Raw genomic sequence first — 128,463 nt, forward strand, 5'->3', positions numbered from 1 at the left:
TGCATGGAACCGAATTATTCATGATACACCCAGAGAAAAAAGGTATTTATTTTAAATAACAGTGTATATTTAAAAAAAATTATTTGTTGCAAATAAATATTTTATTTAAAATAAATACACTAATATTTATTTGAAATAAATGTACTTATTAATCTAAATAAAAAAATATATTTGCAATTAGAATATAATATATTTGATTCTAGTGTTGCCGCGATACGAGACGAGGCGATAATTTTAACTGTCTCGTCTTGTCTCGTTATTATAGGGCAATTTATCGTCTCGTCTCGTGTTTCGAAAATATTACATATTATCGTCTCGTCTCGTCTCGAGTGTCGAGGAATGCTACACATTATCGTCTCGTCTCGTCTCGAGCGTCGAGATGCTACACATTCTAGTTTTCTCTCGTCTTTTTCAGCTTTCTTTATAGAAGTATAGTATTGTAAAAAATTTGACGTGTTAATTTTTTTTAATGTTAATATTTATCTTAGATATACATATATGTCTGTAAAATTTTGTTCGCACATTACGAAAAAATGACTTGACGATTTAGGTGAGACTTGGTAGTCTCTCAGGTATTAGTCTGGTTTAAAATTTTAGCTATATTGGAATAAAAATGTTAAGCTGAATAATAGTTACAATTTATTTTCAAATAATCAAAAATGCAAATTTTTTTATTTTTTGCATTAAAAAAATGTTTTTGTCTCCAATAACTGATTACTTGTTTTGTTTATTATCAAATAAATTTTATTTGCTTCAAATTCTGAATTCATTGGTTCAAAAATAATTTATTTCAGTAAAATAAAAATTATTTCATTCAAGTTCAAGTGAATACTTTCTTATTTGATTTAAATCAAATAATTTTTAAAAAGATAAATATAAAAGTTGCTAACTTTTTTAGCTAAATATAGAACCCATTTTCACAATAATATTTAAAAATAAGCAAAGAAACTGAATTTATGATCCAAACCCAAATTTTTTTTTCACAATTTTTTTAAATTTATTTTTCCGTTAAATATTGCTCATTAAAAAAAACACTGAAAAATGAATTAAATTTCAACTTTTAGTTAAGAAAGAATTTATTTACTAAATATTATGTATAAAAAAATATAATTTATATAAAATATTTATAATTTCTTATATTTTGTTTAAAAAGACTATTAAATGCAACGTAAACAATAAAAGATTTTAGTATACATATATCTATCATATTTTATATATATATATATGTTAACCGTAACTATATATTTTCAGAATAAAACTTTGCAATTTAAAAAAAATTCTCATCGAGAATTCTCGTAATTCTCGTCGAGAATTCTCGTCTCTCGTGACACCTCTCTCGTCTTGTATCGTTTTAGCGATAATTAAAAAAATACTGTCTCGTCTCGTCTCGAGTCAAAGTTCTCTCGTCTCGTCTCGCCTCTCGCCATTATCGCGGCAACACTATTTGATTCAAATAAATGTTTGTGTGACTTATAAGTAGACGCCTGCGCATATTGCATTTTTATAGTAAAACACCCAGGTAGAAATTTCAACTCTATAATGACCAGTCACTGGGAAGTTTTTCTAGATTCTGGGCAGTAATTGACCAGAAAATCTGGCAAGTGATTGATTGGAAATGTAACGCGCTACTTGAGCAGTTACTGGTTAGATTATCTGGCCAGTGACTGGCAAGTAACTGTCCAGTAACTGGACAGTTTTCTGCTCAAAATCTAGAAGAAAATATAATTTTTCCCGGCTCTTTTTATTTTGTTTATAATTACATATTTATTTATATTTTTGTGATTATTCAAATATTTAAGACTTATGAACAATTACTCTACCAATAACACTTAAATCTAAGAATAAAAAATTCGCACGCATGGGGGATCGAACCCTTGACTCTGGAGACACAACGCATGTGCGTTACCACGCAGCTACGGAGACTAGATAGTAACTTATCATAACTAGAAGTTTAAGAACTGAAGTTCTATTCCGATTGTGACCAGAATTTCTGGCCAGTGACTTGTCAGAAGTAATGAATGATCAGAAATGATGACCAGATAAACTGTTTAGTCACTTGTCAGAGACTTGACGGCTTATCTTGTCAAAATTTAGGAAAAAGGTAAACTTTGGTAATAATGTGACAGTGAAACGATCATAATTTTTATATACACGGAAAAAAAAAGTTCGAGGATTATTCGGAAACTTCGTTCTTAACTCTTGGATACGGCGGGTAGTACACAGATAACTAAAGGTTGCCTCGTTGAAATATGTCATTTACTATTTCTCTACAAATTATAACTATTTCACCACTTCTCGGCAAACTGTTCTTGAAAAAGTCGGGAACTGTTCAAGAAAATCGAAAAGTTAGGCGAATGCAAGAAAAAAATGGATTCTGCTTCCCCCCTCCCACTTCCCCTCCTTGACACGTCCGCACACACACACATTTATCCTTGAAGGTCACATACAATTTTTATTTTTTATTAAGTTTCTGAAATAGAAAAAACCATATTAGAGAAAAATCGACGGCGGCTGGAACAGAACTCGCGTACCCGAGAATAGAAGTCCGGCGTCTTATCCAGCTGAGCTAAACAGGCGAGTTAAATACCTCAGCATAAAGTAAATATATATAAGGCACGCAAGTCTTACTGACGGTGAGACTTGTTGAGACTGGTGCGCACAGTTTCTGCGCACCAAGATTCCTTGACGAGTTCCCGAAAATTTCAGAAACAGTTGCGGCCAGCGCCATGAACTTTACATGAGAAAGTAATGAAAAAGAGACTAATGGACTATTTATAGCTTTTTCTAATACAGTTCCCGAATTTCTTTCAAACATTCATTGATTACCATTGAATGTTCGTTGCTAGTTCAGAGCTGTTACCACGTATCCAAGAGTTAGGAAATAATTCCTGAAACATCTGGGAACTTTTTTTTTCCGTGTAAAGTTACTTTAGACTTTTCTGTTTTTGACCGTATGGAACATAAAAATTATTTTTAATATCTAATTATAAATGATTGACTAAGAGTGTATTTTTATGGGACTAGTGCTTTGTTTTTTTCCTTAGTAACTGGAAGTTTCTGAGTCCGCAGTTTCTTTTTTTAATAGTGTCAAGATTTTTTGGCTAGAGATTTGGAAAATCTAGAATAATTCCTTTAATAGGATTCGGCAAGTTTTTCTGATCAGTGGTGGACCAGTTTTTCTGGATAGAATCTTAAATAATTATTCAAATCAGTGACTGGCCAGTGTCTGGAAAGAAATTCTTATCACTGTAATGATCAGAATTTCTGGTCAGTGACTTGACAAAAGTACTGTTTGCAAAGAGGAATTGTTTTTATCCAGTGAAACTGGCCAGTCACTCATTCAGGACTGGCCAGATTGCCTTGGCAAGTAAAACTTGCTCTCGACTCTACAGCTACTGGAAGAAAACAAGTAATACTTGACAAATTTCTACCTGGGGCAATAAGATGTTTTGCTTTCAACAATTTAAAGCATATAAATGATTTATTCATAGTGAATAGTTATCAATAAATTTAATTAATTTAAGTACAGAATTTTTCTTTTTAAATGAATATTTTAATTAGTGAAAAATAACAGATTTGTAAGTGATTAAATTTATATTTTAGTGTCTTATTTGAGATTTTGTGAGAAAAATGTGACAGTGGACTTTTACATATGAAGTGAAAAAGTAAAGTAAAATGACTAAGAAGATGTGAGTGTATTTTAATTCTTATATAAAAAGAAACATTTTTTATAATAAATATTAAAAGGTTCATTAATGATTGTGATAGTTAAAATTATTTGAAGGTTATAAGTGAATTTTAATATTTCAGAATTGATACAGAATTTATTAAAATGAAAAATCCTTTTTATTTGCTGTAAATATACAATATATTTAAACGAAATATAAAATTTTTTTCATTCAAATATAAATTAATATTTAAATGAAATATATTAATTCAAATAAAAAATATTATTTGTGCTAAATAAAAGTTTAGTTGGTTCTGAGACAAATATCCTTTTTTATTTGTTTTAAATAAATTTTATTTAATTCAAATAAATTATTTCTCTGGGTGTAGGGCAAAATTCGCCCCAATTGACCAGGTCAAAAAATGAATTTTCTCTAAACTTTGCTAAAATTACAATTATCAGAAGTGTAAATATAAATTTTTTTTGAATTTGATGAAATATTTTTTGAGTTATGGAGTTTCTAAATTTTGATTTTTTTGAAAATGGGTCAGAATTTCTCAAACGGATAACTTTTTAAAAAAATTTTTTCAGTATGTTTGTTGAAATCTGCACGAAAAAATACCTAAGTATGACAATTTTCAGCTCTCTAGGTAAAAAACTGTAAGCTCCAGGGGGGGGGGGGCATGCATTTTTTAAAAAATTTTCGAGTTTTTCGCTGAAAACACTACGAAGATCAATACCAAATATGTTTGCTATATTTTTCTTGTAATCCATTTTTGAAAATACATAGGCAATACCAATTTTCATCTTTTTAGGTAAAAAACTGTGAGCGCTAGGGGGGGGGGCATGCCTTTTTTGCGAAAAACGGCCAAAATTTGATTGATGTTTTCCGCGGAAAACTCTATGAAGATCAACTCCAATCACGTTCGCTATATATTTTTCGTGTAATCTACGCGTGAAAATACATACGTGTACCAATTTTTACCTCTCTAGATTAAAAATTGTGAGTGCTAGGGGGTGGGGGGTACATGGTAATTTTCCGTAACCGTTTTAATAAGGTTCCTACCGCGGGAACGTGTTACAGTTTCTACTAATACATTTAACAGAGTGTCTATATCAACCGCGAAGGAAAACTTAGAAATAGCCAGAAATTTTATTCGACCAGGAAGAATCGGAAATTTTCTTATCTAATTAAAAAAAGTTTTATTCTATTAATTAGTTTTTAAAAAATTGCTTTTTGCTTTAATTTCTATTGATGTAATATTTTTATTTGTCAAAATTTAAGACCTATTTTCAGCCTATACAATTAGTTCGAATTAGACTCTACATAACTCCAAAAGCTGGTGGAAAATTAGGATTGATTATTAATACATTAATTAAAATATTACAAACGCACAAAGTACTACAAATTGACAAATACTGCTCTGATGTAAATCTGAATTAGTTAAAAATAGTATTTGATAGAAAAAGTCGCATTTACTGATTCAAATAGTAATGTTTTCCTTATTAAATAGTTAATGGTAACTAATTATTAGTTTTTCCCAGTCAAATTAAATTCCCGATTGGTATAGTCAACTCTTCAAATATATTAGTAGTTAAACTAAAACCCGTCGAAGACGGGTACGACAGCTAGTTGAATTATAAGACACAAATTTTAATTACAATTATTAAGAAACACTATATTATTTAAAAAATTACTAAAATTCTTTTCCGAAATTTTTTTTTTCGAAACGGTTTTTTGATCAGGGGAATGTAGACAATACAAAACAATTTTTCATTTTTTTCTAGGAGGCGCAGAACACAATTTGTTATTTATATTTTATAAACAAATTATTGTTATTAAAAGATTGAATGATTGAAAGATTGAGATTGAATGATTAAATGATTGAATGATTAAAAGATTAAATGATTGAACGTTTAAATGATTGAATGATTGGGATTGATAAATTGAAAGATTGAATGATTAAAAGATTGAGATTGATTGACTGAATGATTGAAAGGTTAAATGATTGAAAGATTGAAACATTCAACGATTAAATGAATAAAAGATTGAAAGATTAAATGATTGAATGATTAAATGATTGAATGATTAAATGATTGAATGATTGAATATTTGAATAATTAAATGATTGAATGATTCAAAGGTTGAATAATTGAAAGATTAAATAATTAAAAGATTAAACGATTGGAAGATTAAATGATTGAAAGTTTAAAAGATTAAATAATTAAAAGATTGAATGATTGGAAGATTGAAAGAATGAATGTTTGAATGCTTGAATGATTGTGATTGATAGACTGAAAGATTGAAAGGTTGAATGAATAGAAGATTGAAAACTTAAATGTTTGATAATGATTGAAAATGAAAGATTAAAAAATTGAATGATTGAAAGATTGAAAGAATGAATGATTGAATGTTTGAATAAATAGAAGATTGAGAACTTGAATGTTTGAATGATTGAAAGATTGAATGATTGAATATTTCAATGAGTGAATGATTGAGTGATTGAATAATTGAATGATTGAAAGATTGAATGTTTGAATGATTGAAGAATTTAATAATTGAAAGATTGAATGATTGAAAGATTGAATGTTGAAACATTAAATTATTGAATGTCTAAATGATTGAAAGATTGGGATTGATAGATTAAAAGATTGAATGATTAAAAGATTAAATGATTGAATGATTTAAAGATTAAAAGATTGAAAACTTGAATGATTGAATGATTGAGAATAAAAAAATAATGATTGAATCATTGAAAGGTTGAAAGATTGAATGATTGAAAGATTGAAAGTGTTACGTATGACTTCGTAACTATTTTTAATTTTTTTAATAAATTAAAAATTCTTATATTATATAACTTCATTTAAAAAATTGGGAATTTTGTAATTAGATTTAAGTACACTATAGCAAACAAATCATTCACACAAAGACAATTCAAACTATCTATCATTTAAAAGTAACAAATTTACTATTTGTTATCCTTAATTTTACCTAAATAGTAATTTGGATATATTTTCTTTTGCACTAACAATATTAAATGACATTTTAATTTATTAAAATTAAGAATCGCTAAGAAGTATGGACAACACCCATATTTCGAAAGAGTTATTTTCCAGTGGAAGACTCTAAATGTATTGTTTTAAATATCAAGAAAAGAAACATACACATTAAAAGTATAGTGGAATTAGAGCATTGAACTCGTGTTAGCTAACTTTAGGAATTTGCAAGCTTGCGAAAAGCTTGCCTGTCAACAAAGAAGTTTAATGAACTGTGTGTAACAGTCTCCCCACTATTAACATTTTAATGGAATTTCAGGGTGTGATCCATAACTTCGATTGATTTAACGATTGAGTCTGAATTTGTTCCTCCCGCAGTAAGGCTGCGTAATATATTGTTTCTACCGAAAATTGGTAGAGTTTATATTTTGCATTTCCCGCAAAGTCGGAGGTTTATATTTTATCCCCAAAAGAAGGGTTGATTTGTGAATTTAATAATTATAGTGAATTTATACGACATAAATTGTGAAGTGAAATATTTATAATAAAAAAAAGTTGATTTAAATATTGAATTGAAGTTCTGTGAAAGAAAGTGATTTGAGTAGTAATAAAGTAGTAAAGAAATAATTTGAATTGAATAAAAATTAATTAAAATAATTAAAGTCTCATTGATATTAGAAATATCAACCGCCGTCTAATGCACTTAAAATCGATTGATTAAATAATATCATCAACCAAATATTTAAATGCAGTGAGTAGTTTGAATATTGTAAGTTGATTTGAAATTATTAATTTATTATTGTTGGAACAAATCAAAGAAGATTCTTAATAAAGAAATTAGAGAGAATAAGCGATAAGCAATTTTGATGACAATAGTGTCATTTTTCAAGTGACATAACTTGGATTATTTGAGGAAAAACACAGAAGTCTAAGGGTAATAACAATATATAAAATATGTTATTTTTATTGGTGAGTAAAATTGTCAAATAACTACTATTATTCACACACACAATGAGAGTCATACACAATACTATTTTACAAGAATTTAATAAATTCTAAAAAAACCTTTTTCTGTTTATATTAACTAAATATAAAATGTGCAATAACTATTGCTAAAGAGTTACAGCTAATTATTTGGAATAACTATAATTGTCAATATATGTAAAAATATAAGATACACATTATTGTTTCTAATCTTGGAGAATTTAAAGTTGAATAAACTGTGAGAATCACATTACACACACATTGTAGTGTTTTATTACGACTAACTTTTTCACACCTGTCTTTTTTACTTTATTCCTTTTATTTAAATATAAATACCGTCTATCCGGGATTATTGATTATTAGTATTGTAGTATTGATTATTGAACAATACACACTAAAAAAAAAGTCTTACTTTCAGCCTCTTTTTGAGGCTGAATTTAAGGTGTAAACGGAGTCAGCCATACATAGAACAGATGTAGATGAGCGTTACATTCTTATGTAGGTAATACATCGTTTGGCCTATGTATAATCTACAGTATGAATCCTATGTAGATTCTACAAAATCGAGCCTATGTAGAATAGATGTCGAACAGCGTTACATTCTTACGTAGGCAGAATGTAGGATTTGAGTCGCAGGCCTATGTCGCCAGGTAGGCTGGCTGACATAGGCCCTATATAGAAACGACATTAAATTTTATTCGGGTTCGCTGTCGTTTCGTCGTTTGTCGCTCGTGTAATTCCGTACTTCATCGTTTGGTCGTTCGGCTTTTATCATTTATTCATCGTATCGTATGTATACATACTCATTGTACATACATATACGCATGCGCAGTAGTGTTCTATCAATATTACGCATGCGCAGTAGTGTTCGGACAATGTTACGCATGCGCAGTAGTGTTCTGTGAATGTCAGGCATGCGCAGTAGTGTTCGGACCATGTTACGCATGCGCAGTAATGTTAGGACAATGTCAGGCGTGCGCAGTAGTATTCTATCAATAGTACGCATGCGCAGTAATGTTCTGTGAATGTCGGGCATGCGCAGTAGTGTCCTATCAATGTTACACATGCGCAGTAGTATTCTATCAATGCCAGGCATGCACAGCAGTGTTCGGACAATGTTACGCATGCGCAGTAATGTTCTGACAATGTCAGCCATGCGCAGTAGTGTTCTGGCAATATTACGCATGCGTAGTAGTGTTCTATCACTATAACGCATACGCAGTAGTGTTCTATCACTATAACGCATGCGCAGTAGTGTTCGGACAATGTTACGTATGCGCAGTAGTGTTCTATCACTATAAAGCATGCTAATAACATTCAGAACTCCAAATTTGAATTTTTTAATCCATACATAATCTAAAAATTATTTTTCTACAATACAAAATTTCCAAAGCTCAAAATATCCAAAATATGAAATTTTTAAAATAAGAAGTGTTGAATTGTAATGTAAGTGAAAAGAATTAGATTATTGAGTATTGAGATTTAACAATTCTATTTCTGTGTCAGATGTTTTTAAAACATCATTATTGTCAATGTTTTACAAAAATTTAAATAACTTATAAAAACATGAACACTTTTAATGATCTTAAGCTTACTTTAAAGATTATTTTCTACAGAATGGGAATTACTTGCAGACATTAACGTGTAATTTTTTCTTAGAAATTGCAGGTCGCCAAAGTTATACACAAAAATTTCAATTTGAAATAATTTTTTTGTACAAAAAACTATCCTTCAAAAAATATAAAACATGATATGGCGTAGATTTTTCAAGAAAATTTAGTAAAAAAAATATGTTTGGATTTTAAAAATTATTTTTCTGTTAACCCGTTGCCTGTTAACGACCGTTGGGTAGTAAAATTCTTAGCGCAAAATAAATGCAATTTCTTATGTAATTTATAAAATAAATAACGCATGATATTGTTTTTATATAATTATTAACACACTATTGATTGCAATGATCCTAAATTAAGTAATAAATAAATGATTATTTATTATTTTTAAATGATACACTGAGAGACCTTTGGGTCAGCAGCAGACTTTTGATAGGCTGCTACTGACCATTTTGGAGGAACGCTACAGGACTATACTTTTGGGTTGCTGCGGTAAAATTTTGGGCGCGTAACAGTCCCAAAGTTGTTCAGCTGCAAACCAAAGGCGGCATTCCCACTACTTCGGTGAGCTGCTCACCAACATTTGGGACTGTCACGCGCCCAAGATTTTACCGCAGCGCACCAAAACCATAGGGGAGCTGCTGTCACATACGTTGTTCCGCTACAGTCCCAAAGGTCTCTCAGTGTATAACAATTTAAAAACAAGTTATATTTATGAAAATTTATTTCTAATTTAAGTCACATTTAGTATATAAGGGTTTTTGGAGTCGGTGAATTTAATTAATTTTAAAAAATTCAAAATGGCGAACATCATTTTTTAAATTCATTTGGATTTTTATCAATTTCTTTCATTTTCAATCATTATCAAACATTTAAGTTTTCAATCTTCTATTCATTCAACCTTTCAATCTTTCAGTCTATCAATCACAATCATTCAAGCATTCAAACATTCATTCTTTCAATCTTCCAATCATTCAATCTTTTAATTATTTAATCTTTTAAACTTTCAATCATTTAATCTTCCAATCGTTTAATCTTTTAATTATTTAATCTTTCAATTATTCAACCTTTGAATCATTCAATCATTTAATTATTCAAATATTCAATCATTCAATCATTTAATCATTCAATCATTTAATCATTCAATCATTTAATCTTTCAATCTTTTATTCATTTAATCGTTGAATGTTTCAATCTTTCAATCATTTAACCTTTCAATCATTCAGTCAATCAATCTCAATCTTTTAATCATTCAATCTTTCAATTTATCAATCCCAATCATTCAATCATTTAAACGTTCAATCATTTAATCTTTTAATCATTCAATCATTTAATCATTCAATCTCAATCTTTCAATCATTCAATCTTTTAATAACAATAATTTGTTTATAAAATATAAATAACAAATTGTGTTCTGCGCCTCCTAGAAAAAAATGAAAAATTGTTTTGTATTGTCTACATTCCCCTGATCAAAAAACCGTTTCGAAAAAAAAAAATTTCGGAAAAGAATTTTAGTAATTTTTTAAATAATATAGTGTTTCTTAATAATTGTAATTAAAATTTGTGTCTTATAATTCAACTAGCTGTCGTACCCGTCTTCGACGGGTTTTAGTTTAACTACTAATATATTTGAAGAGTTGACTATACCAATCGGGAATTTAATTTGACTGGGAAAAACTAATAATTAGTTACCATTAACTATTTAATAAGGAAAACATTACTATTTGAATCAGTAAATGCGACTTTTTCTATCAAATACTATTTTTAACTAATTCAGATTTACATCAGAGCAGTATTTGTCAATTTGTAGTACTTTGTGCGTTTGTAATATTTTAATTAATGTATTAATAATCAATCCTAATTTTCCACCAGCTTTTGGAGTTATGTAGAGTCTAATTCGAACTAATTGTATAGGCTGAAAATAGGTCTTAAATTTTGACAAATAAAAATATTACATCAATAGAAATTAAAGCAAAAAGCAATTTTTTAAAAACTAATTAATAGAATAAAACTTTTTTTAATTAGATAAGAAAATTTCCGATTCTTCCTGGTCGAATAAAATTTCTGGCTATTTCTAAGTTTTCCTTCGCGGTTGATATAGACACTCTGTTAAATGTATTAGTAGAAACTGTAACACGTTCCCGCGGTAGGAACCTTATTAAAACGGTTACGGAAAATTACCATGTACCCCCCACCCCCTAGCACTCACAATTTTTAATCTAGAGAGGTAAAAATTGGTACACGTATGTATTTTCACGCGTAGATTACACGAAAAATATATAGCGAACGTGATTGGAGTTGATCTTCATAGAGTTTTCCGCGGAAAACATCAATCAAATTTTGGCCGTTTTTCGCAAAAAAGGCATGCCCCCCCCCCTAGCGCTCACAGTTTTTTACCTAAAAAGATGAAAATTGGTATTGCCTATGTATTTTCAAAAATGGATTACAAGAAAAATATAGCAAACATATTTGGTATTGATCTTCGTAGTGTTTTCAGCGAAAAACTCGAAAATTTTTTAAAAAATGCATGCCCCCCCCCCCTGGAGCTTACAGTTTTTTACCTAGAGAGCTGAAAATTGTCATACTTAGGTATTTTTTCGTGCAGATTTCAACAAACATACTGAAAAAATTTTTTTAAAAAGTTATCCGTTTGAGAAATTCTGACCCATTTTCAAAAAAATCAAAATTTAGAAACTCCATAACTCAAAAAATATTTCATCAAATTCAAAAAAAATTTATATTTACACTTCTGATAATTGTAATTTTAGCAAAGTTTAGAGAAAATTCATTTTTTGACCTGGTCAATTGGGGCGAATTTTGCCCTACACCCAGAGAAATAATTTATTTGAATTAAATAAAATTTATTTAAAACAAATAAAAAAGGATATTTGTCTCAGAACCAACTAAACTTTTATTTAGCACAAATAATATTTTTTATTTGAATTAATATATTTCATTTAAATATTAATTTATATTTGAATGAAAAAAATTTTATATTTCGTTTAAATATATTGTATATTTACAGCAAATAAAAAGGATTTTTCATTTTAATAAATTCTGTATCAATTCTGAAATATTAAAATTCACTTATAACCTTCAAATAATTTTAACTATCACAATCATTAATGAACCTTTTAATATTTATTATAAAAAATGTTTCTTTTTATATAAGAATTAAAATACACTCACATCTTCTTAGTCATTTTACTTTACTTTTTCACTTCATATGTAAAAGTCCACTGTCACATTTTTCTCACAAAATCTCAAATAAGACACTAAAATATAAATTTAATCACTTACAAATCTGTTATTTTTCACTAATTAAAATATTCATTTAAAAAGAAAAATTCTGTACTTAAATTAATTAAATTTATTGATAACTATTCACTATGAATAAATCATTTATATGCTTTAAATTGTTGAAAGCAAAACATCTTATTGCCCCAGGTAGAAATTTGTCAAGTATTACTTGTTTTCTTCCAGTAGCTGTAGAGTCGAGAGCAAGTTTTACTTGCCAAGGCAATCTGGCCAGTCCTGAATGAGTGACTGGCCAGTTTCACTGGATAAAAACAATTCCTCTTTGCAAACAGTACTTTTGTCAAGTCACTGACCAGAAATTCTGATCATTACAGTGATAAGAATTTCTTTCCAGACACTGGCCAGTCACTGATTTGAATAATTATTTAAGATTCTATCCAGAAAAACTGGTCCACCACTGATCAGAAAAACTTGCCGAATCCTATTAAAGGAATTATTCTAGATTTTCCAAATCTCTAGCCAAAAAATCTTGACACTATTAAAAAAAGAAACTGCGGACTCAGAAACTTCCAGTTACTAAGGAAAAAAACAAAGCACTAGTCCCATAAAAATACACTCTTAGTCAATCATTTATAATTAGATATTAAAAATAATTTTTATGTTCCATACGGTCAAAAACAGAAAAGTCTAAAGTAACTTTACACGGAAAAAAAAAGTTCCCAGATGTTTCAGGAATTATTTCCTAACTCTTGGATACGTGGTAACAGCTCTGAACTAGCAACGAACATTCAATGGTAATCAATGAATGTTTGAAAGAAATTCGGGAACTGTATTAGAAAAAGCTATAAATAGTCCATTAGTCTCTTTTTCATTACTTTCTCATGTAAAGTTCATGGCGCTGGCCGCAACTGTTTCTGAAATTTTCGGGAACTCGTCAAGGAATCTTGGTGCGCAGAAACTGTGCGCACCAGTCTCAACAAGTCTCACCGTCAGTAAGACTTGCGTGCCTTATATATATTTACTTTATGCTGAGGTATTTAACTCGCCTGTTTAGCTCAGCTGGATAAGACGCCGGACTTCTATTCTCGGGTACGCGAGTTCTGTTCCAGCCGCCGTCGATTTTTCTCTAATATGGTTTTTTCTATTTCAGAAACTTAATAAAAAATAAAAATTGTATGTGACCTTCAAGGATAAATGTGTGTGTGTGCGGACGTGTCAAGGAGGGGAAGTGGGAGGGGGGAAGCAGAATCCATTTTTTCTTGCATTCGCCTAACTTTTCGATTTTCTTGAACAGTTCCCGACTTTTTCAAGAACAGTTTGCCGAGAAGTGGTGAAATAGTTATAATTTGTAGAGAAATAGTAAATGACATATTTCAACGAGGCAACCTTTAGTTATCTGTGTACTACCCGCCGTATCCAAGAGTTAAGAACGAAGTTTCCGAATAATCCTCGAACTTTTTTTTTCCGTGTATATAAAAATTATGATCGTTTCACTGTCACATTATTACCAAAGTTTACCTTTTTCCTAAATTTTGACAAGATAAGCCGTCAAGTCTCTGACAAGTGACTAAACAGTTTATCTGGTCATCATTTCTGATCATTCATTACTTCTGACAAGTCACTGGCCAGAAATTCTGGTCACAATCGGAATAGAACTTCAGTTCTTAAACTTCTAGTTATGATAAGTTACTATCTAGTCTCCGTAGCTGCGTGGTAACGCACATGCGTTGTGTCTCCAGAGTCAAGGGTTCGATCCCCCATGCGTGCGAATTTTTTATTCTTAGATTTAAGTGTTATTGGTAGAGTAATTGTTCATAAGTCTTAAATATTTGAATAATCACAAAAATATAAATAAATATGTAATTATAAACAAAATAAAAAGAGCCGGGAAAAATTATATTTTCTTCTAGATTTTGAGCAGAAAACTGTCCAGTTACTGGACAGTTACTTGCCAGTCACTGGCCAGATAATCTAACCAGTAACTGCTCAAGTAGCGCGTTACATTTCCAATCAATCACTTGCCAGATTTTCTGGTCAATTACTGCCCAGAATCTAGAAAAACTTCCCAGTGACTGGTCATTATAGAGTTGAAATTTCTACCTGGGTGTTTTACTATAAAAATGCAATATGCGCAGGCGTCTACTTATAAGTCACACAAACATTTATTTGAATCAAATAGTGTTGCCGCGATAATGGCGAGAGGCGAGACGAGACGAGAGAACTTTGACTCGAGACGAGACGAGACAGTATTTTTTTAATTATCGCTAAAACGATACAAGACGAGAGAGGTGTCACGAGAGACGAGAATTCTCGACGAGAATTACGAGAATTCTCGATGAGAATTTTTTTTAAATTGCAAAGTTTTATTCTGAAAATATATAGTTACGGTTAACATATATATATATATAAAATATGATAGATATATGTATACTAAAATCTTTTATTGTTTACGTTGCATTTAATAGTCTTTTTAAACAAAATATAAGAAATTATAAATATTTTATATAAATTATATTTTTTTATACATAATATTTAGTAAATAAATTCTTTCTTAACTAAAAGTTGAAATTTAATTCATTTTTCAGTGTTTTTTTTAATGAGCAATATTTAACGGAAAAATAAATTTAAAAAAATTGTGAAAAAAAAATTTGGGTTTGGATCATAAATTCAGTTTCTTTGCTTATTTTTAAATATTATTGTGAAAATGGGTTCTATATTTAGCTAAAAAAGTTAGCAACTTTTATATTTATCTTTTTAAAAATTATTTGATTTAAATCAAATAAGAAAGTATTCACTTGAACTTGAATGAAATAATTTTTATTTTACTGAAATAAATTATTTTTGAACCAATGAATTCAGAATTTGAAGCAAATAAAATTTATTTGATAATAAACAAAACAAGTAATCAGTTATTGGAGACAAAAACATTTTTTTAATGCAAAAAATAAAAAAATTTGCATTTTTGATTATTTGAAAATAAATTGTAACTATTATTCAGCTTAACATTTTTTATTCCAATATAGCTAAAATTTTAAACCAGACTAATACCTGAGAGACTACCAAGTCTCACCTAAATCGTCAAGTCATTTTTTCGTAATGTGCGAACAAAATTTTACAGACATATATGTATATCTAAGATAAATATTAACATTAAAAAAAATTAACACGTCAAATTTTTTACAATACTATACTTCTATAAAGAAAGCTGAAAAAGACGAGAGAAAACTAGAATGTGTAGCATTCTCGACGCTCGAGACGAGACGAGACGATAATGTGTAGCATTCTCGACACTCGAGACGAGACGAGACGATAATATGTAATATTTTCGAAACACGAGACGAGACGATAAATTGCCCTATAATAACGAGACAAGACGAGACAGTTAAAATTATCGCCTCGTCTCGTATCGCGGCAACACTAGAATCAAATATATTATATTCTAAATTGCAAATATATTTTTTTATTTTAGATTAATAAGTACATTTATTTCAAATAAATATTAGTGTATTTATTTTAAATAAAATATTTATTTGCAACAAATAATTTTTTTTAAATATACACTTTTATTTAAAATAAATACCTTTTTTCTCTGGGTGTATCATGAATAGATTCGTTTCCATGCCAGAAATATAATTTTGACAAGAATTAATGAAAATTTTAGTAAAGAAAAAAGTTATTTCAAAAAATACAAAAATCAATTTTTCTCAAAAATTAAAAAATTGCTAAAAATTTTATCAAAATCCGTCAAAACGTGTAAGAGAAAATTTGTCGACAAGAAACGGTGACATACATTTGTTCCTTTCGACGAAATATATGTACTACACTTGAAAATTTGTAAAAATTGATTCTAAGAAATTCTACATCACTATAAGGCTTTCTTTGAGAGGAAGCAAAAATGGAAAGGATTTATAAATAATATATAATAAAGCATGTTAAAAATTAAGGTACTACTACACTTTAGAAGGCTCTTAAAAGACCAAATTTAAAAAAAAAATTTCTTAGGTCTTTTATCATAAATATTTAAAAAAACTTTTTTGCCTATATTAGTACATATTTGGAGAATTAAAATAATGGTTTGTTTTTAATTTTTATTTAATATCATAATCTGTAGACAGCATTCAGATCGAAACTCCAAAAAGTTGGTTGTCCAATTGCGGACATCAGTTTATCTCAAGATTGACAAATCGGAAACAAAAAATCCAAATTGCTTTTTAAAAAGGAAGGTGTCTTGCATAGAAATCTACCACCATTAATGAAAAATAGCAGATGTTTCAATAATTTTTGTCAAAATACACTATGTTTTTCAGTATTTTTCTAGTCTGCAAAAATGTTTTTTTTTTTAGTTTTTCGACCATTTTATGGTAAATTCTCACACAGGATATGCTAACAAACAAACGAGTTATTATTTATTAAAATCGGTTCAGTAGATTCAGAGATAAACTGTCCGCAATTTGAGAAAACGTTATTTTGAGAAATTCTAAAGTGTACCCAACAATTCATGAAACATACTGTTTTGTGAGTCAGGAAGGCAGATGAAATTGTCAGACTGCATAACTAAATAAAACTTACTGCATTTATTTCATATCATATGAAAATATTAGTTTTCATATGAGAAGTATTAAATGTAAAGAACAAAGAATTCAAACGTAAAAATATTTGTTGGCCCTGAAAAGGGCCGATTGTTTTGTGTGAGGGTGAGTGGAAAAATTTAAGCTTTCTTTTCTGTCTTCTTCGGCAAAAGAACAGCTTGAATGTTGGGGAGAACACCACCCTGGGCGATGGTGACGCCAGAAAGGAGCTTATTTAATTCCTCGTCGTTCCTGATGGCGAGTTGGAGATGACGGGGGATGATTCTCGACTTCTTGTTGTCACGAGCTGCGTTTCCGGCCAACTCCAAGACTTCGGCAGCCAAGTATTCCATAACTGCGGCTAGGTAAACTGGAGCACCTGCACGGAAAAAAATAATTCAGTATATTTTACATAACTAATTTCGGAATAGCGGATACGGAGAGGAGTTTAGTGTAAGTTAAAACAGAATCAATATTAATATATGAAGAATGAGTTTCACAAAAGCTCGAAAAAAACTTCTGTGGAATTCACAAATGTTATCAATATAAGTTCTGCAGTGATCGGTTGGGTGTTTTGCTTCAAGAGTTTTGTAAAATGTGTCGCCCGAAGCGCATGCGCGCACGGAGAGAAGTTCACGATAAAAAAGACGAAAAAAGAATTTGTTAAAGCACCAATGGAGCTCCTGGACAATTTTTTCTCTTACTCTATAGGAGATAGATGATTGGTTCAACACATTCGACTACATAACCACAACGCAGTGGTTCGCTTTGATTGGCTTATCTTATTCTAACACTAATTTAACGGAAATACGCATACATATAAACGAATTCTGACGCAACGCATATACAATATAATTCGCACTGTAAATGAAAGAATTGAGTTTCTTTATATACTAACAGAGCAGATTAAACTGCGCTTGTGAGAAAAGTCAATATACTTAATATTAATTAAAAAAAAAAAATGATTTCTTTAAAAGTTATACAAAATATTTTATAGTTTTTTAAAATAAAATTTTGTAATTAAAATTAATTATAATAAGGTTATAATATATTTAAATAATTACATTAAAATTATTTTATAACTTATAATTTATTGAATTTAAATTTAAATAAATATTATTTAATGAACCGACAATTGAGTAATTAATTCAGAGATATGTTTCGTATATATCAGATAAATATACCAAGTAGAATATCTAATAAATTTAAAATATAAGTAAATTTTAAAAGGCATTTTTTTGTTAAAGAAAATATTTATTTCGATGCTTAAAAATAATTTTATATAATTGACAAACTATTATTATTATTAAATTAAATTTAAATAATTAACATATAAATTATGTAAAATAAATTATTAGAAAAACTTATAAAACATTTATTCACTTTTTAACTATAAATTATATTTTATTTTTTTATAATTTATTTTAAATCGTCGTTTATTTTCATATTAAAATCAATATCGTTATTTTGCACGTGCATTAACAAATTATTTAAAAATTAACTCTCTTTTTAAATTCTATATTACACCCAAGTTTTTACAATGTAGTTAAAACCGTCGCTTATTTTATTTTTCGTAGTTACAATTGTATTAAAATCAATATAATCTTTTGGAAGAACGCAGTACGAGAAACAACTTTCATCGAAAACTTTAAATGCTTGTAAATGTTCAATAAAATAGCAATCGTGAAGCTGTTTAGCTATTATTTCAAATTTCTCGTCTACTATTAACATAACGTCAACCAAATAAAAAATCGTTTCATTTTCTGAAAAATAGACAACAACATGACCAGGTTTTAATTTATGACCACTGCATTCTATCCAATTTGTTACGAACAAATTGTTCTTCTGAAGTGGTGTGAGCAAATGCGAAAAGTGTTCTGCATCAGGCAGGTCAGAAAACGATTTGAATCGAATTGGACCGTTTCTAAACGGTGCATGTGTATCATTTTTGTTCAAAAATCGATAGTTTAGCATAAGTTGACTTTTCACAGCTATAGTTCGACAGACGTTTTTTCTACATATGGAGACATGAGAGGCAACTTTCCCCTCCCTATGTTTTCCCTCAAAACGAATTGTGCTTAAAGATGCAAGAGGACCAACTGCTTTCATCACTCGTGGGTAGTGAATTAAAAAATGATGTTTGGGTTTTAAGCAACCGGGATACAATCTCGAAAGTTCAGTCAAATATTCCGTTATTTCTGTATCCAGCCACTTATATGTTTCAGAATTAATAACTTTGCTGAAAATAATCTCTATTATTATTTTTAATTTGATAAGTAATTGCCAGTGAGGATCGTCTTCCGGAACGAATGGTCCGATCAGGAGAAATAGATTTCGGAATAAGTTCATCATCTCAGAGGCTGACATAATGAGACATCCTTTTTTAATTTGTTGCTCCAAAACAGGCATAGGCTTATTTGTTTTTGAATTATCACCGTAATTGAAACCAGCAATTCGAAGGTTTAAATCGTCCAGTGTGAAATATTTTTTTTTATATATGAAATAATCTAATGCCTGCGCTACATCGTATCTTAATACACCATCTGGAACATCATGTAAGGGATCCACATATAAATTTTCCGTATGATCAAAATTGGACATCTCGTCAAAAACACAGGCTTCTTTGATTCCTGAAACCGAAACATTATTTTTTGCCAAAAGCTCATTATAATTTTCGCGATTTCGAAGTTTACAATCTCGTTCATTAAACACAAATTGTATATTTTTTCGTTCGGTTAAACAATGCCAACAAAAGTAGGTAGCTTGGAAACTTTCAGCATATCCTAAAATTGATTTAATTCCAAGATTATCTCCGTAAATCAAAATTAAGCTAAAGTGTACTTGTTTCGTAACATTGTCAACTTTTATTGGTATGCCCTCATGTAGAAGGAATTCTAGTTCTTCCATAGCTTTCGTGAAAATAATTCTATTTTGGTATTGTACACGATGTTTTGTATTAAACAGCAAAAAGAGAAAGATATTTTCTAGTTTAGATTGCAAATCGGGAGGAAGAGCAGGGCAACTTAAGTATGTTGCACCACATTTGTTGACACCTTTATGACTGCCTAACGGGTTGTTGGTTTCATAGTCGTCGAACGCTAGTATTAAAGGTAAAACAATCTTATCTTTAAAGGATTTAACTTTCTCCTGATACAAAGATCCTTGAATAATGTTTTGAATTACGAATTTATTTTCTTTAACATTTTCCATGTACTGTAAAGTATTTTTCAGAATATCTGGCAATTCAAAAAACAGTTTCAATACTTTTCTGATGGGTATAAATTGTGCGCAAATCTCTTTAATGGAAGATACTTTTTCTCCATTTTTTTCGACAATAACTTTGGCCTCACCAAGTTTATAATTTTGAGGTGGTATAAAAGTCCCATTTTTCTCAAACAATTTTAATCGCTTAGCTTCTGTTTTAATATTATGGAAAGGATTTGAGAATTCATCTAAAACCTCACTGATTTCAGAAAGAGTAAAGGAATTTTTTGAAAAACTTGCTGCCTTGTTGTTAAATTCATTTTTAACGGAATTCGTGTAACTTTCAAATAAGTCGGAGACATCATTTATAATTTCATTAACATACTTTCTCGATACACTAGTTAATTTATACAGTTTAGCGGCAAACAACGTTGTTTTGGTCTTGAAGTCAGTTTCATAATTTTCTGATACATCAGAGGAAAAGATATCTTCAATTTCATCCTCGACAAAATAATCAGATTCATCACTTGAACTGTCCGAACTTTCAGTATATAATTCTTCATCTGCTGTTGCGTCTTCAATAACAGACGGTAAACTGAAATCGGCATTAAAATTTTTTTTTTCCCATATTTGATGAGGGAGTAATTCAACGCCATGTTTTAAATTACGATGTTTTTTATACGAACAAAAATTTTCATACTTCTTTTGACAAGCAGATTCTGTACATTGAAACGTATCGTAATACCTATGCGCTAACTCTACATGAAGCACTAAAGTCTTGTTATTGTCAAATGAACAATCACACGCGAAACATTTAAACATCGTGAAAAAAGTTTTTAAAAATTTAAATTTGTAATTAAAAAGAATTCTTTTAAAAAGACAGCAATTATGTCGTTTTAAGTTCTTTAAGAAGATTGTCTATTTGCTTTTCGAGAGTTCTCGTTTTTATAGACACTTTTTCTCCAGTTGGTCTAATCTCAAAAAAAGCTCGTTGAATGAAGTTCCAAACATTATATGTTTCAACTGGGTAGGCACATTTCAACGAATAAAAAGCTTTAAACGTAAAATCGACTGATTGTAAAACAGAGGTACACTCGAACCATGTGTCATCAATAACTGCATATACTTTTTGTACGTTAAGTAACGATCCAACAACGACAAATATTGGTTGCAACGTTAGCTTCTTTGATAAAAGAGTCACCTTCAATCTGTCGAGTGTTGCGTCTTCTTCATTAGAAACCTGTGAAACGATTTTTTATTTTATAAAACAATTCTCAGATTATAATAATATATTGTATAAATATATAAAGTATATTTACAGGTATGACCAGCATGTAGGATTCTCGCTTATCATTTAAAGATTTTTTCACTTGAGTATCTTCCGGAACCTGGTTTTCAGTAGTAGTTGTCCTTTTTCGCTTTTGTGGTTTTTTTATTTCAGCCGTCGGAACTATGTAAATCAGAAGATGAACCAATACAGCATCTTGATGCTCTAAAAGAATGATATATATACAAGTAAAGTAAATTTGAAATTAAAAGTAATAATGTAATATTTTAGAGATGTCCCATTACCTTGTGGTAATGTTGATATCAAACTTAACAAGGTTTTATCCTCCGGTTGTAATTTGATTGTTTTTAAAATTTTTATCAAATGATTTTTAACCAAAACCCAGTTTAACATAAGGTTATTTACTTTTTCTGGGTATAGTATTTGAAAATCTAATTGTATCTGTAAAAAAGTTTAAAAAATTATTTTATATTAGTCAAGTTAAAAATCAATTTTAACTACTATACTATTTTATATTATTTTTATACTTACTAATTGAAAACCTAATTGCTCTTTCAAACCTTTAAATTTATTACAATAATCATGAACGCTTATTTCCTCCAGTGTTAAAATTTGCATTCGAGCCTCATGCGTTTCACACCAAAATTGTTTTATTTCATCCACATTGTCCGAGTGAGCTTCTAGGTATTTGATCTTATTATCAATTGTTTCTAAAAAATAAATATTTCTATTATATATCTCTTAACTAGAAAATAATAACATTTTTTTATACAAATGAAAAAGTATTACCTTCGAAAACACAAAGTCTACCTTCTGAAGGATTTTTATCGATTTTCTTGGAATGGGGTTTTATAATTCCCTGTTTTCTTAATTCACCTTTAATATAATCGAAGTGATATTTTACTTTTCCCGCTGACGGAAATCGGACTCCGTTTTCGATTGTAAATGGGGTGAAATAAGTGGCCGCATTTTCGCTTTGAAAAACTTTTTCAATGGTAGTCGAAAAATTTATTAATTCGGAGGCATCGATGCTAAATGAAATAAGTACGTAATGTAATAAATATAATTTTTATACGAGAATAAAAAAATATAATTTTTATTATAGTAGTTAAATTGTTACAATAAAACTTACTTCCAGTCATCCAACGGCGCTTCTTTAAATTCTTGAAGAAGTTCTTTCTTCTTCAGATCGACAAATTTATGCACCAATATCTTTCTACTCTTTTCTGTTAAATATCCCCCTTGTTCGTTGTAAGCGTGAGCAACTAACTTCAATGTTTCGCCGCATCCGATAAATTTTTTTAATCGCTAAAAATTAATAATTTACTTTAAATTTATCATATAATACATAATTTAAGAAATAATTTACTGTTTTTAAAAACATTAATGAACTTACCAAATAGTGCGGATTCGTTTCCCAGTTAATTTTATTATTCTTATGAACCTCTTCGGATTGTTCACGGGTTTCTTTCGAAACAGTCTCTTCTAACTGCGTATTTTGATTTATTGCTGACAAATTCGTATAAATCGAGTTCCTAGTGTCTATTTCCTTTTGAATTTCCTTGTCAGATAGAACTACTGGTTGAGGTACGTTGTGCTGCGAAATCAAATCTAAACCCTGCAAACAGTATTTTTTTTACTATTGTTTAATTATTAATTTAAAAAATGAATAAAATTAACATTATTTAATATGGGGTACCTGACATCGATTTTTGAGACTAGCTTACCTCATCAAAGTCTGACATGATTTACCTATATGCGCGGAACCTTTGATACCTTGGAAACTCATACCTTAGAATTTACACAAACATTTTTAAAAATTGTTAAGATTGTAATTTAAATACTTTTAGGTTTATGCAATTTGTTGTTTTACCAATAGTTAAAAAAACATATTAATAATAACAGGGTGGTCACATTTAGTTTATCAATTTTCCTGACAATTTACTGACATTAAAATTATTTTCCTTAACAAAATTTTTGTAAAGGAAGATTTGAAAGATTAGAGAATACGAAAATTTAATTTTTTACAATAATTGAACTGTCCACTTTTTACATTTTTCATTTTCAAACAATAAAAATAATTTTTATTTGCTTTATTCGAAGATAATTATTTCTTAAAAAATTAGGATAAAAAACTCGAAAAATTAAGTAATTCTTAAAAACCTTTTAATGTAATTTTTTGAAAACAATTGAATTTCTTAAAACAGTTTTTGTATTATTTTAAAAAACTAATTAATTTTTTAATGAATTTTAATAAAATATTTTGAATATTTATTTTTAAAATGTTATTTTTTGTATGTATTTGAATTTTCAGAAATATGTAATTGAAAATATGTAATTAAAATTTTTGTTAATTCAATTATTTTGAAAATTTTTAATTAAAATTCTTCAAAAGTTGATTTTTATAAATTCTAACAAAATATTGGAAAAGAATTAATTATTTTTAATTAAATTTTACAAAATTTTAATTGCTGAAAATTTTTTTAACTGTATATTCAAAAATTTAAATAGAAAGATGATTCAAAAATAATTTCTGAAAGATTTGTTTATAGTTATTTTCCGCATTACAAAAATCGAAATAAATTACATTTAATACTAAAAAATATATTTTCTTGCAATATTTAGAAGGAATGTCGAAAAAGTCACAATTTTTGAAAATAAGTCGAAATAAATCTTATTTTTCTAAATTTTCCTGACAAAAATATTTTTTTTCTGACTTTTCCCTGACTTTACTGACATTTCCCTGACTTCACTAACATGTGGCCACCCTGAATAATTAATAAATATATGTAAACAAAAAACCGGTGAAAATTGAAAAACATAACCTCAAATTTCAACGAATATGAATATTTATTTTTTACGGTTTTTACCACCGAATCCACACATAAAAATAACTTTCATAGTTTTAATTTGTAATTAATTTAGATAGAAAACTATACTTACAATATTTATTGTTCACAAATAGTGAAAAACGATGGACAGGATCGACAGGATGATCACGTTTGAAACACAACACTGGAAAAAATACTTGTAATTGCTCTAACCTAAATTTGCGTAAACAAGTGACGCGCATGGCAAGTAACTATACAGGGTGTATTAAAAACACGAGGTAGTAACCAGAAACGGGACTTTCAGTACACCCTGTGTAGAATTTTGCGAAACTCTGTTCGAGAATTCACGGCAGACAGCGAAGTGAAGACTCAAACCACGTGTTATTTAGATTGTACGAGACATTTTCACCATTTTCTCATACAATATTCCTCAGAAAATACGAAACATTTCTACATTCAAGTTTATTTTAGAAATTACAACACTGCTTACAGTTTCTCCAAAATTGTTCTGCCTAAAGTAGTGAAAGTTTCTGAGTTTATGAAAAACTTCGTCAAGGAATCTAAAATATCCGCTAGTCCTAAATTAGTTTCGTAAAAAATACTGAAATAATTTTTTCCGTGTGCACCAACACGCTCGGCGTAGTTTCCTTTGCGCAAAAGCCGATGGATACGACCGACTGGGAACTGAAGTCCAGCCCGGTTGGAGCGGGTCTTTGACTTTCCCTTGGTTTTGCCACCTTTGCCACGTCCTGACATTTTCGATTTAGTTTTAGGTTAACGAAGTAAGCACAACGAAGAATTCGAAGCGAATGATATTTTGCGCCTGAAATCCGCCTATTTACACTCTCTCCACAGGTCACGCCCACAACTGCGCTCCCCTCTCTTTGTCGTGAGTGGCAGATGGTTGCAGTGAGTCCCCGCACCAATCAAAATGTAGGAGCACGACTGTAAGAGAACGTAAATAGGGCAGTTTCCGCTGCTTAACGTCAATTCGCTCTGTGTTCTCTTCGAGTTCAGACGTTCTTTCTTTGAAAACAAAGATGCCTCCTAAAGCAAGTGGTAAAGCCGTGAAGAAAGCCGGCAAGGCTCAAAAGAATATTACCAAGACCGACAAGAAGAAGAAGCGCAAGAGGAAGGAGAGCTATGCCATCTACATCTACAAAGTATTGAAGCAAGTGCACCCCGACACTGGAGTCTCCAGCAAGGCCATGAGCATCATGAATTCGTTCGTGAACGACATCTTCGAGCGCATCGCTGCCGAATCTTCCCGCTTGGCCCACTACAACAAGAGGTCCACCATCACCTCCCGGGAGATCCAAACTGCCGTCAGGCTTCTCCTTCCTGGTGAACTCGCCAAGCACGCCGTCTCTGAAGGCACCAAGGCTGTCACCAAGTACACCAGCTCAAAGTAAATTCTTGTCCACCCTCAACAAAACAATCGGCCCTTTTCAGGGCCAACAAATATTTTTACGAAAGAGTTGTTTGGTTCTACTATGTGTTTCAAAAATGTTTGACCCTGGAGAAAAATTGATATTACACAGTAGAAAAAAATCTCTATAAAACAAGACAAAATGCACGAAATCGATCATTTTATTCTTCATATAATTTCCATTCATAACATATGAATAAAAAATTTTTTTTACAAAGATAGAAATCTGAAAAAATTCATCAACATTCCTTAATATCTACTTTCAACATATTTACAAATTGTTTTTTAAAGAATTTTAAACAATTGTTTACATATTTATTTTTAACGAGAAGTACAATTTTGGCTTGTAATTGTGATAGAAACTTCAAACAAAATTTAAAATTTTTTATTCTAAATTTAATAAAAGAATTATTGTACAAGTGTAAATTTCTTTTATATTAACAATTCTTTTTTAAAATTTTTTTTAAAAGTCACTCAATAGGAAAAGTAATTGATACACTCCGAAAACTCAGGTAGTACTGTCTCGTTTATGGCTATGTCATTTTTCCTATTTTCAGGTGCCATGCAAAAAAAGGCTACGCTGGATAGCAATCCTTCCAGAAGTTCAAGGGTGTTATTGAAACTTATTGCCCTCTTTGTATGCAAAGGAAAAAAAAATTCTGAAAAAAAGAATTGTTAATATAAAAGAAATTTACACTTGTACAATAATTCTTTTATTAAATTTAGAATAAAAAATTTATTTAAAAAATTTTAAATTTTGTTTGAAGTTTCTAGCACAACTACAAGCCAAAATTGCATAATAAATATGTATGTAGACAATTGTTTAAAATTTTTTAAAAAACAATTTGTAATTGAATGGAAATTATATGAAGAATAAAATAATCTATTTCGTGCATTTTGTCTTGTTTTATAGAGATTTTTTTCTACTGAGTAATATCAATTTTTCTCCAGGGTCAAACATTTTTGAAAAACATAGTAAATGATAATTAATTTGCTTGTATAGAAATATTCTTTTGACTAAAGAATTTAGATATTTGTCTTATAGTAGACTAACTTTCGTAAAGTTGCATGTAGAAATTGAGAATTTAATAGTATCCAGTTGTAGACATTTTTTTATATTAAATATAGAAACAGTTTATTTATGGATACATATCTACTAACAGTTAAACGCATTTTTACGTCGATTGAGATCTTAGTTTTGGCTAACAAATAAATGCTAATTTGATATATTAAACAATAAGAAAATAAATATAAGACACTAATGTTTAAAAAAAATACTATATTAAAACAACGGAAGTACACGGAGAGAAATCTGCTGCTAATATTACTCGAAAGAGCACATTACTTAAATTGCTTAACGTTTCTCTTACACGGAAAAAAATTAATCTCTAAACTTGAAATAATATTAATTTCAAGTCCAATGAAATATAAGTGTATCTAAATTAAACATTATAGTCACAATTACTGTGATAAGTTGTGTTTGATTCTGTCAAACTTTATACCAGAAAACGCCATAAATTCACATCTCTGATTTAGAGATTTGTTAATTTCACAACTTTTTTTATATGAATTACATACAATTAACCGTTTTCATTTTCCGTATTTTATGAATGTTTTTCGCGTCATCATGTGGAACATTTATTTTTATTTATTAGACTTATCGGCGTTGAAAGGTCTGTGAAATTTTAAGGTTACAATTATCGCCCGACATAATACGGCACACTGACTGATTTAAATGACGTGAAATAGGTAAATAAACATTTTTCAACCACTTTTTCTCTAAACACAGACACTTTTTACAAAATAGGCCAACATACAACGGGTAAGAATCTTCTTAATAACCTAAATTCAAAAGATTGTTTAAATTCATGCAGAAACGCGGTTGTCAAGCGGTTGTAAAATGTAAAATTGGAAATGAGTGGAAAGTAATGTAATGACAGACAACAAGAAGCGGTTTACTGCCAGTCGCCAGAAGAGGGCAGAAGCATGCAGAGAGCACAATGGTCCAGCTGTTATATTCTTAGCTTTACATCACTTTCCAATTTTACATTTTACAACCGCGTTTCTGCATGAATTTAAACAATCTTTTGAATTTAAGTTATTAAGAAGATTCTTACCCGTTGTATGTTGGCCTATTTTGTAAAAAGTGTCCGTGTTTAGAGAAAAAGTGGTTGAAAAATGTTTATTTACCTATTTCACGTCATTTAAATCAGTCAGTGCCGTATTTTGTCGGGCGATAATTGTAACCTACAAATTTTACAGACCTTCCAACGCCGTTAAAACAAAAAAATGAAATAAAAATATAAAATTCGTATTGTGTTTTAAAAATATCCAACTACTTTTTTATACTTGTCAATGTATAGTTCATACAGGGAAAACAATATAAATATTTTGTGAATAATTCTCACTCTAAATTGTGATAAATTATAAATTCTTATTACATCGAGTTATTACAAAAAATACGAATTATATAAATATACGACTAAAATGTTTAATATTGTTTATTCAAATAATATATTAGATTTGAATTTATTCAAGTAAGTTGATAGTTTAGAACATATGTTCCATGTCATAAAATTTATTGAGATTCCTAATATCATTTTTAGGCATAAGAAATACGTGTTCTTCACAATACTAATATTCGGATTAGATATAATACCAAATTTCAGTTTTAGTGATCTGCTTACATCTTACGTCCGATTCCAGTGATAGTTTATGCCTAAATCTCAGATTTAATCACTAATTTAGAGATTAATTTTTTTCCGTGTATATTTTTAGCATCGATTCATATACTTATTGTAAAAATACTTTCAATGCAATAAGCATAAGAGATAGTAGCTAATTTTGCACGAAATCTTTATTATAAATACAAAGAGAACGTGCTATAAAAGTATTAGATTCTTCTTATAAGAATCGCTCGAACTCCGACTGATTTTCAGGCGGACTTTATACAACACAATCTTACCTGTGTATATACGCACATATAACTCACACACATATATTTCTCTCTCTCTATATTTGATATTTCTCTGTCCTGTAAAACATTATTATATATTATATGTAGTATTTAATACTTGTTGCTGTTAAAAAGATAATATTTATTTAATAGTAAGTATATTATTTAAAAATTATTGCATTTTTATTCGTGTTTGAATATATAAGTAACATGTGAAAATTGTTAGGTTATGTTATTGCAAACGTCACCGCTTTGTACGCGTTCCGTTCCTCGAAACCATCCAGAGAAATATATATGTGTGTGTGAGTTATATGTGCGTACACGCAAGTAAGATTGTGTTGTATAAAGTCCGCCTGAAAATCAGTCGGAGTTCGAGCGATTCTTATAAGAAGAATCTAATACTTTTATAGCACGTTCTCTTTATATTTATAATAAAGATTTCGTGCAAAATTAGCAGCTGCTTTTTGATTTTATTGCATCGAACTCTCCATTACATTAAATAGATGATTTCGTATATAAATTATTATAACCTCAAGCTAAAATTCTATTCAGCAGTGACTAATAAAATTTGTAAAGATTCTGCAAGCAATAATAGCAACAGATTTCTCTCCGTGTACATAAACGAATTACAATAAACTAGTCAGATAAAATTTAATTGGATAAATTTTAATTAAAAAAGAAGTCAACACTACGCGGTATTCCCAAGCGGTCACCCATCCAAGTACTAACCGCGCTCAATGTCGCTTAACTTTGGTGATCAGACGAGAACCAGTGCTTTACAACATTTTTGTTTGTTTGTTTGTAAACCAATATTTATTTAACAAGAAATATATGTACATTATTTACAGATTTTAGTCTTATAAAAAACATTGGAAAAAAGACATAACTTAAACTATAATTTCTCTTAAACTGTGTGATCCCTTCGCGGATTCTCGCAGATATGACAAAAGAGAGCTTTGATTTATTTTCTTAATTTTTGCTTTTTGTGTTAGTTTTCTGGGTACGACGAAATTGTACCATTTTTACATTTTACATGGACTATAAAAATTCTTTATAAAAACTAGTCTCAACATAAATCTTTGTTAAGTTATAAAAAAAAGGGAAAAAATTAGCTGGTCGAAATTTTATTCGATGCAATTATAATATATTTAATGAGTTTTGTAATTAAACAAGCCACCAATATTTATCTGCTTTATTCCTATAGGAACCTTTTTTGTCCCTTTTAGGTAAGCTGGTTGAATATTTTAAATTTACATCTTGATTTTCTATTTGCTCAAGCGTGTATTCGATTTTTCTATTAAGTTTGTTACGTTTAATGTGATAAATGACAGGCACATTATTTCTATCTTGAATTAACCCTAATTGGTCGAGGTATGTGAACGCTTCTGGTGGTATAAATCCACTGTGTAGTGTTTTTTCAAAATACAATGAGTTTGGAAAATAAGGTCCATATATTAAACTATTTACATTATTATTTGCGGAGTTTACTATGTGATCTCGAACGATTTTAAGTATAAATACATCGATTCTACTGATATTCGCTTTATCGTACAATATTTGGTTTGCATATGTTTTCTTATAATTCGATTCTGGGGTATTGTATAAATTAAGACATACGCGCAAACAAACGCGTTCGAACTTCCGGAGATCTTCCATAGTAGTAGGACTAATGTTGTACCAAGTTTGTGCTCCATACGTTAGTATGGGTCGAATTAACAATAAATAACACACTACTTTCACTTTATAATCAAGATGTTTTGAATGAAACAGAGCGCTACAAGCATAGAAAGCTTTTTTTGCTTTATTAATTTGTTTTTCAATATGTTTATTAAATTGTAACGTATCTTGAAGATATACACCTAAGTAACGCACGCAAGTACAGTGTTTCAGTCTAACTTCCGAGTCTTTATTTTCTTTAATGTGAAATTCTCTCCATATTCCGGTATTTGGTTTGTTTATTCCTTTAGGTCGGAACAATATTGTTTCGCATTTATCAATGTTCACTTTTAGTTTCCAAGTATGACAATAGTAAAGAACATTTTCGAATATACCCTGTAGTTCGTCCTGAATACTAGCTACTTTCTTTCCAGACACTGTGATAATGAGGTCATCAGCGAATGCTATTCCCTTAATGTTAGGTTTTGTATTTATACCGTACAGCTTTAAGAGGTCATACATGTAAATAATAAACAATATTGCTGATGTTACTGCCCCTTGCTGCAGCCCGTTTTTAATGTTAAATATCTTTTTTGATTTAGACTTATTATCACTCACAAAGAATTTCTTATTATGTAACATTGTCCATAAAAATCTCACCAAAAATATGGGAAATCCCTTTTTAAGCAATTTATAAAATAGACCGTCCAGCCAGACTGAGTCGAATGCTTTTTCTAAATCAATTAAGCATGAGCCTACGAATTTATTTTGATTTAGATCCCAACAGACGTCAGACACTAATTTGTTGACCGCATGTAAAGTGGAATGATGGGCACGGAAGCCGAATTGTTCTTCTGGTAATATTTCGTTTTTTGCACAATGCCTAATAATATTTTCGTTTATAAATCTTTCAAATAGTTTACCTATATTTGATAAAAGGCTAACTGGTCTATAGCTACCTAGATAACAACCTTCTTTTTCTTTCTTTCTTATTGGGACAACTTTCGCTATCTTCCAATAGTCTGGAAAGTAGTTGTTATTAATCATGTTGTTGAACAATATCGTATAATCCTTAATTATGCTAACCGGTAAATTTCTTAAGACTACATTTGGGATTCCATCATCCCCCGCCGATTTCTTTGTATTTAATTTTCGAAATAGTTTAATTATTTTTTCACAAGTGCAAAAATATTTTTCGTCTTCTTGGAATTTAGGATTTGTTGCCCTGTTATTATTATTAAATTCTATTAAAGTTTTACCGTTTTTCAAATCATTTAGTAGATCGTTTTCGAATGGTTCTAATTTTTTGTTAATAATATTTGTTAATTCTGGTCGACCTAAGTTTTCATTTTGGACGTAAACTGAGGCAAAATGTGCACCAATTATTTTTGTTTTATCATCGGGTTCAGATATTATAAAGTTATCATTTTCATCTTTTCCTATATTATTAGTGTCAATTTCTACCGAATCTAACAATTCTTTTTTATTTGCTGGGACTTTTAATGAGGGCATTTCAGTTTGACTTTTTGATTTGAAAACTTTATTTATTTCAGGAAACATATTTTTGCTATCTTTAAGTGAAATGGAAGATATTCTTCCATGCCAGTAATTATTTATAGACTTTGAGAATTCATTTTTTAAGCTTTCCTTTACCTCATGCAATAAATACTCAAACATTCTGATTTCTTCTTTATCAGCCTTTTGTTTTTTGAGTCTATTAATTTTCGATAGAAGAAAACTTTTTCTACTTTGCAATTTCTTAATCTTATGATTTATATACTTTCCTATCGAATCAAAACTTTTAATTTTAGGAACTGAGACCTCTATTGCTTCATGAATTAGGTTATTTAGTTTTAAAAGGTGATCATCGATTTCGTTATTATTTAAGTTAACATTACTAGGGACCTCGCTTTTATGTGAATCAAAGAATGTTTCAAAGTCTTCCCAATTACCCTTATTAAAATTATATCTGTGTGATGTCTGGTCTATTTCTATAGGAAGGTCTTCCATACCTGTAAGTGAGACTGATAATTCTATGGCATTGTGATCGCTATCGTATGTTATTACTTTTAATTTATTATTTACAAGATTATTTACTGTTATTCTGTGATCCAAAAGACTAATATCTAGATATGAGTTACCAGCTGGATAAGTAGGTTCACAGGGACCGATAAGTTTAATTCTGTGTTTTATGTCGTTATTTTTTAACCAATTTCTAAAAAAGACACCTCTCTGATTAACTGAAGTACCACCCCAATCCTGATGATTAGCGTTAAGATCCCCGGCCAGGATATACCAGTTTTCGTTCTCATACAGTCTCAATTCGCTAAATAACGTATCTAGATCTCTTATAAAATTTTCCTTTGTGTTGCTTGCAGCATAAGCACTGATTATAAAAAGGTTTTGTTTATTGGGAAGCGGTAATTTTACTATTGTTACTTCTAACGATTTTAATTTATTTTTTGACTTTAATTCGATTTTGTGATGTTTTATTCCCTTTTTTATTAGAATTGCGGTGCCCCCACCTCCCTTATTGATTGCTGATCTATCATTTCTTAAAACTGTGTATTTTTCGAATTGCAGTATATGTCTATTACTAAGCTTTGTTTCACTTAATAATACTAACTCTGGATTATGTTTATTAGTTAATTGCATAATATTGTATCTTTTTTGATTTGTAATTATTGAATTTACGTTAATAGCAATAATTTTAATTTTTTCAAAAGAAAGTTGACTAGACTTATTTCTTTACTATATTACGATTATATAACTTATTATTTGGCGTAAGGTCCATTTTGTATTTTTTTAGAATTAAATAGTATTTGGATATTCTCCGCATTTTGCTGTACTGCTCTCTTTATTTCTACTAGCTCTCCTGTAATGAAAGTCATAAAATTTGTCTTAAACGTGTCTAGAATTGATTCTATTTTATTTTGCAAAAACGCGGTTTGATCACTTATATTGTCATTGACAGTCTCACTTGCTGACTCTTCTTTATTATTGCTATGGACAATTTTCGCGTAAGAGAGTGTCGGATTTACGTAATTTGCAATTCTCGCAAATTTATCTTGTCTTTGTAATTTGTTATTATGAATGCGCTCTTTAATTTTATCTTGTGTCTCTTTTAATTTTGGGCACCCTCTATACGAGGCAGGATGACCGTAACTCCTGCAATGAACACAAAAAAGTTTTGTAAAATCGCGAATTTCCCCTTCGTCCTTCTCATTCATCTTACAATTTCCCGGCTCGTGCTTCTCTGAACACTTCACACATCGGTATTGCCTATTGCAATACTTTGAAACATGCCCTATTCTTTGGCAATTTTTACATTGTACCCCCTCTTTTCGTGAAACCCTGTCCCATCGAATGACTTGACTGGCTAGACGGTCTACTTTTAACAAATTTGAAACTTTTGAAGTTCCTGGCAATTGCACTAAAAAAGCATCTCCGCCCCTTTTGGCTTTAAAAAATGTTTTTGTATTTATTTTTTGTATTTTATTGATTATAACGCTGTCTAAATTTAAATTTGTTAATTCTTGCTCGATATCTTTTTCGTCGAAATCGCCTACAATCCCTTTTAATAAAAACGAGTGAATTTTTCTTTCTTTAGGAGTTCTAGTAAAGAAATCTACTTTATTTAGTTTTAATATTTCTAACGCAAGATCAAAAGTTTCTAAATTACGTACTTTTAATACACTTTTAACCGCAGAAAAATTATGTAATACAAAGTTATTTTTATCAATTTTTTCGTTTAACCACGCTATTATATTTTTAGTGTTACCATTATAAATGTTGATTGGAGGAAGTTTCGAAGTAAACTTGTTTCTCGCTGCAATTGTTTTTCTGCGCTGCTTGCTGTCTGTCTGTGTTTTATTCTTGCTCGGAGTTGAACCTTGTGTGAAGTCATCTGTAATCTCGCTCTGCATTTCCTTCGAATTGTCGTCATCATGTTTTTCTTGTTGTTGAAGCGTACTTAGAACCTCAAATTTATTTCGTCCCGCAAATTTAGATGATATAGTTTCCTGATTGCACTCATCGCTTTTATGCTCGTCTTGATCCATTTCTTCGTGAACAGCTTTTTGTGGACTCATGCTCTGCTTTTTATTTTTATTTCTCGAGTGTTTGGCTTCATTGTTTTGATTTGGTGTGGTAAGTTTGCTCTCGACTTTACCTACGTTCGATTTGTCTACCTGCATCTTTTCTTTATTGTCACCAGGTGTCGCTAATTGCAACTTAACCTCTTTATTGTCCCTTTCAAGGAATTCCAACTCTTTATCTTTGTTTTTTAATTTTTTCGGTTGATGTTTGATTTGTCTATTGGGAGTGAAACTTGCACATCTTAAACGCTCTTTAATTTCTCTCTTTTCAGCTGGAGAGAAATTTATTAGCAATTGCGATAGGGACTCATTCTTCTCGTTCGACGACACACCGGGTGTATTTGAAAATGAATTATCACTGTCCGTATAATAGGGACTTTCCAATTGTTTTCTTTTTCTTAGATTCTCACTCGAATTATTTTCTTTTTTATCTTTGTCCGCATTGTTGCTCATTTTTTATTTTTATGAAACATTTTACAAAACTGCGTCATGACACCATTTGTCTGTTGCTGCCCGCCACAGTACTTTTTAAAAACCGTTTTTTTTCTTTTTATATTAAAATAAACACTGTATTTTATTAAAAAAATGCACTTTTTTATATAGTTTATAATTCAATCAAGATATTAATCAATTTACTTGACTTTTAAAGATCAAATTACGCGATAATGAATATCCGAAAGAGAGAACTACAATAGATCGATGCGCTCTCTATGGCGTCACAACGCGAAGTGTGCTTTACAACATGATGTGAGCGTTAACTGTGAATTGTACTTTTAGAAATGATATTTTTGAAGAATACTGAAAGAATTTGTTAAGGGGATACGCCACCCTGAAATTTTCAAAATATTGAATTCTATATTCTAACGAGTATTTTGAGATGTCTCAAAATACGTTTGACGCCTTTTTAATGACTTTCCACTTTCGAATGGTCTAGGTGCCCTTTCATGACTTACGAAGGGTCCTTCCTATTCATTGTGTCCCTTCCACTGTGATAGAATCTTGTTTCTAAAGGTATTTTGCACCTTAAGAAACATGTCATTCTTTGGCTCCGAGCTACAGAGTAAAAATTGTTGAGTTTTTTACGTAAATTTTAATATTAAATAGAAATGTTAAAAACTGTGTGCCCGTGTAGAAAGTATTAAATTTAAAAATCGGACCAACGCCGAGTATCCATCGCCAACCTGAGAACGCAGGAGACGACAAAGGAGGCCAAAAAATTAAAAAGAGCTCAACAAAAGGTCTTTTTGTATAGGGCGACTAAACTGATACTAAAAAAAATTGAATTTAAATTGACTACTTGTACCTACATGTAAGAAATAATTATACATACCAAAAAATATAAACAGTATTGTTTATAATGTAATATAAAAACGCCTTATACAGACGGCAGTAGCTAGAAATTAAAATGAATTGAAAAAAGAATTCCAACGTAAAACTATTTGGTGGCCCTGAAAAGGGCCGATTGTTTTTGTTTTGATGATGATAATGGGTAATTTAACCGCCGAAACCGTAAAGAGTACGGCCTTGACGCTTGAGAGCATAGACGACGTCCATGGCGGTGACGGTCTTCCTCTTGGCGTGTTCTGTGTAAGTGACGGCGTCACGGATCACGTTCTCAAGGAACACTTTCAAGACACCACGGGTCTCTTCGTAAATCAATCCTGAGATACGTTTCACTCCACCACGACGAGCCAAACGACGGATGGCAGGCTTGGTGATGCCTTGGATGTTATCACGCAACACTTTGCGATGGCGTTTTGCTCCTCCTTTTCCCAATCCCTTTCCTCCCTTACCGCGACCAGTCATTTTCACAGAGAATAAGGTTTACGTTCGAACAGAACAGAAAACAAACTCGGAATGATGCTAATCTGTGGAAAGTGCACAGTTTTATTCCCTCTGGAGTTCCACTGCTCCCCTCCACGATCTGACCAACCAATCAGGATGATAGTTTCCCCTTCCCGTTGACTAACTGGTGCAAGAGCTTCTGAAAGCTATAAATATGTGCGTTCATATCGCCGAAACCATTTTTCAGTTGTCCCTCGTACTCTGAACTTCTAAGCAATGGCTCGTACCAAGCAAACCGCGCGTAAATCCACCGGTGGAAAGGCACCGAGGAAACAACTCGCCACCAAGGCCGCTCGTAAGAGTGCGCCTGCAACCGGTGGAGTGAAGAAGCCCCATCGCTACAGGCCCGGAACCGTTGCTCTCCGTGAGATCCGTCGCTACCAGAAGAGCACCGAGCTCCTCATCCGCAAACTGCCCTTCCAACGCTTGGTCCGTGAAATCGCTCAGGACTTCAAGACCGACCTGCGCTTCCAGAGCTCCGCCGTGATGGCCCTCCAGGAGGCCAGCGAGGCCTACCTCGTCGGTCTCTTCGAAGACACCAACTTGTGCGCCATCCACGCCAAGAGAGTCACCATCATGCCAAAGGACATCCAATTGGCCCGTCGTATCCGAGGAGAACGTGCTTAATTTTTTTCGATCACACAAAACAATCGGCCCTTTTCAGGGCCAACAAATTTTCTTACGTTGAAATATTTTTAATTCTTATACAAACATATATATCTTACTACTCTCTATAAACGCTTTTTTGTATTAATTAAAAACCTGTTTTTAATCAAAATTTTGTAGAAGTAAATCATACTGCATATGCAGTGGTTAATTTTCAATAATACATTCAATGCAATATATAAAACTAGCTGTCGTACCCGTCTTCGACGGGTTGTAGTTTCTGATAATGCACTTAACAGTGTATCTACCAACCTAGAAAACCGGAAAATAGCCGGGAATTTGATTTGACAGGGAAAAAATAATAATTAGTTACTATTGTCTATTTCATTAGGAAAATAATACCATTTGAAACAGTGACCGACTTTTTATTATCAAAATAGTTATTTTTAACTAATTCAAATGCAGAAAACAATATTTCTCAATTTGTAGTACTTCAATCAATATAATGTATTAAAATCAATCTAAAATTTCCTCCAGTTTTTTGAGTTATAGTACAGTCTAATTCGAACTAATTGTATAGCAAGTAGATCCAGTTTTTCTCGGTTACATTAAATTCCCTGATATTTTACGTCTTTTCTGGTTGGTAGACACCCTGTTAAATGTATTATTAAAAAACACCCGTCGAATAAACCAGGAAAAATTTGGACAAAGCCGGAAAATGTTTTAAACCAAAATAAACACCGTGTTTAACTTTTGTCTTTACATTGATCAAGATATCTCTAAAAGTTAAATCAGAGAGCCCACAAATACTATTGAATTAAGCTTCATAGCAATTGGTATCAAGATAATTTTTTCAATTTTTTGATATTCAAAACATTTTTATACTTACATCTTCGTTATAAGAAAGTTTTTTAAAAATATTTTTATATTTCCATTTTAGTTACAAAGTATTATTTTTTGCAAAATTATGCTAAAATGTTAATAAATAACATGTAATACTCAACTATAGAAAGTTTAGAAGCAATCCATAAAAAAATATAAAATTTAGAAATTATTTGTGTTAAATAAATTCATTTATTAGAGTCAAGTATTTATTTAATTAATCCAATTAAGATTTATTTGATTTAACTAAATAAAATTATTTAAACGAAATAAATTTTTATTAGATCGAAATAAAAACTTTTAAATAAGATATTATATTACTATTAGGTATTAACGTAACTTACAATCATAGCCTTATCCGATTAAAAAATATTAACTTGAACGAAAGTTATGACATTTTTCCAAAAAATTCGAAAAATCAAAAAAATGCAAATTTTTTATCTTTTGTAAAATAAATGCAAAACTATCATTAGCTAACTTTTTCAGATAAATAAAACCCATTTCTACAATAAAATTTTTAAAAAAGACGTATTTGAAATTTTTTTTCGTTTTTTTAGATTAACTTTTTTCTAAGAAAATAGTGATTTTTAATCTTTAAGCAAGCTTTTCAGGAAAAGTTATTAAAGTTTTTTATTTAAAGATCAGTATGTTAAGTAAGAAATTTGCTACATTAAACCAAAATAATTAAGCTAAATGCCATAAAAAAGAAGAAAAAATGTTAAATTTTAAGAAATTCGGTTTTTTGAATTTTTGTTAATTTTCCATAATTTTAGATTTTTTACCGAAGGGTGGAGACTATTGAATAAGTAAAGTATTTTTTAAGAGCACAAAAATAATAAAGCTAAATGCCATAAAAAGAAGGAAAAATGTTGAATTTTAAGAAATTCATTTTTTTGCATTTTTGCTATTTTTCCATAATTTTAGATTTTTTTACCAAAGGGTGGAGATAACAAATTAGGTTAAGTATTTTTGAAGAGCCCAAAAATAATGAAGCCAAAAACCATAAAAGAGAAGAAAAAATGTTGAATTTTAAGAAATTCCGTTTTTTGAATTTTTGCTAATTTTCCATAATTTTAGATTTTTTACCAAAGGGTGGAGACTATTAAATATAAGTAAAGTATTTTTGAAGAGTACAAAAATAATGAAGCTTAATGATATAAAAGAGAAGAAAAAAATGTTAAATTTTAAGAAATTCGGTTTCTCGAATTTTTGATAATTTTTGATTTTTTGCTAAAGGGTGGAGACTATTCAAATAGTATAATTATACTACCGAAATAGCTAATGGTTACTAATTATTAATTTTCCGATGAAATTAAATTCCCGGGTATTTTTGATTTTCCAGATTGGTAGAAACATTGTTAAATGTATTGGTAGAAACTAAAACCCGTCGAAGACGGGTACAACAGCTAGTGCTATATATTATCAAAATTTTTAAAATTCAAAATTAATCTTTTGAAATAATTATTGTCATCAATTTTACTTAAATTTGATACAGGGTTAATTTTAGTATTTTTTATTACAATTTAGTCATCAGAATGAAATTTGAGTTTTTCATTTTTTGATCATTAATTAATATAATATAATAGCAATTTTGAATTCTGTGCAATATACTGACAAAAGTCTCATATTAATTATATGGATATTGTTAATATTCTGACCTAATAGAATTTTTTTAAGAAAGTAAACTTATGATTTCAACAACAAATTTTTATTGTTGACCTAAGAAATACAACCGTATAAAAATTAATTACAAAAAAATTTCAATTTTTAATTTTTTAATTTTTCAATATTTAAATCTAACACTTTTTATTTGTTATTCAAAATTTTATTATTCTGACGATTAAATCTTAATAAGAAACACTAAAATTAACCCTGTACCAAGTTTAAGTACAATTCACTAAAGTATATGAAAAAACTAAAAATTTCGAATTTTCGAATTTTTGAAAAAATGGCATAACTTTCGTCCATATTAATATTTTTTAATCTACTATCGCTAGGATTTTAAGTTAGGCTAATGCCTAAAAGACTGCCAAGTTTCACTTTAAACGATCGAACCTTTTTTCCGTGATACGCGGTCGAAAATTTGCGGACATACATACACACATACACACATACACACATATACACATAATTTTCTTAATAGTATTTTCGCATTCCTTAGAGTGTAAAAATAAGGAATATAATAGAAATTTTGAATTCTATGCAATGTACAGACAAAAGTCTGATTTTATTAATAAGGATATAACAGAGAGAAAACCTAGAAGTGAATTATTATTCGTTATTTGATTATTATAAATATTACTATTTAAATCACTGACTCTTCACTATTTTAAATTTAGAAAATATAGACAAATGACATAAAAATTTTTATTTATAACACTTATGTGGGCAGTGCCCATTCGTACATAAAGTACTAAAAGATTAGGTATAATGAAAATAAGTTTATAAATATGTTAAAAAATCGCAATCGAAAATTTTGCTAAAATACAATCCTTCCTCTATGAGGAAGCAATAACAGAGGACACAATAAATAATTAATTGAATTATCGAATTAGAAAAGGAAAAATAAACCCTTTCGAATAATGGCACAAATTAATACATTCATTTATTTAATAGAAGTCAAGTAAAGGGCCAAGATAATAATTTACATTCTACAATTCACTATAAATCATGACGTCATGATCGATATAAATTTACATTACCACTAACACACAACACACGAAATCATATAATTACATAAAATCATAAAATAATGACATTATAAAATATAAAAATAATTTGATAAAAGTTCCCGCGTATAACGAATGTTGTAGTGAAAATGTGCGAAAAAACTTTTTAACAGAATTGCTGAATGTAGATAACGGTGAAAATCTAAAAAAATTATTCTATTTTGTAAACAATTTAATAAAGATAAGAGCGTTTTGTTTGTGTGAATAGGGAGGAATGAGAAAAGAAGAAACACTTATGTAAAAAAAGGCTACAAGCCTATTGTTACATTACTTGTAAATAAAATAAAAATAAATAATAATAATTTGATAAAAGTTTAGTTATCATTCATTTCCTTATATTATTTAATCGAGAATATCTTATGTAGGTATTAATTTGTCTGTTTGTCGCTTCCTCTATTGCATTTTTCATCAAAAAAGGCTCAGTGACGGGAACATTGCTTCAACATCGTCATGAGGTCCAAATATATGCGTGATAATTGAAGGATTTGTTAATTAAAATACATCTCTTTCATCCTTATACTGAATTGATGTTTTGATGAATTTCCTTATGAGAAATATCCTTCCCTTTAGACGCAATTGTTCAATGAAATGTAACGCAAATTACATCAAGGCCAATAGACGGATATCGTTTCACCATATATAAATTCGCACACAAGTTACATGTCGAAAAACAATGCTTTTTCTTACAGAAGACGACGACATTTTTTAGGAAACCGCATAAGAATTCGTCAAAGTACGACAAAATTCGTAGCATCTTCTTATATTACACACATGTAAATATAAACTTTGCTCATACACCGAAACAAATATTTGCGATATTTTTATCGCTACAATTTTTAGTTTGCAATTTAAACAAATTTGTATACAAAAAGTTTTTATTTCTATTCCTTAGTATAATTTTATTCTTTTAAAAAGCTAAAAATGATTGAAATCCATAAGATTGATTGTTCGAAACAATGAAATAAAAGATAAAAAATTGCACAATATAAAACAATGATAAAAATTGAATTCACTCCACAATTTAGGATTCTAATATCAAATTTATTAAGTAATTATTTACTTTCCAAATTTGCGTAACGTAACGTAATTTTATATTGTAAATAACGTTCGAAAATATATTACCAATCCTAAACGTAAATTCATACGGGCCATAATTATTTTAAACATAAATTTTATTCTTTTACAATTTCATAGTTATTATTATTATTATTATTAAACATTCAATTAATAAATGTAAGGTTTTTATTTGTTTTTAATTGCACACAGTATAAAAGCTAAAAAAAAACTTTCAACTTTTTTCAAGCATAATACAGGTATACAAGAAAGTAAAAAAAATGATAATACTGCGTTAAACGGCAATCAAATATATATTTGACTGTTTTCAAATCCATCATTCAAAGTAAATTTCTATGACACAATAAAATATTCAAATAATTTATTAAATTTAATATAAATAATGTTGAAAAAATTGTTAAAAACTTTTTATTATTGATCTAGACAATGCACACTGTGCGTCTGCATTTTGTGCCGAAAGTAAGAACTCATACACAAACTGCAGGAACCGTACCTCCTTCAATTTATAATTCAAAGTAAAATAACTTTTCTATCCAGAAAGGGGGATAAATAGAGCATTAAATTTAAAGGCCAATTTTTAAACAAATCAATTTGTTCACTTGTTTTTTATAATTTTCTGAACTTGTTAAGAATGATCACTAAAAGCAGAGTCTTGAAAATTGATCATTTTTACCGAAAAACACAATGAAAGTGTTATGTTTTTCCTAATATAAGAAAACTAGAATAATCGTACAATTAAAATTCAATTTATTTGCAAGTGGAGAAGAACAATTAAAGATCAAAAAGGTGAATAAAATTTTGAATAGTGTACCCAAGTTACCGAGAATTCAAACGAGAGAAAGCCAACGAGCGCTGGGGTCTTTCTTCACCGTCCGTGCGTTTTACTATGTCGACGAGCGCAGGGAAATGTGTTTATTACTGTTTGAACGCTTGAGTTGAAAGCATCTCCAAGTTATTGAACATTTTTTGTAGTTTTTCGAAAACCGCTTTAGTAAAATGTCAGACAAGGTAGAATCCCCAGCTGTACCTGCAGTGGCAACTCCAAAGAAAGCTGCCAAGGCGCAGAAGCCCCGCGCCAAGGCCAGTCACCCGCCAGCGTCGGAGATGGTGAACGCGGCCATCGCCACTTTGAAGGAGAGAGGCGGCTCTTCGCTCCAAGCCATCAAGAAGTACATCGCCGCCACCTACAAAGTCGACGTCGAGAAGCAGGCTCCCTTCATCAGAAAGTACCTGAAGTCTGCAGTCGCCAGCAAGGCTCTGATCCAGACCAAGGGCAAGGGCGCTGCAGGGTCCTTCAAGTTGAACGTCGCCAAGGCCGAGGGCAAGGCCAAAGCCAAGCCCAAGACCAAGACTGCCGCCAAACCCAAAGCTGCTGCAGCACCAAAGGCCAAGAAAGCAGCTTCTCCGAAGAAGGCCGTGGCAGCCAAGACCAAGAAAGCCGTCGCCGAGAAGAAGAAGACCCCGAAGGTTGCGGCCAAGCCACCGAAGGCCAAGTCCACCACCGCCAAACCCAAGGTGACCAAGGCTGCTCCCAAGAAGGCGGCCAAAGCTTCGCCCAAGAAGGCGGCAGCGCCCAATGCGAAGAAGCCCGCGGCAAAGAGGGTTGCCAAGAAGTAAAGTGAAAAGAAGTTGATAGTGGATGATTGAGAAAACAAACGGCCCTTTTCAGGGCCACAACTTACTTTTTACGAAAGAATTTTCTTTGTCTCAAACATAAGTATTTAGAATAGTAGTCAACAAACTTCAATTTAATTCTTTTATATTTATCAAAATTTTAAAAGAGTACTACAATGGTCAATTCCACGTTACCTTTAAGTATACATTTTAAATTAGGATGGAAATATTTTTACTGACATTAAAATTATTTCCCCTGACAAAATTGTTGTATATTTTACGTAAATATAATATTGAATAAATTAAGAAATCGTTTTTGTTAATCAACGTTGTGGACTTCAACTTCGTGATTTTCGTAAAACTTCCAAACATGTTAATACCATTTTTTTAGAAAATATCCATGAATTTTTGCTAATTCGTTAAAATCTGTAAAAAATGATTTTAAAAAGTAGGTACTACAGAAATTCCGAAAATAACTATTTTTAACACATACGTTATTTATGGTATTTTCGACGCTGAATCCAAATTTGAAGTCAAATTTTAAAAATTCAGAAACCAAAATCCAATGTGGCTGCTAAAAACTAGACTATTTTGAAGGATACTTTTATTACATTAAATCTCAGGCACTATACATTATCTTATCAAAAAAATGTCTCACACAATTATATCAGGGTGGCCGCAAGATTGACTTTATCAATTTCCCTGACATAACAACGAAATTCCTTAACAAAAATTTTTTTGTTTAGAGCAAAAAATGTATTGCATGACCGTCTTAATTTCTTTAATTGCCCTGACAAAAAATTTTTTTTCCCCTGACTTTACTGACATGTGGCCACACTGTATATCAAACTGTTTTCGCGGTCGCTGATTACGAATAAGGTAAATAAATGTACACAATTACGGCCTAGTACGTTATTACGTACTATTTCCACCATTTTTTATATCAAAAAATAAAATAATTGAAATATTGTAAAATTTAATTAAAAACAATTATTTTTTTTTTTTAAGTATTTTGTTACAATTTTTGATGAATTTTCCAAATAATAGAATTATTAAAAATATTAGTTGTGCTTTTAAATATTATATAATGTAAAGAACATAGAATTCAAACGTAAAAATATTTGTTGGCCCTGAAAAGGGCCGATTGTTTTGTGTGAGGGTGAGTATGATGGATAATTTAAGCTTTCTTTTCGGTCTTCTTGGGCAAGAGAACAGCTTGAATATTAGGGAGAACACCACCCTGGGCAATGGTGACTCCAGAGAGGAGCTTGTTCAATTCCTCGTCGTTCCTGATGGCGAGTTGGAGATGACGGGGGATGATTCTCGACTTCTTGTTGTCACGAGCTGCGTTTCCGGCCAACTCCAAAACTTCAGCAGCCAAGTATTCCATCACAGCTGCGAGGTACACTGGAGCACCTGCACCAACACGCTCGGCGTAGTTTCCTTTGCGCAAAAGCCGATGGATACGACCGACTGGGAACTGGAGTCCAGCCCGGTTGGAGCGAGTCTTTGACTTTCCCTTGGTTTTGCCACCTTTGCCACGTCCTGACATTTTCGATTTAGTTTTAGGTTAACGAAGTAAGCACAACGAAGAATTCGAAGCGAATGATATTTTGCTCCAGAAATCCGCCTATTTACGCTCTCTCCACAGGTCACGCCCACAAGTACGCTCCCCTCTCTTTGTCGTGAGTGGCAGATGGTCGCAGTGAGTGCCCGCACCAATCAAAATGCCGCAGGCGGACATAAATACGGTGCCGCCAGTGTGCAAAATATCAATTTACCCTGAATTGCCTTTGTGTTCAGACGTACACTCTCTGAAAACTAACTAATGCCTCCTAAAGCCAGTGGCAAAGCTGTCAAGAAAGCCGGCAAGGCTCAAAAAAATATTACCAAGACCGACAAGAAGAAGAAGCGCAAGAGGAAGGAGAGCTATGCCATCTACATCTACAAAGTGTTGAAGCAAGTGCACCCCGACACTGGAGTCTCCAGCAAGGCCATGAGCATCATGAATTCGTTCGTGAACGACATCTTCGAGCGCATCGCTGCCGAATCCTCCCGCTTGGCACACTACAACAAGAGGTCCACCATCACCTCCCGGGAGATCCAAACTGCCGTCAGGCTTCTCCTTCCTGGTGAACTCGCCAAGCACGCCGTCTCTGAAGGCACCAAGGCTGTCACCAAGTACACCAGCTCAAAGTAAATTCTTGTCCACCCTCAACAAAACAATCGGCCCTTTTCAGGGCCAACAAAAAATTTTTACGAGAGAATTATTTAGTTCTAAACAATTATTACTGAACATTTTTTTACTGCCAGAATTTAGATATTTGTGTGTAGTATAAGAACTAACTTTCATGAAGTCACTTGTAGAAATTGAGTATATAATAGTATCTAGTTCAAGACATTTTTTTTATATTAATATAGAAACAGTGTATTTATGAATATATGTCTGCTGACAATAAAGAACTTTTTTATGTTGATTAAAACCTTAGTTTTGTCTAAAAAGTAAATGCTAATTTGATATAATAAAATAATACGAGTAAACGAATTGCAATAAACTATATATGTGGACGTCCACATGAAAAGGGCCCTTTATGGCACTATTGGAGTTATCTATATGGGCGTATTCCTGGCAAAATTTGGAAAATTTTGAGTGGTCTAAGAACTTTTTTGGTTAAAAATTCGCTGAGTTTCAAAGTTTAGAACGCCAGAAACGTCATTTCGAGAAAAACGGAATTAAAGATTGCGATACCAACTAATTGTTGTATCTCTGGTTCTTCTTGGAAGTTATTCAGACAATAATTGTTTCCAGTTCAGGGAACCTTGAAGATAAAAAACCAATAGGTTTTAAATTTTTAAAACCATCCCCCCCCCCCCTCTTAATTTTGAAAATACGAAAAATCGACAATATAGGCCCTTTTCTAAAAAGGACTGTTTTTCTATTAAAAAACCATTTTTTTAAAAGATTAATGATTAGGTACAATTTTATTGTGTCATTTGAAGAAAAAGAATAGATATTAAAATTATTTAAAATTTTTTGACAGTCTCTATTATGAAAAAATTTACGCAATATCTAAATTTTCATTTCGACAATTACGAAAAAAAGACTCTAGCATCAATATCTCTGGTTCTTCTCATATTAGAAGTTATTCAGATAAAAATTGTTTACAGTCCAGGACACCTTAAAGATGAAAAATCAAGAGGTTTTAAACTTTTCCACACCTCCATTTTTAAAATACGGATTACTTTTGCAAATGACCGACAAAATGGGCCCTTTTCATTTTTCTAAAGAACCAATGAAATCAAACAGTTAAATTATCGATTGATAATAAAAAATTTTTAAAAATTAAGATTTTGCTCCAAAATTACTAAATTGCGATTATCTCGAAAACTAGAACCGACAATAAGGGCCCTTTTCATGTGGACGTCCACATATATAGGTAAATATAATTTTATTGGATAAAGTTTTTAATTTAAAAAAAAGTCAACCCATCCAAGTACTAACCGCGCTCAATGTCGCTTAACTTTGGTGATCGGACGAGATTTTTTTTTAATAATTACTTTTTATTGTAACAAGTATATAATACATAGTAATCAACGAACATGCAACAAGAAATCGTCTAGCAATTAGTAACAATAAATTGGTCCATCGACAGCATACAAGCTGTACTCGTAGACGCGACAATAATAACGAAAAGTACACATGATCAAAGCATAACCCATTCAATTAGGAAATTGTTGAAATTGCAATAATTTTTTTTACATCGTCAATATTTTGTTTAAAAGGTGCTGATTGAAATGAATGATAGCACTCGCAGTGTACTCATTCTTTTTGATCTAATAAACATTTCAATATTTAGTTTTATACCCTGCTTTTATCACATCTGGGGTAATTAGACAAAAGCACGATTTTTTAGGAGTAATAATACATGAATAGAAGACATGGTTTATGTAAATTCCAGCTAACTACCGTAAACTGCGGGGCTATTAGGAACAAAATTCTGTTTTCGGGTGGAGTTGATGCTATCGGCGCCGTTTATCGATAAATTGTGTTACTTGCTTTTGAAAAATTGTTGCTGCGGTAACTAGCAATACTTTTCAATGCAATAATTGTGACTATTAATTATTTTGTGAACAATAGTAGCTTGTAAGTGACTAAATGTGTTTCAGTGAAGTTTCAAATGTGGAAAATATTTGATTGCTGAGGTAAGTTGATTTATTTTTAACTTCTCAAAGTGATTGTTTTTTATTAATGGGATTTCTTATGGGAAACTCTATTGAGTTCACTAAGTAATAAATATGTTTATTTTGTATTTTTATCACCTTATTTGGTTTCTAGTGTTCAAAGATAGTTCGAAATTGTAAAAGAGTGTTAAGACAGACTAGTCGCAAAAAACGACCAGTGATTCCATCATCGACCTCAACTGATGATACCAGCAACGTTTAAAACACACATTCGCTCTTCTAGTTTTGTTTCTACATTTGTTTTATATTCTGTGTTTACTTTTGAGCCCCATTTTGTAAGTTCGAAAAAATGCGTCTTTTTAGTCTTTTTTTCTTAAAATTCCAGCTTTGATCAAGACAATTATTTAACCCTTCAATGTGCTCGCCAAGATCAAGAAAAGAAACAAAAAATTAAGGCAATATTTCAATACACAAAAAAGTTGCAAGACTGTTCCTAATAGCTCCAGTTTACGGTATATTAAAAAGTAAAAAAGGTTTGAATTTCTTGATGAAATTGTCATTGTTGTAATGTGTGGACATTTTATTCGGAACAAATAAATTTATATTTGGCTGTGAGACAAGTATACATTTTCTGTGTGTGTTTTTATTAAATTTACAATTTCGTTTTACATAAAAAAGTATCACTTCACTGTTTTCATAGAAATTTTTATTTACTTAGTATTTTAATAATAATTTCTATTCGATTCTGGAAAAAAGAAATAAATGAAATTCAATATTTCATTGTTTTTTTTACATTTCAATGGACTGGTTCGCCAACATCATCAAATCACTAATTAGAATAAAGTACATAAGTACATAAATTGAAATAAAGAAATAAAACAAGTAAAAAATTAAAATTTTTCTATACAAAATATTTCTCGAGCCCTGGAAAACCTGGAAAAGTTATGGAATTTTATTGAATGAAAATCGTAGCAACCCTGCGTATTATTATATCAATCTTTACTAATGAAAGTCTTACAAAGTAATGTTCAAAATTTTGAAAAATATGTTTATTTACTCATCCACTTTCTATAAATCATAAAAAATTAATCAATTACATCTAAAACTTATTACAGTTATCAACCATTATTTTAGTGATTTAAAAGTTTATAAACAAATTATTATTTGTCTGTTAAAAATTTGAAATATAGTTCCAAGTTTGCCCAAGTTTAGAGAAATCGACGTTCATGTGCAATGGGGCCTTTCTTCACCGTTCGTGCGTTTTACTATATCGCCGCGAACCTGGAAATTTTTTCATTACAGCCTGACTAGTTGCATCGAGTGCATCCTAGAGTTAGTCTTCAATTTATAATCTAAACTAAAAATTCAATTTCAAAATGGCAGAGAAAGCAGAATCCACTGTTGCGCCTGCAGTTGCACCTTCCGAGGGAGCTGCAAAGTCGAAACAGCCTCGTGTGAAGGCCGCTCATCCGCCAGCATCAGAGATGGTCGTTGCAGCCATCACTCATTTGAACGAGAAGGGAGGTTCGTCTCTGCAAGCCATCAAGAAGTTCATTGCCGGCAAGTACGTAGTCGACGTTGAGAGGCAAGCTACTTTCATCAGGAAGTACCTGAAAGCGGCCGTCGCCAACAAGACCCTGATTCAAACCAAGGGAACAGGTGCTGCGGGCTCCTTCAAATTGAACGTCGCCAAGTCTGAGGGAAAAGCTAAGCCGAAAGCACCAAAGGCTAAGAAACCAGCAGTAGCCGAGAAGAAGAAGCCAGCAAAGGTCGCGGCCAAACCGCCAAAGGCCAAATCTACCGCTGCCAAACCCAAAGTTACGAAGGCTTCTCCCAAGAAATCCAAGGCACCTGCAGCTGCCAAGAAAGCTTCTCCGAAGCCCAGGAAGACTGCGGTTAAGAAAGTTGCAAAGCAGTAGATATAATGTTAATTCGGAGACATTTTCGCTGCTCGTCTATATCAATCGGCCCTTTTCAGGGCCACCAAACATTTTTACGAAGGAATTTATTTTGTTTCTCTCTTTTTCAACATTTCAGCTATAATAAAAAATATAACGGGTATATCACATGTCTGGCAAAATTAAAAAATTCACTGAATTTTGTCAGGGTCACTCATGACTCGACATGATATTAGTAGTTTACATCTATTATTTATTTTATTATTATTTTCACTTTACTATTTTCTTATTTTTGTTATTGACTCCAACGTTTTCCAACGTTTATAGGTTTAACGTGAAAATGGACAATTTTTATTTTTATTTTTATGACGATTTGAAAAAGATGATGTAAACTATATCACTGATTTATTTCGGTAAGAAATTTTAAACTCTCTTTATTTTGTATTTATTTTGTGTTTATTATAATTTCATAATTTTGTATTTATATTTTGTAAACTCGTTTATTATTTTTATATTTTTTATATATTGTTTTTATAGACTCCCTGAAGAGGAAATCACTTGTTTGCAAGTAGAGACCTACACTTTGTGCGAAGCGCATAATCGCATAAATTTCAAAAATTGAAAGAAAGTTTTACGTTTTATCATGTTTATGAATAAAATAAAATAAATTTAACGTGTCATCAAAACGCATAATTTTTTTTCATCGCACAATTTTTTAATTCTCGCATAATTTTATTTTTTGTGCAAGAAATATAAAAATATTCCACAGTCTAAATCTGAATTAACGAAATTCAACCCTAGTTGTAATTTTCAAAAAATGGGTTTTTTTTTCTTGTATTTTTTTTAAGTTTACCCACACAGCACCGAAAATTTCCTAAATATTTACTAAAAATTTACTTGCAAACTTGGAATTATTCACTTGCAAAGTTTAGTGAAAATTCTGCAAAAATATCTTTTTACAGCTAAGAACCCACAGTTTTTTTTAGAAAAAATCGATACGTTAAATTTCAGTGGTTGTCATTTTGTCAAAAAAGAATTTTTTTATTACTTCTTATGAATATAGAGAATAAGTTGCTTTATTTAAAAATGTTGGTGGTTTTTCTTAAAAAAAATTCATGCAAATGATCAATTTTTGTAGCCTACAACTTATTTTATTATTATTATTTATATTTAATTTAATAGGTATATATTATATTATTCTAGCTATATATATTAGTTTAAAATGCATCTTTTAATTAACCTTATGTTAAAAGCTTTATTTTGGTCCTTAATAACGTTTTTCTTTCAAAAGCATCAATTTTGCACTTTTTGATTTTTCAACGCATAATAATCAGTTTTTCAGGGCATAATCCAGTAATTTTCAGTGTCATAAAATACTGTCCTTATTTGCAAGACAAACAATTTCATAAAATTTCTAATAATTTGAAAATACGTACATATATAAGTAATTTTCAAAAAAGGAATAAAAATGTTTCAAAATGCTAACTTATTCAGAATGTTTAATTAAAATTTTGTACAATTCAACTTTCCTATAAAACTTTTTGAAGCTCAATCTATATTAGTAATATTAATTTAACATTGTAAAATATAACAAATAGTTACTTATAAATTATTGTAAAAAAACAGATTATTTATTTTTACATTTTTCCAGTTCTTGTCATAAAATTCCCTCACTATTTCTTGCATAGTCTATAATTTCTATATTTGTATTAGCTATAAAAATAATTAATCTCATAGTAGAAAGCCAGTTATCCAAATATAGTAATACTTTTAATAATAAAATAGTGAATAACCATTTATCAGTTACATTCACTTGTAGGTTTCGTCAAAATAACAAACTCTTTCGATGAAAAGAAAAAAGGTTGTTTATAGAATAGTAAGGCATGTTTTTATAAGAATTAAAAATATTTCAACGTAATAAAATGTGTTGGCCCTGAAAAGGGCCGATTGAGTTTTGAGAGTGGTAGGGAAATTTAAGCACGTTCTCCTCGGATGCGACGAGCCAATTGGATGTCCTTTGGCATGATGGTGACTCTCTTGGCGTGGATGGCGCACAAGTTGGTGTCTTCGAAGAGACCGACGAGGTAGGCCTCGCTGGCCTCCTGGAGGGCCATCACGGCGGAGCTCTGGAAGCGCAGGTCGGTCTTGAAGTCCTGAGCGATTTCACGGACCAAGCGTTGGAAGGGCAGTTTGCGGATGAGGAGCTCGGTGCTCTTCTGGTAGCGACGGATTTCACGGAGAGCGACGGTTCCGGGCCTGTAGCGATGGGGCTTCTTCACTCCACCGGTTGCAGGCGCGCTCTTTCTCGCGGCCTTGGTGGCGAGTTGTTTCCTTGGTGCTTTACCACCGGTGGATTTTCGCGCGGTTTGCTTGGTACGAGCCATTGCTTACAAGTTCAGAGTACGAGTGACGACTGAAAATAACGGTTAGCGCGGTAAAAGCGCACATATTTATACATCTCAGAAGCTCTTGCACCAGTTAGTCAAGAGGAAGGGGACACTAACATCCTGATTGGTCAGTCAGATTGTGGAGGGGAGCAGTGTAACTCCAGAGGGAATAAAACAGCGCACTTTCACCGACTTAGCATCATTCCGAGTTTGTCTTCTGTTCTGTTTGAACGTAAACTTTATTCTCTGTGAAAATGACTGGTCGCGGTAAGGGAGGAAAGGGATTGGGAAAAGGAGGAGCAAAGCGCCATCGCAAAGTGTTGCGTGATAACATCCAAGGTATCACCAAGCCCGCCATCCGTCGTCTGGCTCGTCGAGGTGGAGTGAAACGTATCTCAGGATTGATTTACGAAGAGACCCGTGGTGTCTTGAAAGTGTTCCTTGAGAACGTGATCCGTGACGCCGTCACTTACACCGAACACGCCAAGAGGAAGACCGTCACCGCTATGGATGTCGTTTATGCTCTCAAACGTCAAGGCCGTACTCTCTACGGTTTCGGCGGTTAATTTTTCCATCATCGTCATCATCAACAAACAATCGGCCCTTTTCAGGGCCACCAAATCTTTTTTACGTTTGAATAATTTTTTTCATTAACATAGTTTTATGATAAAAGCATTATAGTGCAATCCATCAGTGTGTATATAATATAGTAAATCATGTCTACACCTACATTCTAGCCTTATTTGATGCATAATGCACTTGTTGGGCTAGCAATTATAACTATTTTGTATTAGTTGCAAACAATATGAAATTTACTTTTTTTTATATAGTAAATTCAACCTCTGAAAGTTGTTACATTTATGTAGTAATGTAGTTAAAACAACTTTTTTTTACTAAGTAGTTGCAGAGAAAGAAATAAATTTACACATTTGTTCTTTTTGACGAAATATATGAGCCGCCGGATAGTAAAATCACGCATAAAATTTCCTCAGGCGTCTGATGGTTGAAAAATCGATGGTCATAAAAAAAATTTTTGAAATCACTTCCTTATTGGAAATTTGATTCCCCATATTTTTTCTTCTATAAAAAAAAATTGATAACTTCGAGAAAAATGCAAAAAACTGGATTCTCTGAAAATACATTTTTAATTAAATTTTTGACTTTAACTCGCTCTAAAACATAAAGTTATGAATATTTTCTTTTTATATTTACAGGGAGTATAGTTTAAACTATCCTTAAGACAACAAACTTTGGACCGTTTAATAAATATTATTAAAAAAAAACTATTTTCTGACAAATGCGCGCGGCTAAAACAAACAATCTTGAGACTTAGCATTGTCAACTCAACACATAGGCTAGACTCCTGACTCGCGCGCATTTGTCAGAAAATAGTTTTTTAATAATATTTACTAAACGGTTAATCCTAGAGTAAAACTGCTTGGCAAAAATATTTATTATACCTTAATGAACATTTTCTTCACTGGAAGTTTTCGATTACTAAAAATTTTTCAGATAAACAAAGTCCTCAAACATTGTAAATAATAATTTTGACACTGTGTATGGAAAGAAATAATAACTTTTTTTAATCAAAATATTTTACTTCTTGCCAAAGTTTGTTGTGTTTAAACTATACTCCCTGTAAATATAAAAAGAAAATATTCATAACTTTATGTTTTAGAGCAAGTTAAAGTTAAAAATTCAATTAAAAATGTGTTTTCAGAAAATTCATTTTTTTGCATTTTTCTCGAAAATGGTAAGAGTTATCAATTTTTTTTTATAGAAGAAAAAATATGAGGAATCGAATTTCTAATAAGGAAGTGATTTCAAAAAATTTTTTTATGACCATCGATTTTTCAACCATCAGAGGCCAACACTCAAACGCATGAGGAAATTGTATGCGTGATTTTACTATCCTGCGGCTCATATATACTGCAACTGGAGATTTGAAAAAATAATTGATTCTAAGAAGTGCGGAAGTCGACATCACTAATAAGGCTTCCTTTGAGAGAAAGCAAAATTTCTTCAAACTAAGTGAATTTCAAATTGAAAGCTACTAATGTACTGATTTGAAAATGCGTGAAAATAAAAAAAGACGTTATTTACAAGAAAGAGTATTATAAACAGTTTGCTCATGTACTAATGTAAAACTTTTAGAACACTTGAGTTTACAGGCAACGGCCACACCACGATGAAAAAACCAGTTCTCGTCAATGATCAGTTTTCTTAAGCCCTTTCTGATCGATAAAAAGCAAATTGAATATTTCTCCTGGGAATTAGAAAAAATATCTTTAATATAGAATAAAAATATTAACTAATATATGCATTCGTGGGCATAAAATATTGTACGCGACTTCGAGAGCTTTGTATTAGCCAGTAAGTCCTTTATAATAATGTAAAAATGATTTCATCGTTTATTGTGAAACCTTGTATTATTATTAATTTTGGCAATAAATAAACAATTACAAATGCAAAAAAAAAAAAAACCAGTTCTCGTCCGATCACTGAAGTTAAGCATCTTTGGGCGCGGTTAGTACTTGGATGGGTGACCGCTTGGGAATACCGCGTGCTGTTGGCTTTTTTTTCTTTTTAATAAAAGTTACAATAATTTTATTTCCGAAGCCTTTTTAACATGTCTCCAATAGGACTTGTGTGTAAGAAAACGAAATTTTCGTGGTTTTTTTCGAACTCTTAGAAATTTTTTAAAAATAGTGTCAGAAAGTACATATTATTTCTATGATTATATGCATTTCAAAAATTTTAAGACCTTACATCTCAAAAAGAGAATACAACATTACATTTTTTCTTAGAACAGCTAACATCAAATTTCTTTTATAAAATTAAATACATTAATCACTAAGTTATCAGGTGGGAAAAATTGAAAAAAGAGAAAGTATACAGTGTAAGAAATGTCAGACATTGGGGCATGTATAGCTTCGAATTGTTTCTTAGAATATAGATGTGTAAAATGTATCGATAACCATGCACCGGGCTAAGAAAAATAAGAACACTTTGCATACACAAACATTGTTGTTATAGAACCAAATAATTCTTTCGTAAAAATTTTTTGTTGGCCCTGAAAAGGGCCGATTGTTTTGTTGAGGGTGGACAAGAATTTACTTTGAGCTGGTGTACTTGGTGACAGCCTTGGTGCCTTCAGAGACGGCGTGCTTGGCGAGTTCACCAGGAAGGAGAAGCCTGACGGCAGTTTGGATCTCCCGGGAGGTGATGGTGGACCTCTTGTTGTAGTGTGCCAAGCGGGAGGATTCGGCAGCGATGCGCTCGAAGATGTCGTTCACGAACGAATTCATGATGCTCATGGCCTTGCTGGAGACTCCAGTGTCGGGGTGCACTTGCTTCAACACTTTGTAGATGTAGATGGCATAGCTCTCCTTCCTCTTGCGCTTCTTCTTCTTGTCGGTCTTGGTAATGTTCTTTTGAGCCTTGCCGGCTTTCTTGACAGCTTTGCCACTGGCTTTAGGAGGCATAGTTAGTTTTCAGAGAGTGTACGTCTGAACACAAAGGCAATTCAGGGTAAATTGATATTTTGCACACTGGCGGCACCGTATTTATGTCCGCCTGCGGCATTTTGATTGGTGCGGGCACTCACTGCGACCATCTGCCACTCACGACAAAGAGAGGGGAGCGTACTTGTGGGCGTGACCTGTGGAGAGAGCGTAAATAGGCGGATTTCTGGAGCAAAATATCATTCGCTTCGAATTCTTCGTTGTGCTTACTTCGTTAACCTAAAACTAAATCGAAAATGTCAGGACGTGGCAAAGGTGGCAAAACCAAGGGAAAGTCAAAGACTCGCTCCAACCGGGCTGGACTCCAGTTCCCAGTCGGTCGTATCCATCGGCTTTTGCGCAAAGGAAACTACGCCGAGCGTGTTGGTGCAGGTGCTCCAGTGTACCTCGCAGCTGTGATGGAATACTTGGCTGCTGAAGTTTTGGAGTTGGCCGGAAACGCAGCTCGTGACAACAAGAAGTCGAGAATCATCCCCCGTCATCTCCAACTCGCCATCAGGAACGACGAGGAATTGAACAAGCTCCTCTCTGGAGTCACCATTGCCCAGGGTGGTGTTCTCCCTAATATTCAAGCTGTTCTCTTGCCCAAGAAGACCGAAAAGAAAGCTTAAATTATCCATCATACTCACCCTCACACAAAACAATCGGCCCTTTTCAGGGCCAACAAATATTTTTACGTTTGAATTCTATGTTCTTTATATTAATATTTAAAAGCAGAACCAACATTTTTTTTTATATATCAATAGAATATAGTAACTATTATTGAACGTGTGAGTTTTGAACAATATCAGGGTTGCTACAGAACCTGGAAGAGTCAGGGATTTTTTAAAATGGTCTGGAAAAGTCAGGGATTTTTTTAAAAAAAAAAAAAGGTCTGGAATACCTGGAAATGCCTGGAATTTTATTCCACTTAATATTTTTTACTACATTTTTTCTTTTAAAAAATGATGTCCTGGAATTCTTGGAAATGTCTTGAATTTTCCATATTTTGCTTTTAAATATTCAATAATTTAAAAATTTTACTCAAATTTAAAAAAATAATTTTTTTGATCCTTTAAAAAATAATTTTAATTTGTCGTTTGAGAATCTGATATCTATATATAATATTAATTTTGAACTCTTTTTATAATAAAATAAATATTTTTGTTCAAGTATAGGTTAATTTAAATTATGTTAATCGTAATATGAAATAATATTACACATGTAAATGTCCTGGAAAAATAAAAAATCTGTCCTGGAATGTCCTGGAATTTTAAGTCATATTTTCAGTAGACACCCTGTCTGTGCTTTAATAATCAAATAGAGATAATCTGACGTGAATATTTTTATAATACAGAAAAATTCTAATTTATTATTATTAGGCCAATTTTTCTTCAAAAATTGCTCTAATTTATAATGTTCAAAAGGTGACCTGGAAATTTATCAGATTTGTTACTGGAAAAGTCATCAGGGTGTCTAGCGAATTATGATTTTCAAAATTCCGGATTTCCCGGACCTAAAACTAAATTATTCCCGGATTTATTTTTAAGACATTAATGACTATACTATAAAAATTTCATAATTTTTTATAAATACAGTGGAAACTGAATTATCCGAACTAATTCAGGTAGGATCTGGTTCAGATAATCAAAAGTTCGAATAATAGAAATTGCAATTATTTTTGTTTATATTTGTGGATAAATGATTGTTTCGGAATTATTTTGTAATATCCAATGGCATTTATGTCTTCTTTTAGATATTTACATTAAAAGTCACTGAGGTTCAACTGCAATAAGTTAAAAACATTAGGATTTATATTTAAACTTTCAATTTAAGACTTTAAAATGTTAAAAACTTATGCATCAATTATATAAATAATAATAATAATAATAATAATATACGGTCAATTCTACGTCACAAGTATATTTTATTTATTCCATTTAGAAAAAAGGTATACGTATCCTTTATTTTTCTATTCTACAGGGGACCAAAATATTTTTTGCAAACTATCCTTATTATTTGTAAGTATGTATTAGATAAGTAAAATCCTAAAACTGTTCTTGGCACATTTATCTAACTTCAATAGTTTTAGAGTTATAGATACAGTCAACTCTATGAATAGTGCCGCAAAATGTTTGTATATTTCTCTCTTAGGGGAAACTCGAAATTCAGAAGCCGTGCTAGAGTCGCTAAAGTGGGGATAGAGCTCGAGCGAGAAAGATGAGAAGTGGCACTATTGATAGCGGCACTATTCGTAGAGTTGACTGTAATTGAAAATAAGTCTACTTTTAAAAAATCAAAAATTTGGTTACCTATAAAAAATGAAAAAATAGATTTACAATAATATATTTTTATCTTATTTGAAAATGTGGACTGAAATTTAACGTGAAATTGCCATATATCTTTCTTAAATTTTTGAAAAATATAAGACATGACAAAAGGTTTTGAAATTTTTACCACATTTAAAGGGCACCCGAAGAAATATTTCCTCAAAATTTGAAGAAAATCTGTCGAAAATTAATTTTTAAAAGAGTAGTAGCCGGAGAACTACCTTAAATTGAAATTTTTTTATAGATTTTAATGAATTAGCGAAACTTTCCAAAAATTCCCGGATATTTTTTTCATTTCCCGGCAAATTCCCGTTTTTCCCGGACGTTAGACACCCTGGTCATGGAAATTTAAAAACAGACTTCTGTAGCAACCCTGAATATTTTATCTGCGCCTTTGTGATTCACAGAATGGAAGTATTCCAGTCAAAAGAGTATATATGTTATAAAAAATAATTATTTATTATAAACAAATTAAAAACAAAACATGTTCTGGATAATATAACCATATTCAATTTCATAAATAAGAACTTAAAGAGAATTTATTAAGGATTGCATATCAAAAAGATAAAATTGTTTCAAGCAAATATTTTATAAATTATGAATTTTTTGCAAGCTCCGTCTGACAAATGTCGAGTGTCCCGCTGTGCACGCTTTAACTTGTTTAATTTTGAAGGTTTTCTTTCATAATTTTTTCAATTTTTGTTTGTATGTCTTGAACTTACATTAAACTGGAATACTTGTTTATAACAATATTAGGTAGTAATATATTATTTTATTTATGTATTCTATTTTAAGTTTATTATTTAATTGTTTTCAGTTGGATATTTCTCGCTTCCAGAAAAACAAGTTTTAACTAATTTTTTTTGTATTATATAATTTTAAAAAAATTTTAATTTCCTTGTAAACTTCCGTACCCATTAAAATCAAAAAGTAGTAATACAATATATTTTACTACTAAACAGACTAAAATTTTTAAGGACTGTTTTAATGCAATTTGCTCGGTAAGCATAATGTGGTAAAATTTTGTTTAAATTACGTGAAGGTAAAAATAAATTTTACCCAAACTGAAAAGATTTTTATAAAATTTCTTTTATAAAAAAAATTACATTTTGTAATTTATATTGTAAAATAAATTTTTTAAAATTATTATTATTATTGAATTTTTAGGCTCTAAACAATTTTTAATAATAAATTGTAAAAAAATCCCATTGTGCCACGTGCGTGCGACCTGCACGGACAGCTTAATTATTTTTTTGGACCCATCAAACTTGTCAGGCCCACTCTGAAACTTTTTGCAAAACCTTCTTATCATTTCCAGGTATGTTTTAAAAAAAGAAAATTAATTTATGTTTATAAAATTTTTTTATTTTTTTACTAAAAAATGAAAAAAAAAAAATTTTCTTATGATTATTCAAAAGTAGAGAGAAAAACAAAACTTTTTTTCTCTTGTCAAAAAATGAAAAGAAGCAATATTTTTTGAGTTATCTGACATTAAAAATATACCTACATTTAAAAAGCGAAAATTTTGAAAATTCATAACTCAAAAATTTGGCCTCCAAAAAAATAATAAAAAAATACGTATCTATTTTTTTTCAATACAGAATAGAAAAAAAATATTTTTGGCCGATTTTAAGAGGTCGACTGAAATCTCACGTGGAATTACCCATATGTATTCAAAGTTTTTTTTTACTTTTAGTACGAAAGTTTTCAGGCCCAGAATGCAAAAAGTTTGTTTACCAAGTGCAAAATTTTCCTTTAGTATGTCGTATACATTATTTATGTATTTTAGTGTATCTCCGAATATGATCTGGAACAAAGTCGGGAACTGTAGAAGAATATTATATTTTCGTAAAATATACAGTTATTATTAAAATATAAATAAATCTCTACCCTTTTAATAAATTTTTGTGGCAGTACTTTTGCTTCATTCTTTTTTTGAAAAACTTTATTCGTTGATAAACGTTGTGGACTTCAACTTGGTGTCAAAGTGTGAAATACCACACTCAAACACCTTACATTAATTAAAAGCTAACAACTTCGCATACATTTTCTTTATTCATGAAACATATTATTTATTTTTTATTGTCTAGATTTGGGTCAGATAAATCCTTGGGAAAATTTAGAAAAATGGGTTATTATTTTAAATATTAATTTCATTTTTCTTACATTTTTTATTCATTTAGAACTGAAACTGCAATTAAATTTCAGTTTTGTAATACTTTGAGGAATTCCCAGTTAGGGCCAAGTTGGGTTGACCCAAAATTTTGTTAAATAACATCAGTAGAATTTCACTGAAGAACAGTTCAAAATTATTGAAATTTCAGTCATTTTCCACTGATTGGCCAATTAAAAAGTAAATGAAATTTCCAATATGAGTGACAGAAATTTTCAGTAATTTTTTAATTGGCAAATCAGTGAAAAATGACTGATATTACAGTAATTTTTAACTGATTTTCAGTTAAATTCTATTGATTCAAATCGCGAGAATAGAGTCACTTGATTCTCAGTCAAATTCAGATTTATAGAGAGTTGATTCAATAATTGTATGTAAAGATGCACACTAGAGCTGTGCAAAATTCGAACAGAACCGAGTTTTGTTCGGTTTTGGGGCAGTTATTTTTGAGCAGTAATAAATTAGCACAAACGCGCTGAAAAACATTTTTTTTTTCAATGTAATAGAAAATATTGGTTGTAGTGTTGCAGACACTAATTTTTTTCCCCTAAGAAGACGGACACAATAGACTTTTTTATGTCTATATACAAAGAAATGTATTGTATATTCAGGGTGGCCACAATTTCCCTGACAATTTACTGACATTAAAATTACTTTACCTGACAAAATTCTTTTTACAGGAATATATGAATGTTTACAGAAAATGGGTCGTAAAATTTATGAATTTGAATAATTTCTAAAAATTGCAATTATAGCCCTTCCTGAATTCAATTATTTTTTTTACAATTTTCAACTAAACTTCATCTCTGATTCATTTAATCTAGAATTCAATTATTCAAATACAAAAAGTCAATTTTTTATAATAATTGTAATTATATAAATATAATAGTTTTTCAATTTTGAATAATTTCTAAACAATTAAAATTTCCTAAAATTTTTTAAAAATAATTCAATTTTTGAAAAATATGAATAAAAATGATCAAATTTTTAAAGAATTTTAATTATAAACAGAACCATGATTTCTCAAAAATTTTATCTAGGCCTTCACATTGATAGAAAACTGCTATGGAACAAACACACATGCGAAATGAAGAAAATTGGTCTTGCTGCCATCTCAAATCTGAAGCCACTTCTGCAAAATCCTCACTTAGACTTGAACTGCAAAAGACTTATTCTCACATCTATCATCAGGCCTGCCGTGACCTACTGTATCACAACTTGGGGTGCACAGCAGCTAAAGTCCACATCGACAAAATTCAAGTAATCCAAAACAAAGGATGATCACTAATGCTCCATGGTTCGTCACAAATGAACAAAGTCGAAGATTGCCGACCAAGTGCTCGGCGCCCTCGTCTAATTGAAATATTGGACGTGGACCCCTTTTAAAAAATTATTTAACTCGCCAATCCTCAAGGACTCAACCAACTTCAATGTGAGACAACAAGGGTAAAGATGCATCCGCATCAACCTAATTTGTACATTAGAGATCACAGACGGACAGACCATGATATTTGACATATTCAACATAAGGACATAATACTTTTTTGCATTCTTTGTGTTATAATCGATATGAAAAACGAAATTTAAGATTGCAAAAACTTTAAAATAAATTATCTTCAACTTCATAAATGGAGATACCATTCTGAATAATTATGTTTGAGACAAAGAAAATTCTTTCGTAAAAAGTAATTGGTGGCCCTGAAAAGGGCCGTTTGTTTTCAATCATCCACTATCAACTTCTTTTCACTTTACTTCTTGGCAACCCTCTTTGCCGCGGGCTTCCTCGCCTTGGGTGCCGCAGCTTTCTTGGGCGAAGCTTTGGCCGCCTTCTTGGGAGCAGCCTTGGTCACCTTGGGTTTGGCGGTGGTGGACTTGGCCTTCGGTGGCTTGGCCGCAACCTTCGGGGTCTTCTTCTTCTCGGCGACGGCTTTCTTGGTCTTGGCTGCCACGGCCTTCTTCGGAGAAGCTGCTTTCTTGGCCTTTGGTGCTGCAGCAGCTTTGGGATTGGCGGCAGTCTTGGTCTTGGGCTTGGCTTTGGCCTTGCCCTCGGCCTTGGCGACGTTCAACTTGAAGGACCCTGCAGCGCCCTTGCCCTTGGTCTGGATCAGAGCCTTGCTGGCGACTGCAGCCTTCAGGTACTTTCTGATGAAGGGAGCCTGCTTCTCGACATCGACTTTGTAGGTGGCAGCGATGTACTTCTTGATGGCTTGGAGCGAAGAGCCGCCTCTCTCCTTCAAAGTGGCGATGGCCGCGTTCACCATCTCCGACGCTGGCGGGTGACTGGCCTTGGCGCGGGGCTTCTGCGCCTTGGCTGCTTTCTTCGGAGTTGCCACTGCAGGTGCAGCTGGGGATTCTACCTTGTCTGCCATTTTAGTAAAGTGGTTTTCGAAAAACTACAAAAAATGTTCAATAACTTGGAGATGCTTTCAACTCAAGCGTTCAAACAGTAATAAACACATTTCCCTGCGCTCGTCGACATAGTAAAACGCACGGACGGTGAAGAAAGACCCCAGCGCTCGTTGGCTTTCTCTCGTTTGAATTCTCGGTAACTTGGGTACACTATTCAAAATTTAGTTTAATTTTTTGATATTTATTTGTTCTTCCCCAGTTGCAAATAGATTAAATTTGAATTATACGATTATTCTAGTTTTTTAATATTAAGAAAAACATAACACTTTCATTGTGTTTTTCGGTAAAAATGAGCAATTTTCAAGACTCTGCTTTTAGTGATCATTCTCAACAAGTTCAGAAAATTATAAAAAAACAAGTAAACAAATTGAATTGTTTGAAAATTAACCTTCAAATTTAATGCTCTATTTATCTCCCTTTCTGAAAAGAAAACTTAGTTTACTTTGAGTGATAAATTGATGGAGGTACGGTTGCTTCATTTTGGGTATGAGTTCTTACTTTCAGCACATAATGCAGTGGGATAGAGTGCATTGTCTAGATCAATAATAAAAAATTTTTAATAATTTTTCAACATTATTTATGTATAATTTAAAAAATGCTTAGAATTTTTTACTGAGTCATAGAAATTTACTTTGAATGATTAATTTTAAAAAAGTCAAATATATGTTTTCGTGACGTATAACCTTATTATCATTTTTTCACTTTTTTGTATACCTGTTCTATGCTTGGAAAAAGTTCAAATTTTTTTTTAGTTTTTATACTTTGTACAATTAAAAAAAGTAGGTAAAAACCTTCCATTTATTATTTGAATGTTCAATAATTTTATAAATTTGTAAAAGAATAACTTTTATATTTAAAATAATTATGGCGACGGGCCAGTATAATATTTCACCAAGTTGAAGTCCACAAGGTTGTAGCTATTTATTATTTAAATTACTTTTTATATTTTATTTTTACTTTATCTCAGGGGTTCGTGGATTGCAAATTTTGAGCAAAAAGAAAAAAAAATAAAGACAAAATTAAATTCTGAACAAAATTACAAATTTTATTATATCGTTAGATTTTTGTGGATCGAAAATTACAAATTGATTTTTGATTTTTGTTCAATCATAAAAAAGGACACAGCTGATTTTACGGACAAACACACACATATATACTTTCGCTCCAAATCAAATAACTTGACGTTCCAAATTTTACAAATATTTTATTTTTAATTGAGTCTTGGACTTATCTTGTTTATGGCTAATTGGTGATGAGCAGCAAGCACGGAACCGGGAGAAATGGTTGACTTTTCCTTTCGTCGTTTACACAGAAATAATTAGCGGCACACCGCCTTCGTCTGGTGAATATGTTTTATGTCAAAAAAAAATAGAGGTCCGCCCTCTTCTCTCCCTATCCGCATTAAAGCCTTCGTACACCCACACCGAAACTATATAATATTTGAATGCAACATTATTAAACAACATTATTAAAAGCATTCTTTTATTTCACATTTATTTCGTAAATTGATACTCACCCCGTATCGGGTTTCTGCCTTCACCTCCAAGCACTCAAGCGAAAGTGATCACTCGAACGTTCTCTACTCTTATTCTCAAATTCGAATTTAGGCGAGAACGTCCGAGTGATCCCGAATTTTTTCATTACATATTTGAATAATCACACAAATTCTCACATATAAAATCCGTTACAAGGTTGATCAAAGAAAAAAATTGTTCACAAAGAAAATTAATTATAAATAACGCAGCCATATCGCCACAAAAATATTTATAAAAATAAATTCATGTTTATATTTTGATGATAATTGTTTTACATTTAATTTATAAACAATATTTAAATGTATTGAATAGATTTCTTTTGTTGATCAACGTCGTGGACTTCAACTTCATTATTTCAAGCCATATGATTTTACGCTGTTTATATATTTTCTAATATTATTGACAATGTAAATTACGTTTTACATCATGGAAATTTAGAAAGTAAAGAAATAGTTAATAAATTTGCTACTTGAATCCTAAATTGTGGAAAGAATTCAAATTTCAATTTTTCTTATTCAATTGTTTTTTATCTTTTATTTCATTGTTCTGAACAATTAGTCGTATTGATTAAATAATTTTTAGCTTTTTCAAAGAATAAAATTACTAAAAGATAAAAAAAAAGTTGAAGAATATTGTCTTTTCTCAAGTTGACTTTTGTCTATAAAATACCATAAGAACAATAAGGTATACTTTAATTTGTAGGACTACTTTAGAGAATCAAAAATATTTCAACGTAATAAAATGTGTTGGCCCTGAAAAGGGCCGATTGAGTTTTGAGAGTGGTAGGGAAATTTAAGCACGTTCTCCTCGGATGCGACGGGCCAACTGGATGTCCTTTGGCATGATGGTGACTCTCTTGGCGTGGATGGCGCACAAGTTGGTGTCTTCGAAGAGACCGACGAGGTAGGCCTCGCTGGCCTCCTGGAGGGCCATCACGGCGGAGCTCTGGAAGCGCAGGTCGGTCTTGAAGTCCTGAGCGATTTCACGGACCAAGCGTTGGAAGGGCAGTTTGCGGATGAGGAGCTCGGTGCTCTTCTGGTAGCGACGGATTTCACGGAGAGCGACGGTTCCGGGCCTATAGCGATGGGGCTTCTTCACTCCACCGGTTGCAGGCGCGCTCTTTCTCGCGGCCTTGGTGGCGAGTTGCTTCCTTGGTGCTTTACCACCGGTGGATTTGCGCGCGGTTTGCTTGGTACGAGCCATTGCTTAGAAGTTCAGAGTACGAGGGACAACTGAAAAATGGTTTTGGCGATATGAACGCACATATTTATAGGTTTGAGATTCTCCTGCACCGGTTAGTCAACGGGAAGGGGAAACTATCATCCTGATTGGTCGGTCAGATTGTGGAGGGGCGCAGTGTAACTCCAGAGGGAATAAAACAGCGCACTTTCGCCGGCTTAGCATCATTCCGAGTTTGTTCTCTGTTCTGTTTTGAACGTAAACTTTATTCTCTGCAAAAATGACTGGTCGTGGAAAGGGAGGAAAGGGATTGGGAAAAGGAGGAGCAAAACGCCATCGTAAAGTGTTGCGTGATAACATCCAAGGCATCACCAAGCCCGCCATCCGTCGTCTGGCTCGTCGTGGTGGAGTGAAGCGTATCTCAGGATTGATTTACGAAGAGACCCGTGGTGTCTTGAAAGTGTTCCTTGAGAACGTGATCCGTGACGCCGTCACTTACACAGAACACGCCAAGAGGAAGACCGTCACCGCCATGGACGTCGTCTATGCCCTCAAGCGTCAAGGCCGCACCCTGTACGGTTTCGGCGGTTAAATTCATCCATCATCATCATCATCAAAAAACAAACAATCGGCCCTTTTCAGGGCCACTAAATAGTTTTACGTTGGAATTTTTTTAGAAAGCATACTCACCTTATGCAATTAAAGAAATGCATTTTCAACTCGTACATTTCTATTGCATTTTAAAAATGGTTATAGAAGTTATTAGATTTGTGTAAATTTTTCATTTTGTTTATTTTATAATTTTTATTTCTTTTTTGTTTATCAGTTTTTGTATTAAAGGAGTCAAAAGAAATATTTCTTTTTTTATAATGATTCATATGCGGGGAACATTGTAATGGAATATTATACCTAGTTTTGCTTCAAACCTAACCTAAACGTATAAAATCAATAGAAATTATTCTTTGCTTTTATCAAAAATATATTTAAAATTTTTGTTTTAATGAAATTCTACTTTTTTAAAATAGTTTACATGTGTTCAGAGTTTTTATATCCGGAATGATAAATACCGTCTCTCTCCAATTTACACATGAATTTTTCTATACATTAGTCATCAGAACCTTTCACCTTGATAAGGCTATTTTAAATGTTATAAAGCATTCTCCATCTCTGGTTTATGGTTTTCTCTAATTTTTTAGCGAAATGCATATTTTCGGAATCTGAATAATTTATTTTAGTGTGCAACATATTTTTGGATTAGTCCATATGTATGATAAAATTTGTCGTCAAAGTGACTTTAAAACAAAATTACTTTTCCATTCCATTTTAGTAGATGCAAAGAAAAAATAATGAAACACAAGTTTTTAACTTATATTGTTTATTATTTTTCGTTTAATAAAATTTTAGTCATTTGTTCAATGATACAGATCGGTTCTGCAGTTATATATTTTGTTAGGGTACTAAAACCCTTATTCACATTACAAGCATACGTTTAGATACTTGTATTTTGATCCAATAATTATAATTAAATTTATCATATTCAAAATGTTATATTACAGTAAAAACAATTAGCATCATGAAACATTCTTTAATAATCAATTAAAATAGAAATCTACTTTTTTATTATAAAATATCACCATCTAGTGTTAGGACTCTAGAATCTAGAGACTTTTACATTTCCCTATTTGCCACACCTGCAGTTAAGACTTCACAATCGCGACAATCGCCAAGGGTCATAAAAACCTATTGTGAGAGAAAATTTCTTTCTGCATTTACATTGACTCCTAAAATAGTTGTCGATGATTTTTGAAGAAAAATAATAAAATAAAGGGACTGGAGGAATTTACTTGAAATCATTTTCTCAACATACCTGAAGTGTCATGTATTGTCAGTGATCTTGCCATATGCACTGGATCATTTGGAGACCAGAATGTGGGTGAAGCCAGAGGAAGTTCTGCTTGCCAATGCTTTCTGGTAAAATTTATTTACTTTTGTTGTTTGCATATTTATTTTATTTTAGAGAGAAAAACCGAACTTTACTCTCTAATGTTGATGGTTAAAAAACTAAAATGAGACGTTAAAGAGTAGGAAAAAGTATAATCATTATTAAATTCGCTTTTAGTCGCGTGTGATAATCTACGTACTTGATGGTATATAATATTTTTGTTTTCATTCCTATTGCAATTTTTTGTTTTGTTCATTTGTTTTTATTGACTATCTTCCTCGTTTATCTGCAATTAGTCAGAAATTAGTTCACGTGATTTTGTTATCTTCAATAATTCCCAATAATTCCAGAGCATTATTTCCTTTCCAATAATTCGTCAGAGCGTTAATTAAAGATTTTTTATTTTATTTTTTAAATCTGACGGACAGTCGAAACAAAAGTTAGTCCAATGTCATAATTTCTTGACGACAAATTAAATTTTTAATTAATTTTGCTAGAAGGGTACATTTGAATAAAAAGTACAATTTTTTTGTCAATAGGAAATTAAAAAATTAAAAGTTGCATTTGAATAAAAATTACAATTCTTTGTCAATAACAAATAATTTGTTAAATTAAAATATTTATCGTTAAATTTTAGGTTATGTTTACGAAACTCGTTTCTTATTCACCAAAAATTGTAATTTTTGTTCAAATACAACTTTAAATTGTTCGAAATGTTGAAAATTTAAGTCCGAAACGAATTTAAAATAATGTAGTAGAATTCATTAAGTTTACCAATAATGTTATCAATAAAAACCGATAATTACATATTTGTAAATGATTTAGGGTAACCGAACAGGAAAGTGTCTATTTTGTTCTGCAGCGGCGAAAGGGTCATGGAAAAACGAAGGGACTCACGTCAATTTTGGTGGGAACATTGGACAGTGTTTTCGATACAAAACCACCTCCTTTCCGAATTCTTCATCAAACACCGTCTTCCGAAGTTTATTGGGGTAAAAAAAATTTAACTAAATTATAAAAATCGAACCCGAATAATTTTTTCTTTTCTTTGCTTTTTAGTGGTCGCATGTTCCTTGACGAGGGATGAAATTGTACAAGACTGGAAATGGCTTCATGAAAATTTAATGGACACTTTAAAATCTTTCGAAAATAGCGAAGATGACATAACGGATTTTGTATGTTGTAAAATTCAGTCGATTATTGCAAATAAAGTGCCAGATTGTCAATTTGCTGATGGTAAACACATTCGATTCAACTTTATTAGTTTTATACTCAACGTATATTCAATTTTAATTTTGTAATAAAAAAATAATTAATTTTTTTCTTTTATTCCACAGAAGATGATCCACAAACATTTAAGACAGTTTCATTTAAATTCCATCGGCTTTTTAATCTTCCAGTTGACGATAAACTTGTAAATTATTATTCATGCAGGTGAGTTAAAATCATAATATCTATAATAATACGCGAATAAGTATAATTCAATTATTATCTAAAATTTTAACTAAGATTCATTTTTAAATCAAAATTTTTTAATAAAAAATTGTACGAAAATTCCATTGTTTAAATAAAAAAATAATGAATTTATTTAATAATTGAATGTTTCTGAAAATTGAATTCTCATGGTTGCCACACAACCTGGAAAACCTGGAAAACCTGGAAATAGCATGGAATTTGAAAAAGAGTATGGAAAACCTGGAAATAGCATGGAATTTGAACAAATTTCTGGAATTTTTTTTTTTGGTTAGTGAAAGATATTAAGAAAAATTCCATTCAACATGTTATTTTTTTTAAAAATGTTAACATACAATTTTCCTTTTCCATGTTATCTTCTCTTTAAATTAATTTAATTTTTCTTTTTAATTATTGACTAAAACTGTGAAAAATGTTGTTAAGATTGTTCTAAAAAAAGGAATTTATATCTTTATTAGTATTACGATTGTCAAAATTTTTTGATACTAGTTGTTTTTTGTTCAAGATTTTGAACAACGTTTAAAGATAAAAATTATTTAATTTAGAATTGACTTGAATGTTCTAATTATGACTGATTCTTCTGAATTTATGCAATAACTAAAATAATTTCATCTCCAAAGTCTTTTTAACATTTCTCCAATAGGAATTTTATAAGAAAACTAAATTTTTATGGTTTTTTTTCAAATTCTTAGAAATTTTTTAAAAATAGTGCCAGAAAATACAATGTTTTTTCTATCATTATGTGTATTTTAAAAATTTTTGGACCTCCGTTTTATATGTGATAAAAATGTTTAAATTTTGTCTTCAATTTAAGTTAAAATTACATCATGATGATTAATGATGTTTTTATACATTAAAAATATTCTAAAAAAAATTTTAATGCACATTAAAATAAAGTTAAAGATCTGATGTTTAATTTTTGTATATATATTATTTATAAAAAGGAGGAATATTATTGCTTTTATAAATATTCAAATTTTACTTATCGGCCCTAGTAAAATTCAAAGAAGAAAGACTTTAATATTTTCAAATTAATTTTGCGCAATTTAAATTCTTACTCTTGAGTATGAAATAAAGTAGTTTCAATAAAAAAAACCATATAATTTAAAAAAAATAAATTAAAAAATCGAATATCAAAAGTAGCACTTTCAGAAAAATTACCCTTATATAGGTAAGTGAGTATTATTGTCTCACTTTGACATAAAAATGCCTGTGATTTTAACTGTTTAAGGGGGCATTAATTTATAACTACATAATAATGAATATTGTTAACACTGTTTTGTAAAATACTTGTTTTTTCATCACAAATAATTCCTAAATTTTAACCTGGAATTTTTAATATTTTTGACCTGGAAAACCTGGAAAAAGCCTGGAATTTTGAAATCTAGATTTTGTGGCAACCATGAATTTCTCACAAAAACTTTTATCGACAAACTTTTAATATTAATTGAATTGATTTTTTAGAAAAAAGTTTATACAAATTCTATTTTAAATAATTGAATTACTTAATAATAATTATTTATTAATTCCTGTAAAATTATTATTACTTATGAAAATAATTGAATATTTTCGTAGAATTTTGTTAAATTTTTTTTTTAAATAATTGAATTCTTTTGGGAAATTTTATTAAAATAGTGTAGATATTGAAAATCATTGAATTGAAAACAATTTTTGAAAATTATTGAAACTTTGCATAGAATTTTATTAAAATTTTGGAAAATAATTGAATTTTGGAGAAGAATTTTGCTATTTATAAAGATAATTGAAATCTTGAGGAAGTAAAAAAAGTTTTCAAAATAATTGAATTTCAGCGAAAAATTTTATTGCTTTTGAAAATAATTGAATTCTCGTGATGAATATTGTTATTTATGAAAATAATTGAAGTTTGGAAAGAATTTTATTGAAATAACTGAAAATAATTGAATTTATGACAAGAATTTCGTTATTTATCAAGATAATTGAATTCTTTCGAAGAATTGCGTTAAAAATTTTTGAAATAATTCAGCAGATTTGAAATTAAAAATTTTCAAAAAAATTAGTTGAACATAATTGTTAATTAAAAATATTAAAAATTCAGATTTTCAATGATTTTAATTTGAAACTTCTTTGAAATTCAATTATTTCTAATAATTTCTATTATTTGTTACTTCTCCAAAATTTAATTTCTTTTACAGTTTGTAACTAAAATTTTTCTATAAATTGATTATTTTTCACAACTAACTAAATATTTATTAAAAAATTCAACTAATTTTAGATGAATTTAAATTATTAAAATTTACCAAAATTCTAATTTCTTTAGAATTTTTAATATAGATTCATTTAAAATTGAAATTTTCTAAAATTTCCAATGGAAACCTATTGAAGTTGATCTATTTATGAAAATTGTAAACGCAACTCTTTTAAAATTCAACTAATTTCGAAATATTTAAGTAAAATTATTCATTAAATAATTTATAGGTAATAATTTTATGATATAGTTCTATTCAAGAATTAAGTTCTTTAGAAAGAAATTATTGTCAGAAATAGAAAAATTTGAATGGTTTTGAATTAGAATTCGTGGTAATTTCAAAGTTTTAAGACAAACAGAAAAGAGGCAAAAATTCAGAATTTTGTTATGAATCCTATGAAAATTTAATTTTTTTACAGTACTTTTAATAAAATTCCCTGACTTTCCTCTGAATTCACTAATTTCCCTAATTTTGTGGCAACCTTGAATAATAATAAAAAAATAATTTTTCTAATGTAAATTCTATTCGGATAATTTTTAGTTATTGGAAATCACGATTACCAAGGCAAGGATGGCTTTATTTGTCAGTGCATCATATGTGCTTTTACGCTTATATATTGGCGAAAGAAACAAAATTAATCATCAGATGGGCGGATATCGTTGAGTTGAATAAAACAAATTCGCTCGTATTTCCTGATAGCATTCGTGTTGTAACACGAGATTCCAAAGAGGTACGGAAAAATTAGAAAATCACTGAATTTTCGAAAAAGAAAAAGGTTTTTTCGGAAAAAGTTAAAAAAAAATGTCAATAATTAACAGAAAAAGTTTAACAAAAAGAAATTTGATTTTAAAAGCAGTTATGAGAAGAAGTTAATAATAATATTTAAAATGAATTTTATGCGCTATAATTAAATAAATCTTAAAGCAATACAATATATAAACAATAATAAAATATGACTAACTAAGAATATTTTTGCAGCATTATTTTTCCATGTTTTTACATAAATCAGAAACGTATTCTTTAATGGAACAATTGACGAATATCGCAATGAAACGGTGAGACACTTTTGTTTACATATTACTTAATTAATATTTATAAAATATGTCACTATTATAATTCATTATTTTTTTCAGACTCATTGATGAGAAAAGTGGTTTTAATCAAGACAGAGAACTTCTAAATAAATTAAGGTACTTTCGATTCAATTATTATTTTTAAGAATTTAAAACTAAAATTCTTCGATTATTTTTTGAAATTTTCCAAAAAGTTCTTTGACAATTTTCAAATTCATTTCTTTACAATATTCAATCTTACGAAATTTCAATTATTCGTAAATTCTTTAATTAAATAAATATTAGAAAATAGAAACTAAAAATAATATTAAAAAAACTCAATTAAACTTTTTCATAAAAATTAATTACAAAATTCAATTCTTTTTTAAAATTCACGCTCTATTGCATTTAATATTCAATTATTATCTAAAATTTTAACTGAAATTTATTTTTATGAAATGAAAATCAATTTTTATTAGAAAATTCTACTAGAATTCAATTATTTAAATACAAATTTAAATGCAAAAATGCAAATAAATAATTTATTGAATAATTGAACGTTTCTTAAAATTCAATTCCCAAAAAAATCGTTATAAAGAAATTTTCAAATAATTGAATTCTATCAACGAATTTTAATAAAATTTTTAAGAATAATTACATTTTTCGAGAAATTCGATTAAAAATGTATTAAAAATAAATAAAATAATTGAAATTCTGCATCGAATTTTATTGTTCATGAAAATAATTGAATTCTTGCGAAGAATTTTATTAAAATTTTCAAAATAAAGAAAATTCTTGTAAAAAATTAACAGGAATTCAATTATTTTTTAAAATTTTAATAAAATTCTTGGCATAAATTAAAAATAACAAAATTCTTAGCAGATCTTCAATTACTTTCAGAAATTTTAATACAATTTTTCGCAAGACTTTAAATATTTTAGTAAAATAAATAAAAATCTTTGCAAAGATTCAATTATTTTCAAAAGTCTTAATAAAAAATTCTTCGCAAGAATTCAATTATTTTCAAAAATATCAGAATTTTAGCAGAAATTCAAACATTTTAAAAAGTTTTGATAAACCTTTTTTTTGGTAGAAATTCAATTATTTTTAAGACAATTTAAAAAAAATGTCTCAATAAAATTCAATTATCTTTAAAATTTTAATGAAATTCTTCGAAAGAATTCAATTATTGTAATCTAAGATTTTAACTCAAATCTATTTTTAAATCAATGTTTATGAGATAATTCTACCAGAATTCAATTATTTAAATACAAAAATAAATAATTTATTGAATAATTGAATGTTTCTTGGAATTCAATTCCTATTAAAAATGTTATCAACATATTTTTAAATAATTAAATTCTTTGGACGAATTTTAATAAAATTTTTAAGAATTTTTTCGAGGAATTCGATTAAAATTCTATTGAAAATAATTGAATTCCTAAAAAGAATTTTATTATTTACGAAAATAATTGAATCCCCGTAATAATTTTATTATTTATGAGAATAGTTGAATGATGGCGAAGAAATTTATAAAAAAAAATTTGTTATTAATGAATTCTTGTGAAATTTTTATTATTTTTTGAAAATAATTAAAAGTTTTTGTAGAATTTTATAAAAATTTTTTTTTGAAATAATTAAATTCTTTTGGTAAATTTTATGAAAATAGTAGATATTGAGCAATATTTAATTTTTGCGAAGAACATTATTACTTTTGAAAATAATTGAAATTTTGCAATGGATTTTATTAAGATTTTTGAAAATAATTGTATTTTGTCGAAGAATTTTTCTATTTATTTATAAAGATAATTGAGATGTTGACCATTTTTTTTTTTAGATTTTTTGAAAATAATTGAATTTCGAAGAAGAATTTTAATATTTCTAAAGATAATTGAAATTTTGACGAGAATTGTTAAAAAATTTTGAAAATAATTGAATTTCTGCGAAGAATTTTCTTGCTTTTGAAAATAATTGAAATTTTGCAATGGATTTTATTAAAATTGGTGAAAATAATTGAATTTTATTACTTTAGAAAATAATTGAATTCGTGTGATAAATATTGTTAATTATGAAAATAATTGACATTTTGTAATGAATTTTAATAAAATTTTTGAAAATAATTGAATTTTGTCTAATAAATTCAATTCTTTTTAAACATTTTAATAAAACTTTTTGCAATAATTCAATTTCTTTCCTAAATAAAAAAATTCTTCTCAGGAATTCAATTATTTTTGAAAATTTTAATAACATTCTTAGCAACTATTCAAATAATTTTCAGAAATAATAAAATTCATCTAAGGATTTTAATTACTTTTAGTACTATTTGAAATTAATTAATTGAATAATGTTATTATTCTTAAAAATTTGATTTCAATTCCTCGAAAAAAGCAATTATTTAAAACAACGTGTTTTTAAAATTCTTTGAAAGAATTCAATTATTTACGAAAATATTAGAATCTTTTACAGGAATTCAATTCTTTTCAAATATTTTAATAAAATTGTTTGTAAGAAATCAATTATTTTAAATACAATTTTAATTAAATTTTTTTGAAATAATTTAATTATTCTTTGAGATTTTAATAAAATTCTTCCCAAGAATTCAATTATTTACGTATAAATAATTCTTCGAATGAATTCAATTATTAAAGATAAATAACAAAATTTTTCCCGAAAATTTAATTTTTTTTTAAGGCATTTTAATAAAATTCTTTGCAAAATTCAATTATTTTCATAAATAACATTATTTATCACAAGAATTCAATTATTTAAAAAAAAAAATTTCTTGGAAATTCAATTATTTTAGAAAAATCTAATAAAATCCTTCGTAAGAATTCATTTAATTCTTTTCATGAATGATACAAATTTCTTAGGAATTTAATTATTTAAATTATAATTTGCATAAAATTAGTCGAAAAAAAAAATTATTTAAAAAAATGTTATAAAATTCTTTTCAAGAATTAAATTATTTTTATAAATATTTAAATTCTTTCAAGAATAATAAAATTCGTTGTAGAAAATCCTGTTAAAATATCTTAGGTAGAGAGAATAAGAGAGTTTATACTTATACGAAATTTTTTTTTATTTATGTCAGCAAAAATGTGCCTAAAAAGCCATCATTCCTGAAGAGGGACCTGGACGCGAGGGCCCACTCCGAGGCCTATAGATTGCAATTCAGATTGCCGGGAAACGAGAAATTGGACGGATGTGTAGACGCTACTTTATGGACACCCTACAACAAGAGACACGTCTGGGGCAAAATATTTCTATCCCAAAATTATTTTTGCTTCGAAAGTAGAGTGAGTTAATTTCTTTTATACATTGCTAAGATATAATTATTTAATCTATTATCCTGGGTTTCGAGCCCCAGAAGAATTAGTCCCCCATTTTTTCATAGTTTTAAATTTATTTTTCAATAATTATTTAATTTAAAATTGTTACTTCTTTTATAATTATTTGATTGTATATATAAAGAAAGTAGAAAAGTTGAAGCTTATAATTTACGCCGCATTTGTATTAAATTTTATAATAAAATTTCCGTATAGGTAAAACGAGAAGTGAGTTTGGTGATTCCATTAAGAGACGTGAAACGAACAGAAACTGCCGACAATCAATCATCAAATACGTCAGTGGACAAATCAATTCTCATCACGACAAATTCCAATTCATTTCTATTTTCGCAAATTCTTGACAGGGATTTTGTCATGCAAAAGATTCGAGAGTTACTTGGAAAAACGTGTCAGCCGTAAGTTTTTATTTCATTGTTCTTTATATTCCCTTATATTTTGTTTATCTTACTTTCAAACTTTTTAATCACTGCAGGCTTTGCACTCGATAATTAATTTTGAAAAAGTAGTAAAAAAAAAAAACAATTGAAAAATTAAATTTGACGACTAGAAAAAAAACACGTTTTAAACACGATTCACAAAAATTTGATTCTGCATTTTATTTCCACTTTTTTGTTTCAAATTTCATCAAAAATTTTTACATTTTTTCTTATACTGATAATAACTTCGATTGTAAATTTTTATAAAATTCAATAATTTTCTAAATTTAATTTAAAATTCTTAAAAAATACGATTATACATTATTAAAAATAATTTTTAAAAGTATAAAAAAAAATTCTTGAAAACATATAAAATTTATTTTATAATAAAATAATTTTTAAATTAAATTCTTTGAAAATGTAACAGAAACGAAAGTATAAAAATTTCGATAAAATTTCACAAAAGAATTCAATTATTTAAAAGAAAATATTATTAAAATACTTCACAAGAATTCAATTATTTTCAAAAGTAATAAAATTCTTTGCAGAAATTTAATTATGGTAAAGAATTAGTAAAAAAATTCTCGGCAAAATTTCAATTATCTTTATAAATAATAAAATTTTTCTAAGAAATTCAATTATTTTCAAAAAATTTAATAAAATTCTTTGCCAATTTTCTCAATTCAATGATTTTTAATATCTACTACTTTAATAAAATTTCCCAAAAGAATTCAATTATTTAAAAATAATTTTAATATAATTCTATGCAAATATTTAATTAATTTCATAAATAATAAAAATTTTATAGAAATTCAATTATTTTTGAAAATTTTAATAAAATTCTTTGCAACTATTCAATTATTTTCAGAAATAATAAAATTTATCGCAGGATTTCAATTATTTTTAATGCAATTTTAATCAAATTTCTTGAAAAATGTAATTATTTCTTAAAAAATTTATTATAATTCTTCAAAAGAATTCAATTCTAAAAAAAATTCAATTTTTCAATTAATTATTTATTTTTCTATTTAAATAATTGAATTCTCGTAGAATTTTTTAATAAAAATGTATTTAGAAACAAATTAATTTCAGTTAAAATTTTAAATAATAAGTGAATATTAAACTTTCTAAATTTGAATTTGCAAAAATATTTACATACTAATTTGAATTAGTGACTGACTTCTTGCTTTTGAAAGCAAATTGTAGTGCAAAAAAAAAACTTAAAATTTTCTGCTGAAATTCAGTTATTATGAAATTTTTTTAAAATCCTCAAGATTTCAATTATTTTCATACATAGCCAAATTCATCTCTAAAATTCAATTATTTTTTAAAATTTTAATAAAATTCTTTGCAAAAATTTCAGTTATTTTCAAAAAATTTTCTCAATTCAATCATTTTCAATATCTGTTATTTTAAAAAAATTTTCTAAAAGTATTCAATTATTTAAAAAAAAAGTTTTAATGAAATTTTACATAAACATTCAATTATTTTCATAAGTAATAATAATTTTACAGGAATTAATAAATAATTATTATTAAATAATTCAATTATTTAAAATAGAATTTGTATACATTTTTTATAAAAAATCAATTCATTAAAAATTTTTTGTACAATTATTCGCAATAAATCATTTTTTTCATAAATATTAAAATTATTTTTAGGGATTCAATAATTTTTATAAATATTAAAATTATTTTTAAAGATTAAATTATTTTCATAAATAATAAAATTGATACCAGAATCAAAACTTTCAATTATCTTTAAAAATAATAAAATTCTTCTCTAAAATTCAATTACTTAACAAAAATTTTCTCAATTCAATGAATTTTAATATCTATTATTTCAATAAAGTTTTTCAAAAGAATTCAATTAATTAAAAAAAATTTTAATAAAATTTTGGACACGGATTCAATTATTTTCATAATCAATAAAATTCTTTTTAGAAATTCAATATTATTGTCATAAATAATAAAACTCATCGTAGAATTTCAATTATTTTTAATACAATTTTAATCAAATTCCTCGAAAAATATTTTATTAAAATTCGTGGAAAGAATTTAATTAGTATTAAAAATTTGTGGATAATAGTTTTTATGAGAATTCAATTTTCAGAAACATTCAATTATTCAATAAATTCATTATTTTTTTATTTTATTTTTTTATTTTATTATTTTTTATTTTAGTTAAAATTTTAGAAAATAATTGAAACATTATAACATCACTTTTTAAAAATACTTTAATTTTGAAAAGGTTTCAAATGAAAATCTTTGAAAATCTGAATTTTTCATACTTTTATAACTAACAATTCAAAAAAATTTCAATTATCTTTAAAATTTTTTAAAATTTTTCTCCTAAATTCAATTATTTTCATAAATTTTAATAAATATCTTGGCGAAATTCAAATTATTCTCAAAAAGTTTCCTGAATTCAATGATTTTCAATATTTACTATTTTAATGAAATGTTGAAATAGAGTTCAATTATTAACCTAAAAAAAAAATTTAATAAAATTGTACTCAAACATTTAATTATTTTCATAAATAATAAAACTCATCGTAGAATTTCAATTATTTGTAATACAATTTTAATCCGATTTCTCGAAAAATGTAATAATTGTTCTTTAAAATTTCATTCAAATTCGTCTAAAGATTTCAATTATTTAAGAATTTGTTGATAAAATTCTTTATATAAATTAAATTTTAAGAAACATTCAATATTATTCAATAACTTATTTTTGTATTTAAATAATTGAATTCTCGTAGAATTTTCTAATAAAAATTGATTTTCATTTCATAAAAATGAATTCCAGTTAAAATTTTAGATTATAATTGAATTTTTGAGAAGTTACTAATAATTGAATTTTGTAAAGGTTTCAAATTAAAATCTTTAAAAATCTGAATTCTTCATACTTTTAATTAAAATTTCTGTGTAATTAATTTTTTTCAAAAGTCGAAATTTTTTTTTGTAATTATTTCAAATTTTTATTTTCTAATGTATATTTAATTGAAGGATTTCCGAATAGTCGAAATTTCACGTAAAATTGAAATATAAACAAATGGATTTAAAAATTGAAAGAAGATTTGAAAAAAAGAAGAACTTTTTCAAAAGTTATTAAAAATAATAATTGATTTATAGAAAAATTTATTTAAAAATTGTAGAAAATAATAATTGAATAGAAATGATGAAAATAATTTTGAAGAAGTTACAGTAACAATATTTTTATAATATAAAATAATTTTTTTTTTCATTTCTGTTATATTTTAATTAAATTATAAAACATAAAGATAAGGATCACTCTGAGTCTTCGACTCGGAGTTAGGTATCGATATCTTCATGTTTTATAATAATAAATATTCTTAGAAGTTGTTGAATTTCAAAAAGTTTGAGATAAATGAATTTGAAATTTTTGAAAATCTTAATTTTATCGGAAAATAATAATGAATTTATTTAAAAACGAATTTTTCTGTGTTTAAATTTTTAGAGTAAATCAGAATATTCTTTAGAGTCAGGGAAAAAAGTAAGAATATTGTCTGAAAATAAGGAAAAAAGTCAGAAGAAAAGAAAATAAAATTTTTTTGGCAACCCTGATTGATGATGAAAATTTACAATAATGATTTTTGTTCTAGTGTTGCTACTGTGCTGGTGAAAGCAACAACGTCATCAAGTGGCTGCGCAGTGACGGTCGAAGAGATGCCGGTGGAAATATGGACTTGTCAGCCACCACTGATGACGCTTTTTAAGGCGCCATTGAGTGCAGAAGCTACGATCAAGCAACAGGCAAAGGAGAAACAGTGGGAGCTTCATTTCGCCGAATATGGACGAGGAGTGACAATATACCGGACCGTGGAGACGGCGAAACTCGTGATACAGGGCGTACCACAGGCTCTTCGTGGCGAAGTCTGGCTAACGTTCTCAGGTGCAATTAATGAAATGGCGATGAATCCAGGACTCTATAAATCACTCGTGGATCAATCGCTCGGCAAATCATGCCAGGCGAATGACGAAATCGAACGCGATCTGCACAGATCACTGCCCGAACATCCTGCCTTTCAATCGGACACTGGTATCAGCGCTTTGCGGCGGGTACTCTCGGCGTATGCCTGGAGGAATCCTCAAATCGGTAAACTTCGCAATCGTTTCTTTCATTCTTTCATTCATTCACTTTTTCTGTCCCTTACACTCTGAAGTTGTCTTCTATTTATATTTTTGTTTTTGTTATCTTTAGATAAATTGTATATTATAATATTACTAGAAAATTTTACGCGCGGAACGTGATATTCAATTTATTATTGTTATGCAAATTACAAATATTTTTAATCTTCAAAAATAAATTTTTTAAATAATTTCATAATCAAAATTTAAAAAATTCACTTATTATAAGTACAAAATTAATTATTACTGTTCATATTTTCTAAAATTTTAATAAATCTTTCGAAAAAATTCAATTATTTTAATAAAAATAATAAAATTCTTCACAAGAATTAAATTATTTTTAATCAAATTTAAATAAAATTACATGAAAGAATTTAATTATTTTCAAAAATTTCCATAAAATGCAATTTCAACAAGTATTTAAAATTCTCTAAAAATAATTAAATTATTCTCAAAATATTTTTAAAAAATTTTATATAAAAATTAAATTACTTTCAATGCAATTTTTAAATACATTCATCAAAAAAATTGAAAGAATTCAATTACATATTTTCAAAAAAGTAATAAAATTCTTGTGAAGAATTCAATGATTTTGAATATACATATAATTTTAATAAAATTCTTTAAAGAAATTCCATTATTTTCGAAAAAATTTCATTATTTTCAAATATTTCTATAAAATTCTTCATAACAATTGAATTATTTCTTAAAATTTTTAAAAATCCTCGCGAAACATTTTAATTATTTTTTATAATTAGTACAATCTTTCTAAACAATATTCAATTATTTTTTTCAATAGTAAAATCTTTACAAAAATCCAATGATTTTTTTAAATCAATTTTAATTAAATTCCTCGGATGAATTCAAATATTTTTAAATATTTCCATAAATTTCAATTATGTCTAAAAATTTTAATAAATTCTTCCAAACAATTTTTATAAATATTAGTAAAATTCTCCGCAAGAATTCAATTCACTTTTAATAAAATTCTTCTTCATAAAATTCAAATGCTTTCAAAATTTTCAATTAAAATTATTAAAGAAACTCCATTAGTTTAAAAAAAAATTCAAAGGAATTCTTCAAAAGAATTTAATTAGGATTTTAAAAAATTTTAATAAAATTCTTTGTGAGAATTCAGTTATTTTATTTCCTAAATAATAAAATTCTTTGAAGGAATAAAATTCTATTATCATCAAATTTTTGTATAAAATTCTTTGCAACAATTCAATGATTTTCAATATATTAATTTTAAAATTGAAAATATTTGAAAAGAAAAATTATAAAAAAGTTAAAAAAAATGCAATTTTTTTTGCATTATTTTTGTTTATGAATCACAATTTTTTTAAAAAAATTATTATTTTGTTTTAGAAAAAGAAGAAAAATATTTGCAAAATTCCTATTTTTTTTAATCTTATTTTTGGAACATGATTTTTCACAGGAATTAAGACATTCAAAAATTTCGAATTCAAACCTTTTTTAAATTAAACAACTTATAAAAGCATTTTTTATAATATATAATTGAAGATGAGCAAGTAATAAAATCATTATTTTATATTATTATAAGATGTGAAATTTTTATTATTTATGAAAATAATTAAATGTTTGCATACAATTTTATTAATATTTTTTTTAAATAATTAAATTTTTTAGGGGAAATTTTTAAAAAATATTAAATATTGAAAATCATTGAAATTAGAAAAATGCATTTTATTTTTGAAAACAATTGATATTAGGACAAGAATTTTTTTGACATTTAGGAAAATAATTAAACTTTGGAGAAAAATTTTGTTACATATAAAGATAATTGGGATTTTTACAAATTTTTTTTTAAATTTTGTACATAGTTAAATTTTATAAGAAGAATTTTATTTATTTTTTTTAAATAGTTGAATTTCTGCAATTATTTGTAATTTCTCTAAAATTGAATTTTTTTTATTTTCAACAAAAATTTGAATTAGAAAGTTTTCAAATTCTATTATTTTTGAAATTGCTAATTTTATTTAAAAAAAGGCAGTAAGAAGTTAGCCGCGCGAATTGTTGCTAGTTTATTTTAAATTCGCTAATACTAAAAATCAAAAAACTATTCTCAAAAATTGCAAATAAAATTCTTTAAAACGATTCAATTATTTTCGAAAAATATTCAAAATTCAATTATTTTCAAAAAATATTCCAAATTCAATTACTTTCAATATCTAGTATGTATTTTCATAAATTTTTGCAAAAGAATTCAATTATTAAAAAAAAAAAAAAATTGATAAAATTCATCTAAAATTATTTTCATAATTATTATAAAAATTTTTTTAACGGGAATTCAATTAATTGAGAATAGCATTTTCAAAAAAATTTCGAAAAAATCAATTATTTAACAAAATTTTAATACAATTCTTTGAAATAATTCAATTACTTTCACTAATAATAACATTATTCATATCATGGAAATTCAATTTAAAAAAAAAATTTTTTTTTGATCAAATTCGAAGCAAGCATTCAATTATTTTTATAAATAAAAAAACTAATTGCAGGATTTCAATTATTTTTAATAACATTTTTAATTAATCGAAAAATTCAATTATTTTCACAAATAACGTTTTCCAGAAGATATTCGAAAATTCTTCTCAAAAATTCAATTATTTTCAGGAATTTTAATAAAATTCTTTGCAAAATTCAATTATTTTCATAAATAAACTTCAAAAATAGATAATAAAAATTTTTCGCTGAAATTCAATTATATTTAAAAATTAAAAAAAAATTCTTCTCAAAATTTCAATTATCTTTATAAATAGCAAAATTCTTCTCCAAAATTCAATTATTTTCCAAAATTTTAATAAAATTCTATGCAAAGTTTCAATAATTTTCAAAAATTGTTTTCAATTCAATGATTTTCAATATCTTCAGTATTTTAATAAAATTTCCCAAAAGAATTCAATTATTTAAAAAAAATTTAATAAAGTTCTACGAAAATATTCAATTATTTTCATATGTAATAATAATTTTACAGGAATTAATAAATAATTATTATTAAGTAATTCAATTATTTAAAATAGAATTTGTATAAATTTTTTTCTGAAAAATCAATTCATTAAAAATTTTTTGTACAATTCTTCACAATAATTCAATTACTTTCACTATAATAATACCATTATTCATGGAAATTCAATTTTTTTAAACAAATTTTTGATAAAATTCTAAGCAAGCATTCAATTATTTTCATAAATAGAAAAATTTTTCCTAAGGAATTCAATTATTTTTGAAAATTTTAATAAAATTCCTCGAAAATTGTAATTAAAATTAAAATTTTTTTTTCGGATTTTTAGAAAAATTCTTATTTAATGTTCTAGAATTTTTAACTAAATTTATACTCAAAACTAAAAATTTCTCAAATTATTTAAATATAATTGAATTATTTTTATAAATAACACATTTATCGATGGAATTTAATTATTATCAATACAATTTTTATAAAATTTCTCAAATGAATTTAATTATTGTAAAGAGTTTTAATAATATTGAATAATATTTTTTAATAAGAAATCAATTACTTTGAATACAATTTTAATTAATTTCCTAGAAAGAATTTTTATTTTCTTCACTAGAATTCAATAATTTTCAAAACTTTTAATAAAATTCTTCGTAGAAATTTAATTATTTGCAAACATTAATAAAATTGTTCAATTATTTTTCAAAAATAATAAAATTCTTCACAGAAATTTAATTATTTTCAAAATTTATTAAAATTCTTTACATCAATTCAATTATTTTTAAAAATTAATAAAATGCTTAACAGGAATTCAATTTTTTTTCAGATATTAATAAAATTCTTCGTAAGAATTAAATTATATTCAAAACGTTTAATGAAATTCTTCGCAGGAATTTAATTATTTTGAAGATTTTTAATAACATTTCACGTAGAAATTTAATTATTCTCAAAAAATAACAAAATTCATCGCAGGATTTTAGTTATTTTTAATTCAATTTTACAGGAATTGCACAAAAAAACTTAATTATTCTTAAAAATTTATTTTCAATTCCTCGAAAAAATAAATTATTTGAAAAAAATACTTTTTTTAAATTCTGCAGAAGAATTTCAGTTATTTACAAAAATATTAGAATTTTTCACAGAAATTCAATGATTTTCAAATATTTTAATAAAATTGTTCAAAAAATAAATCAATTATTTTAAATTTGAATTGTAATTGAATTTTTATGAAATAATTCAATTATTCTTTTCGATTTTAATAAAATTCTTCCCAAGAATACAATTATTCACACAAATAATTCTTCAAAATAATTCAATTACTTTCACTAATAATATATAACAATTTTCATGGAAAAATTTTTTTAATAAGATTCTAAGCAAGAATTCATTTATTTTCATGAATAATAAAACTCATCCGAGAATTTCAATTATTTTTAATTCTTTTTTAAATTAATTAATCGAAAAATTCAATTATTTTCACAAATAAAGTTTTTCAGAAGAATTGAATTATTTAATGTAAAATTTTCATAATATTTATTATATTTCAAAAAAATTAATTACTTAAAACAATGTTCATAAAATTCTTATGAAGAAATCAATTATTTTCATAAATAACAATATTTTTCACAGGAATTCAATTTTTTAAATAATTTTTAATAAAATTTTTCGCAGTAATTCAATTATATTCAAATATTTTAATAAAATTGTTGTAAAGAAGTCAATTATTTTAAATACAATTTTAATTAAATTTTTTTTTAAGTATTTCAAATATTCTTTTGGATTTTAATGAAATTCTTCCCAAGAATTCAATTATTTACATAAAAATAATTCTTCGAAAGAATTCAATTATTAAAGATAAATTAAAAAATAATTATTCCCGAAAATTCAATTATTTTTAGGGATTGTAATAAAATTTTTTGCAAAATTCAATTATTTTCATAAATAAACAATATTTATCACAAATATTCAATTATTTTCAAAGGAAATACATTTTTTCTTGGAAATTCAATTACTTTAAAAATTCTAATAAAATCGTTCGTAAGAATTCAATTATTGTCAAAAATTTTAATAGAATTCTTTGTAAAATTTAATTATTTTAAAAAACTTTTTGCAATTTAATGATTTTCAATAACTACTATTTTTATAAAATTTCCAAACAGAATTCAATTATTAAAAAAAATGTTTGTAAATATCTTCGTAAGAATTCAATTATTTTCATAAATACTAATTTCTGAGGAATTGAATTATTTAAATTAGAATTTGCATAAAATTAGTCGAAAGAAATGAATTATTAAAAAATTTTTTATAAAATTCTTCTGCAAGAATTAAATTATTTTTATAAATATTTAAATTCTTCGATGAATAATAAAATTCGTTGGAGGAATTCAATTTATTAGCGTAGGATAAGAAAGAAGTAAATATTTTTGATGAAAATTAGGAAAAAGTCAGGAAAGTAAAAAATATGGAATGGAATTTTTGTCAGTTGTGTGAACTTTTTTTGGTCGTCAAGTTTAATTTTTCGATAGCTACTTTTTTACTACTATTTTTAGTTTTGAAAGCAACTTTTTGCTATTTATTGAAAATTAATTATCGAGTGATGCGAAGTCTGTGATTTTGTTTTTCGCAACGTTCACAGGATATTGTCAGGCGATGAACATTGTGGCGTCGGTGCTTTTGATTTACTGCTCAGAGGAGGCGGCATTCTGGCAACTGTGCATTGTTTGCGAATCATTGTTGCCAGATTACTATGATAGACGAGTGGTGGGCGCCCTGGTGGATCAGGGCCTTCTAGAGGAGCTTGCAGCCGAATATCTGCCGACCCTTCACGCTCGACTCCAAGAACTCGGACTTATTCGTGTCATTTCCTTGTCATGGTTCCTGACAATTTTTCTCAGCGTCATGCCAACAAGTAGTGCGGTGAATATTATGGATTGCTTCTTCTATGACGGGGCAAAAGTGATTTTCCAGGTTCGTTGCGAAAGCATCTAAATATATTTATTATTTGCGGGAAAAAAAAATTAATTCTTTCTCGTAGATTGCTCTTACGGTCCTTGAGTGGAACCAGGAGAAATTGCTCAACTGTCGTGACGATGGAGAAGCTATGCAATTATTGACCGATTATCTCGGTGGAGTATTCAATGATGAGGGACCAGTATTACCGAAACCAGTGGACAGTGGAACTCCAAATCGGGTTATTACTTATAAATCAATTAATGAAATATTTTTTTGAAAAATTTTAATTTCAATTCCGTTGAAATTAGATTCAATTCAATTATTTTCAAAAATTAAAAAAAAAATCTTGTCATCATTTCAATTATCTTTATGAATAGCAAAATTTTTCGCCAAAATTCAATTATATTCAGGAATTTTTATAAAATTCATTGAAAAATATAATTATTTTCATAAATAATAACAAACAGGGCTCGAAGTATGTCCGTAAATCCTGAAAAAGTCCGTAGCTTTGCTTCAAGTCCGTAAAAGTCCGTTTTTTTGAAAAAAGGTCCGTAAAGTCCGTAATTTCATTCAAAAAGGATAAAAAGTTCGTTAATTGTACGATATAATTTGGAGAATTTTAGAGAAATTACAAATCATTGCAGAAATTCAAATATTTTTAAAAGTAATAAAATTCTTCGCAAAAATTCAATTATGTTCAAACATTTTTTTAAATTCTCGTCAAAATTTCAATTATCTTTAAAAATATTAAAATTCTTCTTCGAAATTCGATTATTTTCAAAAAATCTAAAAAACATTGTCAACATTTCAATTATCTTTATAAATAAATAGCAAAATTCTTCGACAAAATTTAATTATTTTCAAAAATTTTATTAAACTTCATTACAAAATTTCAATTATTTTTATAATTAACAATATTTTTCACACGAATTCAATTATTTTCTAAAGTAATAAAATTCAATTTTTTTCAAAAATTTTAATAAAATCCATTGCAAAATTTCAATTATTTTCAAAAGTAATAAAATTCTTCTCCAAAATTCAATTATGTTCAAAATTTTTTTAACAATTCTCGTCAAAATTTCAATTATCTTTAGAAATATTAAAATTCTTCTCCGAAATTCAATTATTTTCAAAAAATCTAAAAAAAAAAAAATGGTCAACATCTCAATTATCTTTATAAATAAATAGCAAAATTCTTCGACAAAATTCAGTTGTTTTCAAAAATTTCAATAAAATCCATTGCAAAATTTCAATTATTTTCAAAAGTAATAATATTCTTCGCAAAAATTAAATATTGTTCAATATCTATTATTTTCATAAAATTTACCAAAAGAATTTAATTATTTACATAAAAAAAAAATTTAATAAAATTCTACAAAAACTTTTAATTATTTTCAAAAAATAGTAAAAATTTCACAAGAATTTCATTAATAACAAATTTTTTTTTATAAATTTCTTCGCAATCATTCAACTATTTTCATAAATAATAAAATTTTTACGGGGATTCAATTATTTTCGTAAATAATAAAATTCTTTTTAGGAATTCAATTATTTTCAATAGAATTTTAATAGAATTCCTCGAAAAAATTCTTAAAAATTTTATTAAAATTCGTCCAAAGAATTTAATTATTTAAAAATATGTTGATAACATTTTTAATAGGAATTGAATTCCAAGAAACATTCAATTATTCAATAAATTATTTATTTGCATTTTTACATTTAAATTTGTATTTAAATAATTGAATTCTGGTAGAATTTTCTCATAAACATTGATTTAAAAATAGATTTCAGTTAAAATCTTAGATTATAATAATTGGATTCTTTCGAAGAATTTCATTAGAATTTTAAAAATAATTGAATTTTATTGAGACATTTTTTTTAATTGTCTTAAAAATAATTGAATTTCTATCAAAAAAAGTGTTATCAAAACTTTTTAAAATGTTTGAATTTCTGTTAAAATTCTGATATTTTTGAAAATAATTGCATTCTTGCGAAGAATTTTATTAAGACTTTTGAAAATAATTGAATGTTTGCAAAGATTTTTATTTTTTTTTACGAAAATATTTAAATTCTTGAGAAAAATTTTATTAAAATTTCTGAAAGTAATTGAAGATCTGCTAAGAGTTTTGTTATTTTTAATTTATGTCAAGAATTTTATTAAAATTTTTAAAAATAATTGAATTCCTGTTAATTTTTTACAAGAATTTAATTTATTTTGAAAATTTTAATAAAATTCTTCGCAAGAATTCAATTATTTTCATAAATAATAAAACTCATCGTAGAATTTCAATTATTTTTAATACAATTTTAATCGAATTTCTCGAAAAATGTAATTATTCTTAAAAATTTTATTAAAATTCGTTGATAGAATTCAATTATTTGAAAATTTGTCGATAACGATTTTTTATGGGAATTGAATTTTAAGAAACGTTCAATTATCCAATAAATTATTTATTTGCATTTTTACATTTAAATTTGTATTTAAATAATTGAATTCTAGTAGAATTTTCTAATAAAAATTGATTTTCATTTCATAAAAATGAATTTCAGTTAAAATTTTAGATAATAATAATTGAATATTAAATGCAATAGAGCGTGAATTTTTAAAAAATAATTGGATTTTTTAATTAATCTTTTTGAAAAAGTTTTGAGTTTTTTTAATATTATTTTTAGTTTCTATTTTCTAATAATTATTTAATTAAAGAATTTACGAATAATTGAAATTTCTTAAATTTGAATATTGAAATTTAATTAAAATAATGGATACATACAAATTATTGAATTAAGAAAATTTGTTGAAGATTACTGAAATTTTGCATTGAATTTTATTAAAATTTTTGAAAATAATGTAATTCTATTTACTTTTAAAAATAATTGAATTCTTGTTGATGAATATTGTTATTTATATGAAAATAATTGATTTCCTTCGAATGATTTTTATTTTTTATGAAAATAAAATTAAATCACTGAGAAGAATTTTGAAATTTATGAAAATAATTGAATTACTGCGAAGAATTTAATGACAAATAAAATTTGATTTTTTCGAAAAAATTTATGAAAAATCTATTTTCAATAATTGAATTTCTGTGGAATTTTTATTTTGTTTTGGAAAATAATATTGAATGTTCGTGTAGAATATTATCAAAATTTTTGTTTAATAATTGAATTTTTTTTTGGGAAATTTTATTAAAATAGTGGAATATTGAAAATCATTGAATGAAGAAAAATTTTTGATGATAATTGAATTTTTGATATGAATTTATCTGATTTTATTAAAATTTTTGAAAATAATTGAAATTTATTATCTTTGAAAATAAAATAAAATTCTTGTGATGAATACTATTATTTATGAAAATAATTGAAGTTTGCAATGAATTTTATTAAAATTCTTGAAAATAAATGAATTTTGCTATTCATTTATAAAGATAATTGAAATGTTGCCAATTGTTTTCTAGGTTTTTTTTTTTTGAAAATAATTGAATTTCTGCGAAGAATTTTATTAACTTTGAAAATAATTTAATTCCTATAAAGAATTCAATGACTTTTGGTAAATAATTTAATTCCTGTGAAGTGAATTTAATTCTTGCGATGAATATTGTTATTTAGGAAAATAATTGAATTAAAAAATGAAAAATGTGATGTATTGGGTTTTTGCAGAGTATTTCCGTGCAGACGCTAATATTCGAGGCGTATTCACGATACGGTTCGTTGACGATCGGCGGGATCGAGAGACTGCGTTTGAAGCACCGATTGAAAGTGGTGCAGAGTCTCGAGGATGGCATTGAGAAGAACGTGATTAGAAGTGTGATAAGCGACAAATACTTGACGTTGGAGGAACTCCAGGAATTGTTGTCATTAGTTAGGGAGGAATTGATGAGTCAGAGGAAAAATGAGCCAGATCGTTACGATCCAACACAACCGCCCTACGAGGCGTACAAAATTGATTACGAATTGTTTCGAATATTGTTCGGTGGCTTGTCGCCATGGGGCAAATGTTCACAGGCTGAATCGCTCTCCGCACGATTGTTTCGAGTAAGAAACACTTTTGCCATTTTTAAAATTTTTAAATTTAAATTTTTTTTTTTTTTATTTATTTTATTTAACCCTCTGCCATTGCTATAACAAAAAATTTTGTTATTACTGACAAAAATCGTGAAAAGTGGTCGAATTTATCTCTTAATTTTTGTTTACCTCTTAAATTACCTTAAACTGTAGAGGGTTGATTAAAATTAAGAATTAAAATCTAACCGTTGTTCTAAATTTAAGCTAATGGATCGCAATCGTGACGGACAACTGAATTTCCGAGAAGTTGTGCAGGCGATTGGATTAACAGCGACCGCGGATCAAACGCAACGATTGAAATTACTGTACACTCTTCATTTGCCTCCACTATTGTCGCCAGTGGATTTTGAATCGCCAACGCATTCCTCAGGTACGAATTCGATTTTGTTTTGTAATTTTGTGATAATTTCCTCAGAGAAATTTATCCATTTGTTTACAATTCAATTTTACGTGAAATTTCGATCGTTCAGAAAATTCTTCAAATTATCATTAGAAAATAAAACTTGCAGTAATTTTAAAAAATTTCGATTAATCTTTTTGGAAAAAATTAGTTGCATAGAATTTTTAATTAAAAATATGAAAAAAATCAGATTTTCAAAGATTTTAATTTTGAAACCTTTACAAAATTCAATTATTTCTAAAAATTTCAATTATTAGTAATTTCTCAAAAATTCAATTATTATCTAAACTTTTTAACTGAAATTCATTTTTATGAAATGAAAATCAATTTTTATTAGAAAATTCTACGAGAATTCAATTATTTCAATACAAAAATCAATATTTCATTGAATAATTGAATGTTTCTTAAAATTTAATTTATATAAAGAATTTTATCAACAAATTCTTAAATAATTGAAATCTTTGGACGAATTTGAATGAAATTTTTAAGAATAATTACATTTTTCAGATGAATTCGATTAAAATTGTATTAAAAATAACTGAAATTCTGCAAGAGCTTTATTATTTATAAAAATAATGAAATTATTGCGAAGAATTTTATGGAAGAATTTATTTTTTGAAAATAATTCAATTCCTATAAAGAATTCAATTATTTTTAGTAAATAATTTAATTCCTGTGAAGAATTTTATGGAAAGTTTTTAAATAATTGAAATCCTGCTAAGAATTTTAATAATTTTTGAAAATAATTTAATTCCTCTAAAGATTTTATTAATTTTTTAAAAATATTCAATTTTCTGCGAAGAATTTTATTGTTTTGTTTTAAATAATTGAAATTCTGCGAAGAATTTTAATAAATTTTGCAAATAATTGAATTTCTACGAAGAATTTTATTAAAAGTTTTGAAAATAATTGAATTTTTGCGAAGAAAATTGTAATTCTTTCTAGAAAATCAGTTAAAATTGTATTCAAAGTAATTTATTTCTTATTAAAAAATAGTATTAATATTATAAATTTTTTTTTTAAATAATTTAATTTATTTGAGAAATTTTATTCAAATTGTATTGAAAATAATTGGATTATATTTAAATAATTTGAGAAATTATTAAAGTTTTGAGTATAATTTTAGTTGACAATTCTAGAAAACTACATAATAATTTATCTAAAAAAACGGAAAAAAATTCAAATCTTAATAACATTCTTATAGAATAATTACATTTTTCGAGGAATTCGATTAAAATTCTATTAAAAACAATTGAAATTCTACAATGAATTTTATTATAATTATGAAAATAATTCAATTATTGCGAACATTTTTATAAAAAAGTTTTAAGATATATGTTTTTTTAAATTCATGCAAATTCTATTTTTAATAATTAAATTCCTGTAAAATTTCCATTAGTTTAGAAAATAATTGAAAATTCGTGTAAAACTTCGTCAAAATTGTTTTAAAAATAAAATTTTTGTATATTATTTGAATTTTATTACTTTTGAAAATAATTGAATTCTTGTGATGAATTTTATTAAACTTTCTAAAAATAATTAAAATGTTGACAATTTTTTTAAAATAATTAAATTCTTATGATGAATATTATTATTTATGAAAATAATTGACATTCTCTAAATGATTTTATTATTTTTGAAAATAATTAAATCCCTGAAAAGAATTTTTAAATTTATGAAAATAATTGAATTACTGCGTGGCTTCCGTTTCCGGTACCGTTTCGGTGTACACGCGTTTGGAAAGAGTTAAGATTTTTTTGAGAAATTTAAAGGTTTTAAAAAGGGTGGGTAGTGCAGAGTGTTGAGTGTGTAGTGTAATTGGCGATAGTGTAAAGGAAAAGTATGTTTGTATAGAGTAGTGAATGTATGAGTGATAAAAAAGGTAAAAAAGAAAAGTGTGTTTTGTGAGGTTAGGTTGCTTGAAGTGAGAGAGAGGAGAGAGAGACAGTGGAAAAATTTTGAGCATTGGAGTGATAAGGTAGATTTCTGGAATGGCTGAGTTTGACTCAAGTGGTGTTAGCGAGAATGAGGAAAAGGCGCGAGTATTTGAAAGGGGGATAGGAAAGAATGGAAAAAAGATGACGTGTGAGGATTGCATGGATTTGTTGGAATTAGTATGGATGTTGAAGGATGCGATGGATGAAGGAGCTAAAAGAGTGAAGGGAAATTTGATGGATATGTATGAGGATGGGGAATCAAGGGACAAAGAGATAGTGGAAATTGAAGAGAGGTTGGAGAAATTGCAGGAAATGTGGAATGAATGGGATAGTAAGTGGAAAAAGGAAAAGGAAAGCATGTGGAGAAGAATGAATGGATTGGAAAAATTTATAAAGGAAGTGAATGAGGGGACTGAGAAAGTTGAGGGAAGTGAATATGAGAGATTAAAGTGGAAAATGGGAGATTTGTCAAGACGAGTGGATGTAGTAGAAAATGAAAAAAGGAAAAAGAATGTAGTGATCAGAGGTATGAATGTAGGTGTGTTGGAGGGTAAAAGAGCAGTGGAAAAAGTGTTGGCGTGGGTGGGGGTTAATGTCTCAGTGAAAATGGTACAAGCGTTAGGAAGGGGTGAATATGGGGTACCAAAGTTATGGTTGGTGGAGTTGGGTAGTGAGGAAGAGAAAATGGAGGTGATGAGGGTGAAAGGAAGACTGAAAGGAAGTGTAATAAGAATAGATGAGGATAGATGTTGGAGAGAGAGAAGAATGTTATGGCTATTGAGAGAAAGAGCGTGGACGGAGAGAGTGAATGGAAAACAGGTAAGAATGGGTAAAGATTGTATTTGGGTGGATGGGGTAAAGTATGTTGTGAGGGAGGATACGGGTGGAGGGATGGAAGCGTGTAAAGTGTGATAGACACGGATAGGCTGAGAATGAGGTGAGAAGATTTTGCTTGGATGGATAGATGTATGGGTAAAAGTGGATGACTGGAGGATGTAAGAGAGGCGAGAAAGGAGTAGAAGGTTTTTGAAAAAGGGTGGGCGAATTGGGTCGAAGCCAGCATGGGCATAGAAGGAACTGGAAACGGAAGCCCGGCACTGGCGATAGGTTTAGAGCGTAAGGTTGAGAGCGTGGAGAGAGTTGAGTTTAGGTTAAGTTGTATTTAGAGAATGTTTAGTTGTAAGGATTTTTGTAAATATAGGTTAAGATTATTATGTATGTATTTGGGAGTCTCGAACCCTACCTATTGTAGGGAGAGTAAATAAACTAATAAATTGAATTACTGCGTAGAATTTAATGATAAATTTTAAAACATTTGATTTTTTCGAAAAAATTTATGTAAATTCTATTGAATTTCTGTGAAATTTTTTTTTTTTTTTTTTTTTTGAAAATAATTGAATGTTCGTGTAGAAATTTATCAAAATTTTTGTTTAATAATTGAATTCTTTTGGGAAATTTTATTAAAATGAAATATTGAAAATCATTGAATGAAGAAAAATTTTTGATAATAATTGAAATTTTGCCATGAATTTAATGAAAATTTCTGTAAATAATTGAATTTTATTATTTTTCAAAATAATTGAATTCTTGTGATGAATAATAAAAATTTATGAAAATAATTAAATTTTGCAACGAATTTTATTAAAATTTCTGAAAATAATTAAATGTTGTCGAAGAATTTTGCTATTCGTTTATAAAGATAATTGAAATGTTGACTAGGATTTTTTTTAGATTTTTTTTTGAAAATAATTGAATTTCTGCGAAGAATTTTATTAATTTTGAAAATTGAAGATAATTGCGAATTCTTGTGCGATGAATATTGTTATTTATGAAAATAATTGAATTTTATTAAAAAATTCCTGCGAATATAATTTAATTCAGGCGAAGAATTTTTCTATTTATAAAGATAATTGAAAGGTTGACAAGAATTTATTAAAAAATTTTTGAGAATAATCAAATTCTAAAAAAAAGAGGATTTTACATTGAAGATGGCGCAGAAGTTGCAGCGGAGGCGACGGACTTTTTCGACAGTATGGAGAAGAGTGCGGCCGCCTCTCTTGAAATTCCAGTGAGTTTAGCTGACGAATTGGCCTCCGGTGAATTGTCACGATCAACCAGTTGCAACAGTCAAGCCGATCAATCGTGGGAAGTGCAAAGTATGGGCAGTTTTCGTTCAATGATCGCGTCGAAAGATGGGTTTCTCGATTTAAAAACTGTGCCAAAAATGTCGCAAAGACATTTCATTGCTATGATGAAAACTCTGTATGAAATGTTTCACGCTCAGCCGGACGAAGCCGACACTATTTGCCTCGCAAAAATCGGTAGGTTTTTATTTTATCTTTCAACTTTTCTATATTTAGTTTTAATTTTTCAATATTTAGTTTAGGATCTCAAAATATTAAATCAAATTCAAGTTTTCAATATTTATCACTATTAATAAAACAAGTTTTTTTTTAATCTTTAACTCAACTTTTGAAATTATTTTCATCATTTCAATTCAATTTTTATTATTTTCTAAAAATGTTTTAAAAAATTATAAGTTTTAAAAAAAGTTCTTTGTGAATTTTCAAACCTATTTGTTTTCAAATTTTTAGTGAAATTACGATTATTCGGAAATTCTTCAATTAAATATTTCTTAGAAAATAACAACTTGAAATAATTTCAAAAAGATTCAATTAAACTTTTCAAAGAAATTAATTATACAGAATTGTTAGTAAAAAGTATTAAAACTTCAGATTTTCCAAAGATTTTAATATGAAACATTTTCAAATTTCAATTATCTCAACAAAAAAAAAATTCCCCTTATAATACTTTTACTATTCAATTATTATCTAAAGTTATAACTGAAATTAATTTTTAAATCAATTGTTTTTAGAAAATTCTACGAGAATTAAATTTATTTAAATACAAAAATAAATAATTTATTGATTAATTGAATGTTTCTTAAAATTGAATTCGCATAAAGAATTTAATCAACAAATTTTCAAATAATTGAATTTTATCAACGAATTTTAATAACAATTTTAAGAATATTAATAAAGTTGAAATTATCGATCACTCAGAGTCAGGAGTGATCGAACCTGACTCGGAGTGATCGATAATTTTAACTTTATTATTATAAATTTGCCGAGTGATAGCTTCAATTATTATTTAATTTTAAGAATAATTACAGCTTTTGAGGAATTTGATAAAATTGTATTAAAAATAATTGAATTTCTAAAAAGAATTTTATTATTTATGAAAATAATTGAATCCCTATAAAAATAATTGAATTATTGCGAAGAAATTTATTAAAAATTTGTCCACAATTAAATTCCTGCAAAATTTTTAGTAATTTATGAAAATAATTAAATGCTTGCGTAGAATTTTATAAAAATTTTTGAAAATTATTGAATTCTTTTGGAAAATTTATTTAAAATAGTAGATATTGAAAATCATTGAATTGAGGAAAATTTTATTTATTTATAAACGGGCAATTTTTGAACGGCTACTATTCCTGAAAGTAATTGAATTGTTGCCAGGAATTTTATCAAAATTTTTAAAAATAATTGAACAACGGAGAAAAATTTTATTATTTATAAAGATAATTAAAATTTTGAAAAAAATTTTTTTTTATTTTTAAATATAATTGAATTCTTTTGACGAATTTGAATAAAATTTTGAAGAATAATTAAATTTTTTGAAGTGTATTAAAAATAATTGAAATTCTGCTATGAGTTTTATTATTATTTATGAAAATAATTGAATTCCTAAAAAAAATTTTATTATTTATGAAAATTATTTAATCCTAAAATGAATTTTAATATTTATGAAAATATGTAATTGAATTATTGCAAAGAATTGTATAAAAAAATGTTAAATAATTGATTATTTTTAATTTACGCAAATTCTATTTTAAATAATTGAATTCCTGTAAAATTATTATTATTTATGAAAATAATTGAATGTTTGCGTAGAATTTTATCAAATTTTCTTTTTAAATAATTGAATTATTTTAGAAAATTTTATTAAAATAGTATAGATATTGAAAATTATTGAATTGAGAAGAATTTTTAAAAATTATTGAAACTTTGCACAGAATTTTATTATTTTTGAAAATAATTGAATTTTGGAGAAGAATTGTGCTATTTATAAAAATAATTAAAATCTTGAGGATGTAAAAAAAAATTTCAAAATAATTGAATTTCAGGGAAGAATTTTATTACTTTTGAAAATATAATTGAATTCTTGTGATGAATATTGTTATTTATGAAAATAATTAAATATTTGCGTAGAATATTATTCATTTTTATTTCAAATAACAAATTCTTTTTGAAAATTTTATTAAAATATGTGAAAATATTAAAAATCATCGAATTGAGAAAAACTTTTGAAAATAATTGAAATTTTGCAAAGAATTTTATTAAAAGTTTTGAAAATAATTGAATTTTGGAGAAGAATTTTGTTACTGATAAAGATAATTTAAATTTTGAGAAGAATTTTTTTAATTTTTAAATATAATTGAATTTCAGCGAAAAATTGTATTACCTACTTTTGCAAATAATTAAATTCTTGTGATGAATATTGTTATTTATGAAAATATTTGAATTTTGCAATGAATTTAATTGAAATTATTCTTGAAAATAATTGAATTTTGCAATGAATTTAATTGAAATTCCTGAAAATAATTGAATTTTGCTATTCTTTTCCATTTTCCATTTTAAACAGATTTATTTACGTTGTAAGTAAGTAAAGAACTACAATTGACTAAAAGTTTTGAAATTGTTTAAAGAACCATTTCATATTATGAAATTTTGTCCTAACTAATTTTGTGTTGTATTGTGTAGTGTTGGTGAATTCTAAATTTTATAAATATATTCTATGTGATTTATTTAGTAAAAATGTGTAAAAAACTAAACAATATTGTGATTTTGAGCATAATTAAATAAGCTTAAAACTAGTTGAATTTTGCTATTCATTTATAAAGATAATTGAAATATTGACAATTTTTTTTAGATTTTTTGTAAATAATTGAATTCTTGTGATGAATGTTGTTATTTATGAAAATAATTGAATTTTGCAAAGAATTTTATTAAAATAACTGAAAATAATTGAATTTACGAAAAGAATTTCGTTATTCATCAAGATAATTGAATTCTTTCGACGAATTGCGTTAAAATTTTTGAAATTAAAATTTTTCAATAAAATTAGTTGAACAGAATTGTTAATTAAAAATATTAAAAATTCAGATTTTCAATGATTTTAATTTGAAACTTTTTGAAAATTCAATTATTTTTCTAAATTACTATTATTTGTAACTTCTCCAAAATTCAAATTTTTTTTACAATTTTTAACTAAAATCGTTCTATATAAATCCATTATTTTTCAAAATTAATTAAATATGCGTTAAAAAATTTAACTTATTTCAGAAGAATTTGAATTATTAAAATTTTTCAGAAGTCTAAGTTCTATAAAATTTCTAATTAAATTAATTTAAAATTGAAATTTTAGAAAATTCCAATTTTTAATTTGATGTTTTAGAAAATTTCAAGTTGATTAATTATGAAGATTGTAAACGCAACTCTTTTAAAATTCAATTAATTTTAAAATTATTCATTAAATAAATTTTTTAAAAGCTTTTTGTTTCCAATTTCAAAGAAATAAGTAAAAATATTTTTGTTTGAGTTCACATGGTTGGATCAAAAATTGTAAAAATTTGAAGTTGCAAAGAAAAATCCTAAAAATGTAAATTTAAATTTACTTTTTTATGTTTAATTGCAGAAGCCTTGTTACTTCAACTCGGTGATGTTGGAAAGAAATTCCAATTAGATCGCGAGGAGTCCGAAGACAGTTTACTTGTAACCGCTCCAATTGCTCAATCATCGTCGCCAATCGCAAGGGTAAGTTTTAAGAGAATAAAATTATTTTTCCAAAATAAAGAAAATTTTCTAAACATGAACATTATTCTATTTTTCAGTCACCCGACAGTAATGGAAATCCATCTTGCATCCCATCATCAGGGGATCCAGAATGGTGCATCACGGTGGAACAATTTTTAGCGTCCGCACTCACTGGACAGTCGATTGTCGATTTTTTCAGTAAACGCATCAATTTAATTGATGCAATACAAGTTCTTCGCAATCGTCGTTTCAACAGTGTTCATTCACTGTCGGAAACATTTAATGTCTGACGTTTATTACACGATGAACCGTATGAATGCACGGCTCATAAAACTGGAGATTAAAAAAAAAACAATCATAATATTTTTACAAACACTAAACACAGAGGAAATATCAATTTACCAACAAAGGGGTTGCAAAAGAAAAAAAATTCTCAAAATAAAAATTTTTATTTGTATATATATAAAAGGAAGGCCTCGATAAAAATTGTGAACTCACTTTATTTTCAATTTTTCTTATTCTATTTTAGATATTAGACTATTTTTAAATGTTCATTTTATAACCTAAAGGATTTTTTTAATAATTTTAACATTTTACTTAGAAAAGCATTTTTTTAAAACTTATATCTTTTTTTGTGCACAATCTAAAAAAAATTATTTGTAAGATCACAATTTTTTTTTCATTAGAAAGAATCGGTGCGGAATCGTTAAAATGTAAAATGAAATTTTACATTTTTTTTCTAATTCACAATTTTTAGTTTTTTTCTTATGGAAAATTGTTTTTTTTAAATGAAATCTTTATTATAAAGAAACATATTAAATTTTATTTTGAAAGTATTTTTCTTATTGTTCGTTTTATGCGACAATATATACATATAGTGTTTTCTTATTGAAACTCTATTTTATATAGATCAATTTTTATTTTTCTAAGAGTTGCGCGTATTTCTATAATACTTCCCGTGCAAAATATTGAAAAAAATTGTATTATACTTGTATATAGAAATAATTAAATTCCTAAACGTTGTTATTGTTTTATTACTTGAAAAAAATAAATAAACGCAGTAAAAAGAACATTTTTGTTTTAATAATTCTCCTTTACTAACTAGACACAAAAATTTAATTTTGTTTTTCCCTGATTTCCAGACAAAATTTAGACTATTTCTCTGATCCTAAAGAATATTTTAATCGACTTAAAAAATGATTAGATACTAGAAAGAATGTTCTATTACATTCATTTACGAATTTCTTTAATTGAAAAATTATTCGAAAACAACAATAACTTCTATTTTAAATAAATATTTAATCATTATCATTTTTCCAAAGGAATCAAAATTTTCAAAACATTCAAATCTTTTGAAATTTAATAACTTATAAGAATTATTATTTTCTACAATTTTTAAATAAAATTCTTTTTTAAATCAATTATATTTAATAATTTTTGATAAAGTTCCTTTGAGAATTTTCAAATTCATTTGTTTGCAATTAAATTTTTTATAAAATTTCGATTATTCGTAAATTATTCTATTTAATGTATTATTAGAAAATAAAAACTTGAAATAAAATAATTTTCAAAAATTTCGATTAAGAATTTTTAATTAAAAGCATAAAAAATTAAGATTTCCAAAGATTTTAACTTGAAACCTTTACAAAATTCAATTATTTCTCTAAATTGCAATTATTAGTAACTTCTCAAAAATTCAATTATTATCTAAAACTTTAACTAAAATTCATTTTTAAATAAATGTTTATTAGAAAATTCTACAAGAATTCAATTATTTAAATACAAACATAGATAATTTGAATATATTAAATAATTGAATGTTTCCTAAAACTGAATTTTTATACATAATTTTATAAACAAATTTTTAAGTAAGTGAATTCTTTCGACGAATTTTAATTACATTTTTTGAGGAATTCGATTAGAATTGTCTTAAAAATAATTGAAATTCTGCAATGAGTTTTATTATTTATGAAAATATAATAATTGAACTAAGTGCAAAGAATTTTATAAAAAAGTTTCAAACAAATGATTTTTTTCGAAAAAGTTTATGCAAATTCTATTTTTAATAATTGAATTCCTGTGAAATTTTTTTTATTTTACCAAAAGTTAAATATTCATGTAAAACTTTGTCAAAATTGTTTTTAAATAATTGAATTCTTTTGGGAATAGATACCTATACAAATTATTTAATTGAGAACAATTATTTAAAAGAATTGAAATTTTATGAATAATTTTGTTATAAAATTTTTAAAAAATAATTGAATTTTATTACTTTTGAAAATAATTGCATTCTTGTGATGAATATTGTTACTTAAAAAAATAATTTAATTTTACAATGAATTATATAAAATTTCTTATGAATATAATTAAACTCCTATGTTAAGAATTTTATTAATTTAATTTCTTGAAAGAATTTTAATATTTGTTAGTCATTCAAAGACTTGCGTTAAAATTAATAATTTTTTCTAGTACTTTTAATAAAAATTGCTGACTAATTATATACTTTCTCTGATTTTTGACAACCCCGTATAAAAATGGAATGATTTATAAATAACATTCCATAAAACATGCTATTTATTAATCAGAAAGACACATGAAATTGTCTGAATCAAAATTCAATAAAACTAATACATATTTCATATAAAAAAATTATTAGCTCTGCTTTCAAATATTAATGTAAAGAACATAGAATTCAAACGTAAAAATATTTGTTGGCCCTGAAAAGGGCCGATTGTTTTGTGTGAGGGTGAGTATGATGGATAATTTAAGCTTTCTTTTCGGTCTTCTTGGGCAAGAGAACAGCTTGAATATTAGGGAGAACACCACCCTGTGCAATGGTGACTCCAGAGAGGAGCTTGTTCAATTCCTCGTCGTTCCTGATGGCGAGTTGGAGATGACGGGGGATGATTCTCGACTTCTTGTTGTCACGAGCTGCGTTTCCGGCCAACTCCAAGACTTCGGCAGCCAAGTATTCCATAACTGCCGCTAGGTAAACTGGTGCACCAGCACCAACTCGCTCGGCGTAGTTTCCTTTACGCAAAAGACGATGAATACGACCGACTGGGAACTGGAGTCCGGCCCGGTTGGAGCGAGTCTTTGACTTTCCCTTGGTTTTGCCACCTTTGCCACGTCCTGACATTTTTGATTTAGTTTTAGGTTAACGAAGTAAACACAACGAAGAATACAAAGCGAATGATGTTCTGCGCCTGAAATCCGCCTATTTACGCTCTCTCCACAGGTCACGCCCACAACTGCGCTCCCCTCTCTTTGTCGTGAGTGGCAGATGGTTGCAGTGAGTCCCCGCACCAATCAAAATGTAGGAGCACAACTGTAAGAGAACGTAAATAGGGCAGTTTCCGCTGCTTAACGTCAATTCGCTTTGTGTTCTCTTCGAGTTCAGACGTTCTTTCTCTGAAAACAACCATGCCTCCTAAAGCAAGTGGTAAAGCCGTGAAGAAAGCCGGCAAGGCTCAAAAGAATATTACCAAGACCGACAAGAAGAAGAAGCGCAAGAGGAAGGAGAGCTATGCCATCTACATCTACAAAGTGTTGAAGCAAGTGCACCCCGACACTGGAGTCTCCAGCAAGGCCATGAGCATCATGAATTCGTTCGTGAACGACATCTTCGAGCGCATCGCTGCCGAATCTTCCCGCTTGGCCCACTACAACAAGAGGTCCACCATCACCTCCCGGGAGATCCAAACTGCCGTCAGGCTTCTCCTTCCTGGTGAACTCGCCAAGCACGCCGTCTCTGAAGGCACCAAGGCTGTCACCAAGTACACCAGCTCCAAGTAAATTCTGTCCACCCTCAACAAAACAATCGGCCCTTTTCAGGGCCAACAAATATTTTTACGAAAGAATTATTTGGTTCTAATTTTTTTTACTGCTGGAATTTAGATATTTGTGTGTAGTATAAGAAGTAACTTTCATGAAGTGACATGTAGAAATTGAGTATTTAATTGTATCTAGTTGAAGACTTTTTTTATATTAGTAATATAGAAACAGTATAAATATTTATGGATATATATCTGCTGACAATAAAGAGCTTTTTTACGTTTACCTTAGTTTTGTCTAAAAAGTAAATGCTAATTTGATGTAGTACTATAGAAGATAATGTTTAAAAAAATACTATAATAAAACAATGCGAGTAAATGAATTGCAATAAACTATATGTGACGCTCCACGAGAAAAGGGACCTTATTTACTCTTGCCATAAGGTCCCTTTTCTCGTGGAGCGTCACATATAGGTAAATATAATTTTATGGATAAAGTTCAATTTAAAAAAAAAGTCAACACTACGCGGTATTCCCAAGCGGTCACCCATCCAAGTACTAACCGCGCTCAATGTCGCTTAACTTTGGTGATCGGACGAGAACCAGTGCTTTACAACATGATGTGAGCGTTAACTGCGAATAGTACTTTTAGAAACGAATCATAAATCTCGCAGTGAACTCATTCTTTTTGATCTAATAAATTTTTTGCATTTGAAAAAAATATTTATTGTTCATAAATTACAGTTTTTGCTTTACAAAGAAAGTTTTTATAAGTTTTATAAGATACGTTTGAATACACAGTTCACTTGGAACTTTAACTTCATTAGATATATAATCTTATTTCTTGTAGTTGTTTGATCTAATAAACATTTCAATGTTCAGTTTTATACCCTGCTTTTAGGGAGAGTTCACAAATGATGTCACGCAATTTGTCGGAACATTAGACCCCCCCCCCCCCCTCCCTGTCACGCAAATTCATGCAATTTCACATGTAAAAATACATTGTTTCAGGTTTAGTAGAGACCCCGCCCCTCCCCCCAAAAACGTCACATCATTTGTGAACGCTCCCTTATCACATATGGGGTAATTAGACAAAAGCACAATTTTTTTAGGAGTAATAATACATGAATAGAGGATATCGTTTGAATTCCAGCTAATTATTAAAAATTAAAAAAGGTTTAAATTTTTTGATGAAATTGTCATTGTAATGCGTGTCAAATAAAGTTTAAATTTACGATCTCATAAATATTCTATACCTTTTGATTTTTCATTTAAGTAAATTTGAGTTTTGTAAATGCATATTTGTCTCACACAATTTGCCAAATGTATTATTTGCGTGAAGTGGACATTTTATGCGGAACAAATAAATTTCTATTTAGCTGTAAGCCAAGTATACATTTTCTGTGCGTGTTTTTATTAAATTTACAATTGTGTTGTACATAAAAAAGTATCATTGTACTGTTTTCATAGATATTTTTATTTTCTTAGTATTTTAATAATAATTTCTATTCGATTCTGGAAAAAAGAAATAAATGAAATTCAATATTTCATTGTTTTTTTTACATTTCAATGGACTGGTTCGCCAACATCATCAAATCACTAATTAGAATAAAGTACATAAGTACATAATTTAAATAAAGAAATAAAACAAGTAAAAGATTAAAATTTTTCTATACAAAATATTTCTCGAGCCCTGGAAAACCTGGAAAAGTTATGGAATTTTATTGAACGAAAATCGTAGCAACCCTGCGTATATATCAATCTTTACTAATGACAGTCTCACAAAGTAATGTTCAAAATTTTGAAAAATATGTTTATTTACTCATCCACTTTCTATAAATCATAAAAAATTAATCAATTACATCTAAAACTTATTACAGTTGTCAACCATTATTTCAGTGATTTAAAAGTTTATAAACAAATTATTATTTGTCTGTTAAAAATTTGAAATATAGTTCCAAGTTTGCCCAAGTTCAGAGAAATCGACGTTCATGTGCAATGGGGCCTTTCTTCACCGTTCGTGCGTTTTACTATATCGTCGCGAACCTGGAAATTTTTTCATTACAGCCTGACTAGTTGCATCGAGTGCATCCTAAAGTTAGTCTTCAATTTATAATCTAAACTAAAAATTCAATTTCAAAATGGCAGAGAAAGCAGAATCCACTGTTGCGCCTGCAGTTGCACCTTCCGAGGGAGCTGCAAAGTCGAAACAGCCTCGTGTGAAGGCCGCTCATCCGCCAGCATCAGAGATGGTCGTTGCAGCCATCACTCATTTGAACGAGAAGGGAGGTTCGTCTCTGCAAGCCATCAAGAAGTTCATTGCCGGCAAGTACGTAGTCGACGTTGAGAGGCAAGCTACTTTCATCAGGAAGTACCTGAAAGCGGCCGTCGCCAACAAGACCCTGATTCAGACCAAGGGAACAGGTGCTGCGGGCTCCTTCAAATTGAACGTCGCCAAGTCTGAGGGAAAAGCTAAGCCGAAAGCACCAAAGGCTAAGAAACCAGCGGTAGCCGAGAAGAAGAAGCCAGCAAAGGTCGCGGCCAAACCGCCAAAGGCCAAATCTACCGCTGCCAAACCCAAAGTTACGAAGGCTTCTCCCAAGAAATCCAAGGCACCTGCAGCTGCCAAGAAAGCTTCTCCGAAGCCCAGGAAGACTGCGGTTAAGAAAGTTGCAAAGCAGTAGATAATGGTAATTCGGAGACATTTTCGCTGCTCGTCTATATCAATCGGCCCTTTTCAGGGCCACCAAACATTTTTACGAAGAAATTTATTTTGTTTCTCTCTTTTTCAACATTTCAGCTATAATAAAAAATATAACGGGTATATCACATGTCTGGCAAAATTCACTGAATTTTGACAGAGTGGACAATTTTTTCATATAAAAAATTCACGGTCATTTACCGCTCTTAATGAATGACTCTCAAAATAAATTATTCAATGAAAGATGAAAATATATATAATTACTGTTGATATATGTGACGCTCCATGAGTAAAGGGACCTTATGACAAGAGAAAATAAGGTCCCTTTTCTCGTGGAGCGTCACATATGTGACTGTCCACGAGAAAACAGGGCTTAGCTCTAAAAAATCAATTTTGAGTTTTTTTGCTAATTGATAGATATTATATTGCTTTTTCAAATGCAAAAATCAAAAGTTGTAAATTGTCAATTACTTTTGACAATACAACGTTTTAAAGATTTTATATTGTATGCATTCCTTCGTTCTGCTTCTACTTCAATCACTCGCCCTGTGAAAGCTAAGCTCTGTTTTCTCGTGGACAGTCACATATGTATAACGAAAGTTTTATGAGTTAAATAATAATGAAATTAATCGAAAAGCTAATCCTTTTTCAATTTATAAATAATGAGCTTTTATAAAATATTCTCTGGACAATTTTTTCTGCAAATTTTAATTTATATCTTTACACAATCTTCATAAAATTGAATACCAAAATGTACAAATTAATATTTTTGGAATACATTTCTGGATTTCGATAAAGGGATTCTTGAGAATGACAGTCTGCATTCATTATTATTATTATCGAATAAACTGATATGATCAGATATTCTGGAACAGAAACCAGCTTCAGACGAAATGTATTGTAGATTGTCTATAATTTCTAAATTTGTATTGGCTATAAAAATAATTAATCTCATAGTAGAAAGCCAGTGCTTCAAATATAGTAATATTTCTAATAAGCAAATAGTGAATAATTATTAGTTACATTCACTTGTACTTTTTGTCAAAGTAATAAATTCTTTTGATTACTAATTGAATGTAATATTGATAAATAACCAGATGCAGTATTGCTACTAACATGTTTTTAATCGATACGAAAAAAGCTTCTTTACAGAACAGTAAGGCATGTTTGTAGAAGAATTAAAAATATTTCAACGTAAGAAAATTTGTTGGCCCTGAAAAGGGCCGATTGTTTTGGGTGATGGAAAGAATTAAGCGCGTTCTCCTCGGATGCGACGGGCCAACTGGATGTCCTTTGGCATGATGGTGACTCTCTTGGCGTGGATGGCGCACAAGTTGGTGTCTTCGAAGAGACCGACGAGGTAGGCCTCGCTGGCCTCCTGGAGGGCCATCACGGCGGAGCTCTGGAAGCGCAGGTCGGTCTTGAAGTCCTGAGCGATTTCACGGACCAAGCGTTGGAAGGGCAGTTTGCGGATGAGGAGCTCGGTGCTCTTCTGGTAGCGACGGATCTCACGGAGAGCGACGGTTCCGGGCCTGTAGCGATGGGGCTTCTTCACTCCACCGGTTGCAGGCGCACTCTTACGAGCGGCCTTGGTGGCGAGTTGCTTCCTTGGTGCTTTACCACCGGTGGATTTGCGCGCGGTTTGCTTAGTACGAGCCATTGCTTAGAAGTTCAGAGTACGAGGGACAACTGAAAAATAATGCTTCCGGCGGCAAAAACACACATATTTATACCCTTCAAAAGCTCTTTCACCGGTTAGTCAAGGAGAAGGGGATACTGACATCCTGATTGGTCGGTCAGATCGTGGAGGGGAGCAGTGGAACTCCAGAGGGAATAAAACTGTGCACTTTCCACTGCTTAGCATCATTCCGAGTTTGTTTTCTGTTCTGTTCGAACGTAAACCTTATTCTCTGTGAAAATGACTGGTCGCGGTAAGGGAGGAAAAGGATTGGGAAAAGGAGGAGCAAAACGCCATCGCAAAGTGTTGCGTGATAACATCCAAGGTATCACCAAGCCCGCCATCCGTCGTTTGGCTCGTCGTGGTGGAGTGAAACGTATCTCAGGATTGATTTACGAAGAGACCCGTGGTGTCTTGAAAGTGTTCCTTGAGAACGTGATCCGTGACGCCGTCACTTACACCGAGCACGCCAAGAGGAAGACCGTCACCGCCATGGACGTCGTCTATGCCCTCAAGCGTCAAGGTCGCACCCTTTATGGTTTCGGCGGTTAATTTTCCCATCATCGTCATCAACAAAAAACAATCGCCCCTTTTCAGGGCCACCAAATAATTTTACGTTGGAATTCTTTTTTTTCCATTCATTGAATATTGACCAATATAATCTTTTATACATGTGTACAGGTCTGTGAAGTTGGCTCCGACATGTCAAAATTTTTTACTTTTCTAAGTAGTATTCGTTTGTCCAAGATAGGTCCACGTTTGTCCAACCATTAATTTTTTTGTCCACCAAAAAAAAGTTTCAAAAAAAAAAAAAAAATTCTAAAATTTTTTTTTTTTTAAATTTTGTTTCTAACTTAGTCTAGGAGGGTGGAATAAATTTTCTAATGGGTGGACAAACGAAATTACAACTTGGACAAACGTCAGAAATAATAAAATCAACATTCCCACCAATTGTTTAAACAATTTTAATAGTTGACGTCTCACAAATGTACATTTTCAACTTTGTTTCTAAAATACAAAAGGTAACCTTTTTGAATTTTTCAAATCCATTTATTTTCAATTCAATTTTACGTGAAATTTCGATTATTCGGAAATTCTCCAATTAAATATACATTAGAAGAAAATTAATTCAATAGAATTTTTAATTACCTAAATATATAAAAAATTCAGATTTTTTAAGATTTTACTTCAAAAGAGTGACAAAATTTAATTATTTTTTTAAAAAATGCAATTAATAGTAACTTCTCCAAAATTCAATTATTAGGTATATAAAACTTGAACTAGAATTAAGTTTTAAATCAATTTTTATTGGATTCAATTATTTAAATACAAACATAAATAATTCATTGAATAATTGAATGTTTCTTAGAATTGAATTCTTATACACATTTTTATCAACAAATTATTATAAATAATTGGATTCTTTCAACGCATTTTAATGAAATTTTTAAAAATAAATACATTTTTCGAAGAATTGGATTCAAATTGTATTAAAAATAATTGAAATTCTTCAATGCATTTTATTATTTTTTAAAATAATTAAATTCTTGTGATGAATACTATTATTTATGAAAGTAATTGAATTCTGGAATGCATTTTATTAAAATTCCTGAAAATAATTAAATTTTTTTGAAGAATTTCGTTATTCATTTATAAAAGTGTTGATGATTTTTTTAGATTTTTTAAAAATAATTGAATTTATTCCAAGAATTTGATTGATTTTGAAAATAATTAAATTCTTATGATAAATCAAATTGCTGTTTATGAAAATAATTGAATTTTACTATGAATTTTATAAAAATTCCTGAATATAATTGAATTTCGGCGAAGAATTATGGGATTTATAAAGATAGTTGAAACGTTAAAAATTTTTTTTTTAATTTTTGAAAATATTTAAATATCTCGAAAGAATTTTAATATTTACTAAAATAGTTAATTTATGTAAAAGAATTGGGTTAAAATTTTCAAAATTTAATTTAATTTCAACAGAATTATTGGAATTAAAATTTTAAAAAAATACTTCATTAAATGATTTATAAGTAATAAATTTATCGCAGTTTTTGAATTGAATTAAGTTATTTAAATAGAAAATAAATTATTGTCAGAAGTTGAAAAAATTTAAGGTTTTTTTAGAATTCATAATTTCATAGTTTTAAGTTTATACGGCAAACAAAAAATACACAAAAAATTAAAATATTCTTATCAATTCAAAACATTTAATTTTTTCCAGTACTTTTAGTAAAAATCCCTAACTTTTCCATGATTTCCCTGACTAATTCTATTTTCCCAGACTTTTTCCTGAATTCCGTGATTGCCTGAAATGTGGCAACCCTGAAGTAAAAATCTCGTTAGTCCACCTACTGGAAAATTAATTCAACTAGTGAAATTGTTTAAACAATTGGTGGGAATGTTGATTTTATTGTTTCTGATGTTTGTCCAAGTTGTAAGTTCGTTTGTCCACCCATTAGAAAATTTATTCCACCCTCCTAGACTAAGTTAGAAACAAAATTTAAAAAAAAAAAAATTTTAGAATTTTTTTTTTTTTTTTTGAAACTTTTTTTTGGTGGACAAAAAAATTAATGGTTGGACAAACGTGGACCTATCTTGGACAAACGAATACTACTTAGAAAAGTAAAAAATTTTGACATGTCGGAGCCAACTTCACAGACCTCATGTGTACAGTATTTCGTAAACGTTTCTTACTTTCACAGTGGTTCTGTGATTGGTTCTACTTTTATTTATGGATCTACGAGAAGTAATTCTTTTGTAGCTGCAGAGTATATATTTTTTTAACTATTTATTTTAATGAGTTCCGGGATCCTTTACTTTATTTTGTCTTTCCCAAATATTCTTTGATACTTTCATTTTCAAAATACTTTTAGAAATTAAAAATTATCTTCATTACGAAAATTAATTATTGTAATGAATTGTTCTATTATAATTTTATTGCTTTGGTTCAATTGAAAATAAGAAATATTGAATTTGGAAGAAATAAGATATTTTTTAAACAAATAGATGGTTCTTAAAGGTTAAATAATTGAAGAGCTACATAAAGTAAGGGGACGAACGCGAGGCTTGGAAGGGATACTACCAGTCGGGTAGCAGTGACAAGCCTTCAGCCGCTCGCTGCTACCTGACTGATATTATCCCTTTCAACCACGCGTTCGTCACGTATTAAGAAATAAAAAATTAGCAATAGAAAAAAATTTCTTCTGAAGCGAGGAAAATTTACTTGAAATTTCGGGATATTTGGAAAATCCACGACAAAAAAAATTAAAAATCACTGATTTCCTTGCCTTAGATCCTCTTACAATTTTTTTAAATGACTTCTCACATTAAAATAAATAATTAGTAAAAGAAAAAATTGCTTATGAGATGAGGAAATAATAATTTTATTGAAATATATGGATTTTTGGAAAATCCGTGTAAAAAATAAAAATTACTAATTTCCCCGACTTCGATTTTTTGAAATTTTTAAAGGGGTTCTAACATTAAAATAAATAATTATCAAAAGAAAAAATTGTCATTGAATAAATGTAGGTAACTTCAGTTTCATAAAATGTCATTAAAATGTTTAAAATACTTGTTTAATTGTGAAAAATTATGAACTAAACTAAATTTTTAAATTTAAAGAGATTTGCTCCTCACCTTTCTTCGGAGCGTATCTCAAATAATCTCACAAATTTTAACTAACTTATTTTATTAACAATTTACTTGAAGGATTCTATATTTTTTGTCGTTATTAGCTAAAAACATATTAAAAAAAATTTATTTTTGGGTCTGGAAAATCTGGAGAAGTCATGGAATTTTAAAATCGATGTTTTGTGACAACCCTGTAGAAGGAAAGAAAGAAAAGAAGAACTCGAAGATTGAATTTTTTGAACTTGATTGCAAGTTTTGAACTGTACTTTGAGAATTTTTAATGTGGATTTGGGGATGAAAATATTGTAGAAAGGGAAAAAGAGGTCGGCTATTTTAGGATTGGTTTAAGATTATAGGAGGTTACAGAATAGAAAAATTAAAAAAAAAATTGGACAAGTGCGAGTTGTACTCGCACTGCAATGGCGGGTTCCGCACACAAATATTAAAACAATACTTGCAACATTGATCGGTAATTGGTAGAATTAAAATAAACGATTATAAAAATATATATTAAAATCATTTGATAAAAAAAAATAACTAAAAAAATTAAAGTATTGTATATATCTAATTTTGTAAACAATAATAAGCAGAGGAACAAAATTTTCAAAATTTATTATAGTTCCTCTGCTTATTATTGTTTACAATATTAGATATACAATACTTTAATTTTTTTTAGTTATTTTTTTTATCAAATGATTTTAATATATTTTTATAATTGTTTATTTTAATTCTACCAATTACCGATCAATGTTGCAAGTATTGTTTTAATATTTGTGTGCGGAACCCGCCATTGCAGTGCGAGTACAACCCGCACTTGTCCAATTTTTTTTTATTTTTAGTTAAGAAATTAAAGTCAGAAAACAATCTCTCATTTATTCTCTTAAAATTTCACTCTCTTCCTTAAAATATTTAATGCCACGTGTTTAAACTAAAAAAAATTAAAAAAATTTTTTTTTTTTGAAAAAAAAAATTAAAAAAAATTTTTTTTTGATTTTTTTTCAAAAAGTTTCTTAAATAAATTTTTTGTCGTCAGACTGTAATAATACACTAGGATACTAATTTTCAGCTCATTAGGTCAAACAATGTAAAAGTTAGGAAAAAAAATTTTTTTTTTTTAAATTTTTTAGTTTTTCCTTGACAACGCTATGGCCATCATTACATATCAAGTTCTCTATATTTTTCCTGTAATATTCGAGTAAAAATACACCAGCATGCAAAATTTCAGCTCTCCATGTCGAATAGTTTAGAAGTTAAGGGGGGGGGGGGAATGGTCACTTTTTATGCATTTTTGGCCAAAAATCTTGTTATTTCCTTGACAACGCTATGCCCATCACGTCCAGTCACATTCGCTATATTTTTCCTGTAATCTACGTGTGAAAATACATATCTGTACCAAATTTGAGCTCTTTAGGTCAAATAGTTTAGCCGCTAGGGGGGGGGACACGATTTGGCTACGGACAACAGAGTCTCACTAATAGGGTTCCGCCGATACACCGTAGGTGTACGGAACCCTAAAAAGCGATGAATCTTTTGATAAACATATTTTTGCGTTCTCCGAGTATTAATTGATACTGAATGGTTATAATTGAAGATAAAACGTTTATTCTACGAATATGCTTTTTATTAGAAAAATTCTTCCTTCCTTCCTACGTTACAGATAATTGAAAATAAATCAAAATTACATCTGTAAAATTCAGTCTACGCCTGGAATTTTTCAGAAACTTGTTCACTTATCCTATGGAGACAATATAATGCTTCTTGGTGAACAGAACATGATACAAAGAAATGTACATGTAAAGAAATATTTTTGTCACATTCAACATAAGGATATAAAAAGATCCTTTTGCATTGTTTACAGAGTCTATGAACGACGAAATTTGAGATTGGAAAAAATTTTAAACTTAAAAAAAATTAATCTCAATTTGGCTAATTGTAATATATAATTCTAAATATTTTTGTTTGAGACAAAGAAAATTCTTTCGTAAAAAGTAATTGGTGGCCCTGAAAAGGGCCGTTTGTTTTCAATCATCCACTATCAATTTCTTTTCACTTTACTTCTTGGCAACCCTCTTTGCCGCGGGCTTCCTCGCTTTGGGTGCAGCTGCTTTCTTGGGCGAAGCTTTGGCCGCCTTCTTGGGAGCAGCCTTGGTCACCTTGGGTTTGGCGGTGGTGGACTTGGCCTTCGGTGGCTTGGCCGCAACCTTCGGGGTCTTCTTCTTCTCGGCGACGGCTTTCTTGGTCTTGCCTGCCACGGCCTTCTTCGGAGAAGCTGCTTTCTTGGCCTTTGGTGCTGCAGCAGCTTTGGGTTTGGCGGCAGTCTTGGTCTTGGCTTTGGCCTTGCCCTCGGCCTTGGCGACGTTCAACTTGAAGGACCCTGCAGCGCCCTTGCCCTTGGTCTGGATCAGAGCCTTGCTGGCGACTGCAGCCTTCAGGTACTTTCTGATGAAGGGAGCCTGCTTCTCGACGTCGACTTTGTAGGTGGCAGCGATGTACTTCTTGATGGCTTGGAGCGAAGAGCCGCCTCTCTCCTTCAAAGTCGCGATGGCCGCGTTCACCATCTCCGACGCTGGCGGGTGACTGGCCTTGGCGCGGGGCTTCTGTACCTTGGCAGCTTTCTTCGGAGTTGCCACTGCAGGTGCGGCTGGGGATTCTACTTTGTCTGCCATTTCGTGGAGATAGTTTTCAAAAAAGTTCAAGTAAACTCAGTGATGCTCTCAACGTGACTTGTGAGACTGAAGTGACCATTTTTCGAAGAGATCCGGGTGTTAGTAAAACGCACGAACGTTGAAGAAAGACCCCGACGCTCGTTGGGCGTCTACCTTTTGAATTTTCGCTAGCTTGCGAACCACATTTAAAATATTTTATATTTTTTAATGATTAAATTATACTTATCGTTTTGATAGTATATTGAATTTCACTTGTACGAATATTGTCTCCCTTGGTTCTTTGAAAATATTCTTTATTTTTGTGGTAGTTTCCTGAAAAATTAAAATTTATCGGCCTTCTGCTATAAGTGAATGGAGAATGCATGTTCTGAAAATTGTTAAAAACATATTAACAAATAGACTTTTTAAAGGTTTGAGTTTTAATATCGACGTTTTAATTATCACTCTTCTGGAGTAGTTTATTTATTTCGTTCGTAAATATAAACTGAAAGCGTTAAAAGCAGTTTAATTTAGGTTTGAGTTCTAACTGTCAATGCAGTTTGGTGGCGAATGGCTGAATGTGTAGTTCAATAATAAAAAATTTATAACAATTTATGATTATCATTATTATATAATTTGATATACTTTTAAAACAATATTTTTCTTTTTCGCAGATATTTTAATTTGCACTATAGACGTAAATATTTCAAATATGTATATATATTCAAGTCATTCAAGATATATCTCTTTCTCTAATATAAGCAGTTTTAGTTAAATTGTATTTAATATTTTTTTAAGAAGTACTTTATGGTATAATACAGGGCTGCCAGCGTACTTAGAGGTTAAAACTAGTGAATAAAGTGAGTTTTTGATTAAAAAAAGTGAGTAAATAGTGAATTTTAATTTTAATTTTTAAAGTAAAATAGTGAGTAAAAAGTGAGATTATTTTTGGCATATTTTCGAAAATTTAAATTAATAATTAACCTGTAATATCAATTTCCTTCTCAATTTAATAAATAATACAAATATTTAATATTTTTACCATCCATTTTAAGGAGAAGCCTGATTGTCTTGATAAATTGTCTTTTACTTATTCAATATATATATAAAATTATTTTAATTGTATAATACCCAGGCTTCTCAGTGCCCCTAAAAAGTATTTTAGGGGAAATAAGGACTTTTATGCGACTATAAAAATATATAATTTATTTATGAGAACACAAACTTTAGTACAATTTTTAAATACTGCTTTAATAAATTTTACTCTCTAAATTTGAATTAGTGAAAATGTTTACTATTTTTAATTATAGTGACTGACTTTTTGCTTTTGAATTAGTAAAGTTTACTAATAAATTAGTAAAATTTACTAATTTAAAAGCAAGAAGTCAGTCACTAATTCAAATTCGTAAATAGTTATACTAATTCAAATTTTTATTTTTAAGTATTTATTTTTTTAAATTAATATTACTATTTTTAATTAAATTATTTTTAAAAATAATTTAGTCTTTTAAAAACAATGTATGTCACAAGTTTGCGCAGATTATAAGAATTTAAAATGAATTGAGACTTGACCTCACCAAAATATTAACCTCACACATTTTATAAATCTTACGAAAAATTTCATCGATCATAAATTTCAAGATTTGAAAGTTTCTACGGCACTTTGCTAAATTAGTGTGAATTCATCTTTAAAAGATAAAAGAGAAAAATATGGGGAATTTTTAATATGGGTTTTAAAATTAAAAAAGGGGGACTTTTAAGGAAATAGGGGACAGACTGTGATTACAAGAAGTAAAGATTTCAGCTCCAGTAATTTACAGAGAAGCTATTTTTTAACTCTTGCTTTGTAAATTGATGTGTAAAAAAATTTCATTGTTTATAGCTATATAATATATTTAAAAAAAGTCACCTATTGCATTGATTGAATAAAGTTTCTAATTTAGAACAAGAGAATCTTTATTTTGAACTTACATTACCTTATTCAATGTTTTATAAAAATAGGAATTTACTAAAAATTAATAGACCTAGAAATTTATGGAAGAACATGAACATACTCAGATCTTATCTGTAAATCAAAGAGGCAGGTGAAATAGATTACACAGCTAAATATAACTTGCTACTAATTAAAAAAATATGTTTTTGTAAACAACATCGAATTCAAACGTACAAATATTTGTTGGCCCTGAAAAGGGCCGATTGTTTTGTGAGGGTGAGTGGAAAATTTAAGCTTTCTTTTCGGTTTTCTTGGGTAAAAGAACAGCTTGGATATTGGGGAGAACACCACCCTGGGCGATGGTGACTCCAGAGAGGAGCTTGTTCAATTCCTCGTCGTTCCTGATAGCGAGTTGGAGATGACGGGGAATGATTCTCGACTTCTTGTTGTCACGAGCTGCGTTTCCGGCCAACTCCAAGACTTCGGCAGCCAAGTATTCCATTACTGCGGCTAGGTACACTGGAGCACCAGCACCAACACGCTCGGCGTAGTTTCCTTTGCGCAAAAGACGATGGATACGACCGACTGGGAACTGGAGTCCGGCCCGGTTGGAGCGGGTCTTTGACTTTCCCTTGGTTTTGCCACCTTTGCCACGTCCTGACATTTTCGATTTAGTTTTAGGTTAACGAAGTACAAACAACGAAGAATACAAAGCGAATGATGTTCTGCGCCTGAAATCCGCCTATTTACGCTCTCTCCACAGGTCACGCCCACAAGTACGCTCCCCTCTCTTTGTCGTGAGTGGCAGATGGTTGCAGTGAGTCCCCGCACCAATCAAAATGTAGGAGCACAACTGTAAGAGAACGTAAATAGGGCAGTTTCCGCTGCTTAACGTCAATTCGCTTTGTGTTCTCTTCGAGTTCAGACGTTCTTTCTCTGAAAACAACCATGCCTCCTAAAGCAAGTGGCAAAGCCGTGAAGAAAGCCGGCAAGGCTCAAAAAAATATTACCAAGACCGACAAGAAGAAGAAGCGCAAGAGGAAGGAGAGCTATGCCATCTACATCTACAAAGTGTTGAAGCAAGTGCACCCCGACACTGGAGTCTCCAGCAAGGCCATGAGCATCATGAATTCGTTCGTGAACGACATCTTCGAGCGCATCGCTGCCGAATCTTCCCGCTTGGCCCACTACAACAAGAGGTCCACCATCACCTCCCGGGAGATCCAAACTGCCGTCAGGCTTCTCCTTCCTGGTGAACTCGCCAAGCACGCCGTCTCTGAAGGCACCAAGGCTGTCACCAAGTACACCAGCTCCAAGTAAATTCTGTCCACCCTCAACAAAACAATCGGCCCTTTTCAGGGCCAACAAATATTTTTACGAAAGAATTATTTGGTTCTATAACAACAATGTGTATGCAAAGTGTTCTCATTTTTCTCTAACAGATAACCCTAAGTTATCTCATTTTGTCATACAATTGTAAAATTTTTGCTGGCACACTAGGACGCGAAATGTACCTTGATTTTACGACTCTTATTTTATATGAAATAATTAGTTGAAAAATTTAGGAAATACCATTTCCGAAGTAAAATTTATCGCTCTTTCGGAATATGAAGCTGAAATTTATTTATAATTATGTATCTAAAAGAAATTTATAACAATTTTACTGCAAAAGAAAACACTTTTTTACGAAAAAAAAATTTTTTCAATTAATATTTTGACATGGTAAACTAAAAAATATGGTCTCAAAAGCCCAAAATATCGCGTCCTCGAACCCTCAGCTATAAAAATCCACAATGACTTTTTAAAATTCAAGATGGCGGTTATGAAAATGACCATTTTTCCAATTTCTTTGTGATAAAAGTCAAGTGACCATATGCAGTTAGACCGTCAAGATGCGTCTATAGTTGTGGCAATCACTGGACACAAGATTATGGATAATTTTCATTTCTCAATAACAATATTGTTCACAATTTCATTCTTTTCTTTTGGAAAAAAAATTACCTATACGTATTTCCGTTTCTTAATATTTTTGTAAAATTTTGCATCATTTCTATTTTTTAAAAACAATTTCTTTAATAAAATTTAAAGTTTTTTGAAAATAAAGAAAAAAAATGTTTATAAATTATATTTTTTAATTGAAAATGAAATTGAAAATTTATAAATTTTTAGAAAATATAGGAAAAAATTTTACTAAATAAGAAATGTTCTGTTACATTTATATTTACGAATTTCTTTAATTGTAAAATTATTCGAAAACATCAATAACTTCTTTTTTAAAAATATTTTATTATTATTTTTTTTATGTCAAATTATCATTATTTTATATTAAGAATATATTGTTTTTGTAACTTTTTAACAATTATTTTTAACATCATTTTTGAAAAAGTTCTTTGAGAATTTTCAAATTTATTGTTTACAATTCAATAAATTTAACGAAATTTCGATTTTTCGGAAATTCTTCAATTAGAAAATAAAAACTTTAATTGATTAGAAAAAATACAATTAAACTTTTTTATAAGAATTAATTCTACAGAATTATTAGTTAAAAGTAAGTATGAAAAAATCAAATTTTCAAAGATTTTAATTTGAAATCTTTTCAAAATTGTAAATAATATATGTATTGAATAATTGAATGTTTCTGAATTCTCATAAGGAATTTTATTAACAAACTTTTAAATAATTGAATTCTTTTGACGAATTTCTATAATTTCTATATATAATTTTTAAGAATTATTACATTTTTCGAGGACTTTGATTAAAATTATACTAAAAATAATTGAAATTCTGCGATGAACTTCATTATTTATGAAAATAATTGAATTTCTAAAACAAATTTATTATTCATAAAAATAATTGAATTCATAAAAAAATTATTATTTATGAAATTAATTGAATTATTGAAAAGAAATTTACAAACAAAAATTTGTTAATAATTGAATTCCTGTGCAATTTTATATTATTTATGAAAATAATTTGTAAATGTTTGAGTTCAATTTTATTAAAAAAATTGAATTCTTTTAGGAAATTTATTAAAATAGTAGATATTGAAAATCATTGAAATCAGAATTTTTTTTAAAAATAATTGAATTTTGGAGAAGAATTTTGTCATTTATAAAGATAATTGTGATTTTGACGATATTTTTTTAAAATTTTGAACACAATATTGAACTATTGTAAGAAGAATTTTATTACTTTTGAAAATAATTGTATTGAATTTCTGCAATAATTTGTAACTTCTCTAAAATTCAATTCTTTAAAATGTTTTTATTTAAAATCGGTTAAGATTTCATATTTTTATTTTTGCATCAATTTTATTTATCTATGTTAATGACTATGAATACATCCATGTCTTGTAAAATTTTATATGATTTCTGGTTTTTGATGATAATTCTGAATTTATTTTTTTTTTACATTTAACATTTCATTGAAAATTTGAAAAGAATTATATTATAAAGTTTCGCCAAACATGTAATTTTTATTATCTGTTAATAATGAGGGATCGATATGTACTGTACAATTATCAATTATCTATTTTCATAATTTTACTTCATTCTTTTTTGTCAATGATAACGATGTATCTTAACAAAATCTAACTTTTAATAATTTCTAACTTTTTGTTAATATCAGAAATTGCTTCTTGTATATCTAAATCGGCTCCATTTATAATTGCTTCCATAACCCTGTCGAATCGTTTTTCCATTTCTTTATCCAACATATTATTAACAAATTCAATTAATTTCATTATTTCGATCAAACGAAAATTCTCAACTTCATATTTAATACTGTCATCAATCGCTTTCATAATTTCTATCTTTTTGTATACATCATTTCCTTCATTCTTTGCATCGGACACTATATTTCCCATTTCAACTAATTTTCTTTCCATTGTTCTTAATTCATTATCTTTATTATATTTTTGTTTAAACGCAGCTCTCATGTTATTCACTTTCTTCATGAATACTCCAGTAAGGAATCGATATGATACAGAAATTGCTTCTGACAATTTGAATTTTTGCAGACAAAGTTTTGATTCTTCGGAAATATTGTGTCGCAATTTTCCGAGAGCACTACTTTCAATGCTTTTCGAATTTTCAATAGCTGAAATGATATTAAAGTCGGCATCACTTGTAATAAGACCGTGTACAATTTTTTTGAATAATCCAATTTGCTGGTTATTGTCTACTAAGTATTGGACAAATTTCTTTACAATTTGGGGCACTTCCTGATGTTTGTTGAGTAAGAATTTGTTTGTTAACATTGTATTTAGGTAGTTCATGTCGAATGAAGATTTTCGCACTTCAGCAGGTACTTTAGTGAAAATTACAGATAGTCCGGATAAGAATTCTTCTACGTGATTTCCGAAATATTTTTCAACATTTATCGTGAGAAGCTTAACGAGCGGTTCGATATTAGCCTGAAGGAGGTCATTAAAGTCTATGACTAAAATAACTTTTAGAGACTTAACGTATTTCGCCAACTGATGGAAGTCGAAGACACTGGTGACCTCTTGAAGTACTGCATTGTCATCGCCAAATCCGGGATAGTCCCAGAGAGTCAAATTGGGTAATTTCGAGGAAGTCCATCTTGTCGGAACTGCGGTTTTGGTGGATTCGCCAGCTACTCTTGGCCCTTTGGACTCACTGTAGACTCTTGCTAATGTCACTGGATCGAAAAGCGAACGTCGTTCAGTCTTCAGTTGATTGCCGATCAGGTAGTTAATTAGTGTGCTCTTGCCAGCTCCTTTGGCGCCAATGAAAATTGCCACGTTCTCATCTCCAACTTTATCCCGCATGTATTCCACCGATTGGGAGAGGGATGCTCCCAGCTCCTTGAATTCATTCTCAGTGCAGGTACTTTGTGCGCCAGTGACTAGTGAAATTAGTCCACAGATGATTGCTGTTCTGATCATGATTGATCAAGATTATAATTTCCAAACTGAAGAATCAAGCAGTGTGTTTGAAACTTATTCTTAATTTTTTCTGCAGAAACAAAAAAATTACCTTTTATCATTAATGTTCTTATGAATACAAATCAAACAAATAAAATGAAAAGTTTATAATTACCTGTACAGAATTATTTGGCTTTTTAATAAACTTTTAATAAAAGTTTTTCGATGTAAATCAAAGTGAGAAAAAGCACCCTCTGCAGTCACTGTGGATGTGAAAAAAAAGTTGCTCTACTTATAGTAATAAGTACTATTTACCGAATAGATCAAATAGAAGAATTTCCAAGTAGTTGATTATTTATTTTTACTTTGAAAATTGATAATTCGACAAGAGTAAATATTTTTTGACTGATATTTTAACGTTAGCAATGACGTATTTTACTAAAATTCTGCTGCGTCTATTTTTCTTTAATTCAAATAAAACCAATAATTTAAAATTTAAATATTCACATTGAATACAATATTATCTATCGATTCTGTATTCCAAATCGAGAATAAAAATGTTTTACAATTACGTTGCAGGAAGTATAAAATTGTTTTTATTTGATACATCTATAATTCATTAAAAATACATAATATCACAAATTGTTATGGAAATCTAAAAATGAATCTTTAAATATTTAATTAATGCTTAATTAAATATTGAAACTTCATATAGTGCAATATAAAAGGTTCTTAGGGGCTGTCCATAAATTACGTAACACGTTTAGGGGGGAGGGGGGGTTCGAGAAAATGTTATCATATGTTACATGGGAGGGGGGGGCAATCATCATTGTTACGTAATATTTATAAGGAACTTAATCTCTTTATAATGGATAAATTTTTGAAAAGCTGTCCCTTGCCGCCACTTCAATATAAGTAAAAATCGAATCATTTCGCGAACCGATTCTTGGGAATAATATACAATTTTTATTGTTAAAAAATCAATGTTATATTTTTGGTTGTTCAGTATGATTAATAAAATTATTCCTCTAAATGTTTTTTATATTTAACTTAATTCTGTATTGCTATTGTACGATATAAATACTAAAAAAACAGTAATAAACAAATTTGTTTCGAAAAACGTTAGTAAAAAAATATTTTTAAAAATTACGTAACATTGATAAGGAGGGGGGGGGGGTGTAAAACGATTTTGTTACAACTTGTTACATAGGGGGAGGGGGGGTTCAAAATTTCACTAAAAACGTGTTACGTAATTTATGGACGGTCCCTTAGCCTAATTCAAGCTTTAGTCCAAGTTTAAGTCAAAGTCTTAGTCCAAGTCTAAGTCCTCTTTTTAATATATTAAATGATATGTAAAATTTTTTATTTATTCTTTATTTCAATGGCTCAATTAAAAATTTATTATATTTACTTATTAATATTAAGCGTAGGGGAAAAGTGTACGAGATGATCCCCCTAAGGGAGAATGACCATTATTCAAAGAAAAATCAGCATTTTTGAGTTTCTTTTGTACTAACAGTTAATTAATATTTTACAAGTAAATTTAATTTTTCTAAAATCTTACAAAAGGATCATCTTGGACACCGGGGTGTCCAAGATGATCCGTAGGTTTATCTTACCCCAATTAGGGACCGTCCATAAATTACGTAACACGTTTTTAGTGAAATTTTGAACCCCCCCTCCCCCTATGTAACAAGTTGTAACAAAATCGTTTTACACCCCCCCCCCCTCCTTATCAATGTTACGTAATTTTTAAAAATATTTTTTTACTAACGTTTTTCGAAACAAATTTGTTTATTACTGTTTTTTTAGTATTTATATCGTACAATAGCAATACAGAATTAAGTTAAATATAAAAAACATTTAGAGGAATAATTTTATTAATCATACTGAACAACCAAAAATATAACATTGATTTTTTAACAATAAAAATTGTATATTATTCCCAAGAATCGGTTCGCGAAATGATTCGATTTTTACTTATATTGAAGTGGCGGCAAGGGACAGCTTTTCAAAAATTTATCCATTATAAAGAGATTAAGTTCCTTATAAATATTACGTAACAATGATGATTGCCCCCCCCTCCCATGTAACATATGATAACATTTTCTCGAACCCCCCCTCCCCCCTAAACGTGTTACGTAATTTATGGACAGCCCCTTATTGGAAAAGGAGACTAAATTGAAGAAATAACGTATATCAATATTAAATATGCTTTATTTAGGTTATAAATGCCTTTGAACACTCACTAAGATTCATTTTTCCATTTTATAATTACGAGGCATTGTTTACAACAAGAAAATTAATAAAATAGATGTAGATTTCAATTTTTTGTTTTAAATAAGTTAGTTTTCATAATAAAAACATATAAGAAGCGAGAAAAATTGAATTTTTTATTAATACTAGAAAATTCACTTTGAGGTGAGGCGAAATACATGGGAATCAGGGGGGATCATCTTGTACACCCATTGAGGGATCATCTTGCCCCAAATGCCACTATTTTGTAACTTGTTCGTAACTTAACCTACGAGCTCTGTTATTCCATAATACCAATCAGAACACTTAATTAAAGATATACTGAAGCTGTGAGTACAAGAAAAATGGGATTTCAGCTGCTACAACAAAAGTTATCTAAGTACAAAGTAAGGCTTTCCTTAGATCAAAAGTATGAAATTTTTATTTTTTACAATAGAATTTTTTCAATGACGCGTGTTGTCATGACAGTTTGACTGACTCATAGGTATGTCATAATAATATATTTATTTGTTTCGTGGCTAATGAGCCAATACAAAGAGGTTGTCGCAGTAATACTGGTTAATTTAAATTACAAAGTTACATAGCTAAGTTTCTCATTTTTTTTTCTTCTAGAACGGTTTTAATGAATGTGTACAAATTTTTCGCAGAGTTAATTAGTGGTAATTCTAATATGTTTAAAAAATCTGCTTTTATCGTCTCTTCGATCAAGGATGAGGATATAAATCGAGTTCTTTCCAGTGAGTGAATTGGGCATATCATTACTAGATGATAAAACAAATCTGTTGTCTCTCTTCCACAGTCATCACAGAAGCCCAACGTTCCGAATCTATACGTTTTCTTTTGAATTGACAATCTTGAGCAAAATTTGTTCAAAAGACGAATTTGAGCTAATACCCGAATAATATTTAATGAGATTTTTAATTTAAAATATTTTTGTGGACCTTTATATAAATTTAGTTGCGGTAGGATCTGTAATGACTGGGACTCACATATTCTACTCAAATCTTTTGTAAACAGGAACTGCTTATATTTTTCTATCCATATCTTTCTTTTCATTTGCAAACTATCCAGTGTAAGAGTATCCCATTTATTTCTTTCATCTATAAGTTCAAACAAATATCCGACTTGTTCGCACCAATTATATTTAGTGTGAGATTTTTTACCATTGGCTAGACCTTTTAAACGCAAGAAACATATTTTCGGGTATCGATCGTCGTCCATTAAGAGGATTTTTTCTATGAAACCTAAAGTTAATTTAAAAACGGTGGCAGATAGCTTTGTTGCTCCTAATTCGAATCTTAGTGCATAGCCGGCGGTATTTTTTGGTAAAACGAGGTTTGTATTTTTTCTATCTCTTCCATATATCTCAATCCCCAGACAGGAATTGCGTAAAACAATGTGCTCGTGACCAAAGATACAAACAATTTGTCCACCGGTTCCCAAGTCGTAAGATTTAATCTATTGATCAAGGACGACGTCGCACCTACAGCTAAATTCGTTTTGCTCATGGCAGAATCTGTAGCCGTTTTAAAAGTTGCCAAATTTGCGAAGGTTACCCCAAGATATTCGTAACTAGAAACCACCTCCACCTCCTGGTCGTCCCCATATGCAAAGCGACCGTATTTATAGTTGTAAGCATGTCCTCCCTTTTTAAAAATGACTATTTTAGTTTTTTTGATATTTATTTCAAGACTATTCTTATCACAATATTTTTTAATTGCTTTCAAGGTTTTTTTCATGTTAATACAAGAGTCCGCAGGAATCGCGATGTCATCGGCATATGCCAACAAGATAATTTCCACCAAGTGGTTATCGAGACACCCCTGATTCCTTCGTCCTTCAAAAACTGATCTAAATCAGCTATAAATACGTCAAATAACAAAGGGCTCATGACCTTCCCCTGCAAGACCCCCCTGGTTACCTGTGTTTCCTTCGATATACCTCGCGAATTTTTGACTGAGACATTTGCCTTTTCATATAGATTTATTAATATATTAATCAATTTACTACCTGTTCCAATTTGATGTAATTTTTTCCAAAGCAAATCGTGAGCAACCGAAGGAAAGGCACCACGAAAGTCTATAAAAAGGACAAAGAGTTTTCCCTTTTCGAGAGACAGGCGGGACTGAATCAATGCGTTTAGTGAGAATATATTATCAAGGCAACTTCGATTTTTTCTAAATCCCGCCTGCCACTCTGGTAATAACTTAATAAGGCTCCACTCTCCAACCACCTTCCCAAACGGTCCGTAAGTATTTGCATAAAAATTTTTTTGTCCTACCTGCACGGAAAGTATGTCATTTCGGGCACTTAAGGCGGGCGCAAAGTAACACATTACGCCCGGGAGTGGGGGAAGCGGGCGGAAAAGTATTTTGCGCCCGCTTGTATGACGTCAGCGGGCGGTAAAGTATTTTCCGCCCGCTTCGCCTACCTCCGAGCGGGCGGAAAATACTTTACCGCCCGCTTGTTAATTATTCGATTTTCTTCATTAAAATGCGACATTTTCGACTTTCTTTTTGTGTTGACTATAAAACTGCAAACATTTTCAACTTGTTTTATTTTGTCTATAAAAATTTGCAATTTTTTTTTATTTTCTCTAAAAAAATAATGAGACATTTGGTTTTGTTCCCATTTCGTTTATCAAAATTGTCAATTTTAAAAGTTCTTGTTTCAGTTTTGTTTAATTATTAATTACTACGTTCTAAATAAATACTATGTTTCCAGAATACATTGTTTTTTATTTCTATTTTAAAACTTCTATCATTATAGACTTCATTCGATATAATGTTTATATAGAGCTTAATTTTTAACTAATATGAGCGTTTAATCGTGCGTGCCCTCTATGCCATACTTTCCATGCAGTTAGGACAAAAAATTATGTTCGCATCATGGGCGCAAAGGTGATTACGACTTTGGCGAAATTTCGGGACCTCGGGGACACTTTCGCTCCCTCGGCTTCGCCTCGGGCGCGAAATTGTGTCCCCTCGCTCCCTTCATTTCGCCATCGTCGCAATCACCTATTTTGCGCCCTTGTTACGAAAATAACTATTAAAATGCAGTTCATCAATGCTATAGGTCGGTAATTCGCCAGGTCCATTTTGTCTCTCTTTTTAAATATCATTCTGAGAAAAGTGTCACCCCATGAACTTGGTAATTCTTGTTTTTCCATAATATTATTAAATAAGTGTACTAAGTAAAGAATGCAAGAATCGGGTAAGTTTTTAAAAAATTCATAAGGGATTCCATCCGGCCCTGAGGATTTACCTTCCCTGCACTTTTTCAAACTCCATTGAACTTCCTCAGATTTTATTTCTGCTTCAAAAAAAAAAGGTTGATATGGTCTGAGATCTCGAAAGGGATATCAGGTTTTTTTGGGAAGGTCGACTGGAGATAAGCGTGCCATTTATTTAAGTCTATTTCATCCCCTGTCCATTTTCGGAATCTAAAATTTTTCACTGACTTCCAGAAGGTAGAAGAATTCTTAGCAACTGTAATTTCGTTCAAAATTAAATTTTTGTAAGTTTGTGTTTTAGTTGGTTGTAAATTTTTGTATAACTTTTTTTTTCAATATAGTTCAATACTAAATCTGCCAACTCAAAATTATTATTTTTACATGCTTTCAGTAAATCATTTAGTTCTCTTCTACATTCCCAACATTCATTATCATACCAAGGCTTAGAATTTGTTTTTATTGTACTCTTTTTATTTCTTCTCATTCCTAAATTGGTCGCGGTATCGTAAATATGATCAAGTAGATTTGTTGCCATAACATATTCACATCTGTGGATTCTACAAAGTTCTTCGGGGGCCCACTCATAAGTTGTTGATAATCATTCGTGCATTCTTTTTTCCACTTCAGATTGATCTTGACAATATTCTCATTATCTTCCCCTATGCCTCTAATTAAATTTACTCGAATCGGGAAGTGGTCTGAATTAGAAATTATAGTATGAACCTCAAAATCATTTATAAATGTGTAATTAGCTGGATTGTCACTATTTGTTCCATCATTTAAGACTATAAAACCATTATTTTCCATTGTCTCGACTAGTTTTCTTCCCCTGTTATCTAGTTTCTTATCACAATTCAATCTTTTACTATTTATTTGCAAATTATCCGGTATAATATCATTATTTAGTTGATTTAAATTAGAGATGCGAGAATTAAAGTCCCCCCCTATAAAGAAAGGTAAATTTGGGAATTTATTTATCAAATTTACTATCAAATCATCACATTTTACAAGGAAAGATGCAATGTCGTTACTCGGTGAAATATAAACAGAGCCCAAAATATATTCTGAGTCGAAACTCGTTAATTTGACAAAAATACAATATTCGGATATATACAATGTCTCATGTTTATATTTACTTTTGTTAAAGGAGATAAAAAGACCTCCCTTTGCTCTTCCCTTTATAGCAGTTCTAGTCGCCTTGCTGAAAACCACGCTGACGTCTCCCAGATGAGTCACTATTGTTGACGTTGGGTCATTAACAGACCAAGTTTCACATAAACAGAGAACGTCCACGTCCTTGATTGCAGGAACCAGTGCCGAGACATTGCGTAATCCCCTGACGTTCCAGAAAAAAAATTTTGAAGAATGTGTTTTGTTTTGGCGCTATTCAAGTTTTGGTTGTGTGTTTTTTTGCAAACAGGAAGTGTTATCTAAGTAATAATCCTTGATTGATTTATCTGATTGTGAAGTTTTGGTCTTCTTAGTGTATTTTCTTTTGGGAAGGAGTTGATTAGTACCCAGAGATCTTACTCTTTTGCGGCTGCTTAAGGACAAAGTTGAGATTGATGAATCATCACTTTCCCAGTTGGAAAGTAAGTCATCATTTTGAGAGTTTCCTGATTTGGAAAATAGGTACTTCTGGATGGCCAACAAGTCATATGTGACATTATCCATGAGAATTTTCGATCCTTTAATTATTGCTATTTTGCCTCGTTGCTCTAAAAGAACCTTGGCTTCTCGCAAATTATCGTATTCCTTTTTCCTGTTTTCTCGAAGATGTTTCGTCATGTCATTCGCAAAGCCCACTTCCAGGTCTCGAAAGTTTTTAGCATTTTGAAAAACAGCAGACTTACAGTTTTTGTTGACGAAAGATACAAGGATTGGTCTGGAACCTTCCTGATTTCCTAGTCTTCTTACGTAGGAAATTTCAGCATCTTGGATATTCACGTCAGCTCTTGAAAAAATAGACTTCACTGTTTCTCGGAGGTTAGCATTCTCCTTGGGACTGTCCTTCACTTTAAACAAAACTAAATTGTTTTCTCTTTCTTTATTTAAGAGAAAATCAATTTTCGATTCACAATTCAGTATCTTTTCCGTTAAAAGACTATTGTTCGCTTTTAACTCACTGTATTTTAATTTGTAATTCGCAATATCACGGGATAATTTTTCATTGTCTGATCTTAATGATTTTATATCACCTTCTATAGAATCCACTTTTATATTAAGAGAACACGTGTCGCTTTGAATATTAAGTAATAATTCTTTTAACTCCTCGTTGGTTGTCATTTCAACTTCAAATTTAAACCCTTTCAATCTCGAGAAAATACACAAATTTAAAGTTTCGAAATAAGATTCACCAAATACGGAGCGGTTTGTAAACACGTCTACTCTCTGTCATTGCCTGCGAGCAACCTCATAGGTATGTCATTGACAACGTATTACCGTATTTGCCTAAAAAATTACGCTAATAGGCTCTCCAAAATTCAAAAGGATCATCTTGCCCCAGGGGATCATCTCGTACACCTTTCCTCTAAAAGTTTAAAGTATCAATTTCTTAAGGCTATGTCCAAGTTGTGAAATGTAAACAAACCAAAAGGTTACTACACCAGCACTAAAAACTCAATTTTGCGACAGCCAATTCTCCCACAAAAAATAACATTTTTACACTTTCTTTACGAAAATGGAAAATTAGAGTATCAAAGTTTCCAAAAAAATCATTTTTGACTATGAGCAATAAAAAGCAATTAGTAAAATAACTAATTAAAATGACCTGTAAAATGGCATTTTTGACGCGTCGCGAAAAATAAACTGTTTGAGTATATCAACCGCACGGATGATGAAGAAGTTCCATGTCAGCGATTGGACCTTCAACATGTGGAAGGGTAAATTTTTCCCTTTCCTCCTTGAAATTACAAGAGAAAGGGTAAAAACTTCTTCATCGTCCGTGCGGTTGATATAGTCAAACAGTTTAATTTTTCGCGACGTGAACTCTGTTGCTCGCTGCGCGTGCGCAGACCGTACCAAGGTCGCAATGACATCACCATGCAAAAAGGCACATTTTGTTTTTGACTAAAACTCAGTGGTTTTCTCATTTTTTCAGTTATTCAAAGTTTAGTAACCAAATTCGATACTTTAGTTCGCCATTTCCATAAAGAAAATGTGAATTTATATTGATTTACGCAAATGGGAACAGCGAAAAAATGCTTCATTATAGACCGAATAGTGAAGCATTTTTTCGCCGTTCCCATTTCCGTAAATAAATATAAATTTATATTTTCTTTATTGAAATGGTGAACTAAAGTAACGAATTTGGTTACTAAACTTTGAATAACTGAAAAAATGAGAAAACCACTGAGATTCAGTCAAAAAAAAAATGTGCCTTTTTGCATGGCAATGTCATTGCGACCTTGGTACGGTCTGCGCACGCGCAGCGAGCAACAGAGTTCACGTCGCGAAAAATTAAACTGTTTGACTATATCAACCGCACGGACGATGAAGAAGTTTTTACCCTTTCTCTTGTAATTTCAAGGAGGAAAGGGAAAAATTTACCCTTCCACATGTTGAAGGTCCAATCGCTGACATGAGACTTCTTCATCATCCGTGCGGTTGATATACTCAAACAGTTTATTTTTCGCGACGCGTCAAAAATGCCATTTTACAGGTCATTTTAATTAGTTATTTTACTAATTGCTTTTTATTGCTCATAGTCAAAAATGATTTTTTTGGAAACTTTGATACTCTAATTTTCCATTTTCGTAAAGAAAGTGTAAAAATGTTATTTTTTGTGGGAGAATTGGATGTCACAAAATTGCGTTTTTAGTGCTGGTTTAGTGACCTTTTGTTTTGTTTACATTTCACAACTTGGACATAGCCTTAAGGTCAAAGCATAACCATGTCTTAAGGTTTGATCAAGCATCAAGGTTTCATCTTGAGTCAGGGCTGGATCATGGCACAAGGATTGCTCATGGCTCAAGGCTTGGTTACGGCTCAAGGCTTGATCATGGCTCA

The 128,463-nt window shown here is 29.1% G+C and overlaps 25 protein-coding genes, 1 non-coding gene and 1 pseudogene across 27 annotated transcripts; 12 read left to right on the forward strand and 15 right to left on the reverse strand.

Annotated features, from left to right (window-relative positions):
- Positions 1-17,224: 17,224 nt before the first annotated feature.
- LOC122506615 lies at positions 17,225-21,110 on the reverse strand. The gene is made up of 2 exons (XM_043618911.1): positions 19,103-21,110; positions 17,225-17,463 (listed from the first exon to the last, which is right to left on the reverse strand). The coding sequence occupies exons 1-2, from the start codon at positions 21,108-21,110 to the stop codon at positions 17,225-17,227; spliced, it is 2,247 nt and encodes a 748-aa protein (XP_043474846.1).
- A 64-nt stretch (positions 21,111-21,174) lies between these two features.
- LOC122506635 lies at positions 21,175-23,206 on the reverse strand. The gene is made up of 7 exons (XM_043618940.1): positions 22,973-23,206; positions 22,709-22,884; positions 22,366-22,607; positions 22,108-22,286; positions 21,861-22,017; positions 21,608-21,780; positions 21,175-21,528 (listed from the first exon to the last, which is right to left on the reverse strand). The coding sequence occupies exons 4-7, from the start codon at positions 22,192-22,194 to the stop codon at positions 21,175-21,177; spliced, it is 771 nt and encodes a 256-aa protein (XP_043474875.1). The 5' UTR covers positions 22,195-22,286; positions 22,366-22,607; positions 22,709-22,884; positions 22,973-23,206.
- Positions 23,067-25,227, reverse strand: LOC122506637 (histone H2A-like). 2 transcript variants are annotated; one of them, XM_043618942.1, is made up of 2 exons: positions 24,898-25,227; positions 23,067-23,173 (listed from the first exon to the last, which is right to left on the reverse strand). In XM_043618942.1, the coding sequence occupies exons 1-2, from the start codon at positions 25,161-25,163 to the stop codon at positions 23,152-23,154; spliced, it is 288 nt and encodes a 95-aa protein (XP_043474877.1). In that variant the 5' UTR covers positions 25,164-25,227; the 3' UTR covers positions 23,067-23,151. The 2 variants fall into 2 exon arrangements, with proteins under 2 accessions (XP_043474877.1, XP_043474878.1); XM_043618943.1 differs by lacking the exon at positions 23,067-23,173 and adding an exon at positions 24,538-24,591.
- Positions 25,228-25,392: 165 nt separating this feature from the next.
- LOC122506636 (histone H2B) lies at positions 25,393-25,865 on the forward strand. The gene has a single exon (XM_043618941.1). It carries the CDS (start codon positions 25,448-25,450, stop codon positions 25,817-25,819), a length of 372 nt encoding a protein of 123 aa, XP_043474876.1. The 5' UTR covers positions 25,393-25,447; the 3' UTR covers positions 25,820-25,865.
- Positions 25,866-29,472: 3,607 nt separating this feature from the next.
- Positions 29,473-29,591, reverse strand: LOC122506753 (annotated as a pseudogene).
- Positions 29,592-36,000: 6,409 nt separating this feature from the next.
- Positions 36,001-36,398, reverse strand: LOC122506717 (histone H4). Its single transcript, XM_043619036.1, has one exon. It carries the CDS (start codon positions 36,349-36,351, stop codon positions 36,040-36,042), a length of 312 nt encoding a protein of 103 aa, XP_043474971.1. The 5' UTR covers positions 36,352-36,398; the 3' UTR covers positions 36,001-36,039.
- Positions 36,399-36,575: 177 nt separating this feature from the next.
- Positions 36,576-52,373, forward strand: LOC122506728 (histone H3-like). The gene is made up of 2 exons (XM_043619047.1): positions 36,576-36,935; positions 52,001-52,373. The coding sequence occupies exons 1-2, from the start codon at positions 36,607-36,609 to the stop codon at positions 52,326-52,328; spliced, it is 657 nt and encodes a 218-aa protein (XP_043474982.1). The 5' UTR covers positions 36,576-36,606; the 3' UTR covers positions 52,329-52,373.
- LOC122506648 (histone H1C-like) lies at positions 42,612-43,501 on the forward strand. Its single transcript, XM_043618956.1, has one exon. The coding sequence runs from the start codon at positions 42,678-42,680 to the stop codon at positions 43,296-43,298; it is 621 nt and encodes a 206-aa protein (XP_043474891.1). The 5' UTR covers positions 42,612-42,677; the 3' UTR covers positions 43,299-43,501.
- LOC122506684 (histone H2A-like) lies at positions 44,420-44,919 on the reverse strand. Its single transcript, XM_043619003.1, has one exon. It carries the CDS (start codon positions 44,845-44,847, stop codon positions 44,473-44,475), a length of 375 nt encoding a protein of 124 aa, XP_043474938.1. The 5' UTR covers positions 44,848-44,919; the 3' UTR covers positions 44,420-44,472.
- LOC122506708 (histone H2B) lies at positions 45,124-45,541 on the forward strand. The gene has a single exon (XM_043619027.1). It carries the CDS (start codon positions 45,124-45,126, stop codon positions 45,493-45,495), a length of 372 nt encoding a protein of 123 aa, XP_043474962.1. The 3' UTR covers positions 45,496-45,541.
- LOC122506659 (histone H1A, sperm-like) lies at positions 48,794-49,454 on the forward strand. Its single transcript, XM_043618978.1, has one exon. The coding sequence runs from the start codon at positions 48,854-48,856 to the stop codon at positions 49,394-49,396; it is 543 nt and encodes a 180-aa protein (XP_043474913.1). The 5' UTR covers positions 48,794-48,853; the 3' UTR covers positions 49,397-49,454.
- Positions 51,303-51,783, reverse strand: LOC122506674 (histone H3). Its single transcript, XM_043618992.1, has one exon. It carries the CDS (start codon positions 51,757-51,759, stop codon positions 51,349-51,351), a length of 411 nt encoding a protein of 136 aa, XP_043474927.1. The 5' UTR covers positions 51,760-51,783; the 3' UTR covers positions 51,303-51,348.
- Positions 52,374-54,829: 2,456 nt separating the features above from the next.
- Positions 54,830-55,310, reverse strand: LOC122506707 (histone H2B). The gene has a single exon (XM_043619026.1). It carries the CDS (start codon positions 55,245-55,247, stop codon positions 54,876-54,878), a length of 372 nt encoding a protein of 123 aa, XP_043474961.1. The 5' UTR covers positions 55,248-55,310; the 3' UTR covers positions 54,830-54,875.
- Positions 55,311-55,449: 139 nt separating this feature from the next.
- On the forward strand, positions 55,450-55,950 carry LOC122506685 (histone H2A-like). Its single transcript, XM_043619004.1, has one exon. It carries the CDS (start codon positions 55,523-55,525, stop codon positions 55,895-55,897), a length of 375 nt encoding a protein of 124 aa, XP_043474939.1. The 5' UTR covers positions 55,450-55,522; the 3' UTR covers positions 55,898-55,950.
- Positions 55,951-61,457: 5,507 nt separating this feature from the next.
- On the reverse strand, positions 61,458-62,200 carry LOC122506654 (histone H1C-like). The gene has a single exon (XM_043618963.1). The coding sequence runs from the start codon at positions 62,135-62,137 to the stop codon at positions 61,517-61,519; it is 621 nt and encodes a 206-aa protein (XP_043474898.1). The 5' UTR covers positions 62,138-62,200; the 3' UTR covers positions 61,458-61,516.
- A 2,260-nt stretch (positions 62,201-64,460) lies between these two features.
- On the reverse strand, positions 64,461-64,969 carry LOC122506677 (histone H3). Its single transcript, XM_043618996.1, has one exon. It carries the CDS (start codon positions 64,913-64,915, stop codon positions 64,505-64,507), a length of 411 nt encoding a protein of 136 aa, XP_043474931.1. The 5' UTR covers positions 64,916-64,969; the 3' UTR covers positions 64,461-64,504.
- Positions 64,970-65,016: 47 nt separating this feature from the next.
- LOC122506716 (histone H4) lies at positions 65,017-65,545 on the forward strand. The gene has a single exon (XM_043619035.1). It carries the CDS (start codon positions 65,172-65,174, stop codon positions 65,481-65,483), a length of 312 nt encoding a protein of 103 aa, XP_043474970.1. The 5' UTR covers positions 65,017-65,171; the 3' UTR covers positions 65,484-65,545.
- A 1,189-nt stretch (positions 65,546-66,734) lies between these two features.
- LOC122506638 (TBC1 domain family member 9) lies at positions 66,735-98,777 on the forward strand. The gene is made up of 17 exons (XM_043618944.1): positions 66,735-66,862; positions 67,659-67,825; positions 67,893-68,069; positions 68,171-68,267; positions 71,075-71,264; positions 71,513-71,589; positions 71,668-71,724; positions 74,678-74,882; positions 75,129-75,328; positions 78,975-79,468; positions 85,113-85,444; positions 85,512-85,667; positions 89,087-89,461; positions 89,696-89,861; positions 93,817-94,149; positions 97,589-97,707; positions 97,785-98,777. Exons 1-17 carry the CDS (start codon positions 66,819-66,821, stop codon positions 97,995-97,997), a joined length of 3,402 nt encoding a protein of 1,133 aa, XP_043474879.1. The 5' UTR covers positions 66,735-66,818; the 3' UTR covers positions 97,998-98,777.
- Positions 98,778-100,418: 1,641 nt separating this feature from the next.
- Positions 100,419-100,894, reverse strand: LOC122506686 (histone H2A-like). Its single transcript, XM_043619005.1, has one exon. It carries the CDS (start codon positions 100,844-100,846, stop codon positions 100,472-100,474), a length of 375 nt encoding a protein of 124 aa, XP_043474940.1. The 5' UTR covers positions 100,847-100,894; the 3' UTR covers positions 100,419-100,471.
- A 176-nt stretch (positions 100,895-101,070) lies between these two features.
- Positions 101,071-101,547, forward strand: LOC122506702 (histone H2B). Its single transcript, XM_043619020.1, has one exon. The coding sequence runs from the start codon at positions 101,131-101,133 to the stop codon at positions 101,500-101,502; it is 372 nt and encodes a 123-aa protein (XP_043474955.1). The 5' UTR covers positions 101,071-101,130; the 3' UTR covers positions 101,503-101,547.
- Positions 101,548-101,994: 447 nt separating this feature from the next.
- On the reverse strand, positions 101,995-102,114 carry LOC122506756. Its single transcript, XR_006302023.1, has one exon. It is a non-coding gene; the product is annotated as a 5S ribosomal RNA (ribosomal RNA).
- A 1,440-nt stretch (positions 102,115-103,554) lies between these two features.
- LOC122506660 (histone H1A, sperm-like) lies at positions 103,555-104,203 on the forward strand. The gene has a single exon (XM_043618979.1). It carries the CDS (start codon positions 103,622-103,624, stop codon positions 104,162-104,164), a length of 543 nt encoding a protein of 180 aa, XP_043474914.1. The 5' UTR covers positions 103,555-103,621; the 3' UTR covers positions 104,165-104,203.
- Positions 104,204-105,411: 1,208 nt separating this feature from the next.
- Positions 105,412-105,876, reverse strand: LOC122506671 (histone H3). Its single transcript, XM_043618990.1, has one exon. It carries the CDS (start codon positions 105,839-105,841, stop codon positions 105,431-105,433), a length of 411 nt encoding a protein of 136 aa, XP_043474925.1. The 5' UTR covers positions 105,842-105,876; the 3' UTR covers positions 105,412-105,430.
- Positions 105,877-106,059: 183 nt separating this feature from the next.
- Positions 106,060-106,889, forward strand: LOC122506715 (histone H4). The gene has a single exon (XM_043619034.1). It carries the CDS (start codon positions 106,100-106,102, stop codon positions 106,409-106,411), a length of 312 nt encoding a protein of 103 aa, XP_043474969.1. The 5' UTR covers positions 106,060-106,099; the 3' UTR covers positions 106,412-106,889.
- Positions 106,890-110,948: 4,059 nt separating this feature from the next.
- LOC122506658 (histone H1C-like) lies at positions 110,949-112,467 on the reverse strand. The gene has a single exon (XM_043618977.1). The coding sequence runs from the start codon at positions 112,165-112,167 to the stop codon at positions 111,553-111,555; it is 615 nt and encodes a 204-aa protein (XP_043474912.1). The 5' UTR covers positions 112,168-112,467; the 3' UTR covers positions 110,949-111,552.
- A 1,742-nt stretch (positions 112,468-114,209) lies between these two features.
- LOC122506687 (histone H2A-like) lies at positions 114,210-114,791 on the reverse strand. The gene has a single exon (XM_043619007.1). It carries the CDS (start codon positions 114,741-114,743, stop codon positions 114,369-114,371), a length of 375 nt encoding a protein of 124 aa, XP_043474942.1. The 5' UTR covers positions 114,744-114,791; the 3' UTR covers positions 114,210-114,368.
- Positions 114,792-114,966: 175 nt separating this feature from the next.
- Positions 114,967-115,444, forward strand: LOC122506704 (histone H2B). Its single transcript, XM_043619022.1, has one exon. The coding sequence runs from the start codon at positions 115,028-115,030 to the stop codon at positions 115,397-115,399; it is 372 nt and encodes a 123-aa protein (XP_043474957.1). The 5' UTR covers positions 114,967-115,027; the 3' UTR covers positions 115,400-115,444.
- The last annotated feature ends 13,019 nt before the right edge of the window (positions 115,445-128,463 follow it).

Source organism: Leptopilina heterotoma, unplaced genomic scaffold (assembly GCF_015476425.1).
Source record: "Leptopilina heterotoma isolate Lh14 unplaced genomic scaffold, ASM1547642v1 Lhet_43, whole genome shotgun sequence".
Taxonomy (NCBI): domain Eukaryota; kingdom Metazoa; phylum Arthropoda; class Insecta; order Hymenoptera; family Figitidae; genus Leptopilina; species Leptopilina heterotoma.

What these genes read in the sequence shown, in the direction of transcription:
- LOC122506687 (XM_043619007.1), bottom strand. Translation starts at nt 114,743, where the DNA reads ATGTCAGGACGTGGCAAAGGTGGCAAAACCAAGGGAAAGTCAAAGACC.
- LOC122506654 (XM_043618963.1), bottom strand. Translation starts at nt 62,137, where the DNA reads ATGGCAGACAAGGTAGAATCCCCAGCTGCACCTGCAGTGGCAACTCCG.
- LOC122506684 (XM_043619003.1), bottom strand. Translation starts at nt 44,847, where the DNA reads ATGTCAGGACGTGGCAAAGGTGGCAAAACCAAGGGAAAGTCAAAGACT.
- LOC122506638 (XM_043618944.1), top strand. Translation starts at nt 66,819, where the DNA reads ATGTGGGTGAAGCCAGAGGAAGTTCTGCTTGCCAATGCTTTCTG. An exon ending in ATTTTTGCTTCGAAAGTAGA is followed by an intron (nt 74,883 to 75,128) that starts GTGAGTTAATTT and finishes ATTTCCGTATAG; the next exon opens with GTAAAACGAGAAGTGAGTTT. An exon ending in ATCGCCAACGCATTCCTCAG is followed by an intron (nt 89,862 to 93,816) that starts GTACGAATTCGA and finishes TTTACATTGAAG; the next exon opens with ATGGCGCAGAAGTTGCAGCG.
- LOC122506659 (XM_043618978.1), top strand. Translation starts at nt 48,854, where the DNA reads ATGGCAGAGAAAGCAGAATCCACTGTTGCGCCTGCAGTTGCACCTTCC.
- LOC122506677 (XM_043618996.1), bottom strand. Translation starts at nt 64,915, where the DNA reads ATGGCTCGTACCAAGCAAACCGCGCGCAAATCCACCGGTGGTAAAGCA.
- LOC122506686 (XM_043619005.1), bottom strand. Translation starts at nt 100,846, where the DNA reads ATGTCAGGACGTGGCAAAGGTGGCAAAACCAAGGGAAAGTCAAAGACT.
- LOC122506636 (XM_043618941.1), top strand. Translation starts at nt 25,448, where the DNA reads ATGCCTCCTAAAGCAAGTGGTAAAGCCGTGAAGAAAGCCGGCAAGGCT.
- LOC122506708 (XM_043619027.1), top strand. Translation starts at nt 45,124, where the DNA reads ATGCCTCCTAAAGCCAGTGGCAAAGCTGTCAAGAAAGCCGGCAAGGCT.
- LOC122506702 (XM_043619020.1), top strand. Translation starts at nt 101,131, where the DNA reads ATGCCTCCTAAAGCAAGTGGTAAAGCCGTGAAGAAAGCCGGCAAGGCT.
- LOC122506685 (XM_043619004.1), top strand. Translation starts at nt 55,523, where the DNA reads ATGTCAGGACGTGGCAAAGGTGGCAAAACCAAGGGAAAGTCAAAGACT.
- LOC122506717 (XM_043619036.1), bottom strand. Translation starts at nt 36,351, where the DNA reads ATGACTGGTCGCGGTAAGGGAGGAAAGGGATTGGGAAAAGGAGGAGCA.
- LOC122506635 (XM_043618940.1), bottom strand. Translation starts at nt 22,194, where the DNA reads ATGCAAATTTTAACACTGGAGGAAATAAGCGTTCATGATTATTGTAAT. An exon ending in AGCAATTAGGTTTTCAATTA is followed by an intron (nt 22,018 to 22,107) that starts GTAAGTATAAAA and finishes ACTTTTTTACAG; the next exon opens with ATACAATTAGATTTTCAAAT. An exon ending in GATATCAACATTACCACAAG is followed by an intron (nt 21,781 to 21,860) that starts GTAATGGGACAT and finishes TCATTCTTTTAG; the next exon opens with AGCATCAAGATGCTGTATTG.
- LOC122506637 (XM_043618942.1), bottom strand. Translation starts at nt 25,163, where the DNA reads ATGTCAGGACGTGGCAAAGGTGGCAAAACCAAGGGAAAGTCAAAGACC. An exon ending in AGAACAATTTTGGAGAAACT is followed by an intron (nt 23,174 to 24,897) that starts GTAAGCAGTGTT and finishes TTGATTTCGCAG; the next exon opens with CACAACGTACCTCAACCAGT.
- LOC122506615 (XM_043618911.1), bottom strand. Translation starts at nt 21,110, where the DNA reads ATGTTTAAATGTTTCGCGTGTGATTGTTCATTTGACAATAACAAGACT. An exon ending in TGCCTCTCATGTCTCCATAT is followed by an intron (nt 17,464 to 19,102) that starts GTAGAAAAAACG and finishes TTTTCCGTGCAG; the next exon opens with GTGCTCCAGTTTACCTAGCC.
- LOC122506648 (XM_043618956.1), top strand. Translation starts at nt 42,678, where the DNA reads ATGTCAGACAAGGTAGAATCCCCAGCTGTACCTGCAGTGGCAACTCCA.
- LOC122506707 (XM_043619026.1), bottom strand. Translation starts at nt 55,247, where the DNA reads ATGCCTCCTAAAGCCAGTGGCAAAGCTGTCAAGAAAGCCGGCAAGGCT.
- LOC122506715 (XM_043619034.1), top strand. Translation starts at nt 106,100, where the DNA reads ATGACTGGTCGCGGTAAGGGAGGAAAAGGATTGGGAAAAGGAGGAGCA.
- LOC122506658 (XM_043618977.1), bottom strand. Translation starts at nt 112,167, where the DNA reads ATGGCAGACAAAGTAGAATCCCCAGCCGCACCTGCAGTGGCAACTCCG.
- LOC122506716 (XM_043619035.1), top strand. Translation starts at nt 65,172, where the DNA reads ATGACTGGTCGTGGAAAGGGAGGAAAGGGATTGGGAAAAGGAGGAGCA.
- LOC122506674 (XM_043618992.1), bottom strand. Translation starts at nt 51,759, where the DNA reads ATGGCTCGTACCAAGCAAACCGCGCGAAAATCCACCGGTGGTAAAGCA.
- LOC122506660 (XM_043618979.1), top strand. Translation starts at nt 103,622, where the DNA reads ATGGCAGAGAAAGCAGAATCCACTGTTGCGCCTGCAGTTGCACCTTCC.
- LOC122506704 (XM_043619022.1), top strand. Translation starts at nt 115,028, where the DNA reads ATGCCTCCTAAAGCAAGTGGCAAAGCCGTGAAGAAAGCCGGCAAGGCT.
- LOC122506671 (XM_043618990.1), bottom strand. Translation starts at nt 105,841, where the DNA reads ATGGCTCGTACTAAGCAAACCGCGCGCAAATCCACCGGTGGTAAAGCA.
- LOC122506728 (XM_043619047.1), top strand. Translation starts at nt 36,607, where the DNA reads ATGGCTCGTACCAAGCAAACCGCGCGTAAATCCACCGGTGGAAAGGCA. An exon ending in CTCTTCGAAGACACCAACTT is followed by an intron (nt 36,936 to 52,000) that starts GTGCGCCATCCA and finishes TTGAACGTAAAC; the next exon opens with TTTATTCTCTGTGAAAATGA.